This window comes from Dromaius novaehollandiae, chromosome 4 (assembly GCF_036370855.1).
Source record: "Dromaius novaehollandiae isolate bDroNov1 chromosome 4, bDroNov1.hap1, whole genome shotgun sequence".
In the NCBI taxonomy this organism is placed as follows: Eukaryota; Metazoa; Chordata; class Aves; order Casuariiformes; family Dromaiidae; genus Dromaius; species Dromaius novaehollandiae.
In genome coordinates this window covers 53,570,306-53,714,484 of record NC_088101.1, presented here as the reverse complement: position 1 = coordinate 53,714,484, position 144,179 = coordinate 53,570,306, and the positions used below count along the sequence as shown (strand labels likewise).

The window sequence follows — 144,179 nt, the reverse complement described above, 5'->3', positions numbered from 1 at the left end:
CTTGCTAAACAGGTAACTGAGCTACCAAATGAAAGAAAAACATAATCTCAAATGGCATTCTGAGATAGAGGCCTGACAGCTCCAGAAGGTCAATAAAGTAATCAGGACTGTGGCATCTGAGCAGAAACGCATCCATAGCCAGATCAGACGCACAAGGATCAGACAGTGCTGTGCTTAAAAGCAGCTCTTACTCTGGATGCCTCCTGCCAGCTAATTCAGGCAGAAATCAACTTAGCATCCTAGGTTTTCTCCATAGCATTTCACAGCACCTATTTTTTCATTACAGAGGAAGCCTAGCTGTGCAGCTCAATAAATGCACTTACTTCCATCAGCCAGCTGTACACAGCAGCATCTGTTTCCTAGGCACAAACTTTCTCTGCCAGTTTAAACAGATAGTGACTGGTACAGAATATCTAAGGCTTCTACTCAAGAGCTTCATCATCTTTCATAAAAAACAGCGTGGACGGAATAATCTGACATGCACTGATGAGTACCTAGAACATAAACCACTAAGCAATTATTCCTTGTGCTTAGTATTCCTATTAAAGCAATCCATACAGATGTCTAGTAGTTTCAAAGCAAATTTTAAATTTTAACTTTTAGGCAAATGTTCCACTCAAACATTTGGAATATCGAGAGAATAAGGTGAAGTTCAGATTTAATTTTACATAAGAAGTCAACCTCTACCTAAATACTACAACTAGAAAGACCATAAAAAGCTTCTAATTTGTTTTGACTGACAAATGCTGTTTGGCTCAAGATAGAAGAATGAAAATATTTCAAAAATAACAACTTCTTAATAACCTATACCTAGAATTAAGTACTACATTGGCTATCAGTTTCCCCACAAACCATTTACCAAGGCAGAAAAGGCTGATGAATAAACAGTTTTATTTCTGATTGCATCAGGTATCAGTTAATATTTCTGCACTGATGACTAGGAAAGTAACACCTTAAGTAAAGGATGTACAGTACGGAGCTCTCCACTTTTTCCATGGAGACCTAGGATCACCCTAGAAGGGACAAGGAGAACCAGGGTAAAGCCCAGCTTTCCTGAGTCCTAGTTTAATTTTAGCTGCCAGTTGCACCACAGATAATTCAGAAGACTCAATCTTGTGTGAAATAGTACTCTTACATTTACAAAGAGACTCATGGAGAATAATAAAACAATGAATTGAAAAAAAAAAAGGACTGGAATTTGAACAGAAATGTCTTTCTGCCACTATCAGTACGTTGGCCACACGAGCTTAGTTACCGTCAGCGCAAGCCCATTAGGCTGAGACGTCAAGAGAACGTCTGTAACCGCACAGCAAAGACGAAACATCTGAGTCAGTGGCAAAACCAAAAACCCTGAAATTGCACACCTAAAACAGGGCAATTCAGCCTGCACCACAGATGCAACCTTGTTTAGTTTCCAGGACCCACGCTAGCCTCTCTGTACGGTCCCGCACAGACCCCCGCATACGCTTGGAGTTAGCTCAGCCTTCACCACAGAGGAACTGTTTGAAGCGCCTACTCTACAAAACACACATTAACCACCAAGGGCAGTAAGTCATCACCAGGAGAAACCTGCTGATTTTGAGTTTCTACTTGTCAGCTCTAAGGGTGCTGGAAGAACTCTGGTCCAAGAATATTTCAGGAGGGTACAGTATGTGAACGGGAAGCGTCAGTCACGAGTCTGTCCAAGGAACAGGACACGGGATATTTGGTAGCTGTCAATGCTTTGCAGTTAAAGAACAAATTATATGGGCTCAATTTCACTTTTCCAATTTGCATTGCTAAACAGAGGGGAAGATCAGCAGAAAGTACATAATTTAACTCAGTGTTAAAAATATAAGAGAGGTTAAGCAGAAGCTTCAATTATACAATGACAATGTGGATTTGCCTTTTGTGGAGAAGGATTAAAAGTATCTGGAAAAATATTAATAAGCACAGCGTATTATATTAAAATGACCATCAGAGTTCAACACTACTATTATAACTTTCACTCCATGCTTTGGGCCATGTTCTATTTGTCTGTTTTTTAAAGCAACTCATCAGCTGCAATTGATGAAGTAAAACCTATTGTAGCATAATTGTCCAAAGCAGGATTAAATAAAAGGTTTGGCTTTGTTGACTGAATCTATCTTCATCATGGTGTATGTTTCTGCAAAGGAAAAGACACATCCCAGAAGTGACACAAAAACTTTTTGGGCTGAAAATTGGCCTTTCCCCCTCCCTTATTGACACAAGCTGATGCAGAGATGCTTAATTATTAGAACAGAAACATTGGCATGAGGTTAGGGAGAAAATGCAGTTAAATAGTACATTAGCTGGCAACATTTCAATAACATTTTTCTGCTGATACGCTTTTCAGAAGTGACTTCCACAGAAGATAAACTACACAGTGAAGTGAACTCTCTTCCTGAAAACAGAAATACATATTTTTCAAGGTCAATTCACTAGAGTGAAGCTCTTGTTAAGTAAGACTTTATATTTAGAAATATAAGCCCAGTACTCTTAATAGCAGAAAGCAGTACAGTAAGCCCTAGACCACCTTTCGATAGGGCAGCTCACTATGGCAAAGTTTTTCCCTACTTTTCTTCCTTTCCTCCCTGACCCCATTACCACAGCTTTTTCACTGTAAAAAAGCTTTAGATGATGATGCTTTTTCTACTGAGACATCTCTCTAGGTTGTCAAGTGAAGTCTTTCCAAGTGTCCCTCAGCAGTAGTGAAAACAGGTAAAGACACAGGAAAGGGCATAATGCTCGGTGGGCATTTGCCTGCTTCTGCCCATAGCCATTCTGCCCAATTCCATGTCAGTCTAAAGACACACAACAGAGATTTTCTCATAAATTATGTGTTTGGCAGCATTTGATACTTGCCAACCCCAACAGCTTACGGGCTGTGCCAGTAGAAAGACCGCTTGCCTTCGCCCAAGCAGGTTCCAGCTCCCTGGAGAGAAACTTGGGTGTCGAGGTGAAAAGCTGTTGAAAGGCCGCTCTCAGCAGTTCCTCCGAGTTCTTTGCTGCAAAGCGGTAGAGCTTCAAAAGGCTCTAGGCTAACAAAAAGGCACAGTCACACTCAAACTTTGCAGGCAAGCAGCTGCTCTTTAGAAATACTAGCCAAAACAGTGTCTTGCATCGTTAGGATCTTCTACCTGTGCTTGCTGAATCAGGCCCCTTCAGCTGGCATCTGGATCCTGCTAGTGCTTTGGTAGGGCGAAAAAACAACTGCAACAACCAAAAAGAAACTATCGGCTCAGAAGCCAGCATGCACAGAAGCAAAATGGGAGCAATTCTGAACGTCTGAGGAAAACAGCTATAAAAAGTAAAAAGCTGCTGAGGCGCAAGTTTTCCTCTAAAGTCAGAGCAATTAAATTCTAAGAACATTTTCAAGGTCCTTTAGCAGAAATATGTATCCTTATATTGTTGCTATGACTTTCCTATTTGGCCATCCTAAAAATCCCGCTCTCAGGATTCCTGTCATTATGGGGAAGCGAGACCGACTCTTAGTTTCTTAAGTCCCCTGGGTACCAGGAGGACTGCAATACATTTGCCCTCCGCTTCCCACCTGCTAGTTCTCAGATTAAGAAGTCCTGTTTCTGAATCTCTGCTAAAGTGCCCACAGCTACTTTGCAGATCAGCAAAAGTCCCTCCTCCTTAACCCCACGGCACCAGCACACAGGCGGGAGGACTAAGCGTACAGTCCCAGAAGTCAATGGTATTCACACTTACTGTTAAAACAAGTAGAGAAAAGGTCTTACATGAGGTGCTGACATTCAGCTCAGGCTGTACGTGGATTCAGATATTACTGAATCATCCCTCAAACATGAAAAACACCAGTGATGCTATACTTTAAATATCAAGGATTATTTCTGTACAGCTGGAGTGCAGCACACCCGATTTACTTCACAGTGTGTTATTACTGCTACCTTTAAGCAGCCTTGGTCTTCAGGGGTTTGTCTCCCCTTGGCTATGACCAGTCAGCTTTCTTGGGAAAGGGCAGAAACACATCCCCACACAGGACCCCACACAGAAAATAATGACTTTCAGTCAAAAACTCACAAGTAGCCAACGTGGCAGCTCTTTCACAACAGGCCTAGTTAAAGTCTTAAGTAAACCTTGTAAAAAACAAGTTTATCTATTTCTCTGTAGAGTTAGTAAAAAGGATGATATAAGTATTTTGAACAGGTCAGGCCATATTTGGGGACTAGCATGCAAGGTTGAAAAAGCTCATCTTTTATAACGTGCTTAAGTAGGCTTTGCCAATAAGAATAGTTAGACATAAGCATCCATTAATAGTCACCCATTTACAGATTCTCAGAGAAGATGAGAAAGTTTAAATCTCTTGTCTTTGAAAAAATCAGGACTAACATGGCATAATCTTTACCTCTACTACTCATCTGGATCATGAGAACAACTGTGCTTCATTCTTTTCAGAGCAGCTCCTCTAAGCTTGCTTCCCATTCAATCAGAAAGAAAAACTAAACTCTCTTTTTTTTAGTGAATCAGATCAAGTCTTTATCTATAAACAGAAGCAAAGTTAAGATCCTTGGTAACGGTGACATTTCTCATACTGAAGAAGCATGAAGGAAAACAGATCATCGTGACAAAACCCGACTCTAAGCACTTCCAGAAGGAATCCTGTGGTGAACCGAGAGCGTTGGAGCACTTCGCAATTACTCCTTCATTCCTCCACATTTCCAACATATCATTTATTTATCACAAGGCTAAGTCTATAGTACCTCAAGAAATACTCATATTCTCTCCCTGATCCCAAATATGGTGCTATTTAATGTACTTTCTCGTGATGCGTGATTTCTTCCAAACTTGGCCCTGTCAGTGACTCCTTCGCTGCAGGAAACAGCCCAGGAACCCAAAAGAGTAAAAGCAACTCCTGAACATGTCCTTTGTGGTACACAGGGCACACTGAGTAATAACGCTGTTGAAGAGCCAATCTTTAACAAAGCAACAGTAAAGGCAAATTTAACATCTTCGTAGGAGCATTGAAAGCCAAAACTTCTTACTGCCAGGCTCAAAAAATACCCAAACTACACAAAAGTGAGCAAGCTTTTTAAAGAGAGCTAAAAGAGGCAGCTGAAAAGGTAATTCTTTGCAGGGAGCACAGACATCAAAGACATCACAGCTGCATCTCGCAGCAAGCTTGTATCATTTATCCAAACAGGACTTGAAAGACAAAAAGGAAACCAGCAGGGTAAAACAGTAGAGCAGCGGAGGCTATTAACAGCTATAAGGAATGTCTCAGGAGGCTGAAGTTGTATTCAGGTGAGAAAACTAAGCAAGAACAAACTCTGGCAAGTACCTTACAGAGTAATACTAGCCATAAATGTTTGAGGAATGATTTGCAGAGGTCAAAAAAAAGAAAAAAAAATCGCAGTCCATTTTCTATCACATTAAAAGCAGAAAATTCTGCCACAGAGTCTGTAGAGCCAGCGGAAGATTGAGGCATAACAGGAACCTCGGAGAATTTGGAACTAGCAGGTATTTTCCCCACTGCATCTATGATCACTGAGAGGTTTCTCTGCTTTGCAATGTCTTAATCTGAAGTATCACACGATAAAAGGAGATTACTTTTAATAAAAGGAGAATGAAAGGTGCCAAAGGCAATACAGCACAGACTCATCACTTGCAAAGCAACTGCCTGTAGCATAGTCTGCTCAAATTGCCTTGCGATCACAAGACTGGCCACTGACAAAGCCGGGATATCGGGCTGGATAACCAGCACCTGACCAAGTAGCAGGTTCTAATGAACACAGCATTTAAGAAAAAAATGCAAATACTATACAGGAAGCAGCAGTGAACAATTAAATCAAGACAGTCAAACCAGGCAATCTGGCCTGTAGCTTGTAGAAGCCCAGCGCAGTAGAATCACATAATGCCAGCCTGGGCATTTGCAGGTGCTTTATACCATCTTTTTATGTTTGCCTTGTCCCTACATACAAAAGAGGCAAAAGAACACCTGCCAACACGACCATTATCAAAATGCTCATCCAAACAGCTCAGTGTTATCAAGTGTAATAGCAGATCTCATGCAGACACCATGACAACAAAACTGTAGTCAGTGCCGGGGATGGGAGCTGCACGTTTCTGCTTCCGTTCAGATGTTCGTGGGACAGGGACTGACATTCAGGTTCAGTCCAAGCATCAGGTTAGAGTCACTACCCAAGCATAACCAGATGAATATTTTCTGAAAAACAGGACTTACTAATACAACAGCCAGCTCTGACCTTGAAAGTGAAAAATGGAAAGCAGTCATTTACTTGAAGATTTTTAACCTAGGTTTCCCCCAAGGAAGGAAAATTGTTTCAACTGTTTGGAGTCCTGAACAAAGGTGCAGAGGAAAGCAGCTCTAGTGCCTTCTCCCTGCTTTGGGGAATTATTTTAGTTCCTTCGCTGTTCCTTCACTTTTTGTTAAATAAAAGAAACAAAGGGCTTTTCTTTGAAGCTGAACTAAAGGTTAATTTGACTGAAGTTTTTATTGTTTTGCTTTGTTTTTCAGCGTTCATTTTAGCAAGATACAGAAAGTTGCACTCAGCCGTACTGAATGAAGTCTTCAGTTTGGTGTTTGAAACAGGGAGAAGTTATTTTTACTGCACTGTTCCTGAAATTGCTTTTCATCTCCATGACTATATAACAAGATTGTTGGCTATGTCTTACAACAAAGTTCCTTCTGCAGTTTTCTAAGGCAACACGCCGCTAGAGAAACATGGTTTCGCCACTAGAAATAAAGCATCAGGGAAATCACTGCCACAGGAAAACTCTTCCATAGGTTTGTTAATATTGTACTGGCAGTTCTGAATCTTAAAAAAAGAGGAAGAAAAGGAGAGAGTCACGTATAGCAAAATATTAGTTGCAATTTAATACCTCTTTACTACGCGTCACATATTAGCTCCAGTAATCCTTTCTCCTGTCTCTCACTCAGCTTACTCTCAAGTTACAACCTGATTACACAGGCTAATAAAACAAGTAAAGATGGTATCAAACCCTACAGCCTGAAGTAAGTAAAGCAGCATCTCAAGTAAAGTCTACAGATTATGTATAAAACAAAACTGATCTTTTGCTGTTTTCACTTCCAGGGCAAACAGCACATAACAGATTAACATCAGAGCTTTCTTACTCCTGCTCATTTCTTCTGAGCACTTAAATTGCTGTATGATCGAAACACATCAAGTCAAGACTCAGTCAAGTGTCTTTTCATTAGGATTTACAAAGCCAAGCTTGTGCTTTGTTCAACTAATAATCCATAACGACTAGTGGTAGATACACTTATATCTTGACAAGATTTTATCCACCAATATTTTTTATATTTCATTCTGCATTCATTCAAAGGGAAGAGCTGCCAAATCCAGATCAGCAGCCAGCAGCAACACAGGGCAACGCAACACTGTTGACACCACAGGTTTGGAAGACACAGGCAACCCCAATACTGGCACTCAAGCCAAAAGACTTTCTTACTCTTTCAAATTCCAGTTCCTTCATAGTCTCTTTCTGGTGTTTCCTCTTGAGCATTTCAGAAGCCCCTCACACAATTTAAAACCCACGAGCACATTCAAGGTATGTGAAATATTTATTACTCTTGGTGAGATGGGACATTTCTCCAACATTGGCTGTGCTTCCCTTCTCTGTAAGTTAGACCTCCCCACTAAAAGTGTCTCTCCACTCCTCCCCTTCAAAATACACTACTGCGCTAGTAAAAACGACAGCAAAGCCAAGCGGCATACAGGCGTCTTGGAGACTTTTCAAGTGCTCAGGTCTAGTTGTGACACCCTCCAGGCACACGGGTGCATGGCGCAGTGCCCCAGAGAAACGCTCGCCTGATGGTACTTCTCTTGTCCAACGCTACCTGGAGGCTCTTTTACAGGGCACAGCTCGCAAGGGGCCCAGCAGATACAACAGCAGCCTGTTGCCTGGCATGGCAGCGAGACAGATGCCTGAGATTATCATATTTTTCTTCTGCTGTTTACTCTGACTGAAGCTGCTGCCCCTGACGCAGCTGTAGCCCCCGCAGGTAGCGAGCAGAGCCCGGGCCTCCCGGCACTCACCCTCCCGTTCAGCTGCAGCTCCAGGGCCCCTGGCACCGAGGCTGCTTACGCGGAAACCCCGAAGAGCCAAAAGCTGCTTCGGAGATCACGAGAGGCCGCTGTTCACCGTCACGGGCAAGACAGCAGGGCTGGCGAAGCACGGCATGCATTAACCTCGAGTGCATTTCATGAGATTAGAGTAACGAAATGAGCACTCAGAAATGCAGTAACAGCTCCTGGACTCTGAGACATATGGGTTTCTTCCTGCTGACAGATACCTTTCTTTTTTTTCTTTTTTTTCTTTTAACCAAATGCTGTCACTGTTATCAGAGAACAAAAATTGGCATACCACTACCATGTACCACCGCTTATTAAGAAATATAGTTCTCATTTGCCGCTTCCTATCTCCCGTCCTCTACGCTGAAGTATGCCTGGTGGAAAACTGGGGGAGGTGGGTGTATTACTTTCCAGTCTTCCTGGGTTTTCAGGAATTAGCAGTGATTGCCTCCTTAACTACTCATGATCTATTAATAAGACTCAAATCCCTGCCATTAAAAATGCAAGAGATAAAAATATACTTACAGGTAAAAAATTAAGTAAAATTCCACTTTAGGATTTTTTCATCTGAAATAAATTTCAACTTTTAAGAGTTAAGTTTCATCACCAGGAGGGCAAGAGATGTGCCACCATAGCTTTTGTTTTCCTCACTGGTTTACCACCCAGTCCCAGAAGCTAGAATTTCTCTTTAGGCATGCAACACTAAATTAAAAAACATTATTGTGAACCCCAAGCTTCATACAATTATTTTGCACTAGACAAGAAGCAGTAGCTAATATATATGGTCCCAAACAGCAGCTTCTGAAAGCAAGTACAAGCAAACGGTGCATCTGTTCCACAATTATTCACACAGGATGAGCCTTCGCCATTTTGCTGTATTGTTTTTTCTCGTAGTAGGAAATCGCTTATAGCCCTAGTCAAGTAAATCAGAAACGAAAATCGAGTAAGGCAGAGTAGAACAGCACTGTCACCAAGTGACTCATCTTTTTCCTTGATACTGTTAAGTCATTTACTCAGAAGCTTTCACAGAATACAGTATTTCATTCTGCAATTTTAGCACATACTGCAGTAACATATTTTGTCTGCCTTGAAAAAAAAAGACTCAGGATTTAGAAAGCGCCCAGTAACAATCCAGGAGACTTGCTGCGTGCCAGCAATGCTCACCACAGTCCTAGCCAGGCTCTCGCTTCACATCCGTGACATCACGTGTCCGTTAAACTCAACAGCATACCCAGCAACACTTGTGAAATCAATACTACAGCATGTCTTAGAAATTACAGGTGATCTCAGTGCCTGCTTGCTAAGCAGTGAACTCAAGGGAGCATGCAATTCGTCTTTCCTGTGAAGGGTACAAACTATTCTCTGACAAACAATTAAAATCTCTGCTACTGCACTGAGGAACGGGCAAATCAGTCTCGAGTCTGCAGAGCTTGTGCTGAACCAGTCTTCAGAACGAAGATGAAGCCTTCTTACACCTGAGCGGGTCTGACTTTCGTTACATCCCTTCAGTTGGTTTGATCCAGAACTACCAGCTGAAGCAGTGAAATCCAAGTACTCCCCCCCAACCAGCACAAACTAGACCACATCAAAAATGCTGACATGATTTACACTCAGAAACCCCCCAACTTACCATTCAAAAAAGCAGCCCCTTTTTTTTATTAATAAGTTATAGCTTCTACACTTGCACTGTAACGCGAACATTAATCTTTTTACATCCTATAGTTTGTAGAGATAGTTTGAGCAAAAGAAAACCCACACCAGTCAGTTCACAGTGGGGACAAGGCAGCACTTTTAGAAGCTACAGAATTACAAGCAACACTTGAACTGACCTTTAAATAGACAGTGCAGATGGCACGCCAGCCTGAATTAGTGAAACCGAACGTCGCACGCAAGGCTGCCAGGGTTGCCTGGTACACAAATTAGCAAGGAGAACTCTTCCCCAGAGAAAACAGAAACACGTGAAGACTCGGAACAAAAGTATTGCAAGTGAGAACTGCAGCCATAGCCAAAAAAGCAGGATCTGACATGGGAAAGGCACTGAACAGACGAAAGGCGCCCAAGGGACCTCCGTGTTTCCTATCCTCAGATGACATCAGACTGCGCAGCTGAGAGCTCATCATGCAGCACTGCATATCTGGTCTCACACACCTACAGCAATGCTAACTTTCGTGATCATTTATACTACCAAAGCAGCATGGCACTAAGTGAACTACAACCTGAAGCCGATTCTTGAATATCATCTTAAGCATCTCAAAAATATTTATTGCTAGCTATATATAAATATAAATTTATATTATATAAATACATATATATAATATAAAAATGGATTTAGAAATGACTGGCATTTCTCCTTTCACTTGCAATCGCAACACCAGACTGGTTCCTTGTGCTTAAAGTATCAAAGACAGTTAAAATGCTGCTTCTGCTATTGATTTTGGAACTGGCCCAGCTGAGTTGTTAGCCTCTCACAGAAGAGAAACCAAGGGAGCTACACTTGATCTTTCCATCTGTTTCTCCGAATGCGCTTGATGCTGCTTGGGCAGAAAAGAAGTCATGGGGACCACTTAAAGGATACGCTACTCACGAGAGCTCGAATTACGGAGCGTTGTTCTGTTTGGGTTTCAGTGTGTGTTGCTGTCGCATATCAATAAAGGAGGGTCCCACATGCAACCGCAGGTGCGCTACCAGAGTGGAGCCTCTCCCACTTAATCCAGTGAAGAACAAGAGAATCAGGCATCAGTAAGGATGAAACGGCAGCCGCCCTGCTCCTCTCTAAGGTGACAAGGACTTAAGAGGGAAAACAAATGAATAAAGGCTTGCGATGAAATTGCCACGTGCAGGCCTGTCTGCAGTACAGACAGGCTGGTCAGGCGTTAGAAGGAACAACACCAGTCCAGCTTCTGCTTCACTGAGCAACGCTGAAACACGTTACGGCTTATCATTTCTAGTGCAGTAATAAGGCAGGCAGAAGCAAGTCACAGTGAGGCCTGTCCTGGTATCCATTCCTTCATCAAGCTTACACACATCCCCTTTTTCAGCTCCTCCTTACAAGGCTGAGTTAGAGTACGTGGAGCGAAGACTTGCCCTGCGGTCAGTCTGGCCTCTCGTCCCCGCTCACTTCGCTCCTTCAAGCCAGTCCCCGACGCGGCTCGGCTCCCCGTGGGATTCCCACTGCCCATACAACTCCAGCTGGGCCAAAAGCCCTTTCCCAGCTCACCGCTGCTGCCCAAACTGCTCCAGCAAGGCTTCACAGGGCTCAGAAGCAAGCATGAGCTGACAGCGCAGTCCTCTATTACGTTACTGCCAGCTAAACTGACAAAAAACTTGGTATCAGAACGGGACAGATCCATTTCTCTCCTGCAAACATTGGTGCCACAGTCTGCCTAAAGCCTCGGTGCCTCTACGTGTTTCTTTCAGCCACGACCCTACCATCTGCACTCCTGCCCTGGCTAATCTCTGTGTTGAACACATCACCCTTTCCATCGTATATTTTGCAGTCTTCACAAAACAATAAGCAACACCACATTGTCCTTGAAGGGTTAGCCTATTTTCCCCTAATAAATTGCCTTGTTAGGCTTATTTAGCTTTTTAAAGAAACTCTCTTCCCATATTTATTCCATATGAATTCAGGTCAATGTTAACAACATTTTCCAGTGTACACTTTTTTTGTTTCGACTACTCTTTCTTAAATTGTTCACCTTTGTCCCTATTGACTCATCACTCTACATACTGGCTTTGAGAATCAGGTTGAAAGTTCAGCATTTTCCAGTTCTCTGTCAGCAAAGAAATAAACCTCCGAAATCTTAAAACACAAACTGTCTTGTGATTGATTCGGCTTCAGAAACATACAGTTCATTGGTTTTAATGACATTTTTTTTCTGCACTAAATATGTTGCACAGTTCCACACGACACCAAACGCAGATTTCTCCTGAAATAGCAATCTAAGAGTTGTAAACAAGATAGTGTTTGTACAGTATCTTCTCTGAATTGGTTGCCTCAGTGATTGCTTCATTTAGAAGACAATATAACTGGCAATTATTTTATCAAATTATATAAAATATTTCAGTTGTTTTTTTCTCCCCATAAATATGTATTTTTGGTGTACGATGCCATTTCTTTGGTCTGTAATAGCTCCTTTGTTCATCGTGACTTATAAACGTGTTCTGTTGCTCAGCGAGAGGTGAAAGGCATCTCAGGATTTTGCTGGCTCTTTGCTGTAATTGCTAATATGTTGTAGCATCATAAAGTACACCCATTCGTTGTATTGTAATAGTGCCCTTAAAGACTAGGTGCACTGAGAATACGGATATAGAGAGGGAGAAAATTACCTTGAAAAGCAAATGCAAAGGTGGAGCTGGAGGAAGGCTATACTAATAAGAGAGGGTCCACTTAGACGAGAGTTAAATCAGTAGAGAAAGAAGACAGAAAAACAGGCCTTACACTTGCACAACCTGCTGCAGTGCAACAGACTGTATCAAGGAACTCATACCAGATAGTAGTTAAACTTACCAACAAAAAGCAAGCACAGTTTCCCAAGTCAGTTTGCTAAGTATCTGCATGGCAATGGGGCATGGAGGCATAGAAAGGCATAGGAGAACAAACTACTGGGGTGTCCAAAGGGCAAAAAGTGAATTCGCATTTTCCCTTAGGAGAAACTGCATCATCCCTATTCGCGACATTCTCTAAACTGGTGAGGCCTTGCTATGACATCGTGTAACGTGCAAAGTGTTTTCCTACCTTTCGAAGATATGCCTGACCAAAAGAGATGCTTTCTCTTCTCATTCCTACATCTGCTTTATTTAAAGCACTCCTTCCTCCTTCTCACCTTTACCTAACAGGCGGGCTTTGCCACATTCTTCTACTGCTGAAGAAAATATCCTCTTCCTCCTTGTGCGGCAAACCTCCAAACTGTCAGTTGCTTCTCGGTAGTCAAATCTGACTTTACCTGCATTCTTTGCAAGCAAGTAGATCCCTATCCCATAACACGAGGCTCCATTATTACAGAAAAGATCAGTTCAGAAAACGCCATACAGGGCTGATCTTCAGTCTTCTTTCATTTGCTCTTCATATAGTCGTTTACTCTTAGCTATAGCAAGACATCAGAGCAGTCTAGACACATAGCCTGGATGCCTCCTACAGGCTTCATGCCTTCCACGTCCACCCACACCATTTTCCTTCCCTGCTAAGCTCCTCCACTACTACTGCTGCCGGCTTAGCCCCTCTTTTTGGACATGCACCTCCTCCTCCAGGCCAGCAGTTACAGTAGCATCAGCCCCATGCGGTTCAAGCACAGGTTTGCTACCTCTGACACTTCCCGCAGACAAGTACCTGACCTGGATTCCCTTTCTTCCTGAGTCTTGTTACCACCTCTGCTACCTGGACATGGTAACAGCTCGCGTTGTGAATTTTCACTGGCTTACATCTGCTTTGTAGATAGCTACAAATTCTGCAAAGTGTCAGAAGGAACTCAGTGTTTTACAAGATTAATGAAACGGTACCCTGTTTTAGAAATATTTATAATGATTTTTTCTGAAAGCTAATTATTATGTGGCAAGTGTATTCACCCGAGGACAATCCTGATATTTCCTTCATATCAGGATTGAAAAAATAACAGGGTGATACAAGTTATTCATCTTTATGGACCTACATCTTTATATACCTACAAGCTGCAGTTTATTAATGCTAAAATTGCATTTGTTCTGCAAGCAGACTGAAAACAAAAGAGCACTGGTGTAGTCCATTTACTAGAACATCTATGAGCTCAAAGCATTCATGTTAACAGGTAGCCTACAACAGTGTGTACCATAATACACAAAAAGCAATTTATTTCAAGAGAAGCATATAGTCTTACTGACACAAACACTGTTTCTACTAATATGTATGTTACAATAAGATTGAGGCTTAGTTTAATGTTTTTCCTTAAGCATTCTATTTTGCATATTGAACTAACCTTTAAAGTTCACCTAGGATACTTTAAAATTTCCTCCAGTGCCCTGCAGCCTCTTGCAGACAAAAGAGTACATGGTCATTCATGTCTATAAGATGCTAAGATGCTGAACTACAGATATAGATACTTTTACACTAATTGGTATCCTAGGAAGACTTCATTAACTTCATGTTAATGAAGTTCTCGGTGGGATTACACAGATTGTAAATCAGGGCACAATTTGTCCTAGAATTTAAGTCACATCTCTTCAGTTAGAGGCTTTTGCTGGTTTCTGGCATTTACTTGAAATAGTGATAAAAATGTGTTCTGAGGTGTTTCTGGAAAATACAAGGCTAGTAACACCCAAGATAATAAGAGGTGGAAAGTGCCTTTCTTATCTGCTTAACATGGATTTATACCAGGTTCATCTCCTTGATTTTGCTGCTTACTTGGGTTTGGGCAGCTAAATTTTTTTCCCTGATTCATCTGACTTATATTTCTTTCCTTCCTTCCCATTTCTAGGACCTCAGAAGTGTCTAAATGCAACAGCTATCCAGAATTAGGTGCATAAATGTGTGTAGTATCTAAGCTGTCTCTCACACAGCATAGGATTTTCTTTCCCACATCAGCTAATTACTTTCCTGTTTTTCATTTACCCAGCTGCAAGAGGGGCTTTAGAGGAGAAAACAGGGAAACCTTTTGGCATTCTCAAAATCCCAAAGGCGGCATTTCCATGGGTCTGCTGGTGCCCTATAATATAGCCCAGAGCTTTCACTGAGATGTGCTGCCACCCTGCATAACACACCCCTGTCTCAAAGTCTACTTCTCCCAAACAACTAAGAATTAGAAAAGAGCAGCTGCATGCATAAGATGCGAAAATAAGTGTGAGAGAGACCTCAAGATGCTAGGTCTGCAGAAACCACTTATCTGGGTCAGCCCCATGAAGAGGTGACGCAGCTGGATGAAAAAGGATGTACAAGAAATAGACTCTCAAAGTCATCAGATCAGATGTTCATATGACCTCTGTCAGCATGCATCTGAAGAACTATATACAACAGACTGGCAGATGACACTAAAAATAAAAGGTCTGGTACAAAAATAAAAAAGAGAGATGCAAAGGAAAGAAAAGAAAAAAAAAATCTCAAAACCTTATGGCTGTCTGCCATGCCTCCATAACAGGAGCTAAATATTTGAGGGCTACAACATGGGCAGCTGGTGGCTGTGGTGAAGAGGAGGCAGGAAAACAGAGTACTACCTTTTCCATACTCATTTAAAAGGAATATTTGTCCCTAAAAAGAGAGGTACTGTTTGTCAAAGTGATTTCAAATGGAAATCGAAGACACATGATAATGAGAGGGCATACATGAAAAGAAAATTCTAAGGTTTTTCAGTCAGCCACTCCAGATAGACCCCAGACAAACACGAAGAAGGATCTTATTTAGCCTTAATGGAAAAGAGAATTTACCTTGCTTCGTCTACTTCTCTTGTCCATCCACTCCCTATAGGGAAAGGGGAGGACTCAAGCAAAACTGACCAGGCTTTGGCAGCTAGGTTTTTCACAGGAAAGATCTTCCCCAAAGGCAAGACAGACAAAGCATTCGGAACAACAGCTTCCATTTTCATCCAAGATTTCACCTGACCCTTAAGCAAAAAAACAAAAAACAAAAAACAGTCTGCAAACAAACTCCTAACACTGTGAACTCAGATGTCCTTACCAAGAACAGGGACACAGCCTGAATTTTACTTGTATGTGAGCTCCGAGATGCCTATTGTAGCAAGGAGGTAGTTGTGAAATTCAGGATTTTGACAGTTCCCCTATACAATCTCACTCTCCAGTTTAGCCCAGTAAGTGGGATTTTTGCCATTACCAGAAGGCCCCAGGCGTTGCACTGACCAGGCGGTGCAGGGTCTCAGGACTTGTCAGCACTTGCCTCGGCCTGAGCTGCTTTTAGCCTGGTTTGCCAGGTGTGCAGTGGCCGCTGCCTGCTGCCTGACCTGCTGTAGCTTCAGCGCTGGGAATACCCTGTGGGGTAAAGGCCTGCCAGCCCCAGGGAGCTGCTGGGCAGCAAACTGCCCCTTTGGCTACCAGGGACTGGGGGAGGCTGGGGGAAGCAAGGAAGCAATGGGAAGGAAGCAAACTGTGACAAGAAAACTTGCATAGAAAACAGCAAGTAGACTGACTCCAAGACCAAGGAGGAAGGAGCCCTCTGTATTCAGCAGTGTTAAGCTCTTCCTCCAGACAACGACGACTTGCTTTGACACCCCCAGCTTCTCTGCTTAAGGGTTACTGGTGCTATCAACTGTAGCACGCTGAATATCTTTCTTGTATTTTGACTAGATTGTTAAGATTTACTTAGCATAGCAATAAATTCCTGGCTCCACGTATGTTGCGTGATCCCTTTTGCTCATAATACAATTTAGAGTGTAATATCAGAAATGTTTTCAGACTTCACTTACTATTCTCTATACACTGTATTATACTCCACACACTATGTTCAGCTTACCTCCAATGTCACGTTCAAAGAAGATACTGCGCATTTGTGTTGCTACATCTCCAAAGGACAATTCTGAGGCTATGGCTGCCTTTTTAGGGGTATACACCAAAAACCATGAGTCATCCTTGAAAAGTGTCTGCATAATATTTTCAAGAAGCCAGCAGGGAGCAAGGAACGGAGAGAGGAAGGCTGAGTACCGTCCAGCTTTGGAAGTGAAGAGCAATATAGCAGTAAATAAAAAGTGGGTAAATTCACCTGTCTGTTGTAGAAAAGTAGGCACATTCTGAAATAAGGGGAAGTATTTAAGAGAAAAGGAAAATATACCAATCTTTTCAAACCAGATTAAATTACAGTGGCAACCATCAAGGATAACAAGCAGAGGAGAACAACAGAAAAAGAAGCAGGCAAAGCAAAAATCACAGAAATCAGATAGAGTACACTAGGAAAAAGAGGGGAAGACTAGGTTCTGAGGCCAGTGACAGAGAACAAGACAGCATGGGCAGGAGGGATGGAGTGTACTCTCAGAGACCACAGCAAAAAATGGCAGTAGGTGCTACCCTTTGCTTTGAAGAACTAGTCACCATATTGTTTAATCAATTTTTAGCACATGGAGGGGGAGCTCAGCTGGCACAATCTCCCCGCTGCCTACCTGCTTTCTGGGTGACAACATCTCTTACCTGCATCTCCAACAAACAGCAGGATCTACCCCCCAGTCTGTGTAATCCTGGTGCTTACTAGTCTAAGCGGACATCCAAAACTCGGTGGCACTTTGTGTTCTACTTTTTACCTGAATTCTTTCACTTCAGGGTGGACTTCAGAAAGCATTATTGTGGGGAAAAAAAACATACACGAAACAATTGCTATCGTCCCTCCCTCCAGCCTGCTGCACTACCTATTGCAGACAGTATGTTAGATATTCCTTGTTTTTTCAACAGACTGGAAATACTCACATATTATCATCTTCATTATAAGTTTTAGCTCTGCTACACTGAAATTGGCCTTGCGCTTCAATGACAACATATTTTCTGGGCTGCTTCCTTTGACTTGTCTCTGAAATAACTAAATTGCGCAAATAAAGCACAAAGAGCTGCATGCTCATTGAAGGCAATAACACATGCACACCTGACATGGTCATGCAAATGCAGGTTCATCTGAACAAAGTCACGCAGAGAAAAGATAATAAATAGGTGCTGACTCAGTGAGAAAAACTGAAATTCCACGCTTGAAATATAGTCATCAGCAAACATTAGAACCTGCCTAACAACACTGAGAAAATACACTTATGATATCCCTAGGCATTCATCTAAATCTAGGTTCTCTCTCCTATGCACAGGGAAAAATAAGGCACAGTTGCCCTCAGTGGGCTCATCACTAATGGGTATGTGTATGAGGAAGAAGTGGCAATTGTGCCCTGACCATTCTCTCCAGCGTTTTCCATTTGCTCTTTCTGGGCTGCACAGCAGGAGTGCTCCTTAACGTCTAGTGATTGCCACTACTGCAAAAACCCTATGGGGAAGAAGCTGGTGGAGCCTCTGCTCTGTTCTTTAAGGATCGGTCACCTTTTAGCCCCAGCTCTGTGGTGTAGTCATTGATTCCATCATACATAGTGGTCTTTGGTGTGCAAAATTCACTAGATTGGAAACAGAGACTATATCTAACCGTGGCTTTGAGATTCCACAATATTTAAATAAGAAAAATGTTATACCTTTTCCACTACTGCCCACAGTCAGTTTTATCTGTCTGTAAGTAAAAGCAGGACAAACGGGAAAGTTGTATCTGAAAATGACTCTGATAATAACGAAGAGTGATGGCAAAATTTAGAAGGGAAATTTTCTCATGAAGAATTACAGATGACAAAATTTATTGAAACAGGAATAAAACCATGACATAAACTGCATTTAATTCTCTGCAACTCCCAATATACCTGAAATCATACAAAAGGCATATGTTAACCTAATAAGGGTATTCCTAGCTGTGCCAAGGTATCTTATGTGTCACTTATTCAAAATATAGCTGTATTTCCACTGCCTCTGTTTCCTTCTTTGAAAATGTCTAGATATCACAAGTGTTCTGGCAGCCCCTAGGCTAAGGTAGCTCTATGCTACATAGGGAGCTATCTTAGTGGTTGGTGGGGCATTAGCAGCACTGAAAAAAAGATCACTAACTGTGCAGAACACAAATTTACAGTGAACTAAGCCTGAAGCTTGTTTTATTTGGACCATTCCAGAGAACTATATTAGATAAATTAAGGATTATGTATGTTAATAAATAATACAGTAACAAAATCTTATCCCATAATTTAGTGAGCCCTGTTGTATCTTAGCAAAAACAGACATGGAAAAAATGGGTAACTTCAGCTGGTAATAACTTATTTCAAAGGATAAATCATTAAAGGAAAAAATGAGCACCTTTTTACTAGCTATGGATCTTCCTAGCACTTGTCTCTGTACTGATAATTACAGATTATTAAAACAGATTACATTTTTGCACTCATTTTCTTATCTATGTAGCCGTGTGACACTCAAAACTCATCGTAAAGCACATGCTGATCCCAAGGAACTGAGACCACAGCCTGAATGACCCAGTCTGAAATGAATCAAAGTAAGAGAAACAAACAAATAATTCATTTTGTATGCCAGGAGAAAGAGTTTTTAGTAAGTAACAAGTCAATATATCAGGCACAATAGCCGATATATTTCCATACGACAGGACAACACGTCAATCCTTTTTCTTGGAGAGGAAAAGAAAACGCATAGCACTTGAAACCCACCTCAACAAAACTAGAAGGGCTGGTTAATAGCACTGAAAGAAGTACACAGAGGTTATAAACAAATAAATATAAATGGAAATATGATGAAAAAGCCTTTCAAATTGTGATTCAAAACAAATAATACTTCCCAGACTCTTGTCAGAAAAAAATAAACAAAATTAAAACAAACAAACCCCCCAACCTAGCACTGGCAAATCTGATTGTTTATTTTACTTTGTTGTGCCTTATCATTGCGCAACCAACTTTTTAACTTCTGTATTTTGAGTACCTTCCTCAAGATATGCCATCAAAAGAGGTAACATAATTGACCATAGCTAGCCAGCAGAACTAAGCAAACTTTGCCAAAAAAGCAACACATATTTGCTGAAATTATTTCACATAATTTGAAGAGTGAAAAACTCCACTTTAATGACTTTCTTTTACCAAAAAATTATAATAGTTCTTTAGCTGTAATGGGATAGCTGCAAATTCAACAGTCTCAATTAAAACATTTTAACTGATAATATGCCTAACTTTTGGTTAGGCATAAAGTATTTATTAATGAAATAGTTGTTCACTAAAGATGATTTTAAATGGATTCTGTCCACCAGTAAATAGCTAGGTCACTAGAGGCATCGAATAGAATCTTCTCTTTACAGACCACATAAAGTACTAATAATTCTACCACTCACACATGCTAGTTGCAACCTTGAGTTATACTCTTAAAGGCGAGAGGGCAAGCTACTTTCCACCTCCCTTACTTTCTTATTTTCTCAGCTGAATTTCCTAATGTAATGCTAACAGAAGAGGATGGGGAGGCTGGAATATTCCTTTGTTTCAAGGTTTGGACCTGTCCTTACCTAGGTGAAAGGCATTAGCTTATATCAGTTACTGAATGGTGAAACTTGTCAAATGGCTCACAGACTGCATAAACATAAGCAAAGTGAGTCTTTTTAGGGGATGATGTGTTCATATAGTGCCATGGCTATTGGCGATCAGGTATTTCCCTTTTTTTCTTTGTTGCTTTATTATTCAAACATATCTAACATAACTTTGGGGACCTCCTTCCTTGCTGATGACTCCGTGGTATCCTTCTCTCTTAAGCAAATACTAAATGCACATTCCGGCCATTAGCATTTACCTCTTACAATAGAATGCTACAATAGCTCCTCAGGTACAGATATAACACAAATCGGAGCCAAACATTCATCATGTATTTTCTCCAGTGAATTTGCAACTTTGTTAAAGAAATAGATCCAAAGGATATGCGCAGCTGTCTAAAAAAATCACAGTGATGTAACTATTACTAAACGCTGCAATGAAGTTTTAAAGAAAAAGAGCTTCTCTGCGAAACTGAATATAAAACTTTGTAAACTATAAAACATCAGTATTAATTCAGGTAAACTCCATAAAGTCAAGGCATGTTGTGTGCAATATCATAGCCACAGTAGTTAGTCAACGTCTCAGACTACATAAAAAGTACATGACAAGTTTATATAATGGTTTACTATCTGTAGCTACAAAAGAAGCCTAAAAGCAATACCTCTTTTCATAAAGACAATCAAAATTATTTGGAGAGCTGTACAGATCATATCTATAACAGGAAATTTCAATTCTAATAGCAACGTATCTTCAATTGACCTTGTAGCAATTAACTACTGAAATAAATCAACTGTATCAACATGGGAACTGTAGGTATAATCCACATAACTGAAACTGATGGTGCTAAAAATTTCTTGCTAGTGTATGACTTCAATTAGCACAGATGACTTATGAATGAAACCTCTGCATTTTCCTGTTTAGGTTACTGCTGCAGAATTTTTTATAGCAGATGTGCCAGGGACTCGAAATTCAGATAAAATGAAACTGATACTACAAAGTTGATCAAGTAATTCATCTATTTTTTTCCTTTCACAAACTATTATAACAACAGTCTTGAACCTCCAAGTCACATCAACTTCCTTGAAAAGATGATGAACATTAAATACAATAAGGCTTTGATTAAACTGGTCATCTAAAAAAGAGATATATTACTATAGAATGTGATCTAATGAAGCTGTTAATACACACTCTGAATGGTACACGAGGAACTGAGATACTTATGATATCTTCTTTTGGTGGCTTTATAGACTTCAGGAACCTGGAAACGGATGCAGAGCTCATCTGCAACTGATTTAGCCTGATGATCAAACCAGGTGGATCTCCTTAACTTCAGCTAGCAGGCTGGTTGTAAATGTTATTAACAAAATGGGGTAGAAAGAACAACAGGCTATGGAAAATGGCATCATTCAGCTTGAAACACTTGCCTTGCAACAGACAGCATGTTAGTGATGCTGATCAATTAGTGAGGGAAATGTCCATCAGATTCACTGACTCAAAGTGATTTCTGAACACATGGTGCCAGAAGTAGAACATGCATTAGAAAAATCTCATCAGTGCAAACACAGTGTAATCAAAAGCCCCAGCAACACTGTACTATGAGGAAGGTGGAGACAACTAGAGAACATTCAGACTGCTACACTGTCTTTGAGAGCTACCAGCATCAGGGGAAAGAAGCTGTTGTCAGAAACAAAGGGCTTTATTGTGTTAGATTGATACTGGGGCCTTCTGAAAGGAACCTGGACAAGCTAGCTTCCCGACATCAGCTGTATGGCAGTAGGATGAGGCAGTGGGAATACGTAGTGAAAAATCTGGCCTCTTAATGCAAGGAGAGAGTAAACAGAGCATCTGGGCAGTGATTTAGAGACATACATTTGTGTGTGTCTTTTCAATAGCTTCACACCATATCCACATCTAGAGGGCAGATCCCAGCAAGGCAGGCACAAGCATTCTCAAGAAAGGTAACTATTTTATTAACTTCACAGATAAGGTGATAGCAAATTATGAAATCTTAGGTCCCTTCCAATGCTGGGAACCCTGATTTGATAGAGCATCAGCTGGACTTCTAGTCAGGCCACAGCACACTACACAGATACCAGCCATGGTGAGGTTCCCTGATATTATAGTGTTTAGAGGTTTTTGTACGATTTTCTTCAAAAGGATGGTTGTATGAAAGCCTGTTGTTTCACTCCAAGATAAAAGACAAGGACATATTAGTGGCACCATGGCTGATGCCACATGGGTGCTGCCTACAGGCTCTTTCATTGTGATTAGCCAGCTAAGTTCATCCTACATCAAGGGATACATTCAGCACAGCACAGTCCTGACAGCTAAGTGATATGTGCACTACAGTGTGGCACAACAGCTGACCAGTGTGTGTGGGGGTGTGCTATGTGAATCACTAACTCCTCAATGCACAATAGCTGTGTGGTTAGAACCACTACACCCTTTAGCTAAGATTACTGAGGAGGGCTAAAAACAAGTCAGTGATGGAGATGCCCATATGGCCTTCCATGCCACTTTAAGTTCTAACACTAGTTAAAATGGCAACAATATTTTTCCACCCACACCCCTACACCAAAAACACCCCCCCCCCCCCAAAAAAAAAAAAACTGAGCAGACTGTGAAGCATAGAATACTTCCCCAGTGCTGCTATGGTTTGATAGTATTCCAAAACAGAATAATACAATATATATATCAGGACCTGATGTAAAATATACCATAACCTGATTCTTCTGATGTCAGTAGACTTCATCAGACTGATGATATTCTCCTTAAGGACTTGAACCTTCAAAGCTGCTTATCATTGGCCTGCTAATTATTTAATGAGTGCAAATGAATTATTTAAAATAACAAGCATTTCAAGTTCAGTTTTCTTAAAACTGCTCATTACAATGGAAGAAATTCAATTGTGCAAAGCTCATCTGCTGGTGGCCTCAGACAGCCAAGTAATTCTTGGTTCAAGTTAGCTTGCAGCAGCTGTTATTTTTTCAGACTTATTACTAAATAATTCAGTACTCTGTAGGACAAACATCTCCTGGGTATTTTGTGATTTTTTTTTTTTAATCTTGAGAAGTAGTCTGCATCTTCACCCCTGATGAGATTAGAAGCAGAAAAATAAACATTTTTGCAGGTTGTTATCCATCTCAGCTAAACATTTGACTGGAATATTTAACATATATGTTATTTCAGAATTTCACAATTCATACATGCAAGGTAAGTTATGTTTCAAACATGAAAGTGGGCCTGTCAAAAGTTCCTGGACATAACGCTCTTTCCCCTTCAATGTATTGAGCATTTATCCAAGGCGCAGGGTGTACACCATACAGCTAAAAAGTTCTCTGGCATACTGAGCAAGTTTCCTGAGTAGAGCTGCCTCAGGTGTTGACTAAATACCCTATATACTTCCACCTGTCAGTGCTAATGTTTTGTAACTTTTGGAAGACGAAAGAGAGCAAACTTGCCCACTTGTCTCTTGGCCCAGCTAACAGAGGCTCATCGCACTCTCTCCACTTTGGATGTGACCCTAAACCACTGAAGCCAACTGCAGGGTAACTAGTCACTTTTCAGAACAGAATCAAGTCCAAAGTCTTTGTTCAGTCTGAAAATAAAGGAAGAGGTTGCAGAGAGAATGACACTTCCTGCCTCTTTGGTGGTTGGTATGGGTTTGGATATAGCAATATCAATTTGAGATATGCTAAATCAGTAGTTTGTCAGAATAAGATGTTAATCACATGAGGAATTTGCATCCCATGACATGATAGCACTGGCGATCAGACACATGACGTGACTGGAGATACAGTTGTCACTGATGGGAGATGCTTGCCTTTCCACTGAGAGGTGTGTTCCTAGTCCTTCTTTGGCAAGAAGGAATTAGGTGGCTCTCAGACAGAGAATGACAAGGATACAAACCATCAAAATAGTCTTTGCAATAGCCTGATTCCTATCCAAGTCTGGGAACTACAAATAAAAGGAAGCACATATTGGTTGGTCAGATCCAATCAGTGAAGTGTAGAATTGGCATCCTAGTTTAGTACAGGTAATACCACTGAACATGGGTAGCACATCCTAACAAGGCCTATAGTTCCCGCCAGCCAACACAGTGCAAGTCTAGGTTCTTCAAGAGCTTGTTTTGACTGCCAGCATGTGTTTTAGTCTGTTAGTACATCTTTACACTGCTGTTGGCGATTTTAATTGCACTAAATCTGCACATGCTACCACACTGTCATTTGCAGATTAGCTATTCCCAGCATGCCATTTTAAAGCTCAAGTCCTTAATATGTTCCAGATGCATCTTCTCTTATTTTGGCTTTGTTCAGTCTTCATTGGTAACCCAAAATAAAACTAGCTCATTAACTTTTACTGCTAGGCAGGTGCACAACATTTAAGTGAAATAAATACAAAAATATGCTAAGAAATTATGCAAAGGCTCTTGAGACCAAACAGACCACCCCTTAGAGATCAGACAGAAAAACACACGAGGCAATCAAGTTTCCAGTAGTGCCAGCTGCAATCACTTATGACTGTTCCTCCTGCTGTAAGCTAAAACCACATCTCAAAATAAGTAGTTTATTTTCATTTGCTTATTTATTTGGTCTGGCTTTTTCTTCATTTGTGCTTCACGTCCTCAGAGAAAGTTAGGTCTTGTTCCACAAGGAATAACTTCAAATTAGGATTTGGTTAGGGAAGAAGTGCCTCACTGGATATAGATGCAATGGTGAAGTTATGGCTATACTTTAACCAAATACAAACCAAACTCTGCAGTTTTTACTAGTCCTTACCAAAGCCAAAATGAAGGGGCTTGGGCTTTTTTGTTTGTTTTTAAGAATAAGGAATAACTAAAAACCAGCTAAACATGTCCTAATTTGACCTTGTTTGTGTTACAGTTAAATATACATCAGTAGTTGGTTATATTTAAGTATAGCCTAAAGGATCCAGCCAGATAGAATTCCAGTTCACTAAGCTCAAAGCAAATATTTAATGCGAAATTGTACCTACCTTAAGAAATTGACAGTCAAAACAGATAAGATTTAGAAAGGTTAGAGCAAAAATGTATAATTATCTCTATTTTACAAAGAGAAGCAAGGTGCACAGAGACTAAATGACTTGCCCTGGGCAATGCAGGGTGTCTGAGGCTACTATGAGACCCAAGTAAAGATTTTTTTGAATCCCTAGTATGAAGCTTTAATTAGAAAGATCAAATCCATATTATTTTTAGCTGGATTTCCTTAGGAAATGAGGCTCATGCAATCATGCATTACATCTCTCAGACATCACCTCCCCCACCTTATTTGCCAATTTCAACTAAAACGGAATTTTCTACAAGTTTTACAGAAAGCAGAAGCTGGAGGACATCAGCAGAGGGAAAGAAACCGTTCACAGAAATATACCTGCTTTTCCTGCAGTTGTCAATCAGTCACTGTATGTATAGCTCCCAATTAGCCACAGCTCTGGGGTCTCTTGCCCACAGGGAGTCTCACACCCAAGGAAGATGTGAACAACTCATGGGAAAGTAATAGATCTGCGGGAAACCAAGTGCCATTAGTTTCATTGCTCATGTAGTAGCTTGACTTTAAATACTGTCTCTGTATACTGTCTGTAATGAATTAAAAAAGCAGCAGATTTAGGTTACATTTCAAGAACACTTTAGGAATAATTGAGTATTGTAATCAATTTGCCGTGAACCCCAGGAGGCAGCCACCCCTGAATGAAAGAACAGGTTTCAAAACATGCCAGGAGTCAGTTAGGTTGACTGTCATGGGATAACAGGGTACATCAGGCAATTATTTTTGCATTTCTCCCAAGCCTATTTTGTATGATGAGGAAAAAAAACATTCCTGGTCAGAAATTAAGTGTCACATGCACAGGTTACTTGCTGAAAAACCTTCACAGTCAGTTTGGATGGAGCTATTTTTTCCAGATTGTCACTGAACCGTTTTCACTTGAGACATCTGACTTCCCAGACAATGGCAACAGACTCATACCTGTCGAGTAGGCATATACTTCTAATATAATTCCCACTTAATTTCTCTTGCTTCTGGATCCTCTTCCAGAGGAAAATATTTTCTATTTATCTTGTCCTATTGATTCTGTTATCACTTCTTAAATTCTAACTGTAGCATAACTTTTCTTCTTATTTTTAGAGATGTCTAAGTCTGTATCTTTACCTTGAACTAATTTTATCTTTCGGTCCTTCCTGTAACAAGCCTGATTATTATCCTCAACAATATGACACATAGTCAGAACTTGATCCTCCAGGATTTACTGTAATCCTGCATAATTTACATCTGTGGTTGTGCACTATCCATATTGCACTTTGCCTGTCATCATTCCAATATTAAAATTGCATTATACCAGTTCCCCAACACACCTAGGATTATTTTTATTGAAATTAATTACTTTCCAATTAAAGTTTATCTGAAGAATTTTCTATGAGTAAAAACTGATGATAGATAATAGGATCCCAAACAAGCAAAAATTAGCAAGGCTTAATTTACAAAAAGCAGAACTGCCGCATAAGACAGGCTAGTGCCACATAAGAGAGGCTATAAATTAACAAAATTGATCAAACTATAAATTAACCAAATGCTGAGTTGTAAGTGAATATTAGATTTAAGATAGAATATAAAGTTCTAAGCAAAATCTAGGCATTAATTTGCAATTTACATTTGATTGCCATGTTGCCAATCTGAATGACTTTCTTAAATTACTGTTTCCTTCTTTTCAAGAAATGCAAGCAAAGATCTGTACCTCTCATGTAACATATGCCTGTGAGCTCTTGTTGGTTATCTACTATTTGTGGAACAGTGTGCTCACTGCATACCTTAGAGTAGGTTGACTGGGCCTATTTTTCTGGAGTCAGAAGCTTCAACAGGAACATGATCAACCTGGGACTGGAACTTTAGAAATTAGAAGAAAGTCCAAATTTTCTTTTTGGTATATCATTCTATCTAAAAAAATCCGGTAGGCACATACAACGCAAATCAGTGCAAAGCTTGATCCTTTGGGCACTAAATACCCTAAGAAAACCTTTGCAGAATGATTTCCAATCCACTCACTTCAGCAAGTGTTCTCTCAAGGTATCTCCAGGTGTTTAGTGGAGTGTGTCAGAGATTAGGGAGGAAGTCTTTCTGGATTTGTCATCTCCTTTTTTATGGTTAAAATAACTTCCAAAGATAAATAATAATCATTTGCTATAGATCTAGGAAGAAAACATTGAAAGATGAAAAAAGCATCTTTCTAAGTGAAAATAGAGTGAAAAGCTACAAAATGGAATGACATTATGAAGAAAATGAAGATGATCGCCTCAAAAAAAAATAAAAAAAGAGAAGTTAATCAAATCCCTTCCCTAAAAGTTTGTATTTGAAGTATGTTAAAGCAAGAAAAGTAAGAGTCTGGTAACAAGAATTATTTACATATCCTGAATACTTGAGAAGGACAAAAAGGAAGCTGGCTATAAAGTAAAATGCCCAAGGAATATAGGAGATTTTAATCTAGATTTTTTTTTTCCTCTTGTGCCATAGCAGTATTACAGCAGAGAAACTGCTAGAGTGAAGTACAACTACCATGTTTGAGAAAACCTCATCTCTTACTGAGTAGGAAAAAGTTTAATATCTGATGTGAAAACCAAAAATGATTAAGAAAATACCTGTTTCCAGTTTGGCTATGCTTAACCCCTGAACTTAAGTAAGTACTTCCTTAAGTACTTCCTTAAGGTTTTACATAACTTTGACTTGAGCTTTTTCAGATAGGGTAACAGAGCTACTGTTCATACACACTTTCAAGAGCTCTGAAGCAATTTCAGAACTGTGAAAAGAATCATGCTACCAGATCAGATTATTATATCACAGGTTGAATTACAATTATATAGTTTTATTTATTAAAACAGTTTATAAGAAATCAGCCTGGAAAACATATGTGCACATGAGTAATTTTACTCATGTGCACTGTCTCCAGCATTTTTATGATCAGAAGCTTAACAGGTACAGTATTTTCTATAAACTAGTGGGAAGGAATAAAGTTTTATAGGAACTACTCATAATCCTCAAGAGACAAGGATTTTCAGATTACTTTTGACATTCAGGTCATTCACTATTATGCATGTTGTCTTTGCAGGCACTATTGCTTTGCATGTTGTCATTTAATTGTTTTGTTTTAGAACTATAAAATAGTTCTGAAGAAAATAGAAATACAGCTTTTGAAATCAGGCATTACTTTAGTAGTGACGCAAAACTTGCAAGCCAATATATTTAAATGGTGTCCCCTTTGTGATTATTGCATGGACTGTGAGTGATGTTCAGCAACTGATTAGTTACCAGATAAATTTTACTATCTTCTCATCTTCATTTTTTTGAATAGATTCTAGAGGTTGTTTGCTGAGAGTTTCAGAGAACTACCTTTGCACAAGTAGAGATCACAAGTTAATAAATGCTTCAGTCTCACCATGAGAACTCAGCTGAGTTTGATACCATCTCTGTTGATCCCAGAAAATCTTCATGAATTTTGATTCTCAGATACTCTGCACTCTGCCTCCAACCATAGCTACCTGCATCTCTTAAATGGTTGTTTCAAAAATGCAGTTTTCCTTTGTACTGTGATGTGGCCCTTCTTTCTCACAGGGGGACAAAAAAGGGGGTAAGAATTAGGTCCCCTCCCAGTTTTGCATAAGCATGTGTGTGCACACACAAGCAGCGTGAAACAGCTCTGCTGCTTTTTCATTTCCTTCTGTTATGCCCCCTCCTCATCCCACCTGTAAGCTCTAAGGAAAAGGCAGCTCATTGCAATCTCAGTCCCAGGCTTTAAGGATAGAGGTGGAATTAAAGAAAAAAGTAGAAATGTTGGAGGATAAGACTGATGCAAAGTTGGAGAATTGCTGTAGGTAAGGTCAAGGACAAAGCTGGGCAAGCAAACTGGATTCCTGCACAACAGGATGGGGATGTGTGGGGAGAAAGAGAGCGCGCAATCAACATTCAGCAAAGCCTTGAGATATTACCTGCCAGTAAGCACATACCTGACAGAGTGACATACTGCTGGCCACTGACTGCTGCAAGTTCTTACATCCTCCCATCACCACTACAGCTTTTTCCCCTAAATGCACTCAGTACATTAAGACAGTCCTTCTAAACTGTCCCAATTTGGACAGAGGGAAATCAAATACTGTGATTCAGTATAAGAGATTGTGGGCTTGGTCAGTGCTGCCTCATGAATGATCAATGGCATACAGAATTAAAGTCAGGAGTCTGAGACTAGACCTGAACAGTCATCTTCCTACATGTCCAGGATAATATTACCCATTTCATTATAGCCATTATCACTGGGTAACCTGACTAGCCATTCCAGAAGAGATGCCCAGGGCTAAAACCAATGTGAAGGCAGAATCACCTTCTTGTATAATTGTCTCTGAAGTATATTTTCAGATAAACTGGCAACAGAGCCAGCACTTCTGTCCACTACATGCATTGTATCTCTTCCACATACAGGAAACATTTCTGAGCTGTCACTTGTCTTTCAAGAGCACTGGATTCACTTGAAAAAAAAGTGTCCTTTAAGCACTGAGCAATACTAAAACTCAGGTATGTTATTTGTTCAGTCATTGACAAAACAAAAGAGTCACACTTGTTGATTTTGAGGTCCCGCAAAAGATTGAATAACCAAACCATTGCTAATCTGGTTGTTTACTTTGTGTGCATCATTTTGGGGAGAGGATGAACAGGTTATAGCAGAAATTGCTGAGACCTGCTTTTGTTTACCTGTGAAACAGTTGCAAACAGAAATAAGTCAGAAAACATGAAGAAGCTACTATTTCTTATTTTCTATTTCTTAAAGGGCCAAATGCCATGTAATCCATAGTCACAGCACAGAGTTGTCATCACTTAGTCCAGTTTTATTCCACTTTTGATTATCTTTGATTTGAATAGAGTATCACCAGCCTAGAACTCGAATAGTTACCAACACAATTACACATTCTTCCAGTGAAACAAGGTTTTACTCCCCTCCCCCCCCACCCCAAGCTCATTCTCATCTGGCTTCCTGAGACTATCAATCCTCTTACTTCTTCCCATTCACTTTAACCATGTTCATGTTCCCTCCCTTTTCACAGTCTTTGAGCTTGTATTTGTTTTCCTGCTTTTCCACTACTGGATGAGAATAGAACTGACTGGATTTTGATATATGAAAGTCTTCTTACACTCAACTCTACAGTCCCTTTCCAGTTCAAGGGATCTCAATTTGAAACATGTCTCCTCTCTTCCCCATCTTTTACACAAAAGGAAAGATAAAGAAACCGTTAACTTGGACCAAGAAAAGTCCTAGAAAATAATGCAAGGGAATACTCAAAGGCATTAAAATCATTTAAGAAAAAGACACAGACACAAGACAGCAGAATATTCAGAGGCAAGAGCACACAGCCAGAAAGCCCCTGTGCCATGCAAGAACTGTTCCAACAGCTCTTGCTGAAAGCACAGGAAGATGCACTAAGGCAGTACTGAATGGGGAGCTAAAGCTGGCACATCCCCCCTCAGTCACTTGCATCATTTGCCCAATAATAGTGCTTGCAGACAGAACACAACTCATACAGTTATTTCAGGACTTCTGGCATGTGGGCAGAAGATACCACAGATGGCAAATAAAACCCCACTAAAATAAAAGACTTCTCACACAGACACAGCAGGGAAAGAGCTGCAGATCACAAAAACAAAACACAAGGAAATTTTGGCACTCAAAAACCATTCCTCTAAAAAGACTCAAGGAACACCACCTTTGAGCACTAGCCAAGTTCAGTTTTAGCCCAGCATCACCACCAATGGTGTGGTATAATGAAGAGCAAATAACCCCCAGCAGTGGGGTGGAATGCAGCATACTTACTGTAACACCAATTTTACAGTTAATAAAGTGGAGTTGCCCACATATTTGCCCATAGGTATCTCAGCAAGAGCTGTGTACTAAGCCTCAGCTGTCCAGGCAAGTTTGTGGGGAGAACTAAGGGACTGGGTCAGTGCTCTGGGAGAGCAGCCCAAGAGGCTGAACAATAGTGCAAATGTAGTGGCTGAAGCAGCTCAGAGGATCACAGTGAGGATAAGGGTTTTTTTAAATTATTTATTTATAGAGTGCCCAAGGACTATCAGCATCATCCTAACTACACTTCAACACAAGCAAGGATGTCTGAACATCTCAAAACAATACAGCTTTATAGTAAGGAACAGCACCAGGCAAAATCTGCGTCCATGTAATTTAATGCTGAGCATCCAAACAAGCAATTTCTCCCACCCTCCACACTACTTCCTACCACAGAAACACATCGCCACACTGCATTTACCTCAACCCTTTCCCTCACAACTTTAAGACAGCTTCTACATTTCATCACTGAAATGCCTAGTGAGACTGAGCAGAACAGAGCCTGCATTAGTTCACTTCATGCAGCTCCTGAGCTTCTCTGCAGAGGAGAAAGGCAGCAAAACAAACAGGATTTCAGAGCCTTCTGGTTCCTCACCACAGGGCACAACAGCTTACCTGCCTTCTTGTCTCAGAACAGCCCTCCAAGAGCTTCCTCCACCACTTGTGCCAGAGCCAGCCTCTTGCCAGCTATGCTATCTGTCACCAGCCTCCACAGCTTTTTCCTCCAATGCAAGAAAAAACAGGCAGTCCTGGTGAAGGCTTCTCCATCTGGAGACAAGACTCATGCCTTTTGCCCTCCCCCTCCATTCTCCACCAAGCACCATACCAGCACACTCTCAGCACTTGGTTCTGCTAGTGACCATCCCATACTCCTCTCCCATCTGCCAGGCAGCCTCCTTCCTCCCTGCTTCAGGGAGCCTGAGGAACTGCTACTTTCTTCTCATGTTTTCCATATGCCCATCTATCTTTCCAGATAGCTGGAGCTGATCCATTACCTCCCCCCTTCACCTGGGGTCCCTTGCTAGGGAGCAGCAAGAGCAGGGCTGCTCCACAAGGGAAGACAAGCCAGGAGCCAAAGGCAACCGCAACACTGTGCAAGCAGCACCCTCGTCAGCCATCATGCAGTCCCACAGGGTGAGAAAGCAGCAGGCAGGGGCTCATAACAGATTCCACAACAGCCCCAGGCAAGGCAAGATGATGAGTCAGGACTGGCATAAATGCAGAGAGCCCAAGTAAAAGCAGCAGGAGATAGGACTGGAAACAGGACTAAAAAACAAGGCTACAAAATAGGTCTAAGGTCTAGCCAGAAAACAAGAGAAGAGACAGAGCTTGAGACAAACAAACAGCACACCTACAACATAACCCAGAAAAGAGCTGAAGGCCCACACCTGAGCTTAAATGCAGCTACTGGGCCCATGGGTGGGGTGGAAGTCCCAGGTGAGGCTTGTTAGGATCATTAAGGCCTATTAGTGCTCTCAGGGCCTTGACATGCCATGTCAGGGAACCACTGCTCAGAATCTCCCGGGCCTCTGCTAAAACCTACTCCTGCTTGTGACTGCCCACACCGCCCAGCTGTTCTCTCTTTGTGAGAGTTTTCCCTACCAGCTTCCTCGCACTCTGCGCTGTCCACCAACTCTCTCCCTTCTTCCAAGCACTCACGGTATCCAAATACCAAGCTTCATTCCTGAGCTAGTTTGTTGTTCATGCATTTCTTCATCAGTCTTGTTCTGGTAGCCCTTAGCCCTATCTAGTTTCAGCATCTTCCCAGACTGTACTCCTCTGATCGCTGCATTTCTACTGTATCCCTCTTCCCTTTCCAGGAGGAAAGGGAAGGTAGTCCTGGCTGCAGGCTGGAGCCTGACTCAGATATTGATATTCCCACACTTTGGGAAGGGAGGAAGTGAGCCCCACATTGAGCATCCACATCTGAGGGACCCACATTTTCCAGCCCAAAAAAGGGAACTGTTGTTCACAGCACAGGGCTTTCTGATATATGTTGGCCCTTGCTGGTGGTGCTTGGGTCACCCTTAGTTCCCACAGGGTTTCCTGGTGTGACCTCTCCGCTTTTCAGTCACAGCCTTCCCTAAGCATTGCTCCCACCAACATGAGTGGCCTTTGTGCCCAATGTGCACTCTTGTCACAAGCGGCAACGGGAGCTAGTGATGCCTTCATTCCCCTGTGGGTCTAAACTGCAGTCACGTGGCTGAACATCCCTGCCCTGCACAAGAAAAAATGACAGCAACCCCCTCACGGACTGGATTCCCTCTTTTTTTAACCAAATTCTGGGCTGATCCGATTCTCATCTCCACTCTACCTTCTGGTTAAAAATATCTGACCTCGTGCAACTTCACATCTCTCCGCCTCTTGGCTGCCCCTCCCTGCCAAACGAAACACCTGCCAAGGTCTACTGAGGACCCGCCGGTTTTGGCTGGAAGCCCTGATCTCCACGTGTGCCTGCCTTGCTCTGCTCGCCCCCTTCTCCTGGCTCCCCCTAACTTTAATCTTCCCCCGCAGCTGGGAAGCCTATTTTTCATGCACCTACAAGGACACAGAGGCTCTTTTTCTCTCCCTGCAGAACCACCAGCAGGAGGGGCGGGAGGGGGGTGCTCGCCCCCCCCCCCCCAGGGGCTGCGGCGCCGCAGTGCGGCTTGCGGCTGCGCCCCCCGCCCGGCTCCGGCTTGGGGCCACCCCTCCGCCAGCCCCGGGACGCGGAGCCCGCCTGCAGCCCTCTCCGGCTCCCTGACGGCTTTATTCTGCTGGGGGCAGCGGGAGAGGCTGCTCGGTAGTGCGGACACATCTCCGCGGTGCGTGTTTTGCCGGGGGGGGGGGCGGCGGCAGCGCGGGCCGCAGGAGCATTCAGCATGTTAGCGCACTAACTGACCAAGGAAACCCGTGCTGCCGCCCGGGAATCAACACGCTCTCCCGCACCAGCGAGAGGCTGCTGCGCCGGGCTGCGCGGCCCCCGCCCGCAGGGAGCCCCCGGCGCGGTGGCGACAGCGCTGGAGCACGCGGGAGCCGCGCCGGGGGGGCGGCCAGGGCTGGCCGCGGCGGCGGCGCCTCCGCCCGGCGGCTCCGCGGCTGCGCTGGGCGCGGGCGGCTCCCCCCGCGCCGGGCTGGCGGAGCGGCGCGGCCGCTGGTGACGCTCCCAAGCGAAAGTTGCCCCCGCAGCCGCGGGTGCTGTTTTAGTCGAGGTTCCCCCACCGAGGGCAGGGCCCGAGCACGGCACGCCTCAGCCGCCTCTCCGCCTGCGTGCTGATGCTCGCCAGCCTGCTTGTAGCGTCCGCTGCCTCCGCTGTTGCTACATAACGCGGCCGGGGAGCCACCATTCACAACGACGGCTTTTAGCCGTTCCGAGCGATGGCTTTAATTACCCATCGCCGAGGACTGCCGTTACGAGACAGTGACGGCCGGGCTGGGAGTGCCGGTTAGGGCGCGCAGCGCTCCGCACAGCGAAGTCCTCACGGCTGCAGCAACGGCCCGGCTTCAGCGCAGCTGCTCTCCCGCGGGGGGAAGCACCACGTCCCCACCGCGGTGCCCCCCCCAGCCTCCAGGTACCCCAAAATCGCAGGACCTTAATAAACGTTTCGAGCATAATTTCCGTGCCTATGGCTGCCGGAATTGCTCCCGCACTCCGCCAGGGCTTGCTCCTTCTCCGCGCTGTTCAGCGGAGTACGGTGCAATTACCGCCGGAGCTCGCAGCCTCCGTTACCCTGAATAGGAGTCATTTCCCTCCCCAGTTTGATCAGATAATTTAGTCAGAAACGGCTTTATACCACGCACGCAAGAAGAGTCAGTGTAGTTATTTACAGTCAGAAGAAAACGCCTTTTCTTTACCGGAACATCTGTTGTACGAGGGGTACCGGATTCACACGATCGGTTCCTCCTCAGGACTGGGCAGCGGCTTCCCGTTTCCCCGCGCGGCTTTGGGGGAACGGTGGGGCCAGCCCCGGCGGGGCGCGGACCTGCTGCGGGGGGGCTGCCGGGAGCTGCCGCCTCCGTGCAACGGCGGCACGTGCTGCTCTCGGGGCGCGGGTCCTCGCCCTCTTCTCCCCCCCCCCCCCCCCCCCTCAGCAAGCGCAGCTTCGCGAGGAGCTTTTTATAGCACCACAGACCAGCTCCGCCGGCGGGGGCCCTTCTCGCCTCACGTTACTTTCCGAGTGCGGTGTCAAAGCAAGACGAAGACGGGGGGGGAAGGGTCTAATTAACGTCTAATTAACAGTGCACGTCTAACTGAGAGGCGGCCTTAACCAGGAAGGCTAAAAATAGCCCCAAACGCTACAAACCCAAGAACGGCGGAACGCAAACCCATCGATCTGTCCCTCCCCGGCGAGCGCCCCGCCGCGCGCGCCCGCCCTCGGCCCGTGAATGAAGCAGCCGCAGTGAATGAGGGAGCCGGGCGCATGAATGGGGCCGCGGCGCCGGGCATGAATGGGGCCGCGGCGGCGGCTGGCGCGGGAGGGGCGGCGGCCGCGGGGGGGCGCTGTGGCGCCGCGGCGCCGCGCGGCAGCTGGGATCCCCCGGCCGCGCACGTGTCCGCGGCGGGGGCGGCTCGGTGTCACCTGGAGGCAGCGGTGGCGGCGGGGCGGGACGGGACGCGGCGGGGAGGGGAGGCGCGGGGGAAGGCTATAAAAGTATCCCGCCGCGGCACATGCACACTTCGGGAAACTTTCGAGCGGCAGCGGCCGGCATGACAGCAGCGCCCGCTGCCCGCGGCGTCGCCAGCGCCGGCCCGCCCTAGGGCAGGCGGAGCGGCGGCGGGAGCCCGCAGGAGGGAGCCCCGCGGCCGCGCTCCGCCCCGGGGCGCGGGCAGCGGGAGCCGCCGGCGGGGGCAGGAGGATGAGAGCGAACGGCAGCGAGCTGAACGACTCCGCGCTGCCGCGGGACCCGCCGGGCGAGGGCGCGCCGCGCCGCCCTCCCTGGGTCACCGCCACGCTGGCCGCCATCCTCATCTTCACCATCGTGGTGGACCTGCTGGGCAACCTCCTGGTGATCCTCTCCGTGTACCGGAACAAGAAGCTGCGGAACGCGGGTAAGGGCCGGCGGCGCCGCCCGCGGCTCCGCTCCGCCGCGGCGGGCTGGGGCCGGGGCCGGGGCCGGGGCCGGGGCCGGGGCGGGGCCCCCCTCGGCGGGGGGGCGGCGGCGGGCGCGCCGGGGCGGCGGAGCGCTGCGTCCGCCCCGTCCGCGGGGAGACCTTCGCCCGGGCTCCCGAGTCCCGGGCTGCCCCGGCCGGGTCGGCGCGGGCCGGCGCCTACAGGTGGTGGCAGGTTCCCCGGGCTGCGCGTTTCGCGTTGAATCCGTGATCGAGCGGGCAGGGGTATTTTTAGCAACTGGCACCGAACCGCGGTGCTATTTTTAGCTCTCGTTCAGGCCCACCTAGCAGCAACGACAGACGCCTCGCAAGCCTCACTTAGGAGTGAAATTAAACAGGGTACGGGGGGTGCTGCTGTGACACGCGGGGTGTGTTGTGCGTGCTAGAGGCTTTGCTACAGATGCATTTTCTCCGAGTCAAACAGAGACGTCTCCAACAATAAATACTGTGGCTGGAGCTTCAAATTAAGCCAAATATTAAATTATAGCCATTGCAGGATTCAGAATAAACAAAGATGCTCCATTCATTTTCTTTTTTCTCTTCCTACTTGCTATTTAGGTCTTTGGGGGATTGGAAACATCTGACAGAGAAACAGATTTAGGCACATTCTAAAAAAAAGTGTGATTCTGACAGGATAGAGTCTGTCATGGTCTATTGAGTAAATCCCTCTCAGTTTATGGATATTGGTTCACCAGACAGGAACTTCTTCAGATTCATTCTGCTTTATCATGTCAGACCAGCTGCTGCGCACGTGTACCAAATCTATGCACTCAAAACCCCATGCATCTTTCATTGAAAAAACCAGAGGAGCATGTGAAGGGAGCTGCCTTGCTAATGCAAGCAGAACTCGCTGGGTTTTTTACTCCATGATAATCAAGAGATGTTGCTTTCATTTTTATTTCATAATCAGCTGTCAGATTCTTTGTTTTAACTCTACTAAACTCCAGTAGTTAGTTATTTAAAACTCATCTGAGAGGCAACTCCAGCCCTGGTTTTGCTATAAGCTAGCATAATAAGACAGCTAGTGTTGGATTCCAGCAAACGGTGCCATGGTTACTTTTCTAAGGTTAAGGCAGGTAATTCAAAAGAATTATAGCTTTTATTTTTATTCAGTCATAGTAGAATGCCAACACACAGGATCAAAATGAAGACAAACTGATTTATTTTCCTTCTGTGATTGCCACAGGTCTAAAAGCTATATTCTCCTCTCCGTTTTTTGATACAAATACTTTCACTAAGGCCAGTAAGGTTATGTAGTGCATTTCCCCAGAATTCAAGTCAGCTCTTGACCACCCTTATTCTGTCACTTAGATCTTTCTTTTCAGCCTGGTTTCTTTAGATGTGAGGTTTTTATATGGAGGGAGAAAGGGTCCCTCCATATAAAGAAAGAGAATAGGCATATTATTGGGGTTACCCTCGGGGAAAGGGTGATATTCTTCTCCCCCTAGTTAATAAAAATACACCTCAGTTCATAATACAGATGTTTCTGGTAACAAGTTTGAACAAAATGTGGTGATTGTTGTCTGTTTTCTGGAAACATAACTGAATTACTGGGTTCTATGTGTGTGCGTATTTTCTCTACGGTAGATCTCACATAATCCCTCTTGAATCCCCACACGTGCTCACTCTCATTGCATTTCTCATTCTTGCCTTTTCCCTCACAGTGGCTGTTAAGAACTGCAGCAAACTGGCAACAGTTACTTACTGCAGCGAGGAGCACAGAGCATTCCTCTGCACATGCCTTGTTTTAGACTGGAACAGGAAGCAGATACAGTTCTGCTCTCTGAAATCAAGAATTAAAGTAGTAGGTACTTGGTAAATGATGGAAATAGCTTATAGTCCATTTTAGGAAAAAAACAGTAAAAATTTTAAAGTTCCTAAAGAGGCAGATTAAGTCTTCTGTCCTCTACAGATAAATCTACAGATTTTTAGTACAGATAAAAGGAAACTTTGGAAAGAAAATAATAAGCCTCATAAAGTGGTATGCAAACTGTTTTTTGACTAATCCCATGAAAAACTATGCTTACGCATAACTCTACTTATGTGAGCAGCATGATTAAACTTGGCATTGAATTCAGAGGGGTTACCCAGGTAAGTAAAATTATGAGTAGGTATTTAGAAGATCCTGGCCCAATATTGAATATGGGGAGGAAAGAACTTCCTAAAGTTTGTTTTCATTAATTCAGGTTATGTAAGAAGAGATTATATTCAAAATACTGATTTATACATATAATTCAATTATAATTTGCTAATTATAAAGACAGTTACAACTTTTTACAGAGCTGTAATAAGAAAGAAACTTCTGATTTTACAACAACTATACTAATAAAGTACTTTGCTGGCACATTTATTGAGGAAAAAAGACACAGGATGAAATTCCACCGGAAAAGGTCAGGGAGGAACAGAAGATACCTCCTGAAGAAAATGTATCTCATTGAAGACCTCCTTGCAAAAGAGGACTAACAGAAATAAGGAATATGTAATACTTTACCAAAAAGGTGGATTTAGTGGGGGAAAATATCTTGCATCTGTCACACTCGCTCTTATTTAAGTATCTTTGGAAGATAACTACAGATTGAACCTGTGGACTTTTTATGGTTAAAAAAGTGCATTGGGGCATAGTAGGAAGGCCTAGACGCCTTCTCTACAAGTGGTGTAACCTTCCTGACAGTCAGAACGCTAGTAAAAGACTCTGATCAAAGCAGAGGAGTCAGTATCTCAAAGAAGTTTGTCTCAGCAAGCGAGGAGTGTCTGATACTACAGACTCCTTCATAGTCACAGGCGTGGCTTCAGTAGATGCTCTTCTAGACACAGAAGCCGATGATGCAACTGGTAGGATCCTCTTTTATTTAATGTCCTTGACTTGTAATAAGTTTTGTAGTTATAGTCTATTTTTTAATGGTGACTTTATAATCTAACAGGCACCTGATACCAGTTCAGTCCTGATGCAAACTGCTGCAATTTAATGCTGGTCTACACAAAGACTGAATTTGGTTTATGATGTCTGTGATCTTTTAACTTTGAAAGAAATTTAATGGGAAACATTCAAGGCATAAGGATTTTAATGCCCATATTTTGACAATATGTTTGTGCATCTTAAACTTTAAACTGATGCGCTCTTTAATAACACTCATCTTTTAAAAAGAAGGGTGTAAATCATCTTAATGTGTTCCATTTTCCATTGCTTTATTCATAGAACAGAAATAAGGTAATTCAGCAGAAGTTCCACTCTGAAAAGATAAAAGGACTAGCCTCAGGAAAGGTGGATTAGAGAAATACTTGTAGTTTTCACAACATCAGGAGAAGTTTTTACTTGAAATGCTCAACATTGCATTAGAGCATCTCAGGAAATAGAGAAAAAGAGATCAAAGTGCTTTATGTAATGTTACATGTAAATTGCTATCACTGATTGTTAGTATCCTTATGCCTTTGTTGTTACCCATGCCAAGAAAACAATGCATCAAGAACATGGTAAGGGAGCAGTCATAAGTCTTTGTGTTGACTATAAAGATTAGTTTATCACTTGCTAAGTTAAAATGTCAGGGGAAGAGTCAACACACAACTGCCATTTTGGTCACAGGGGGTTTTGGGTACTTGAGGATTGCAGGACTGGACCTTTCTTAAGGTCAATGAAGAAAGCTGTCTTGAGCACTCTTATCCTGCTTCTTTCTCTTCCTTTTGAAACTGTTCTCTTGGCCCAGTAGGTTGCTTTTTCCTGGCCACTTTATGCAGAGCTAGCACTGAGGACCAAAGGTGCCCAACTACCTCTCCAACAAGCCTGTATGACAGAAGGGGCCTCTAGCAGGCCAGAGGAGAGCCCCATCAGTCTCACCCTCGTCTTCTGTGCCTGTCAGAAGGTGCCCTCTTGTCTGCTGACACCTGACACAACTCAGGGACTGGTGCCATGCTGGTAACTAGCACCTGCTACCTCAGGGCAGAAAGTTGCATTCACCCACTTCTCACCCATCTCTGTTCTGTGCTAGTCTCCTGCACATGGATGCATTTGGCTTTTTTTGTACTTTTTCCCAGTTTTCTGTGTCCCTGGCCTTTTGTTGCTACAACTCTTGTGTTTTTGCTACTAGTGAAGAAGTGAGACAAGAAGTCTGACATTGCTGAGGCTCCAGGGCCCCAAGAACAGCAAGATACTATTAACTTCAGTAGGACTGCATGCATGCTTAAATTTAAGCATGCATGTAGCTACTTTTGTGAATGAGGCAGCAATGAGAAAGGGAGAAAACCATGTTTATATGCTAAATTTGCCTCAGCTGCACTAGAAAGTTCTGTAAAGACAGCTCTGAGTGTTCAAAAGAATGAGCTTGAAAGTAATCCCTGAGCAAAACCTGTAAGATCAGTGAAGTCACTGATGGAAGAACTAAGGAGAACAGCTACTTAGTACTATTTTTTTTTTTATGTCCAGCATTTGTTAATAGTACCGCATTGCAGAACTGGGGGATGGGATCTATTGGTGAGAACGTTTTGTAGGCTTTTCAAAATTGGCTGTTTTTTACTTGTTAAAAAATGATACACTTTGAGCAGCATAAGAATCTGGTTGGTGAAGAGTGTTCCTCTCTTGGTATATTTTCTAGAATTAAATTTTGAACATAGGATTGGAACCCTCTTTTAATAATCAGATTGAAGATCTCATCAGCCTTTTCAGAATGATTGTTCTTGATGATCTGTTTTGGTTTTTTGTTTTAAGACAATTTTTAATAGAGTATTTTAATATTATCCTTTTATCTGATAAATCCTATTGTGGATTCAGACTAACAGAAACATTGTTTTTATTACAGGTGATCCTTTGACTTCTTTTTGTGTCCAGAGAGAAAATGGGTTGCCTGACAAATGTGTGACTCAAGGGAGATAACTTATAGAAGATCAAGTTGTAGCAGACAAAGTCAGGGTTCTGACGAAAACTGAGATGTTGATGACAATGAACATTGGTATTTCAGACATGAGTAACTTCAGGTATTAAAAATGGTAAGCCAAATGGGAGAGGGGAAAATGTCTAGTGGATATATTGAACTTTGCCAATTGTTGAACAGAATTGAGCATAAAAATGCATAGTTTTAAATAAAGCTGTTCCTCAGACTGGTTTTAATGAATAATTTACTGAATCAAAAGTTTATGTCAAAAACTTGTTTAAAAGGCACCGTCCTGTCAATGACCAAATGTAGAGATGAACACTTCAAATAATGCTTTTTTTTACTAATATGTCTGTCAAACCCAACTACTCCTATTCCTTCTGAAAACTTCTGCATTCTGAAGTTTTTAGAGGCAGTGCTTCTAGTTTGCTCCTGCCAACAGACATTGGTACTGATAGGTTATACTATTTGCTGTCTCTTTTTAGATTATTTTTGGAGGCGTTCCACGTTCTCTCATTAGGATTTTTTTTATCTTTTCAGGTCTTTTCACTAGCAATTTCCCCTGATCTGCTTCTCCTACTCTCATCCCTTTTCTTCTACTTTTTGTTAGCCACTTTCCCACCCTGTTACGGCATAGATACTTCACGTGTTTCTAGCATAAGACATCAGCAGCAAATCTGAAGTGTTATAACTGTAACTGAAGTGCTACCAACGATAGGAGTCGAATGCTAATATGACAAATGTCCCACCTGTTTGTACAAGGAGGCTTACTTTCCTAGAGCAATAAAAATTGTGCAGTGTCAATTCAGTGCCATGCATCACAGTTTAGTTCTGCAGCCTAAAAAGGGTTGCCACCCGTGCTATTGTCAGTTTTTTCTTCTCACATTAGAGTCAGACCTGTCTCAAATCCCAGATTAACCTTCCACTCCTGAGAAATGATTGCCAGCCTCTTCAGGAGGACAAGTGGTACTAACAGAATTATTTGGCGTATGAGAGAACATGTAATTTGTTAATGTTTATTTGTTCATTAAATAACCAAACATTAAAACATGTATTTAACATGCAGTTAAATAATGCTTGAGACTGTAGTAAAAGATCTGCTGTTAAAGAAGTGCTCCTTCAAGATTTAGCCCTCTGAAGTACATGAAGATAGGCAGTATTACAATAGAGCAGGATCATCCATCTCATTATCCTCTTCCCTAATATAGTACGAGGTTGCATAGTTACAGATGCGTTTTGAAGAATAATTATCTTATTGATGATCATAAAAATGCAACTCTTATCTTGCATAGTTGCACACTTGAATTAGGAACTTGAATGAGGTTGGGTTTGGTTGTGTGGGTTTTTTTTTGTCCTGTCCTGTTCTCCCACCCCACCCCATCATGGAGGACTCCTAATCTTTGCCATTGCTAGGGTTCTAGGAAAGTCCTTCAAGACTCTAGACTCTTCAGTTATCCCTTACTCCCAAGGTTTCTGTTGTCTGAAACAAAATGTGAAATAGAAGCAGCTGCTATCAAGCACTGCTGTGAGTGACCACTGGAGGTTTTCCATTCAAACACATTGCAAGCACCTGGCAAGGTATATGGATGGTCCCAGATAAAATAGATTTTATTTTTCTGTCCACACCCTTAAATAGGCTATTTCAGCCACTTTTGCTATGTCAGTTGAACAGGATACGTAATGCAGAAGATGAAGTCTAGTTATTTTTCTGTTTAGGCCCATAGAAAACCTATTGCACATTTTGCCTCAAGTGATGCTGAAATACATCTGTATGCATCTTATCACTTTGGCTTTGCTTTTGGGGTGTACAGGCAAGGTAAACAAAATTCACTGCCTTTTAGGGAGAGGTTACCAAGCACACATACTCTGCCCCCATCCTAACACGGGCAAGCTCCTCCTTTGCTACCTGATATTCTGTGAGGTCAATCAATAACATCTCTTTTGTTAGAAGGCCGAGTTGGTTGAACCTCAGTAAGCCTAGTGTGGTTACAGTGCAGCTGTCCAATACTGTGTTAGTCAGCCAGATAAGACATCTTGTCTGCCGACTCTGTAGCTATTGGCCAAGTGATGAATGGCCATGAGTACGATGTTCAACCATGAAAATCAGTATCCACTCAGACCCTAGAAAAGTTTCAGTGGATTTTTTTCATTGTTGTTTGCTTTTGGGGAAGATTCCTGAATATTTTTTTCCCCATGGTAGTAAGTATGGGCTTAATTTGATGCCTGTCTTCTAGACTGAGTGACAAAAGAAGCTTTCTACTTTTTGGTCTTACTTAAAATTAAGGACACATTCCTTTCCCAAAGAAATGTTTTCATTCTCAGGGTGAAAGAGTATTCTTACCCCAATACGGTTCAGGTATGGACAGCTTCAGGTTAGAGATATTGAAAGGAAGGGACTTCACATGAATTTTCCTTATTAACTACCACTATTTGACCCTTCAGTCAAACATCACAAACCACTCATGAAGTGATGAATTGCAATGACTTTTTAGCCTCTTGCAGTACTACTCAGATTTTTTTCATGAGTAACAGTATCCATAGGCTTATTTTGGAATACTGGATATCATTGCTGAAAATTTGGGAGTGATATATTATGAAGAACCAATGTTTGCATAAATGTGAATGAACCAGTTATTTCAGATGTATTTTTTGTTTTGGATGAAGAATTAATGGCCTATAAATAAAAGTCCTAACAGTTTGTGTATTTTGCATTCATATGGTCTGACTTAATTGCAGTAATTATTTACATTAAAGGTATGTCTTCAGATTATCTCTGGCTGTGTAATACTGTGATCTGCCTTCTCTAAGTTTTGTAATGTCTCTAACATGCAAGTTCACATAATTAAAACTTACTAAAGAAACTCAGGTTTCCCCCCACATTTCTGTTATCCCCATGTTACATCTCCCAATCTTTACTGAATCTTTCTGTTGCTGAATCTGCTGTCACTTAGAAAACAAGACTGACAAGGATCAAGTCCAGTCCCCAGGTGTAATAGGCATTCATACAAATCCTTTCAGAATCAATTTACACTGTGATCTTTTTCTTTTTTCTCCTTATTCCAGCTCAAGAAGGTTATTTTCATTGCTTAAACATATTTCAGGTCAGTTTATTACACTCTTTTGCTCTTGTACCACCACTGCTGATCTTACGCAACTCCTACTTGAGTAAAGAGTAAAAGCATCTTCTCTTAGGTGTTATTTTGCTAGTCCAAGAAAGTCAAATATAGAACTCTATTAGTCTATTGACAAGATAACCTTTCCCCTTCTGAGGATGGTACTCTCCCTCTAGGGTGACTCATTTCTAGAACATACCTTCCCAAAAGCAAAATCCTGGTTGTAGCGAAATCAATAGTAAAACTTTTACCAAGGTCCAAGACAGTCTCCTTTAATTCTTCTTAGGTGCAACACTTGCCTAATAATAAGGCTGCTATAGTGCTAACAGCCTTAAACCCAAAGTGCTGTAGGTGAAGAAGTTTCTACCATAACTTTCCTTCTTGTACCTAACCTCAACCCCAAATCCAAAGACATAGGCTGTGTTTATCTCCATCTTTCTCTGGGGTAAGATGAGAGACCACCTTTAAATCTATTGCTATTCTGGACACCAACTTTAGGCATGGTTTCTGGTGAAATCCCTAATGTTCCCAATATGGAGGATTCATTACATACTTTAAGAACTCTGACGTCAGAACCAGGATTATTGTTAGAGCACTGATATCCTTGCAAAAGAGTTGACTGCAGATGAGGGTCATTGTACCCTCTGTAAATGCCTGATGTGTATAACCTGAGGGGAGTGCATGATGGTAAGTCAGTTACAATTTCATACACAGTAGATATGCAAACTGTTGAGTCTGAGAATCAGTATTTCAAGAACAGTCCTGGGAATAAAGAAAACAAAAGGACAATCTACTACTGCAATGCTGTTCTGTCTAATTCTTCTGTTTTGTTTTTAATGAATGGATTTTTTGTTACTTGGGTCAAGGACAGTTTGCTTGCACTTGAATTGTCTGGTCAGATAACATCATTCTATCCTTGATATTATCTTATTTCTTCTCTGCTTTCTAGAAACTCATAGTTCTATAATAAGCATAATAATATAATAAGCATAATAATATAGAAGCATATTATATAAAGCAGAATAATAAGCAGAATAAATTTCAGAATTGGGGCTGTGTTTCTATAGCCTCATTGCACAGATCATCTACTGGTTCTGTTGCCAAATACAACACCATCATATATATTTATGCATGTTCTTTTTGAAATTTCTCTTATCAATCTGACTACCTCCCACCACTACCTTTTCACCTCCCTTCTTGGTTTTTTCTTCTTGTCTAATGAACCATACTGTTGGGAATCTCCGCAATGTCTCATAAACCCATTTTATTCTTCACTAATGACACAACACACTTCAACACCTCAGTTATTGAAGGTTTTCTTAGCATTGGCTGTGTCTTGATTTTGGGATATAGAGCAGCACTGCTGTTACACACACACATTCATATTAAAGCATACATAAATCCTACAGTTCTTTGTCATCCTGCACAAAGTACTTGCAGCAAAGATGCTTCGAGTTTAAGGTATTTTTCACTTATCAGATAAATTTATGGATATAGATTGATTTAAAAACATTTTCTCTGATTATTTTGGTCTTTTTATAGAAAAATACCTTTTTCCCCTCCTTTTTTTTCTAATGATATATCCACTGGCAAATCGTAACTCATTTTTGTTTATTGCCTGTGAATATATACACTTGCTCTAGAAATGAGGATGTCATATGTGGGAGAACAATATTCAGCATGGCTGACAGGGAGGAGGGACAGTAGTGTCTTCCCAGCTTTCCTCCACTTGGAAACCTACAGGTGGTAGGTTTAGTTCATGGTATAAATTAGAACAGTTTCAACGTTTCTGTAATTCACACTTATTTAACTGGCTCGCATAGGCAACTTTGTATTGGTGAGTGCCACCAGAACACAGCTTTCACAGGCCAAGCTCATTCTAACTATCCCGCATGTAAAACCATGAAAGGCTGTAGAGCTAACATAGTTATCTCCATCTGGCTGGGTAAGCCAGCTGTTCATCTACTCTGTATACTGATAAGTACTGAGAAGACAACAGATCCAAGTTTTGTGTCTCAGCATATGTTAAATAACTAAAGTAGAGCTCAAAATGTATTCATATCTTCTTGCACTTTCCTGCAGCAAAGGTTTTCAAACATTGTTTTTAGCAAATAAGTGGGCATTTCTTTTGCAGTTTCTCTTAGAAATCTATGTTCACCCTACTCCAGTTCTTTCATCTCTCTTCCTGATCCCTTTTTCTCTTGCCCATTCAGCATACTGGGAATCTCTGCACTGTCTGGTAAGATTGTTGACTATGAACATTTTGTTGGTTGCTGGAAACCTGTCTTGATTTTCATTGCTTTTATGGCATAATACTTCCTGTATTTGTAGACTGTCTCCTGCCACAGCATTTTGCTTCTGCCTCATAAAGGCACTTTTGTTCAATTATTTTTGGATGCTTCTAGGAATTTGTCCTGGTTCTGTTCACCACATATTTGTACTTTTTCCTTGGACAAGCCACACCCACTAGGTATGACGCTGAAGGTGGCAGGCTGATGACCAGTCCTGTGTTGAAGAATGACTTTGCACTATCGTTGTTAAATTGTTTGCTCCTGAAGTAAATTAGGTGATTTTTCTTTCCCTTGCGTTTTTCCACTGAGGATAGATCTGTCGGGTTTCCTCCGAAAGGCTGTTGTTTTAGTGGTTTTTTTTGACTTGGACCTTTCCTTTATGGGATCCATTATGCATTCTGTGAAACTGTTTTTCATACTCTCTATGGGATATAAAATATGGGGTGTAGAATATGCGACATAGAATACTGAGATGCTGCATTGTCCTTAGCGGCATTAAAAATAATAGCATTTTAAAAGGGCGTTGTGTGCTTCTCTTGCAATTATTCCTGGTAAGAATTTCTAATGCATATTTAGTGACAATCTAGAGAAGACTGTACAGGTGCACAAAGCTTGCACGTGCACCTTGTTAATAGAGCTGGAAACATTTATTACTTAAAATGTACACTAAAGATATGGCTGAATCTGACATGTGTAAGTGCAAAAGTCAATGTAAAAAAGAAGCAAATAAGCTAAATGGAAGCAGCCTAGTGTAGGTAGAATTTGCAATCTACTTTTGGTAGGTATTTATTCTGTACTGGGGTACAGAACATTTGTCACCATATTGATGAATCCCTCATTGTAAGTGTTTTTAGTGGGTCCTCCTTTTCTACTTTTCTCAAACCATTACTGTAACAAGGCAGAATGCTGCCAGAATGCTGACTGGAGTCAGGCGGCCTGAGCATGCTTTTCTGGTACAGAGAGAACTTGACAGACTACCACCAGAGCAGTGAATTGATTTCTAAGATATTTTGCTTATATTCAGAGCTTCACATTAACTCCTGCCACCACCAACTAATGTTAGGATCTTCAAGATTAATACAAATTATAATTTGGGGGAGGGGGGGGTGGAGGGCTAGGGCTGTGCTAGTAACCTTTGCCATGGTGAATTCACCCTACTTACGATTCTTCCATTTCTAGATGTATTCCTGAGTCTATTAACCAAAAAACACTTTTCTGAAATTTGTGTTTTTTAAGGGAGGCTATCAACTGTTATAAATGTATAATGCTCTGGAATGCCCCCAGCACCTCAAACAATTTCAGGCACTGCATAACTAGATTTATTTCAGTGATGGATGTATTTGTGTGGAGCATGCCTAGTTTAGCATATTTAGGCTTAACAACATATAAGCTTTTCAGTTTCAGTGGCATTGTAGACCTTTCCAAGAAGAAGTATTAATAACTGCCCTTATTCTAGGCCGTTGCTTCCACTAAAGTCATCTCACCCCTGGAGGCTTTTTTAATTCCTTCACATCATATGAGCACAGACTCAGACTACCTTATCTGAGGGAGACCTGTCATGTCTATTAAATGAATAACTGTAATAATACAATACATTAGGTTCAGTCTCATTATAAAGTTTGAGAGATAAATTCTCTAAATACCATGTAGAATTCTACATTTCTTTGAACTCCAGTCATTATATGTGATTTCTTCTATTCTGTCGTACTTTAGAGTTGAATTTATCTTTTTGGGTACATTGTCTACTCTGAATGTGGCAGATCGTGATCCCATCTCCCACATTTGTGACCCATTACTTCAAAAGCTGTGTCTGTATACAGACTCAGTTGTGTGAACTGTTGTATATATTCTGTATACAGAATTACATATATTCATATTTGACTCTCCAGTTTGATTCTACCCTTGCTGTTTTGTCATCTATGCGTCTGTCAGTATGCAATTCAGACTTGATCTTCCTTCCCCTTAAAATTCTTTTTATATAGTTTGTGAAATTCTGAAGATGTACCTTGCATGTTGCAAGAATAATTCAAAAAGAAAACACTTGAGTTTTTATCCCATATATCTTTCCTTACAAATGCCATTTGTTCACAAAATTTTATTCAGATAATATATAGTCCTTTAGAAAATGCAGAACACCTTCAAACATTAGCTTGAAAGGACCTGTGTAATTAGATTTTCTTTTATGATCATGTTCTGAGATAATTTCCTACTTAAGTTTGCACAGCTGCTTTTGGATGAGATGACACAATGAAGATAAACATTAAGGATGTTGTTCTTATTTTGTGGGGAATTGCTCCAAAAACACACCATTTTGAGAGGCATCAATTAGATGGCAAAACTAGTAGAGTTGATTGGACTGAGACTCACCTGATCCACTGGGTTCCACTACAGTACAGTCTTTTCAGTATAGGCAGAATTAAAAATTTGCTATTTCAGTCTCTCAGCTGACTAAATTTACTATGTTGTCTGCCTTGGAAAATGCTGCTGTTTCTAATTTTCACATTTTGGAGAAAATTACCAAGAAAACTACTCAGAAGATTACTGAGAAAATTAATGGCAAAATAGCCCAGGGGACATTTCAGTTCTTTAAATATCTTATCTCCATTTACCTGTCTTTTGATCTGGGTACGTCATGAAGATCATTGTGTTAAACATATCAGTTGATTACTAGCGACCCGAAGTTCAAAAGCCCACATGGATTCTTTCAGCTCTGTCAGCCCCTTTGACCATATGTTTTTTTGACTTCTCTGCCTCATACTCCCAACCTTCAGTAAAAATATAGCTTTTGGACCTTTCCACTATTTGTGACTCAACTGATGGTTCAGATAAAGCCTAATATGCCCCAGAGTGCATTTTCTCTCATTTCTTGCTCCAGTGTCTAAATTTTATGAGGCTTCTTGCAGGGCAGGTGAAATAAATGTTGCCATCACTTCCACTACATTTACATAGTTTTCTATGCTGTTAAAATCAGAAACTTCACAGAAGATACTGGACCCTAATGAAAGCAGGACATGGCTTCAGTTGCATTTTTTCTCCTTGCTACAATTGTTCACATCAATGAAGTTAACATTATTTTAAGTGTATATATGTGAAATAAGTAACCAGCCCCTCAGTGCAGTCAGAAACATACTGTACTGCCTGGGAAAGCTTATAGTGCTTCTTATTTACAGACAGCTTTATCTGTTTTCTTGTAAGACCAGTACGTGTGATGACTGTGTTCAGAAGGCAGCAGGTTATCGGAGAACAGCATGCCTAATACTCAGTCTAGATAAAATGAAAGTGGTTATACAGGACTGGTGGAGGGATCTTTGGAGTATGACAGAAAAGTTTTTTGCCTATTGCAATTTGTAACTGTAAAAGTTGCCTCCACTTTATACAAGACACTAGCAATTTGGAGACCCTATTAGTTACTCTCTTGTTTCTGGGGTTATAGATATTAATGATGTTTTAAAAATAGCTAAACTGTCATCACAGTACTAGGCCTTCACAACCTTTGATTCACATTTAGGTTTTTACAAGTGAACTTTGATATTTTCAAGTTCAAATTCTACTTGCAGAGACCAGACGTAGGAAGCATTAGAAATTAGGCTTGGCAAAGCAGAATGGAGTAGTACCTCAGGATACGAGAATGCATTAGACACATTCTTCAGTAAGTTTTCAGAAACATAGACCTTTCTAGGGTCAACTTACAGCATATATTGAGCTCTACAAAATCCTTTAAAGCTATCTCACTAATTGTATTTCTCATAGTTGTATTCTCTAGTGCCTGAAGTCAGTTCAGCTGACACCTCTTGATTTAAATGTGCAGTACTTAGTGGGAATAAAGAAATAAAACATCTTTGAGTACCCTTTTGCAACACTTGTAGTCTTAAAATATATGTCTTTGTGTGTACCTGATAAGATCTTCTAGAGTCTTGCAGAACAACTGTGAAAAATCCCAGAAATGTATCATTATAATGATCCTTTATATGGCTCATCTGCCAAGCTGGAAACAGTAGAGCCATATAAGCTACGCGAGTAACTTCCACGAGTAGTAGATTGTCATCAGCATCTGAATGGAACAAGACATTTGTCCTGTTAGCTCTCACAGAAATCCCTGTTGACATTAGAGAGGTATGGAAACTGAGAAATTTTTAGTTTCATTCCAGGCTTCAGAAGAGAGAAAATATATGGCATTTTTTGCTCACTTGTTCTTATCACCTTACTGACTTTTTTTGGCCCTTCTCTCTCAAGCTTATATATTCTAGTCTTTTCTTTCTCAGTTCCAACCTCTGTGTCTTAATCTTGATGTTAACTTCTCAGGCCTCTTTTCTCAGTAGCCTTTGGGCTCAGTCTCCTCCTCCTTCCTGCCTTTCTCAAGACTTCCCTATTTCACTATGCTTTGTTTCAGTTTTCTTGCACTGGAAGTTCAAATGTTAAGCTCCCTGTCCTTACTTCTCTAATTAGTCCTAGGTCCTCACTCCTGACTGTTTGTCCTTTCTGTTCCTTTCCAAACACTTCTGTAACCCACTGGATCACACAGCCGCTAAGGTTGGAAGGGACCTCTGAAGGCCATCTAGTCCAAATCCCCTGCTCAAAGCAGGGTCAGCTAAAGCAGGTTGCTCAGGATATTGTCCAGTCTGGTTTGGAATATCTCCGGGCGTGGAGACTCCACAAGCTCTCTGGGCAACCTGTTCTAGTGCTCAGTCACCCTCACAGTAAAAAAAGTTCTTTTTTTGTTTAAACAGAATTTCCTGTGTTTCTGTTTGTGCCTGTTGCCTCTTGCCCTGTCACTGGGCACCTCTGAGAAGAGCCTGGCTCCGTCTCCCTCCCTCTGGTGTTTTTATACATTGATAAGATCCTCCCAAGCCATCTCTTCACTGGGCTGAACGGTGGCCACTTTCTCAGTCTTTCCATACGTGACAGATGCTCCAATACTTTAATCATTTTTGTGGCCCTTCACTGGGCTTGCTTCAGTACGTCCATGTCTCTCCTGCCCTGCGGAGCCCAGAACTGCAGCCCGCACTCCACGTGTGTCTCAGCAGGGCTGAGTAGAGGGGAAGGATCACCCTCTTCAAGTTGCTGGCAATGCTCTTCCCAAGGCAGCCCAAGAGGCTGTTGGCCACCTTTGCTGCAGAGGCACATTGCTGTCTCATGTTCATCTTGTTGTCCTCCAGGACTCCCAGGTCCTTCTCTGCAAAGCTGCTTTCCAGCTGACCAGCCCCCAGCCTATACTCTGTACGGAGTTATGACACTGCAGCAGTGTGACTTTGCCTTTGTTGAACTTCATGAGGTTCCTGCTTCTCCAGCCTGCTGAGGAGCTGAGGTCCTTCTGAATGGCAACGCAACCCTCTGGTGTATCAACCATTCCTCCCAGTTTTATATAATCTGCAGAAAGTTTTTCTGATTTCAGTTCTGGTGCCTGCTCCATACCGGCCTAGTGCAGCTGGTAGGAATAGTGTATGGGGAAGAGCACCTGCCTCCTCTTCCTGATTGTGGGCTGGATCATGATCCCTGTGGAGATGGAGCTTTGCTCCCTCAATAATATTGTAAGAGGATGAAAAATACAGATTGAAAACAGAATCTGTAAAAGATTTTAGTTCTTAAATATTGAAGAAATATTTATAAGATTGAAGTTCTTCTCTTACAGCCTTACTAGTAAATATTTCTGATTAAACACTACTAACATACTTTATTATCTGCAGAAGAATAAACCAAAAGTAAACTTTTTTTCAGCAAAATATTTTTATTTTAACAACACTGGTTGCCTTATTGACCTAACAGGAAACATATCCATGCTTAAGATGGAGAAACAGATAGTTAGAAAATCATATCTAAGAGAATGACATGGTAAAGAGTGATACCAGTCCAATTTATGAAAAACACTGAAAGAAAGTTGTATTAAGACTTACTAGATAAACTGGAGAAACAGGGAAGAAAAAAGCCTTTTTTGCTTCACCAGCAAAAGAATTTGAGCTGAACACATGGAATATGAAATAAAAGGCTGTAAGAAGTTAGTTATTAGACAGCAAATACTTCTATTAAGTAGCTAGAATGAACATATTTTAAAACTTGTGAGGGGATCAAGGACTGATAGAAATATTAGCTTGCTAGACAAACCAAAAAATTTCAGCTGATATTTAATATATCATTATCCAACATGTTTGAAAGAAAATGTTTCATCCCATCTTTGATATTTTTGAAATTTCATAATTACCTACTAAATGTTATGAAATACTGAAAGAAAAGCATACATCATGAAAGAGAGATTTTAAAGCTTTGAAGCTGAATGTAGACTTGTAACTAGAGCTACACCTAGAAGACGTCACCATCTTTTATGCCGACACAAAGTGATCACTGAAGTAAAACCAAACCAGAAATACTATTCCTTTAATTAAAATAATATATAAGTTATGTGAAAAGGATTTTGCAGACATGATATGAGAATACTTTGTCTTCTAGTTGCCAGGTGATGCATCAAGATAACACATTTTGCTATTTATCACTTGAGATGTCAGATTTAGTTTAATTACAAAGGAAATGAACTTACAATGCCTGTATGCTTCCTGGTAGCTGACTGAAAACAGTCTGGCATGACTGAAGCACAGCCTTCATGAACTCCAGCAGAGACAAAATTTGAGTGTTTTTCACGTATTTTACACACTGGCAAAATCATCTATAAAAATTCTACAGTGCTCCATGGTCTATGACTACTCACACTGTACTAGAGGTTCCCCATCAGATTTTAAATCTTATTAGTATGTATTGTTAGACATACTAATGATAACTTAAACTTTTTCTTCCATCAATCAATTTGCAAAGGAAACAGTAGCAATGGTTTTCATTAGACTATGAAGACACTGAGTCAATGATGTTCAGTTCTATTACAATTGTATTAGCCAGGACAGCTCTGTCAAATTAGGCAGCTATCCTTTCTTTAGGCGACATTTTTAACTTCACTAGAAAGCCTTCAGATTATCAGGCACCACTTATAGTATCTATCAGTCTAGTGGGCCAAAGAAGCATGATTTGAATGAGGGGTGCTTAGAAACTAACAGTTCATCTGCCTAAGGAAGGCAAAGGTCACACTGAAGTGATTCAATAATGATGGGATAATCTATTCTGTTGCGATACCTTTACTTGCTTTTATGACTGCTGAGTACATAGAAGAGAACATTTTATGTGATCAAGTTAGAAGATTAAAGAAAATTGTTCCAGTCAGTAGTTGCACAGGGATTAGAGGCATTTGGAGCTGTTGTTCAGCTTGTCACTCCTTTAACATTGCGTTCTATTTTTAGCCTCAAAATGATGAGTGGAGCCAATAGTGAACATTTCAATTAACATACAGACAGATATGATGGAAGAAGATGCTTTCCGATCAGTTCCAAGTTCTCATTCTGAAAAACATATATCATGTTTCTGTCTTATATTTTGCTAATAGCTGAGGTATCAATATCATAGTACCACATTTGTGTTTCATGAAACAATACTTAACACTCGAAATCTTCTTGGCCCAAACACTGCAAAACTTATTCAAGCAAAATTATCACTGCTACACCAGAGAATCTTGCTCAAATAAGGGTTGGTTTTACTTTTAGATAGAATTTACAAGGTTCCTTTTATTCCCAGAATAGCTATGAAAATCCTATTGAAGCATGACTGTAATTCCCATCTCCACCATGAAGTTTATCCAGTTGTACCTTTTTCATGTGATATAGCTGATAAGATTTCATTGATGGGAACAATAACAAAAAAATTGGGATAAACAGCGCCTTTGAAAGTCATATTTGAAGTAATAAATCAGTTCTAGAAATAGCATGGAGTTACTCAGTTGCTTTGTGTATATGACTTCATTCGCTTTTTAGAACATTTAATTGGGACAATCAGGTAGGTTTAGCTCATTAGTTGCCTTTGAATAGCATGTTCCTCTGAAAGCTTTAAAGTACTAATAATGTCATTGGCATTTTATGTTCTTCTCTCAAAACATGTAGGGACACCTTTATGGTAAGAAATCCAGGTCTCCTTTAGCGTACGATGAGCATACACCCATGAAGTTGTTTATGCCTTTGTAAACAAGTTGAAATACCAGCCAAGTGTCACTACGTGTGTGTGAAAATTCTGCCGACAGCTACAGAGTTGACACAGAATAAGGGCATGGCATAGCTTTAAAATCACTACAAGAAAAACTAGTAATGCTTGTTACTATAATTATGGTCTTTGCCACATAAATCGCTGATATCAAAACCTTCTAAAAAGTTTCTGTTGTGCTGACACTGTTATGTGTATTACCTTGATGTTAATTTTAACAGACAAGAGTGATTTTAAATTAAAAGTAATCATCATAGAACTAATATTCTTTTTACATTTAAATATCAGTCTAAGACTAGCAGGCAAATGGTATTTCTCTCATAAAAGCAACAGCAAATCAAACAAACTCCAGAAAAATTCCTCTCCCTGAAGATATTGTATTTCCTAAATGGCAAAGCTGAGGTCACATAGAGCAAACCACAAATCAAGCTGATTTTTGACTCACAGATTTGTTAACAGAGCTATAATCTATAAATAGATATTTTCTAAAAAGCATGGGGTAGTCCCTCCGCTGATATTCTAAAATTGTTTGAAATAGGATAGATAATGTGTCAAAATGGCAGAAGGATCTGTCCAGTGAAGGGTAAACCACAGTGGACAGATTCATCTCTTTGCTGATGTTTGCACAGGCTCAGGGTCAGGATGGAAATACTTTATGCATCTTTTAAAAAGTGAGGTGAAACTTCCTACAAGCTTCTCAAACACCTTACAAAATTCAAAGATGAACTGATACTTCACTTGTTCCTCAAGTGCATGTCAGGAAAGTGCTAAAGAGTGAAGAATATTTATTTGAAACTCTCTTTCAGTTTTGGATTCATCCCAGAATGTCCTGTACTCAAGAGATTGAAGGTTTGATCACATGGGGTCTGTACCAGCAGATGCTTCTGTTGTAGAGGTGCTTCTCAGATAGGGAGGGATAAAGTGGCCTATGAGCAGTGCTTTAATAGGTCTTAAAGTAATTGTTAGAAACTGTGCAAAATTAGACTACATATCCTTTTTTTAATTTTCCCTTTGAACTAAACATGACAGGACATACTTGGATTTGGAGAAACAATTTCACTCTTTTAAGTTTGGGCTGAATAAAGCCTTTTCTTCTTTTCTTAAGTTTTTTGATCAATTACTTTTCTGTGTTGTAGGCTGGTTTTATTTCATTTTCAAAATGCTGTTTCAAATATCAGCAAAGTGATAAGCCCCCTCTCTCTTTATATATATATGTATGTGCATATATATATAAATATTCATATACATATATTCATATACAAATCTATTTATTTATGGCAGTGTTTCCTGAATCATAGAAGGACAGATTCTGTTGGCTAAAGAAGGATCTGAATTCTGGAATCAAATGTCCTTTACTTATAACAGAAGTACAAACACCCAGGTTGAACCTCTAACCCTTACTTAAATGCACTGTAAACAGTGATTAACGGCTACTTGTATAAATGGGTGTTTACAGTTTTAGAATTTCAGAGATTGTAAAGAGGATGTATCAACTCTTGATTCATTTACTGGACTGAAAAATCTCTTAAATAAGCAAGAAAGAAGTTATGTGGAGAACTACTGATCAAAACACTGTTTAGAAATGCACCATGAAATAAACAGAAAATTAGAATATTAAGTACTAAAATAATACTCCACCACGCGAAAAATGCTGCCAAGCATGCATGCTTAGTATGCTCAGTTACACAAAAAGCTGCTTAAAGTTTCTTAATGGTCTTTAATCATATTCCCTGCAAAGCTCACAGCAGTTACTATTAACACAATACATTTGATCCTATTTATGTATATACATAGGTACTTTAGATATCCAAATAAAACTTTAGCAAATAAGAAAAAAACTCACTTTTTTCTAGTCCAAAGTTGTTTTGCATTTATGCCTTTTCATGTATGTCTTGTTATCTGCTAACTCTTTATCATTTATGAAATCTCAGTCAGAACCTGAGATAGTCATAATGTTAAAATAACTTGACAGCCTTCTATTCCATTCTGAAAAACATTTCGTCAGCAGTTCTAATTGTGTTTCTCAGGTGAATCAATAAATTTCCTGCACAAAGCACATAGTCTATATTAAAATATTCAATGTTCCTCTTAACATTTCACTTTTTTTGTTGACCTTATACAAGCCAAGATCTAATTTAATTTATATCATTCAGATAATGATCTAAACTTGTTACAGGATAACTCTCAACATTGAAGAACCTTTTACCACAATAGAATCTACAGCTGTTGAACTGCCTAATCACGAAGCTAGTGAATAAAAAAAAAAAAGGTAGTGTCCCTTTCCATACTGTTTCCATATAGGTACCAGTCTGGGGGATGCTAGAACAGAAGGGTCCTCCAACAATGTAGATCTTTTCGGAACTTGATGGAGTTTGGGTATGAGCCAAAATCAAGTTGGTCAGCCCTACCAATATTAAACATTGTAGATAGAAGTAGAAAGTAGATTCCTGCAAAAAACCTTATTACATCATGCTAAGTTTAGTCACCTCTGGAGCTAAGAAGTTGTTGAAAGAAAGGTCTGCAACACCTGCATTTGTAGGACAGGTGTGTAGAATGGAAGCTCAGTCACTAAAGTTATTCTGCAGATCTACTTAAGATTCTGTGGTTTGCTTGCTCCTCAGTTTATTTTTTATGCTGTTTACTTTTTCTGGGAAGCTGAACTAGTTCCTCTATGTCAGGGGAATTTCAAGTACTGCCAATAGTACTTGGTACAGTTCTTTAATCCTGGGTAAGCTACACGTTCTTTGTGCACAAACAAGGAGTGTCTGTCTCTTCCCCAACGGAATCTCTGCAAAAGACAAGTGGAAGTCAGAGCATCTTGCTGCTAATATATGAAATACAATGAATGAAGGAAAAATCAGTTAAAGGGGAAAAATGAGCACTGAAGAGGAAAAAATGATGTCGAATGCTCACCTTTTTTAGTACATATGTTTGCCAATGAAGAGCTGCCCAAAACTGGACAGAGGAATGTCTACTGGTATTTTGTAAACAGTGCTTACCCTAATACTGAAGATCCAGAAATCCTTTTCTTTTTCACGCTAACCTAGCTTCTCTTGTGACTTCTGCATCAGTTTGTTCGGATGGCACATTTTCAGTGCATACCTCCAGACATTGCAGTTCAAGAGCTTTTAATGACCTAAACAAAGTAATTTTCAGAGAAAATCTCCACAGGACTCAGGGAAGAGCATGCAGCCTGGAATATCATTGTCTGCTGTTTTGTGCCATATGTTTTTATGTTTTATAGCTGGATATCCCTCAAATTTATCTTCAAATGAATGGTACTACTGTATGGAAATTCCTAAAATAACCTGATTTAAAAGGTGGACTCTGTGATCTTCTCCTAAAGAGGCATGTGTCTCTTATCTTTGACAGGAACAAAAGGCAGAATTTGGACAGAAACCAGACATAGGAATGATTTAGCTGACATGACACTGATTTTGGTTCCTGGACAGATAACAGAATTTCTTTACTGGTTCTAAATGATACTGCACATGAAAATGGCATTTTCCATTCCGAATGCTCATCCCTAATTCCAGAGTAAAAGTGAGTCTGAAGCTTCCCAGTCTGTCTTTCCTGAGGTCTGAATCTTAAATAGCAGCCCATTTAGGAAGATCACTTACAGTTTTTACGTGCAGTTTCTCAAGAGTCATCTTAAAAGGCACACATAGTCATCATTTCTTTAGCATTTACTCTATGACAAAAGCCTTTACATGGGCAGCTTCTTCTGATCACATGGTATCTGATGCATAATACTTTCCTGGTTAGCTTAGGAGACTAACCTGAGACTAACTCATTGAGTTACTGAGAAGGAAGGGGGGGAGAAGTAGGGACATAGATATGAGGTCAAGGTCTGAAAGACAGGAAGAATGATAAGAAAGTAATTCATGGTAAATTGTATTAGGTATCTCACACACATCAGGTATTTAAGGCCTGCAAACAGACAGTTACTGAAAAGCAGCTGACTTTCTGTAAATTCTACCCTGGGGCAACTGGTTTGCGTGTTCTTATTGTAACAGCACGTCAGTGGTTTCCTGGCTTATCCAACTGCATTAGCAGTGAAAGGACAGCCTGATGTTCAGGATGAGAAATGGTCTACTGAAAGAAAGGTCAAAATAGGTAGTCTCTATGGGGCTGAACTTTTTTGTGAGCACACAAAAGACAAATCATTTAAAAGGTGTATTTATTCAAACAGCTATTTCAAAAGAGGGCTTTTCTGTGTGTATTTCATTCAACTATAAACTTACAAATTGTGCACACATTTGTAAGAATTCTTGCGTAAGAAAACATCACTGTGTGGACGGTCACTAGAAATATTTTCTAAATTCACTAAAACACAAAAGCTCACTAAAGTAAGCTTATCTCCTCACTAAATAACACTTGCCTTCTCTTCCCTCACTGGCATGAGTCTCAGAAGTCATGAGTTTCATGCATTACATCGCAATAGTCTCTTTTGTTTTCATTTCTATGAACCTTATTTACTAATTGAAATATTACTTTCTAAACTATAGGAAAAAGATGAAACAGAGACTTATCTTTGTGTTGACAGAAATGGAATTACACAGCAATAGGAAAAACATTTACCAATTTCATGCTTAGTTATACTGCCCCAGTCATGAATTGAGCTTCTGTGTAGCAAACACTGCACACGCACAAAAAATAGAGGTCCCTATTAAAAGAACTGTAATCAAGTAATTACGAATGGAGTTCACGCAATTATTTATTATTTAAGGTCTGATCACAGCAGTATTCTCAAATTCTCTGCTTATCAATCATTCCAAATGTGTGTCACAGCTATAACTTGTATTAGATTTGGGTAAGAGATGAGGCAGACTGAAAGCACATTTTGTATACATATATGTGTGTGTACATATATATTCTATGCACATCATACATATGTAAAGTATATTTACCTGCTATATGCTGTTTTTGTATTGCCTGGCAATAATCATTTCATTTTTAATTAACACCTACATACCTTTGGCTGCAGATGTTTGGATTGTCTACCCTTTCAGTATGGGCAATCCTACTGGTATATCCATCTTCAAACGTAATTTCAAATGGACTCTTGCTGATTTTCTCAAGCTGTTCTTTTCACTTCAGTGTATCATTTCATGTACAGAATGAAAATCCAGAGACATCTGCCCCATTGAATTCATGTATGCTAAGTTTTTACACTGAATTGACAATTTTGCAGTAGATTTTAATAGCGCTGACACTGCCCACATTTTGTTGTGTGACAGTGGAGTGTCTGTGCTATCACAGAGTGTGGTAGTTTTCTCCTTATTCTGTTTTAAATCAAATAAACAATCCTTAACTGATGTAAATATTCTCAGTTTCTAGAGCTGTGACAGTCAGCTGTAGCTGATGTTACACTCCCCCATGTAATGATACTTGCCTATTTAAATTCAATTTTAAGACATAGGAGGCTATGGCATTTTCTTATTCAACAAGACATCTTCTCATTCAAGCCAAAACAGAATCTGACTGGATGCTAGAAGGCAGGTTAAGTGGCCTCCCTTCAAAAGGACTTTATTTCAGGCATTTGCATATAATGTCATCTGAAACTCCTTACACACTTTCAGTATGCTTTACAGTACTAGAGAGGCTTCAGAAAAGATACTGGGTTTGGCCAAAGAGTCCTCTAGACATTCTTTGTTTAGAGCTGTAAGCTGTGTAGAGTGGACAGGATTTTTTTTATTATTATTTTTTGAGCCATCCGCAGTAGGATATGCACATAATGTAGTGCTAGAGGGAAAAAACTAAGTTGCTTACCAGTAACTGGAGCTTTGCAATGCATGTTATCTACATGCAGACTCCACATTCATTTCTACTCTCCCTGTCCCCTTACGAAAGTCCCTGACATGCTAGCACTCTGCAGTTAAGAACTGGGAGGTGGAAATCAAGTACCAGCCTCTCTACCCCAGCTGTGGAGTGGAGAGAACAGCAGAATGTTTGAGCTCTATCGGAATATTCTTGAGATAAGCTTTCCAGTTGAAGGGTGCAAAGTGTATGTACTTCCTGCACTGTTATGTGCATACGCGGAGTTTGGAAGACCTGTAATTATCAGTGAGTATCTTTTTCTCTGCCTGAGATGGCGGATGAGTTGTGGGTACTACTGACTGGGGAACAGTCCATTCTGTCCAATTCAGGAAAATCTGGACAGGTCAGTAAATCTGTACATTTTGCTGAAGACTCTTTTTTAGGAACTTGACTCCTGCTCTCTCTTAAATACAGTCACCTCACTGAGGACTCAGATGAAGTTTCTTCTTTTTCTTTTTTTATATGACCTTTTTGTACAAGCAAAGGAGAGAGAAGGTGGTCACCATTGTTTTTGTTTGTTTTTTTCAGTGTTCTTTTTTGTGTAGTTCCATTTCAATATGAACTTTTTAAGGATGTGAATGCCCCAATCAAACAAAGATTACCCCTGAAACTGTCTTGTGTTTAAATGCTTTGCTGGCCTGGGGCTCAGCTGTACATATCAGCATTAGAAAACTTTGAGCTAGAAGCTATTTTAAAGAACTTTTTGGCTTCCTTTTGTCTCTTGTCTGAATTAAACTTAGAATTCAAATGTTTCTGAGAGCAGAAAATATTCAGGACACACACAATGCTGTCACTGTGTTTACAAGAAGTCCCAAGAATAACTTCAGTTACTTCAGACAGTTCTGTCTTCATTTTAGTGTAACACCTCTGCAAAAGCAGAGCATGATTGATGTACTAAACATCTAGGGAAAAAATAGCTTCAAGTGCCAGTTACACTTGAGAAGAGGGGACAAATGTATTTTATTTTTTATCCAGATGCTGAAGGCACTTTCTGCTCAAATGATTCGACTCTTTTTCTGATAAGCAAAGTACTCAAAATGAAGTTTCTAAGATACATGTTTTTAGCAATGCTAACTGAAGTATTTCTTATGTCACTGTATCTTTGTGCCTGGTATATCCATATTCCAGGCACTCAAATCCATGGATTTACCTAAAACCAAAATCAGTTCCAACACACTGCATTCCCTTTTGGCTTATCCTTTGCTGCTTGGTTTGTCACAAAAGTCATATTAATAGAGGCAGCTACATTTCATCAAATAAAGTTTGTGATGCTATTCTTTGAGTACTGACTGGCCAGAGCTGTGCACATCAATTGTACTCTAAAGTTCAGAAAAATCTTTGAATGCTACATTTTCTGGGGTTTGTCTTTGCTCTTTTAAAGTTAATTTCCAGGTGATCTTATTCCCCAGCCTCAGTATATGCTTTACTCCATCTTTGACTGTTTCTCAAGTGAGAGCTCTTATTGATGTTATGAAGTAGCCAGGGTTTGTTCTGGTTTCTAAAGGCAAATGGAAGGTTTGCGAAGGACAAATTTGACCATTTCCAGCAAACAAATGACTTCACTGTTTTGCGCCAGCAATTTCTTTTATTAGTCATGTCTCTTAATATAATGGCATTTTTGCAGATTTTTTCTCCTATAATTATTTCCAGGAGCATGGCTGTCCTAAGAGAATGTCATCTATCTTCAAAAAAGAGATAGAGGTTACTACCTGTTGGACTGTCAACCCAAATCTGTCTGACATGTATGATTTGTTAATGACTATCGTTAACACTTGCACTAAGCAGAAAGTCTTTTCAGACTCCAGCTATAATTGTGCAGTTATCCAGAATGGAAAAATGTCTCATATCAGTATTTTCAACAATTTGAAGCCATGGTGATTGTAGTCTGATGCTGGCAGACTGCAATGGCTGCAGAATGATCTTCTACTACATTATAATAGCACTTGAATTCTGAATGCACCACACGAGCACGACCTTAGTACAGACAACTAAGGAACTTACAATATTTATGTATTTTTGTTTCTACTTGGAAATTTTGATCTGTTCTACTCTATCTTCCTTCAACTTCTTAGTCTTTTGTGCCCTCAGAATAAAATATTAATAGCTATCAACATACTAGATACATCCAATTCTAGAGGGATAAGAGCAAACAGCTGTGGAATGATGTGACAAATTTCAAAAGATCATCCAGTCTGCCTCTTGTCCTACCTAACACAGGATCAACTCTACATGACTGACCCGGAAGAGGTATCTTCTAGGTCAATCCATTGTTGTCCTTCTGAATCTGCTTATTTCTGTGCAGAAAATCCATGGAGTAAAAACTGACTTTGTATCTGTGCACACATTAACTACCTTCTCATTCTCATCAAGAAGTGTTGTTTGCTTTCTGCTTCTGAAGTCATGTGGAATTGATGATTAGAGCTTAAAAATATTATTATCATTCTCTGATGGGTCTATCTTTGTCACATCTCCATGTCTCATACAAAGATCGAAAACACATAATCATTTTCCAATAAAGAGAATAAAATGAGAAATATTCACTTTCCCTTTATTTTTCACTTCAGAATTAAGACAATTCTCAAAAGAGTCTTGCCAATTAGAAAAATAGGTTGAATCCTGCAAAAATGTAAGCATGCAAGTTATTTGATTCACATGAGTCATCTTATTTAGGTTTATGACAAAAAATGTCAGCATTTGTTAAAGTATTTATAGTTTTAGAATACGAAATCTTTCTTTATATTCAAACTATGTTAGATTTTTATGCTTGGTGATAGATTAGCATTGTTGAAAACAAAAAAATGACTGTTTTATATGGTAACATCCTTTTTGAGAAGAATATGTTGTTTTTATGTGTAGTTTGAGGGCAGTAAGATATAGCTGAACCTTGAGCATTGACAGTGGAGGTTCCATACGTGCTAACTGTCCATTGAAAATAGCCTTTGTCTTCTTAATTGTAAAAGCTTTTTAACTGAAAGTTGATAGGAGCATCCTATTGATGCTAATGATCCATAACTCTATCATAACTTTCAGAACCTATTATGAAAGCTCAGTAAGTTTGACATCTTGACAAATTCACCTTCTCCTCTTTGGATTCTGTTTATTTTTCTCTAGTTTGGATATGTGGAATTTTTTTAGTCTTCTTAACGATGACCAAGAAAAGCTTCTTGGTCAGTTGACACCTGAGTAGTGATAACAGGGCTCCAGCCTTGGCAGTCACTGTGCAGAACAGTTCAGACTGCTTTTTGCTGATGACATCTAAAAAATAACAGAGAACAACAAAGAAAATAAACATCTCTTTAATTACTTTTCATTCTGCTGATGATAGAAAGGGTAAATATTGTTTCTTCCACTGCAGATTTCTGAGACGTTTAATTAATCAGATCTGTGCAAAAGCTAAACAGATGAATATCCCTAGAAGCAGAACTTCCTTTTCTACCTAATACAGCCCAGGGACTTTTAGCTGATTTGAGACCTTACAAAAGTCATCCAACCTTTTCACATATGTCTTGCAATTTTCCTTGCATAAAGTCCTAGTGTCATCAGTCACAATTTTAAAGCCACAAAGTGACACTTTTTTTCTTCTGTAAGAAAAATTGTGTAACAGTTCTTTGGTAGATAACCTTTACTAGTAGATAACTCTTACTATTATTGTAGTCTTGCTTCATCTTCTGCACTCTGATTTCAGGTACTCCCTTTTGAAAAAGTTTTCCAACAAATAATGCAGTAAGATGTCCTTATGTATAATGGATTCTGAAATTATTTCAAAGACTTTATTAGGATGATGAAATAAATTGTGTGTGTGGCCCTTCATAACTGGAAGGGAGAAGTGAAGGATAATATTAGAACAATCATGAATTATGTTGCAAGTCATGATACCAGCATAAAATTAAAAATATTTGGACTGTTTAGTAACATTTAGTAAAGAAGCTGAATTCCTGCAGTTCAAACCCTAAATCAAATACCTTGTTCCTTTCAATCCAGTTTTGTGAGGGCCTTTTCCTGAAGTCTTAACCTTAATCAGCTTCTGCTTTACAGTCAGTGGGCAGCTCAGCCCATTATCTTTGCACCATTCAACCTGTCAGAATTCATTAGTTTGCCATCTACATAGAACTCCCTCTACATCCAATTGCCTGTTAATTCATCTACAGTAAATTCTGAGTGATTTTGTTAAAAAGTCATTTTAGGCAAAGTATTTGATTTATACTTACTTGGGCACCATTTAGCCAAAGATTCAACAAACATCAGATTTTTACAGCTCACTCAAGCTTGGGAAGATTTTTTGTTTATCAAGATTTTGAATGTAATCCATTAGCAGTGATTTTGGCAGCAAGTAGTACCACATGAAAAATCTGTTGTGATATTGCACCGAACACTGGAACTTTCTCCCCTGTAGGGCAATTATTTTAATTAGAAAACACTAAAAACATTACAATGCAGCATCTTTCAGTTTGCAAGTTCTGTAGCAGACATTACTTGCTGTACATAGAAAATATTTTTCTGAGATTGCTACAGAGCACTGAAACTTTCTTCTCTTGGAATATAATAATTTCTTCATTTTTGGTAAGCCTGATATACTATTGTAAGAATGTCTATCAGGATGACCAAGATCTTCTTTAATTGAAAACTAGCTATTTGATGCCATCCTTATACTGGAATGCTAAACTTTTAAAATGATAATGAACTTCAGAAATGTAATTAAGTTTCATTATACAATGGATCTAAAAATTATACACCTTTTCTTGTTCCCTTCATAGAAGAGTCATAATAAAATATTCTGCCATATGTAGGAGTTCTTTCTCCTCCACAAAAAATGTTAGGCCAGAAAACATTTATGCAACTGCCTGAACAGGGGAAATACAATCTTGTAGCCTTTTAAAGAACTAGGGGACAAAAAGTCCACAGAACTACAGGGCAGCTACAAACTTTTGACGTTTGGGTAATGTGTTTTCTAAACATCAGTGTAGAAATCTAATCTTAAGCTCTGTTTACTGACTTCATTTTTTAATTTCAAACTCTTAACATATCTGCTTTTTAAATAATAATGGAAAATATTTGTCATTTTTATTTTCTTTTATCTATCAGTTATATCATATGTGGTCTTTATATTGAAGTGTCATTCATGTCTTCTACTGTTAGGTACCAGCAAAGTACCTCAGTTATGAGTACAATGTAAGAGGCCTCTATAAAGTCAGTGGAAATACCACAAGAAAGCTGATCAGCTGAGAGAGAATTCCCCATCATGTTTTTGCACAATGTCTCAGGGCTTCATATAAGTGTCATACAAATGGTTAATAATGGAAACTACTACAACTTTTTTGAGAGTTATCTTTTTTTCATTAAACTAACAGTTGGCACCTGTTTGCTCCATTAGTCTCTTTTCCACTAGTAACTATTTCTGCTTTTTTAGTTTTATCACTGGGATAACTATCTATTCTCACAATAAGATGGCATGGTTCAATGTCTGAGAGGAAGATGACAGCCTATTAATTACGACAGAGAAGGAGCAAGGTGAAGAGTCTCCTAGAAAAGATGGGAAATTTTGTTTTTCCTACTAAATATATAGCAATATGGGACATCCTTATGAAGATATCACAAATCAGAGCAACTGATGTCAGAGATATGAGTTGGAGCAGAGGTACAGAGGGACAAAAGAAAGATATGATGGTTGTTAGTGCAGAACTAGTTAGAACACATGCTCATACATTAAGCTACCTGTGAGCTCCTATTAGAAGGGCAAGAAGGAGGTAAGAACTGGAAAATCCAAAATCAGTAGAACAGTGGAAAAAGGGAATATCACTGAAATAGGAGAAGAATAAACTATAGTCACATATGTCTAAAGAAAAGAAGGTCTCAAAGAAAAATGTTTTGTCTATGATATAAAATATGTAAGAATAATCCAAAAAAACACTGAAGTGAAGAGGTCTTTGATTTTTCAAAAGAAGTCTTCTTAACACTTTTTCTTCTATGGATAAAAACCAGTGGAAAGGTTTGCAGGAGATAAAGTTGGAAAGTGGACCTCAGAAAGGGATACAGAGTTGAGAAGAAAAAACTAAATGGGTAAAAAGAAAATAAGGAACTTTTAGAAGATCTGGCCTTTTTCTTCAAAGAAATTGTAAGGCCTATTAAAAAAAAGAAAGATAAGAAACAGAGTAGGAAAAGAGTAAAGTACTAAATGAAGGATACTATCATAGAGAAAAATAATTTAATAATTTTAAAAACCTCCAAAAGAGTAATATGTCTGCTTCATAAAGCAGAATGAAGATGTGACGGAAACTCAGAAAAGCCACAGAATTTGCTTCTCATTAATTTTTTTGTAAAAATGATCAGAAAATAAAATAAATAATACAGGCACTCTCACTTATTTTTCATCTCTGGAATTCTGTGTGCAAACTTTAGAGTCCAAGATGAAGCCTTTTCAGATCATCTTCTTTAAAATGAAATATTTATGACTACAAAACATGTATTATAAGTATTATTTTTAAGCAAATCACTGTTTTTGACAATGTTCCCTTCAAATAATATGAAATAAATTATTACTTCATAAATAGTATGAACTTTTTCACTCTTTCCTGATGATAGGTATATTTTATATTGATCTCTTCTGCTTCTCTATGCTTAAAAGCAGAGAAGTAAAAGCAAATGTGTAATAAGAAGAGGAAAGCATGCATTTCTTGATAATCTAGCTGGTTATGTTCATTCATGTGGAAAATTATATCTCCCACTGCTGTTGCAGTTACTTGAAATTCTACAGAGCTAATACAACCCTTTAAGGAACAGGTGGGGATATAGGAAGGTAGATTTTCAATTTTCATTTTATGGCACTTTTCCTTGATTGTTTCCTCTATCATATTTGCTCTACACGAGCAATTGAATCTGGGATTGTAGAGTCTCTGAAATGATTCTGCAGTTTTGAAATAGCTTAGCAATGGTTTGGATATACTTAGCATAAACCTATGATAAAGGTACCAACCATGATTCCCCATTTCAGTTAGTCTTTCACAGGTATCTGTTATGCTTGTTTGGTTTTGTTTTGTTTCTGTGTAAAGAAAGAAGGGCTGCTAACAGTTAATGCATTAACTGTAGTAAAAACAGGACTCTCTTCACAGATTATTACTGATATGTCTCAGGTGCACACACATTCCTTTCACCATCTGCAGCAAATAGTATTGTTAATGTGAATGTGAATGGAGAGTGTCTTTCGCTATACTTTCGAAGTATAAGCACACAATTAAATTTGAGGGTTTTTGAGTGTTCCATGGCCAAATACTTAACAGTCGTAACAAAAGTGATACATTTATCTTATGCTGCAATATTGTGAGTGTCATAGATGATGTTTGGTATGTTTGCTTTAGGTCAAACAATCCATATTTTCTCCTAAAATTGGTTCATATTTTTGCAAGTAATATAACTGATCCTCCTCTGTTTTGCTTTCTGTGTACAATCAGATTTTAAGCACACATTTATTTTAAAAGAAACCTGGCTTGCACAAGGCTGGGTGGAAAGCTTGCTTTCTTTCATAGGCAAGTATTACATCAGTTTTGTGCATGTGCTCTTCTCAGTAGGAACAAACAAACTTTCAGTTATGACAAAACTGCAGTCTACTTGTGCAAGAGGGTGTACTTGCAAATGAATGCCTAGGAGATGAAAGTGCATGGCATAACATTTACAAAATGCCTAAATTACTTTGGAATATAGGTGCCATTGATTTTTTCCAATAACTTGTGAACATATAGACAGCATTTTTGGTAGGCCATGCATTTTATTTTTCAGCAACTGAACAGGAACTGTGGTTCTCTTTCTTCTTTTTCCATCTGTGAGCTTTATTTATTTATTTATTTTTCTCTGGATCTCCTTTTGAATAATTTGGGGACCTCCACCCCTATCCCCCAGCTCTTACATTATTCAAGCAGATTCTTTCCACTCCTACTCTTTTCAGCGACCATAGTGAACAAATGGCATCTCCAAGCAGAAAGAAGTTCCTGGAATGTCAGTCTTCTATTAGTCTAATTTTCCATTACTTTACAAAAGTTTCTTGAAGCAAGTCATTACCACAAAAACTCATACCTAAGCAGAATCTTATTCTGTAGTGCAGACTTTACATTTTTAAATGACTAATTACTTTCTTGTAGATTATTCACACGAAGTAGAACCACTTTGTTCCAATAGCACATTGTATTGCCTGGACTTAACTTTTTTTTTTTTAAGATAGGATTTTATTTTCTAGATAGGATTCTAGAATTTATTGCATATTAGAGAATATGGCAGAATCTCATCATTGTTACTTACCATATGAATCTTTTCTGTCTCTATTAATTAGAAGGCAAATATTCTAAACAGGAAATACGCTATATCTTTTCTGATTTTCAAGAAAAAAACATGAGCTTTGTATGCTTTTGTTTTTCATATTTATTTTTTCTTGGAGATTATCTTCAAGATATGTGTAAATGTGTTTGTGTGTGTGTACATGCATGTACTTACCCCTAAAATATAGCTAGGCAGTAAAATCTTGTTATCAATATACGCTCTAAAGAGCAAAGGTTTATTTCTGCCACTTTGGTGCATTTTCTTGATCATTTTTTATAACTTCATGCATTATACTTGAATTAAAGTAAAAGAGAAAATGTAATGTGATTTCTGCTTCATCTAGGAAACCCTTTTTTAGTTCAGGGCATATTATTATCTAGGAAACTGAAAAATCATACTTATTGAATTGATAATCCAATAAAACCATGGAATTATGTTAAGAAGATGAAAACAATCAAATCTGATCAAAAAGTGATGACAATAGATTTTGATGGCTTAAAGCAGCAATGTTTGTAACTAATACCTAAGACTGGGACAAAGTTCAGGCTTGCAACTGAATCAGAAATAGTAGATGAATAAAAGGTAGGATCAGGATTCTGGGATAGTTTCATATCCAGTGACTAGGAATTGTTATCCTTGATGCATCTTAAAATGAATAGTTATTTGTGTTATAAAGCACAGCTATATTTGTATACAGAAGGACTTTGCCCATCTTAAATACGATGGGATGCTTTAAAATTGAAAACACTAGGACTTTTTATTTGATTCCTGGTATTTCCATTGTTATTCTATATTCTTTTGAAAATGTAAGCTGTTACTTACAGCCAGAGATTTTATTAGTTAAGAGTTTAAGGAAAACACCAAATATCATGAACTTTGCACTGTAATCCTGAGAGGTGCTAACACAAGGTTTAAATAAATCGTGGAAGTTAAATTTCAGTGAATTTCTGCATACCCAAAAGAAGGTCCTTCTTTCATCTTTTCCCCTTTATTGGCTTGAGAACAGGGAGAGAGAAGAAATGGTGTACAGATACTCAAGTTCCGTGGACAACTGAACAGGCAGTGGTGAGGAATAGGAGGAGCCATGGATTTTTTTCCTTTCCACTTTCCTGAGACAGATCAGCCTGTGGGTAGGCTGGGTATGAGAGACAGAGTTTACTCTCTTTGACAGTTATCACATCTTTAACCAAAAAAAAAGAAAAGAAGACATTTTATCAGAAAAAAAGAAGAAGAAAAAGGAGAAACAATACCCTCGCACTGCCATAAATACTACTGGAAAAGAAGTTACAGAAATTTAGTATCTGAGTTAAGATTTGTAGAAAGATACAACAAATTTCACTACAGTAGTGTCTGAAAAAAATGGACAGACTTTCAAGCCCAGAATCCTTTGACCAGGTCTGACAAGGAGCAGCAAAATCCAAGCTAAGCACCATTTAAACACAATAGCTTTTAGTTTAATCTAATTAAATTACAGATGGTAAATTCTCTGGGAATGTATGCTTTATGCATGAGATTAGAAATATATCATGGTTTAGTCTGAGTTCTTTTCAATAATATTTATCACTTACAGGACATATTTGGAGAGTATACTTTGAGGCCTACAACAAAATCAGGGCATACCTGTGACATTCAGGGCAGCAATTAATGATTCAGACTGTCTACTCCCCAAAACTCCCTACACAGAAAGGAAAATGCCATATGCAAAACATTTACTTCAAGTTCCTAGTTTACAAGCCTGCTTTTCTCTAGTGACTATGCAAGATATGACAGATATGGCAGACACAGATAGTAAGCACTCTGAATTGCTCATTGATCTCTTAAATTTAGCTGCTCTAATAGGTGCCAATATTGACCTATGGCTCCACTATATTAAGTTTATAGACCCTACATGGATAAGCTTGGATAGGGCAAATCAGGCCTTGACTGCAAGTTGCACAGATGTCAGGCACTCTCAGAAAACACTGCTTTATAGTGTTCATGACATTGATACATCTAAAGATGTGTAAAACATACCCTACTAAATAGCCACATTTTCAATGAGTTCCAATCTATATTTACTGTAATTACTTCTGGCTTAGTAGTATGATGTTACTTTAACTCATCTTAGATTTGTGAAACTATAAGTCTTTTCCCCAATTTCTCATTTTAACAAGGAATTTAAAGCCCATTGACATCAACAATAAAACTTTCTTTAATTTCGGTATAAGAATTGGGCCTGGCATTAATTCTTCATTAGGAAATAATTTCACAATAACCCATTAGGTGTAAGTAAGATTTTAACACGCTTTTAACTTAAAACAAAGTCTGTATAAATTAATTAAAATACTGTAATTGATCAAAATTCTATTCAGCTTGTTGTAATTGCTACTACCAGACGCTAGAGGGAAAAATGTTCCATGTTTTTGGAGCCTTAAGATACAAACCAAACTGTAATGTATGCCATCTAATGCGTCACTTCTCAGAATTAGAATGCAGTTACTTAAAATAAGATTTTAAAAACATTTTCTAGTTCTACTAGAAAGTGATTAATTATACTGTAGTAAAGCTATTATTGAGTCATTGAATTAGAACTCAGAATCTGAGACAACACTGGATTCACAGTAGTATTCTTTACTGAGCAGTCAGCTGTGATAGAGTCTGATTTTATAATACTTACAGAAGCTGAAAATCCATTAAATATAGTAACAATTTTATCAAGGTAATGATGGCTGGCTTATTTCATCTCCTTCTATGGACAGATTTCTCATGAACTTTTTATAGGTGCATGTTCATTTACAGAGACGGCAGTTCATCTCTGCTAAGAAACATATCCTATTTTTCATGAGCAAAAAGAATTCTTTCATGTTGGTGCTCATCTTCTCCCAAAGAGTTCGCAGCTTTTTTTCTTGACCGACATAATCCATATGTTCTGCTTTTTCCCCTCAAAAAGTAAAAAAGGAAATCGGGCACACCTTAGACCTCTGCAGAATCCAAATGTTCATTTGCAACAATCTGAATGTTTTAGAGAGTTCAGTGGTGTTCTAGCCCAGACAGGGATATAAAGCAGCAGTGCCTAAGAGTCGTGGGGGAACATGGGGCACAACAGAGGTGTGAAAGTGCACTCCTCAAACTACACCAAAAACCATCTTACACAGACTTTGGAATGACTCCAATGTTTTAAATGCACATGACATTATTGGACAGTGTTCAGAGCAGTGGGAAGCTTTCTGCTCTCTTTCTCTAGGTACTATAAGAAAAGTTCAGTCATCTGCATGGGGTTTTCAGAGCACGGTATTAAAAGTCGTAACTTTTTATTCGTAATTGCTAGACATTCTTACTCAGTTCTTTGCTCATCCCTTCTAATTGCTACAACTTTACAAACTGTTCCTATGGCTGTTTCGGTTACGACTGCTTTAGATGACCTGCTGTTTGTACTGCCGAAAAATGTGGCTGAGATTTCCAAAGAAGCACAAGGAAACTAGGTTGCTGGTTCCCACTGAACTTCACTGAGATCTGGGCATCCATATCCCTGAGGCCCATTTAAAAACCGAAGACCAAGCTACAAAGAAAACTGCTACTTTATTACTTTGCTTACAATTTGCTTCAATTGACAAAATCTCAGTGGGTTGGTTTCAGGAAAAGGCATAGAAATACTCTGTATAGGGCAGAGATAAAGGTTAATCTGTTTTTCATACTGATTCAAGGAATAGAGTAAATGGGAAGAAAGATAAACAAAAGTATCTACCAGTGTAAAGGGGAATTATTCAACATAATTGGTTACCCCTTGCCTGAGTGCTACAGGAGGGTGAGAGGAGTTGCTGTAATAGCAATACTAGGTGACAAAAGATGAATTGAGAAGTGGAGAATAATATGCACTTTTTGTTTGACACTCATTTGGTAGGTGAGAAGAAGAAGATGCAACCAGATTCTGGGCAAAAAAAAAAAAAAAAGAAAAAGAAAAAAAAGAAAAAAAAGACAGAAAGGATGCCATGACCATAACAAGAAAAAGACTGACACCTTCCCCCCAACTGTGTTTTTCAGAAGTATAAAAAGGAAAGAAGGGCAAGATTTTCAGAAGTCCTCAAATTTCTGATGAGGTTATATTCTAAAGTGTAAATATATCTGAATATGAAGGAAAAGAGCTCTATAAACAGACCAGTTGGTTTAGTCATCTGAAAATAGACCATTTCATGCAGAGTCAGCTAGACACAGTTCAGACAGGATTGTGCACAGCTACTTTAAATATTTTGGAAGATTTATTATTGTCATTTAACCTTTCACAAATGTGACTTTATAATGATTTTTCTGATCATTGTCTTAGAAATAAAATTCCAGTGCCTCTCAGGAAATCAAGGCTTGATCGTTAATCAGTGTGCAAATGAGAAGAACCAAGGTACCATATATAAAAAGTGGCATATTTACTACTGAATGATGTATAAAAGGGAACGCTTCATGTTTCAGACAGTTTTATACATAAAATAAAGCAAACATGACTACCAAGCAAGGCTGAAATGTTCCAGATTATGATTTCCAGAAATGAAGGGTAGGATTATCTGAACATATATCCATGCAATTGCTGATGCAGTTATTAAATGTCATCTTCAGTTTTAAACATGCATAAATCACTCCAGTTAATATTAATGAGACTGATGAATGCTCAACAAGGAGAAAATATATCCCTAACATATAACACTTGTGACTGAGACTTCTGAATGTGTTAAATCCCTTAGTTTTTTACTATTATTTCACACTGTTTTCTAATGCTGTCACTTAACAACTGCTGTCATACTATAAGTTATGATCAAACAAATGCACCTAAAAAGATCACCAACCTTTAACTCGGTTTATAATATAGTCAGGCTTCTGCCATAAACTTAGTATGAACTTGAACTTCTCCGATATTCACTGAGGTATCACACCTATGTGCAGTCTATTCCTTGCTGCTACGTTTATACCAGAGACAATTTGGCATTATGTACCTGTACATATTACTATATATGTTTATGTAAACATCATTACCTATATGGATATAATTAAAGACTTATGTTTTTCTGTTGCAGCAGCTTAATTATATGGAAATGTAGGAGCATCATGAACCTAGAAGGGAACAAAGGGAGGTCCCTATGAAAAAGATTGTATATATCCAGGAACACCTTAATTTTTTTCTGTGACTTCTTACTTTCTGTGTCCTCCTACTTCCCAGAGAGTTTTTCAATTGCAATTACTGTGTTCTTCCTTTGTCTGTTGAAATCATAACCAATAAAGCTTTTGTTATTGAGCTCTAAGCTATGTTAGTTCTTAATCTCTACAAATATTTCTATGTAATCTAAAAGAAACAGGAAAATATATTTTGTTAATCTACTAACAAAGATTAAATGCAATTCAAGCTGGATTAACTTGCATTCCACAAAATTGAACTCTGCTATACTCAGTGTTAGGCCTCCTGTTTCATAGTACTGCAGATAATCCTTAATGACAGAAAATGTTACTGAGAGAATCAGTAGTACTATAGCTGAGAATCAGTGCAGATGCATAAATGAAAAATCTGGCACAGTCTTAGTTTCTTCATGTTACTGCTAGAGTATTCCTTGCTTTTCTGATGCAGCAATGTAACTTTTACATACTTTCTATTTATATAGAATATCTGTTTCTATTTATCTATTTACATAATTTCTACACAGAAATATTTCTACAAAGATGGCTGCTTCTTGGTTTTTTGGGAAAGTTTATTTTCCGCCTAGTCCATCTTGTTTTTCAAGAATTTCTCAGCTTTGAGTAAATAAGGCTCAAATCCATTTGGCTACCAAAATCCTAGAGGTTTCTGGTTGTCTTCTTCACACTTTAGTGGCATTCTTTGAGCCATCTCAGACAAGATACGATACTCATTTTCTAACAGTAAACAACTTAAAATAGAAATATCCAGATCCTTTCTATAAATTATTGATTTTCCTTCCCCCCTTCTTGTTTTAGGACATTCATGTTCTTTTAAAATACTTAAGAATAAGCTGCTTAAACATTGGTGTCTAGTGACATCTGAGGTGCCTTAAAGTATTTGATACAGATGTCTGCACAGGGCCGGAAGATATGAGCAGAACTTACAGGGCACATATATCCTGAAGCAGTAGCTAGAGGTCGGGTAGTGCCCCCGAAGGTCTAGATCTTTGTGTTTAAGCAACTGAAGGCCACAGCCTATCAGTTTCTTGAGTGTTCATTATCAAGGAGATGATGCTTCTTTTGTTAAGTAACAGAAATTCTAAGTAGTACAGAGGCATAAACCAAATGGGAATAGGATCCCATACTATGTATTGCTGTGCCTATGGTCATCTCACACACAAATTTGTTGAAATAGTATTAGTACAAAAACATATCTACCATGTCCCTAAAGGTTTAATTATTCTTTTCTGCCTATAAGTACAGAAAAGAGATAGTATTCCTCCACCTCTATTTGCATAGACAGTGAAGATGGGAAGAAGTTAGCACCCTGGACTATGTCTTAGGAATTTAGGGATGTGTCCCTCCGGCAGCACCCACTTTGGTTTGTGTTCACGAAGGCCTGAGTGACAATCAATGCCACAGCAATATCAGTTTTTGCAATTAGGAATGCCCTCGAACTAAGGTAGTTTGATAGAGGAGTAAGACCATTGCTGCCTTTTTTTTCTCTTTTTATTAATATGCTGAGTGAATTTGCAGTCTATTTGGCAAGAAGATCCATACATGATCTTTGATATTTTGTGAACAGCAAACACATTGCTGGCATGAACGTTTTCAGCCTCCTTTCAGTAAGAGAGGTCCTGAATCCCAAGAATGATGGATGGTGTTGGATTCCAGATTATCCTTCTTATTTAGGTCCTCCCAAGGCAACATGCCATGCAGAGATTAAATGAGACAGTAAAAGAACAAAGTTATTTAAAAAATGGAAGTGAATCTGACTGGCTAAAGTAGAAATATTTTTGATTGAACTGTGTCGTAGCTCTAATCTGTCAAGTTCAGACTTGATATTAATACGGTTCAGGTCTGCAAGTATCTTGGGACTCGATCTGTTTACATTAGACTGAACTTCCTTACACAATGTCTATGAAATCAGTATCAAAATATTCAAAAAATTTTGGGAGATGGGCCATTAGATTATCACAGGATCCCTACTCTTTTTTTAAAACTAACTGAATTACAATATGTTTCTTAATTGAGGTGATAGCATTAATTAACTGCAGGTAGGCTGACTGGCTTTCCTGAGTCAAATTGTGACATACTGCTGAGCATTAAACATGTAATCATTGCAAGCAAGGAGTATCAGAAGTGGTAAAAATTAGAGACTAGAATTGACAATTTCTTAATGATCTACACAGAACTGGAATGAGGTAAAAAACATGCAGAGAGTGCATTTTGGGTTAATATAAGATTAGGAGGAGGAAAGGAATCAAGACAGCACAAGAAGGTCCTGTTGAAAATGACTGCATTAGCAACAGAACTGATAAACCCTCGTTTCCTTTGGACTTCTGCCCCAGCACCTTTATAATCTCTCTTCTTCCAAACAGTAAATCCAGTCTCTCCCCCAGCCCACGTTCCCTATTATGAACTTAGCAGTTAAAAGAGAGCCCTTGCTATAACTAACCCAGAGTTATCCGTGTGTAGATTGCTTCCAAACAGAATATATAAAAGTTGAAATATGCATTTCTTTCCCTCAGTGGGAGTATTATTATTGGTCTTAGTCCATTAACTAGCAATAAATTTTCACGTAACTAGCAGAAACTGTACACCAGTGTCTTATAGGTCTGCCTTTAAATTTGGTTGATAAGTTTCAAACATTGTTTGGGAAAAGGACATCCAGACATGACTGTCTTTAAAGCCTTTTTCTTGAGGCCTCACAAGAACAGCTGAATCAGTGAGAGTTAAAAGGAACAGTGGAATAGACAGGTAACAAAGAAGACATTGTGATAAGGGTGTGAGGGGAACGCATACCTTTCTCTGTGTTTGGAACAGAACGATCAGTAATGAGGGGATTCAACTGGAATTCAGAGAGAATTCACTTGTTAAAGTAGTTAAAAAGAAGACCTTTTCAAGAGTGACAACGACAATACTGACTTCAGAGCAGTTAGTGAAGGGGTATGGCATAAGAGGTGTAAAGAATACAACACAGTTATTTGGCATGTGATAATAGGACCTGAGAGAGGGGAAAGGGAAGGAATTCTGGGAAGAAGGAAAAACAAGGGAGAAGTAGACAATGGCCACTGGCAGGGAGTATATGCATGGAGTCTGGATGGAATTAGCTTTCTCGATTAAATGAGAGAAGGAATAAAGGAAAAGCAGACCAGACAGGAATATGATCTACACACTTCTAATCTGCTTACTGGAGAATAAGAATATTAACAAGTATTTTAAAAATGCATACTTCCTAGCAAAATGTTTAAAAAGTTCCTCTTAACATTCTGATTGATTAAATATTATTGATGTGGAATTATCCTTTCTAAAACTGAAGCTGTAAATTTGGGACTGTTGGGACTGTTCATTTATTTATGTTTTTACAATATTCATTTAATTTCTTACCCTCATGCAAAAACTATATTTGCATCACCACAATTTATCTAAATATCTTATCTAAGAAAGGACTTCTTAGTGCTTAGAATCCAAGTTTGATCCTTCTGCTAGCAAATGTTACCTGTCAGTAAATTTTACCTCATCTTGTTTTCCATCATAGTTTGTAGAGCAAAGACCTATCAATAGCAATAAAATATGACAAATTTCCAGAAATCTACTACTGCTCTCTTCATACAGATGGAAGAATATTCTTTTCTCTGTTCTTTCCCACACCTTCATTTTGGTTCTCACTCAGCAGCTTGAGCATTGTGTCTGAAAGGCCAGCTTAACACAAGCTACTAGTATAGCAAAAAAATAATTGGTGGGTAATATTTGATTCATTGAAAGAAGTCTAACATCACTACAGGAAAACAAAGTAGATTCTGATTTGTTCCAGGTAGATCACTGACTGATGGCATATATCTGCTTGCTCAGCTGAACTGACTGAAAGCTTATGGATCACAAATGATTCATGGCATTCCTTGCTCATCAGCTCAAAGAAGAATTAATAACTGCATAGAAATTACTTATCTTTGCATTTCCACACAAGAACTTCAAGAAGGCCTCACAACAGTAGCTGGTCCCTTCACTTTCTTACATTCCTGCTTCTGCGCAGTTTAGGCCAAGATCAGAAGATGAATATGAATTCAAACCAAGTAGACTCATTCTCTTCTTAACTACTAACATTAGACAAATCTTTTGTCATCAGTTCAGCTATTCCCAATTAGTAGCTGGATAAGTGACATAAGAATCATATTCCTTATGTGTTTTTAGCTGTTCAGCTCCATAGCTTTTCATCGTGGACAAAAGCGTGTTTGTGTATTGTAACTGAGCGGTAAAGGCTAAGGTCCAAGCCTATGATCATTCAAGACTCAAGTTCCATTCACTGCTGATGTGTGAAAGGCTAAATGATTACCTGTGACAAGAAATCCAAATAAATAAGATCATGGTAGTATGAAAACCATTTATTAAACAGTGATGTGCTGGATCATGGTGAATTTATTATGAATCAATGCTGGATCAGTGAATTTATGGGATGTTAACTGCTTAAGAAATGAAGATTACCAAACTTTTTACTCAGTAGAAGTTCACGTATAGCTGTCATTGAATATGCGTTTCTTTCATTTTAGACCTATGGGGGATCACTGACAACATAATTTAATCTCATTATTACTTCAAGCAATTACAAACCGCATGTGCTCAAATTATGGTTTATTATCATGGCCAAGATAACCTTGAAAATATTAGTTTTTTAAAATACTCCATTCAATATCTTCCCACCTTGCAGACTTTAATGTGCTATGGCTGAGATGATTACAGTTTATTTATACTTTTACAGCAAGGATAGCTGCAAGTACTTGAATAAGTTTATTCCCTTTGGTTATATTTGACTTCTTTAAAATATCTCCACTTCTCATTCAGAAGACCTAAAGAAATATATATTTTCTTAAAGCTAATACACTTCCATATACTACAGGCTACTCCTTCTACGTAGTTCATCTTATTACAAAATGCAGTCAAGCTGCCTGAAGTAGCCCTACAAAACCCAGCATTACTGTACCAAATCCTCCATTTTGGTTTGGAGTGCATTGAAATTCATGCCTCAGTATCTTAAGATATAGGAACAAGCTTGCTGGCATGCTTTCTGTTGCATTCCATATACAACATTATTACAATTATTTCCACATAGATTCATAATTAGGGAGGATACATTGAGAGGATTCAGAGGTTCAGCTTCATCTTAAAGACAAATGAAAACAATCACTTACAATGATACATGCTAGATGTATTTCCAATGTAAACTAGTAATTACAAATCTGGTTTAATGACCAAATTATTTTGGTGTTTTAAATCACTGATTATGGTATTAGTACAGATTCCCAATCTGTACTTAAAGTTATTCAAACTGAAGAAAGGTTTGTGTTCCTGAAAGACTGTCCGTTATTTCCAGCAATACCGGTTTAATAAAAGATCCTACCTCCTCTACTGTCAAACCATGCCTCATGACTAAACACACTCTACAAATGTTAGGTACTCATTGTTAAATAGCCAGCCTACTGGATCTGTATGCACAAAATTAAGGCCTATATTGTGCGTACCCCTAGCACAGCTGGATGGTCCTTTCAGAGGTCTATATGCTGTGTTATAGACACTTCAAATGAGGCTAAATTGCCTAAAGACTCTGTTTCAGCCAGTTCCCCACTGAGCAGTAAGAATGATAGTGATGTCCACGTCCTGGTTAGCAAATAAATTGGAGAGTACTTCCTTTATAGCAAATGATTGTAGCCATCTTTCCACTACAGCTCACAGTGCAGGACGCACGTTTACTAGCTCTTTGGAATGGCACCCAAAGCGCTATTATTATAGAGAGCATTCATAACACCCCAGTTTAAAAAGTAATGGTAAGGATTCTGTTGCTGAGTTGCTGCTTGTACACCTATATGGTCAGTTTGGGAATACTATTAGAGTTTTCCATACCGATTTGTATAGAAAAAGTATTAAAGTACTTTGTAGATAAATTCAAACTCTTTTCTGAGAGAGAGAGGGGAAGACTTTGAGGTAATATATGATCAGCTAGTATCCAGTATATCATTTTTTTATGAAAGAAGAGACCTATTTTTTCTTAATTGCATGACATAAAATCTTCAGGACAAGAAACTGTCCATCACTCAGTGATATCCTTTCACATATCCACTAGACTAGAGAATATGAAACATTTTTCTCCAGAGGTTGTCTTTCCCCATCTACCATGCACCAGCAGTTTATCAGTAAAAGAAAGAAAGCAAGCAAAACAGTTGACCCTAGGAGCAACTAATGCATCTCCAAATGCCTCATTCCTTCTGGTTTTGGAGCATCTGTATTCTGAAATCAGAGCTCACCTTCTAGAGATAACATCTTCTCTTCTACTTGTTCCTCAAAGGGAGGGAAGAAGAAGACAGAAAGAAATCAAAGAACAAAGAAGGAAGCAAAAGGATGAAAAATGCCAGCATCATTCTGGAGACAATCCCTGAATTTAGTGCCTGCAGGCTTCAGCTTCTGCTGTGGCCTCAGGTCAGGCTGGAGATCACCAGACTGTAGCTCTAAGATTACTGGAAGCATGGAATTTGTTATAGCTTTGTTCTATGAATGTCACCATGCTTTTGAAAATAGAAATTTTGCTTTCTTCTCAGGCCTTTTAGCAGAATCTACAATGCACAAATATGGTTGTGCGCAATGTTAGCTTTTTTAAATTAACCTCTAAATCCTAAATCTAAAATCTAAAATTAACCTCTAACATTGATGATATTTTAAAAAAAATATTCTCTTTGCCTAGAAAATGAATTGTGAAAACTAGAAGTTCTACAGCAAGCATCAACCTTGCACTATAGCAAGAAAGAGCACTGTTCATCAGCAAAGACTATATAGTAATGAGTTGCATAACTAATCATCTATTCACTTTTTAAGGTTTCTAAAAGATACTTAAAATAAGCACTTAATCAGCAAGGTTTGTGAGATATCTTCCAGATTGAAGGACAGGTCTCCATCGTCCATTTCTCTGGCATTTTGTGATTTGCTTTTTACACATAGAATTTCAATTTATTTCTGCGGATGTTAGTAGATGCACAAAGTTCAGCTTATAAAGGGAATTATTTCTGCTCTCTGTGAAAAAGAACTATTTTTATTTGATATAACGTTAGCCAGGAAAGCCAAGGAATTGAGACATTTGTTTTTTACCCTTGAATTTGCTTCTAAGGTTGATTCAGAACTTTATACTAATGAATCTATTGGGATGCTTTTATTCACTCTTAAATACACTCGAGTGCATACAAGTGAATTCTGCTTGCAGAATAGTTAACTTCCAAAGGAAACACATTATTCCTGATTAGTTAATTTGGGGGGCTGCAAAAATGTGTTAGTATTTTAAAACTTTGAAAGATAGCGTTTCGATTTAAAAAATAGTGAGTTATTCAAGTTCCATTTAAACTTTTTTGTAATCATGCTACTTTATCCGAATTTGACTTAAGAAATCCTAAATCTGTTGTCTATAGCAACATTTTAAATAGCCAACAACTAGCATTTTAATTCTATTGCTTCTCTGAATATTATTCTAGCAAAGCATTGTAATGAAATCACTACATTCTAGTTACTTTTTCTTGTGATGAAATGACAAAATTAAAATAATAACATACAGCAGTCTTGCCAATGGAAATTTGCAGGTGCCTTCATTTTATGGAAGAGCTTGATTGTGTGTAATAATAATGAATGTGACATAAAATACATTATGAGTTCAAGAATTTCATTAGATTCCCATCACTGTTTTTTGGGGGGACTGAGATTCTCACTCAACATTTTTATGAAAATTAATAGTCTCAATGAGGAAGGTATTGTAGGGATACTAAGCGATCACAGTGTAGCAACTGGTCTTCTCACTAATATAATTTATGTATCAACAATAGGCTTACCACATTAGAATATGGTAAGGCATTCATTTAAGTTAGTGTAAGTATAGTTCAAAGCCTATATATTTACATAAGATACAACTAAGCTGAAGTTGCTGTAATGTTGATTTGCTATTTGAACTCATCTAGCATATTTTTTTAATCTTATATCTCATATTAACCATAACCAAATTTACATCGAAGTTTAAATTTTCATTATAAACTAAAGATAGTAGTGATTTCAAATAATCTTCCCTACTTATCAAATCATAAATGTACTGCAGTCCATGCTTCTTTTCCTCAGTTTTAGTTCCTGGATGTATTTGTGATAGGAAGAGGGAGAAAGGCCTGCCATCACTTCCCTCCTGCCCCAGGAAACTGTATTTTAGAAACGCTCCAACAAATGAGGAGCAAGAGCAGCCAACTCCATTGTGAAAAGGCAGCCTCCAATGCTTGGATTCTAGCAGTTCTCCTTCAAGATATTCTTTAAGTACCTCAACAGTAAACTGGATGTTGAATAGATGTTCACACAATCAATAACACAACCCTGATTGCTACCATAAGCTGCAGTGATACAATTTCTGTGTCCCTTAAGATCAACAGTATTTTATCATCTTCAGGTGATTAGCATCCTGTGCACTTCAACATGTTTTTGCTCACTCAGATATAGGTATAACAGAGGAAGCTTGATTGTCATGATAATTGAGTTAATTATGAGGACAACAATGGAAATACACTAATAAATCCATAAAGTACTTCACCTAGCTGGTATAATGTTATATACAATGGCATATGTAACACTGAGAATTCAGATTTTGTTCACGGAGCGACTATATGTACCTAATACATACTAAGTCAAGATACCGGAAAAGAAGAACATGAGAAAAAGTTGAGAAAAGTGTGAATACAAATGTTACGTAAGAGTATGGTTTCATAGGACAAAAACGGATCATGAGGTTGCACAATTATGCATGGACAAAATACATCCTGCATCTGCCAGTGCTGGTCCCACTTACAAATAGCTGACTAGCCATATTTTCTTCTAGAGATGTGATGGGGGAAGATCCTCTGACTAGGATCACAGAAAAACATATTTAAAGCAACTTATCAGGTTCATGTGAAGATGCCTACATTTTTCTATCTTTTTTTTTCTTCTTTTTATCTGATGAAAAGAAAATCTAAGAGCTGGCAAGAAATACAGAGCTGTAGTGTTACTTACATGAAAATTTTATAGCTCCTGCCTAACTTGTGCACCAGAACAGATAAGATAAACAAAGCCAACCACTGCAAACTGGCACAAAATGGTGGTCTCTGGTGTGTCCTTTGTCCATGGAACACAATCAGATTCTCTCTTTGATAAAGGAAAATGACTTAGAACTTAACACCATTGCTACACTTAGTTAGCTTCCTTTCTTTAGAATGGCTCACTTGTTTAATCAGACTTGAACATCAGTTGTGCCTGCGTGAAGCTACTGAAACAACTAGCATCCCAACAGCTTTCTTTTTTCTTTCCAAACAGGTCTTGGAGAAAAGAGTATACTGTCCTATAGGACAGGATTAACTAAAATGGAACATTAACTTAGGAACAATAACATATTATTTTTTCCTTTAACACCTATAACTTAAATTGAATGTATTTACTCCAGAATTACATATTACTCCATGGAAAAATCTGTTCTCCCTGCACTAAGACTCCCAACCTCTTTCAGTACTTTTTTCACCTGTCTCAGCATCCAGTCATATGAAGTATTGTTGTGTTATCACTTTTTTCACCTATCCTACCCCCTATTCTTCCCACTTGAGTGACGTGTTCAGCAGAGTAGAGTAAGTTCTTATTCTCAGCAATGTTTGCTTGTCAGTGAAACTGATTCCAAGTTGGCCTGATGTTCAGACAACGAATCATCAGAGGAAAGACTTGGAGACCAAGCCGAGATAGATACTTAATCCGCACTGCTGAATCTGCTCCTGCTCTGTATATGTGACTCTGGTACAACCACCAAAAATCTCTTAACACTAAGTTTTTTCTTATCCTGGAAAAAAGGGTTGGATATCTTTGTTTCATGTTTGGCAGTTTGGCATAGGATTTCTCACTTCATAGGATCTTCTCACTTCGCATGCTACACTCCTTTAACAAAGGCATAGCTGTGTGAGGCTGATCCTCTGGAAAGATGGGGGAGATGGCTCCCTCCCTCAGGAGCAGCTGAGATGGTCAAGGAGCAAACAAGTCAGTAAGTCACAGAGCTTTCATAAAGGAGAAGAGAGTCTGCAGCTGCAGCAGGGACTGAGATAGCTAAGAACAGAAGCAGACCACGCCTAAGAAACAGGGAAAAGAGGACAACAGAAGATTGTCAAAACCCTTGAACTGACTGAAATCAACACTGGAGAGAAGGTTCTGCCCTGAAAATACAGAAAAAGCAGGTAGAAACTGGCTTATTTTTGTTCTTCCCCATCTTAAATGGTTTTCTTAATGGAGCTCACAGTAAGGAGAAGGTAAATAGATCTATCTTACAGCGCTGACCAACTCAATATCCTGTCACACCATATTTAAAGGAAGGTTGATCTTGCTAATAAAATATGCCTAAATATACCATAGAGAACTGACACTGTCTTGAGTATTTCAGATATTGGAGTTTACTCAGAAATTTCCCTTGGACTTTCCTAAAATACGGATTCAAGTCTATCAAGAAAAGCATATAATGACAGAGAAAATACTATTTCCCATCAGTGGCTGGAACTGACCTACAAGTTCAGTAAAAGTTCAGAGAAGGAATCTTTGCATGTTACCAAGATAGTCCTTTCTACATCATGGACTGACCAGTTTTATTTCACACAGATGAAGACTGGGTTTACATTTCGAGTGACGTATTCTCAGATTTTTGGGGAAGCCTTTCTGCTATTACTTTACAAAATACATTAATCTCCTAATGAATGCATTTTTTTGCTCACACATGGGAACAGCTAAGTCTACTTTAAAGTGGCTCTCTGAGGAGTTAAAGCTGTCTTTCACTTCCAACACTGTTGAAGGAATCTTTTCACCTACAAAGCTAAAAACAGATGTTTCTGAAACTGAAGTAAGAAAATCCAGGAGGCTATACTTGAGATGAAGAAGATACACACACACACACACAAAGATTTTTTAAAAATTCTCACTGTCTCTGACTCGTTAAGTGGTTGTTGACTGACTTTAGTGTTCAGTCAGCTGCAGAACATTTTTGGAAGGATAACTTTTAAAAAACAAGGTGATTATTCCCCAATAAACAAAAGTAAAGAAAAGCAAAAGGACCATTCAGCTGAATGCTAAGATTTCATTATTACTTGCACACCACTTTATTCTTCTTATAAAAATCTTCCTATCCAGCTTTGTAGCACAGTATAAATACACTGCATCTTTGACATGCACTGACTGTACAGCACTTCTTTCTGGCATCCTTTCAATCCTCAGCATAGGGATTTTCTTTTAGCTTTCACTGAGATAATCATCCCATATTTCATAGGTGCCTTCTTTATTTTTAGCTTCCTAAATAGAAGTGTTGTCTTCTGGTTTGCTAAATTTTGTTAAATAATTTAGTCCGTTTGCATACTAAAAAATTGTAGCTAAAAAAAGACGGAGAGCTCAAGAGTAAGGTTCAGAGGGAGAACAGGCTAAGTTTTTACTGAATATTTAAAAGGATACTATCTTTAGCTGTCTATATATTTAACTGTTCAGTTTGCTTAAAAGCTTTTTTTGGTAAGACTCTCCCTAACGTATTTAAACAAAGATAGGAAGGAGTATAAGAGAGCAAAGAAGCATAAAAAAGCAGAGAAGCTCCAAAAGCCAAAATATAATATACATATTATGAAACCAAGATTATAATGGAGGTAGAGTTTTCGAAATCTATTTTATTTTCACACAGAGAAAAGGTTCACATTTTTTACATTGTAAGTTTTGAACTTGTGATTTTAGAGTGTTTGGATTCTCAAGGTGAGCAGTTAGATATTTTTGAGTCACAACAAAAATCAATGCATACAAATACTTCAAATGAGATATCACAGTGCAGCTTTTAAATGCTAACCGTACTGAAATGACCAATTTAGACTTAGACAATAGAAAAACAGAATGCTTTCCAAAAAAATCCACATTACTATTTGTCGAAGAAAAACCCAGAGAACAGGCAAGTAACTAACACAAGCTGGAGAGGAATAATACATTCAATATGCAAATTATGAGACACATTCCATACACAGAGCTAGCTTTTTTCCTCAGTTGCACTAGTTCAACTTATTTGAAATAACAGAGCTAGCTAAATCTTTATGTTAGCCAATTGCTTCTAGTCACAAGCCTACTTCTAAGAATGTAATGGTTTGGCACATTCACCCGCATACTAAATTACATGTCTCCATGGAAATGAGCTCTTAGTAAAAAACTTCATTTAATACTGTTAGGACAAAACGCATAAAACCTAACCCCATTTTAATTCTAATAAGCCTTAAATATAAAAGTCACGTATTTGCTAATTAACTAACCAAGAGTACACTGAAACATTTTAGAGTTGTATGACAGTATCTACTAAAGAGAAGGAAAGTCCCTTTAAGAAAGCTGGCCTCAATTATGTAAGCTCATGAGGGTACGTTATGGGAATAACTGAAGAGTTTTCTATTATGGCTAAGTGTCAAAGGGCAGTGATACCTGCATATTTCTCATAACTGTTTCTGTCACATATTTATTGCTTGGTAATTTTATTTTACGCTGTGTGAAGAATCCCATCATGTAGGGAAAAAAAAAGAAAGCAACCAGCAATAAAACAATTCCCCTCCCCTTCATAACTTCTAGAGTCTGATCAAACTATAAACAACATCTATGGAAGTTTTACCATTCATTCTAATGGGGAAAAATAGATTACTCTGATATGATTTAGGTGGAAATACATTTATTAAATACAGCTATTATAATAGATAATACAAGGCAAGAGTCCTGTTTCCATATCCCATTACAAGCTATCACTAATCAACTGACCCATAAGTCATGATATCTACGTTGAGGATGTTTCAAACATTTTGTACCAGAAAAAGCTTAGGTAGAAGTATACTTCTTGTTCTAAATATTATATCTGAAATGATTTAAGCAGTTTTAATGTTTTACAACACCATCATGAGCACTGTTACAGAATAACTGGCTGATGCACGCATGTACCTATACTTCTCATATTATTGTATAGTATTATCAGTATGAATTTAAGATGACTTCATTACTTGCCTGCAGTAAAGTCACAGTGTATATTTTAGGCAATCCAGAAGAAATACTGAAAAACTTAAACCTCATGTCTTTATTTATCTGAATTACAGGAATAGTGACTTAATTTTTTTTTAAGTCCTATTAATTCTTTATCGTCACTTTGCCGCTATTCTTTAACCTTCAGTGCCAGTTGCTTTTCTGATGAAAAAACTAACTTGTACTAAGGTAAGCCTCCCGAGAAGCCTAATATCAATGAAAATATTTTTATAGTCATTCAAATATCATAAATGTTAAAGTTTATCTCAAGATCTTTTTAGACTATTGCTACAAGCAAAGGGAATAGCCTTAGAAAACAGAAATTATTTTTTCCAGCTCCACTTCGGTCCTGTTAGAGCACTAGAAATTAGATCTTTAGCAAAAAAAAAAAAAAAGAAAGAAAGAAAGAAAGAAAAGTTTAGATGCAGAGTAATTATCTATTTTCCCCAACTTTATGATACAAATTAAAACACTGGTTTTAGTTAAGTTAGTGCAATGTCTTCATTCCCTCTCCTCTAATATAAAATATCAACTGTAGCTGTGTTGCTTCCTTAGGTTTTGTCAGTAAGCTATTTAAAATACATGTCTAATTTAAGCAAACAAACATTGTTTCTGAGTCATATTGTCCTACTCAAGTGCCAAAATTTTATAATTAATTACCTATATGAATTAGGGCACTAAGGAAGAAACTGCTTGCTCCCCTCAATTTCTTGTAAATCTGTCTTGTATCATACTTCTAAACCCATTTTATTTTAAATTATACAAAGGGACGAAATACACTACTGCTTCTAAACTTCTGACACTCTTACATTGTCAGTGCTATAATTTTATTTGCTTGCTGCAGCAATCCTATGCAAATTTCTCATACTGATTTTATGTTTTTTACCTTACTAGCTGATGTGCTCTTTCTAAGAAAGGTGTCCAAAACCTAAATTGTTGCTGTGTCATATTTTGGATTTGATCAGCACTCATTGCAAGCAGTTGAGTTTTAATTTGTATTTCTCACCCTTTCTTTCACCCCAGTGAGGCAGGAGCAGAACCCTGCAGTTGATGCAGGTGCTCACCAAACTATAAAGGCAAACGCTGAGGAAGGGATTCTCCTGGCAGGCTACAGACATACAAAGACACATGAGAATACTGTAGGTGTTCTCAAGAGTATATTATAATCCAGCAGCTGGAGTAAATTCCTTAGGGCTTATAAAACTCTTTGCAGAGGAAAGAAACCACACATCAGTGGGTCTTCTCCCTTTCTTAATCTAGAGTTGTAGTTTTCCCATTCCCTTTTCATAAAGAGGAATGGATAAGCATCAGAGAACAGACGACAGGTATTAACGTCCTTGGCCTTGCAGCCACACATACACAAGTTCCACTTCTTTGTCCTTCCTTTAGCTTCCAGTGCTAAATGTACCTCTGCAGCTGCAAAAGAGTTGTTGTCTTGCTACCGTGATTTACTTTCACTAACAAAATCCTACTAACACTGCAATTAAAACAGCACTTAGTCTAGTGAATCTCCCATGACACTTGAGACAATTTCACTTGCCCCCAGTGTGTCTGGAACATCCTGACCTTCTCCAGGCACCCAGTCATAAGAATGCCACTTCTGGCTTTTCACTATAGCACAGTAGAGAAAAAGAAGGAATGAAAGGGAGGGGGAAAGAACTGGAGGCAGCTGGGTCTTTCATAAGGACAGGGTGGAATACTCCTTTAAAAAACACCAATCAAACTAAAGGTGGGAGAGTTATATAATTCTCTGTGTCTTCTTACCTTTTTTAAAGGAACTTGGGACAGAGAGAGGAAATCAGGGGAAAAAGAAGAAAAAAGTTTTTTTTGGAAAGGTAGAAAATTTTATGTTTTAAGGAGGTATGGAGAAAAAACATCTGAAGGTGGAATAAATAAGAGAAGGAATAAAAGGAATAGAGAAATAGAGAAATAAAAAGAAAATGAATAGAGGAAGCAAGAGTGAATGCACATAAATTTAACTATATATTATTGATATTTTGTATAATGCTACTTGGCAGTTTCCTGGTAGGTGTCCTACATTGCTGATTTTATGAGAAAGAACTGGGAAGACTATTTTTAAAACTCATGTTTAATTAACACTATTAGCTGTCTACACTGGATTTTGTGTTTAAATGCTGGGGTTGATTGAATGACTACCTATACTTTTATTAATAATAAGAGAAAGAAAAATAGATTATTTTGTACTTTGGAGAGGCTTTCTTTTCCTTCTTTTTCTTCACATGAATAATTCTATGGACAAATTCAGCCATAAAATCCTATTATATAAAAGAGTGACTTTCAAAGAGGTTCAGGACAGAGGTTTCATACTCACATTCCATACAGTATGAAAGTCTGCTGCCAGTTATGTCGTTGTAACTCCACCTTCCTGTTTTGTCTTACTTGTTTTTATCAAAATACATACTAGAACTTAGATGGGAAGAGGTTGTATCTTTTCACTTCCTAGCACATTGATCCTGACTGATCTACGAAATTCTGTACAAATACAAAATGTAATAAAATTTCACATGCATCCATCTCTGTCATTCCCTGCTTTTTTCCCTTTGCTTTGTTTTAGTCTCTGAACTGTATTATTACCTTTATTTCTCTGAGCTATGATATTACTGTGATAGTAGCATTTTCTGTCTTTCTACTTTTTCCACTCTCCAATGCAAATGCAATCAAAGGGGAAAAAATACTCTTAGCCTGATTCTGCTGTGATCCAATTCAGCAGTGTGATCCTCTGACATCAGCAGTATTGTTATTTTAATCACCTTCATACAGCTTGCTGAACTGTGATGATCACCTTAGCGTCCTGCAACATCTAGGCAATACCTTGTTGGAAAACATGCTGTTCTGCAGAATTTTTTTTTCTCCTGAATGAATTACAGAAATTAGAATTAGAAAAGATCAACTGGAAGCAGTAACATAATTCCCTTCTGTAAAACTGGTAAGTTACTCAGGCGAATCCATTTGCTCTCTAGGATACTGTAATCATGGGAGAAGGGGCTAATGTTCAAAAGGAGTAGATGGCTTGACCTCCAAATCACACCAGCCCAGTGAATTGTACAAAAAACAATCCAGACATATACCTAAAGCACCAAAACCAACGTCACACAGCTCAAGATGCTGTTGTGCTGCTGTTCAGAGGGACCTCAGCAGCCTGGAGAAATGGGCAGGGAAGAACCTCATGAGGTTCAACACAGAGAAGGGCAAAGTCCTGAACCTGGGGAGGAATAATCCAGACACTGGTACAGGCCAGGGGGATGGAAAGCAGCTTTGCAGAGAAGGACCTGGGGGTCCTGGAGGACAACAAGATGAACATGAGACAGCAATGTGACCTTGTGGCAAAGGTGGCCAACAGCCTCTTGGGCAGCATTAGGAAGAGCATTGCCAGCAACTTGAAGAGGGTGATCCTTCCCCTCTACTCAGCCCTGCTGAGACACACGTGGAGTGCGGGCTGCAGTTCTGGGCTCCGCAGGGCAGGAGAGACATGGACGTACTGAAGCAAGCCCAGTGAAGGGCCACAAAAATGATTAAAGTATTGGAGCATCTGTCACGTATGGAAAGACTGAGAAAGTGGCCACCGTTCAGCCCAGTGAAAAGATGGCTTGGGGGGATCTTATCAATGTATAAAAACACCAGAGGGAGGGAGTAAAGCAGATGGAACTAGGCTCTTCTCAGAGGTGCCCAGTGACAGGACGAGAGGCAATAGGCACAAACGGAAACACAGGAAATTCTGTTTAAACAAAAAAAGAACCTTTTTTACTGTGAAGGTGACTGAGCACTAGAACAGGTTGCCCAGAGAGCTTGTGGAGTCTCCACGCCTGGAGATATTCCAAACCAGACTGGACAATATCCTGAGCAACCTGCTTTAGCTGACCCTGCTTTGAGCAGGGGATTTGGACTAGATGGTCTTCAGATGTCTCTTCCAATCTCAACTATTCTGTGATTCTCTGAAGACATCCACCACTATGTCTGCCTGCCCCAGTTTCTAACCTCCACCTGCAAGACAGCAGTGTTTGTTTATTGTCTTCAATGTCATTAGTAGCTTTCTTGATATTTTATCCTATGTCTTAATTCATCCTCTTCCCCAGGCTGAGTAGACAGAACAGAATCGAAGTTAAGAATGATTTAAATGGAATTTTATCCAATGGGATTAGATATCATGACTTTTGCATTTTGGTGAAAAACTGCAGAACTGAAAAATTATTTATTTACACACTGAATGGGGCACACAACTATAGTGATACTCATTTTGACTATCGAAATGTGTGTACAGCACTTCAACTATTTGTGAAACAGCAATTAAACTTTTTATTTTATCAACATCTACTGGAGATCTGTTAAAAAAGTGTTTCAAAAAACTGAATCATTCACTCAGATTTCAGAACTAGTTATTTAACAAGAGTGGCTTTCATGTGTTATTTTTATATTGTAAAATTATAAATATATACAACAATGTTAGTTTAATCCAATCTTCATACCAAAGTGTATATATATGTTATCTGGACATTATCCTGATAAAATTTCAAAGGCTTCTTTATAAAAATGGAAGGTGTCCTTCAACTTGCTGCTGCCTCTAAAGCAAATTATCTTGGCTATGAATATACTGCATAGACTTTCAAAGCAAAATATTTTATAGCACTATGTAATTTAACAGTGAGATGAGTATATCCTGAAGTTCACTGATAGCTTAGACTGCTAGCATTTAAAGTCTTTTCTCAAGCTACACTTCTTGAAAAAAAACCCTGACTACCACTAGATCCTTATGATTAGACCCACAAAAGGACTTAAGCCAAGTCCTACCGACTTCTACATTAGGTGCCTAAATCTGTAATTGTGATCCTGGCCTTTCCTTTACTGCTGATTTTCCCACACGCTTTATATTTCATGGCACCTAAATTACTCCAAGAGCTAACATTGCCCTTCTTGGCATAATCAGAAATACCTCAGTCTTGACAGTGCTGAGCTGTTCAAAGTCCTATGCATCTAGTAAACTAGTACTTTGTACAAACTAAGTATTCCTATCATGTGAGAGATCCAATGTAAGAGGCATTTTCAAAGCAGCCCTGGCATGTCACAGAAAATTGCCAGAGGCAAGTTACATCCCCAGGTCTGTAGCACTTCTTCAGCATATGGATTCAACTCCCTCTCTCCCTGACAGCAAAACTCACATCACTTTATTCTCAAGACTGAAGTACCAAGAATAGCACTGACAAATATTTTTTAGACTGTAAGAAGGAGAACAGTAGCTGTCTCAGTCACACCTGTGTCATGAGACCACAGAGAAGGATGGGAGGTGATAAAGTCACAGAAAACTATATGTCATTTGCATATCTGCAAAACTGTTCAATCACATCTACATACTCTTTGGCTACAGCCAACTTGCAGCTGACATCAAAATTCTCCATTCTTTTATTCTAAGTATTATATAATTCCTCATTGCCATTTTCTGCCAATTATGCTTTCATGCATCTAATTTTCTTGGCCAGAAGATGGCATAGATATTTCAAATTAAATTGTTGCTGCATCTCCATTGGAAGTTTCTGTATGATAATTACTATAATCTAAATACTGTGGAGTGTATCAGTGTGATCTTTCATTTATGCTGTGCTGGTTATGGCAAATTATCTTCAACTCGCTATGCAGTGCAATGAAGTATTACAATGCAGGTTATTCTTATAGCATGGTCTTTCAACAAATCTGTTCTTTCCTGTCTCTGAAATCTATTGTTTTGTAGCTCTCCAGCTGTCCAGACCTGTGAGACCACGACCACCCTGAATGTCTATCAGCTCCAGTTAAAAGTTGAGGTTACTTTGGTTCTTGCAGAATCTGAACTAGTCTATGACATTCAAAATCTCTGCCTTAGTAAGATTATTGCATATGAGTTTGGGCTATAAATATTTAATACTTTCTCCTCCTACTTGCCTGACATCATTGCAGCTGGAGGCAATTGCCGTGCCCATAATTACATAGCAGGCTTCATTAATGTCCCCACTAGATGACAGTGGGTCTGAAAATTTCTTCCACTATGAGAGAAATATGCACTTCTGAATGAGGTTGTATGAAAACTACTAATAATATAAGGACTTTTCTCAGTTTAAAAAGAGAGGTTTTCCTACACATTTGGTGCTGAAATGTGCATTATGGGCTTTAAGCCATTCATTCACATTCCCTTGTATCACCACTTGCAGCACCAGGGTTAATTCGCTAATCAGAAGCAAAACCCACAGGCCCATCACGCTATTCAAATTTAATGTGCACATGGACTTCTTGATTCAGGCCAGGTTTATAAATAGTGCCTTGAGTTTAAAAATAGGCATTTCATATCTAAGGGAGTTGATATTATGATCTGCAAAATGAATGAAGCTCCTAAGAGTAACTGGAGCTTATGTAACATTTATTTCTACATTTCTGCTCAGCTGTTTTATGTCATTTTGATGCTGAGCTGCAAAGAATGTTAGTGTCATAATCCTTTAAAAACTTTCTACAGTGAAGCTGGAACTGTCTGCACACTTGCTAGTCTAGGTAAACTTAGATGGCTTTGGGATTTTGTCTGAGAAACAGTGATCACTGGCCCTCCTTACGGATGCTTTTTTTTTTTTAATTTAATAGTTTTTATGGCACATGACCTCTGTGGAATTTCCAACTGGGCTGCCAGATACAGCACCTTTCCAAAGATTCTGGAGAGATTTTCCTTTTCTTGAAACCTTACTATTGGTTAAGCTTTAAGGGAGAAGTGTTTCTGAGCCTATAAAACTAAGCTCTGTCCCGAAATACATGAACAAGAGGAGTTTATTAAATTTGCATTAGGTACTCACAAAAACAGCTTTCACTCCTTGATTTTGTAGTTGCTTGTGACATTTTAAATGGGAAATACTGGTGCTAATGGAAGAACATTAAGGGCAAAAATGTTCATAGATTATGAAGAAAATACAGGGCTTGCATCTGTCATTGAGACACCATTTTGTGCATGAAGGTAGCCATGTGACAGAAGCAGAGGTAACAGAAACAGGTATGCCTAAAAGATGCTTTTCTAAGGAAAGAAAGTCCAGCTCTTAGTAGAAAATTAAAGCAGACTGTACTGAATTTTGTGCTTAGCCTTCTAACCTTGCTTTATTTATAAATTAGCCCATTGATGCCTCATATTCCAGATACAGAGGCTTAATCATTCCTACCATTCTGTTGTGAAGGGGAGGAATTACTTGTTTTCTATGCTAGGTGTTTTGCCAGCTGTCTATCAGTTCAGTCAGTTTTGCCAGATGTCAGAATGGTGTTGTGTTCAGTTATGGCTATGAGGTGCCGTATTTTAATTTTCTACTTTCCACTGTAGACATTGATCGGCACGCATATAATATTAGTCTTATTTTCACTTACCAGCACACAGCCCCAGATTCACATTCTGAGCCAGGGCTTTTTATAGAATCAAATGAGATCAGTTCTGGACTAATGAGATACATTTCAAAATGCTGCAAAATCTGTAAGCTATCCTTGAAGAAAATCAGTAAAAGTGTTAAGAGTAGTCAGAAATTGGTGCTTTAAAATATAAATTAAAGCTTTGACACCATTAAATACATGAAAACTGTGGGCATAACAATCTTGGAAATACTACATTTGAATAAATTACAACTTCCAGAGAACTTGATCTGAATTTATAGTGAAGCAATCTATTAAATAAGCCTCATTATGAAATGATCAGAGATGACTGTTCACACATATGGCAGTATCTCAGAGGTGATAAAGAGACAGTAGATAAGAATGGCAAGGACCTGCTAGGTAGAAATTAAGTTTGATCTCATAATTTGTCCAATGTTGCAACATTGCCATCCTTTTTCCTTGAAAATACATTTAACAAGTAAACATTAAAGGTCTGAGCCAATGGCGACTGAAAGAAAGCTTTGAACCTGACTTCAATGGAAGCTGCATCTACAGTTTAGTTTTGCCTAAAGGCAAAAGCATCTCTTTAGCATAAAAATTCTGCACTCTTAGATAAATTTGGTACCACCTGAAGCACTAATACATAAAGAGGAAATGTAATGTTATAGACTGCAAAATGTAGCCACATGATGAAAACAAGATGGTGTCTGGAAAAGATTTGTAATAAGAAATCAATACATTATTTAAATGGGAAATAATGTGAAATAGCTTAAGAGAATTGATCTGACAGTCTGGCAACCAATATTAAAAAGTACAGATAAGTCTTGAAAAATAGGAGAAGAAATAGTAGCTTTACCATTTTTGCCACCAAAATGAGATCTTCTCCACAATTCATTCAGATTTCATTAGCACAAAATACTCTGGCTAGAGTTCCCAATACTTTAAAATATTGTTATTTTGTTCCACAGATACATTCTTTTGTCCAAGCTAAAAGTTTTGGAAGAGAGAAAATACTTCACATTTTCAATATATGAGGAAACATCTCTGCAGACCACATCTCTCTCAGTTATACTCCAAAATCTGAAGAAAGCATTTGTCCCTCTGCTTCTTTTTAATCTGCTGGCAAAGTGCTCAGCCTTCCAGTCTAAGTCACTAGGAGACACTTAGCACCATGTAAATTAAGTGACTGTAATTTTCTATTATTATTCTTCACCTATTTAAGTTTCTAGAAACTTCTGGAAACTCTGCAATTCCCAATAACTTCAGGACCTATTCAGCACTACATCTAGGGAATCACAACTCACATAGCATTTTGTGTATGTTTCGCAGATAGCGGTTGCAGTGGGTGCAACATTATGTAGTTCTTATGTAACACTCTTCGACCCATCTTGACATGATGACAATTAATCCCAAACATATTTTTTACAATCTGTCAGCATCACAGTTTTTTCCGTTCCATTTACGTTGTATTTTGCTCTTCAAAAAATTAAGTTACCTGGGAGAGCACTTCTTTGTTTCCTGTTACTTTGAATGCAGTTTTTTAATTGGCTGGTAGGTCTGATGTTGCAGTGTGTTTGCTGAGCAGAGGGGCTTCTTTTTCAGTTATAGCAGAGAAAATATTCAATGGAACATTGCTTTGGACTGCATCTAAAAGCACAGCCCGCCAAAGCCGGTTACCATTAGCTTATCTTTCTTCCCACATACATCTATAGCACAACAGCTGCTTAAGTTATTTACATGGCAAAGTCAAGAAAATCAACCGGTACATCCTCAGTTCAGCCAAACCGGTCGTTGTGGTATGTTATGTTAGCTGTTATGCTATTCTTTAGTTACATAAATGACATTTTTTTTGCAGCAGCCTGATCTCACTGTCTGAAGGAGTACTTTTTGTTCATGAAAAGTTATTCAAGATTTTGGTGTTACAGAGTTTGCATTTTTTTTGTTCAATGTGGAGTTCCAGGCTTCATTTGCAGCATTCTGTTCAAACCCAATTCTAAAGATAAAAATTACTTTATGCCTAGATCTTCCTTATGGTACTCACCACTACAATATCCAAGTGCTTCACAACATAAAAGAGTTTATTTTCACAATAGCCCATATATGGGGATTTCATAGAATGTTAACATTTTCCACTAATTGTGGGTGCCTAAATCTAAGGTCTTATTTTTAAAGTACTTATTATATAACGTGTGAAAACTTAACACCATTGCTAATTAGACGTCAATGTGTGAAACAATGAACCTCAGAATACCCAACAAACATACTAAAGCCAAATAAATTTTTATTTGAATTGGCCATTCTACAACTACAATGTTCCTGTGCTCACAAGGAAAATGTATCAGAACTCAGGTTTCAGGAGAACACTTCCTGAAAGGCAGGTTAAAAGTCCTCTTTGCAAGCAGGTAGCTAGTTTCCGGCCAGTTTTCTAACTGTGAGCTGGAAGCCTGGAATTTTGGTTTCCATGCTTATGAATTTTTAAAAGGACAGGCTCCCAGGACACACTGTTCTTCTCCAGCTTCTATATGAAGCAGCTAGTGTTTCCAAGACTTTCAGACTTTCTGGCTCTAGGGTAGCCAGAGAGAATAAGCTGAGACAACCAGGGCTCCCCATTTCAGGGAAGCCTGAAATTTGGCTGCCTCAGAGACAAAACGCCAACACTTGCTAAACACTCTCATATTCTGAAGATCCTTCTCATATATCCCTGTAAAATCAAGCATCCTAACTAACTAACCTCTACAGTTTTCGATTATTGTTTGTCTATCTCTATGCCTCTGTCTTCTGGCCAGACCTACCATTCAGCTTCATTCATCTTTCATTCATTATCAGTCAGCCTTCTCCAGCTTGTATTAAGACTTTTTTCACTTCCTGACCCAGTCCTAATACTGTCAAACAGACCTTTCTCCACTCTGTTTCTCCTCCAATTTCTCCACTTTTCCTTCATCTGTCTCCATTTTTTCTTACTAACTCACAGTTACAAAGAGTGAATGCAATGGAAAGTCAGGTTTCCAGAAGCCTTATCTGGCCAGTGATATTCCATTTCAGCTCCCAGTCTCAGTTCTCTTGCCCAGTCTCCTTGGTGCAATGAATCATTTATCCTCCACCTGCTGATACTACCTTCAATTTGCATTAGTCCCCCACAGGCCAGTATGAGGACATGAACAACAGCATGCCTTTGCTGTCTTAGTTCAGTTATCTGGTCCTAGCCCCAACTAAAACCACATTAGAACTTCAAGGCAAGTGCTCAGACCTATGCTACACCTTTCTAATAAAAGCAGAATCTTTGGCTGTGAAAATATAAGTCTCAGCTGAGAATATGAAAGCTGAATTTTTTGAAGACTTTTACCTTGGCTAACCTGTGTGGAGTCACACAGTGATAACAGAAGAAAGGTACTACCTGAACACACAGTCACACAGCTCCTCCGCTAATCTAGGACTGCATTGTTTGCCAAAGCACAGGATTGCTAAAACTATTCAGAGAAAAGCACATCAACTTTCTTTTTTCGACATGGGGCAAAAAGAAACCATTTCTTGTAGCCATGTTCTTTCAATTGCTGAAGCTTTTGGCTCAAGTTTGCCAATAATGATAATAAGAATATTAATCAAATGCACCAGCAGAAGTTGCAGCACGCAGCAGAGAGAAAAGCATTTTATGTGCAATCTCTAGCTAAATTGAAAACTTATACTAAAATGTAAATTGGATTTTTTAAACACGACATTTTAATAAGAATGCTCTTTGTCACACCTACAGTTTATATGGTGCCATTTCTGCAAATTTGCAGCATTGTGTGAAAAAAAAATACCAACAACTTTTCAGTCACTTTCTACTTCTCAGTCATAAATTATTATACGCAGAGCTCTGGGCTTTACACAGTGTCTTGATCCATTCCTGTATCATTTGCCAGTATGTCAAAGGTAGATTCTGAAAGCAATGTTTTTTTCCCTTGTCCTATTCTTCTGCTTAAAGGAGGTCTTACGTTTGTGCTGAAAAGATCTGGAATTCTGCCACCGCCTTCAGGATAAGCATGTATCAGTCTGGCAGTGAACTCCCAGACAAAAAGAAGACACAACTACAGAAATCAGCTAGAGAAAGATATTTATAAATCTAGATACAAAAACTATGAAAAGTAGTGTAGCAATCTTTCACCTGAGGCCATTTATCCCAGCTGCCCTTAGTTTATACTAATGTCACATGTCAAACTCAATGCCTGTATCAAATAAAACTTACACAAAAGGAAATAAGTGGAATCCTGAGCCAAATAATTTCTATGTTTTTCTCTGTGTGTGTTTGCAGATTTAATATTTCCACCTGACCCTTTAAAGCATCAGATTAGTGAGAGAACACACATTTTAAAATGTTTCAAATAAAATATTAAAGGATGATTATTTTGAGCCTTATAGAAGCTAAAATGCCCTACTAGTGTTTTCTTAACCTATTTTTATCTCTTTGTATTTTAACTACTCAAAATAAAGGCATAAAAGCTTACAAAAGCTCACTTTGGAGTACTAGTGAAATTTTGTGTCATATAGAACTAGGAATATAGTTTCTTACAATTTCCAGTAGGAGCTCATATTTGATTTTCAGTGAATCATCTCAGGATTCCAAAGTATAATCCCATACACACACACATATGTGAACACACATACACATTTATATACATACATTCATGCATATGTAAGTATGTATATATACACATTGATAGCTTTCTGTAGATATGTATGTATTTGCATACATAACTAGGTTAATCCATGTAGTAGTTATTTTTAAAAAACGAAGAAAAATATAATCATGTATCACCTTAGAAAGGTGAATGGTTGCAAGGCATTCAGATGAAATATAACAAGAGTTATCATTTACATATCTAAAAAAAAAGAGAATATATAATCTATCTATGTTCAAAGGATTAATTCAAAACATATATTTATGATGAGTTCCATTGTCTTTGAAGAACAAAGACAGGATCTTTCAGGAATGAACACAGTCTAAAAAAACTCCATTCTAGAGAATGGATCATTGCTTAATTTCCCAGTCAGGATGCAGAGAAGGATGTGGCATCAGTGGTCTGTGGGAACTGTCTTTGTCACTGCCTGGCATCACTTGTTTTACTGAAGACCACATCTCTTAATTTAGGAAAAACAACTGAGTTTGCATTCTGCTCAAATCTCAGAAATTCCTTCTTAAAAAGTCCAAAGCTGCTACTTACCAAAACATGAATTGCCAAGGTTTAGTTAAGTGCTATTCAGTAGATTGAAAAAGACAATGTCACTGTAATGGAAGCTTGAAATACAAATAGAAAAATAGATTTTCATTTCAAGGCTGGAAAAGTTAAGGGGTAATTTAAGGAAAAGGAATGAAGTTAAATATGTAAGGTAAATGTAAGTTTTGAAATTTATTAGTCATCATACTGTTTATGCTGATTTTTCAAGAGAGACTATCTATTTCGGACCAAAGCAGGCTTAAAGTTATGAATATTTTAATTAGACATGAGTTCTCAATTTGTGAGATTAGGAAAATCCAAATAAATGAGATGATAAAAATAGTACTTCATGGTAATTAAAACCCCAAAATAGTTTTCTTTTAAAAGGTGCACCTTTAAGTTGAGCATCTTCCTCTTTAGATTAAAAATGAATCTTATTTCTGATATGTAGAAATGAGTTTTGATCTAGAAACTAGAAATTAACTAAATATAAAGTGTTCTACTAAGGCTGGCCATTAAAAGACTGAGACAAGCAGTGACAGAAGAGAGCAAAAGAGAAACTAATACTTGTCTTTTTTTATTTATTTTACAGGAAATGTATTTGTTGTAAGCCTGGCCATTGCAGACTTGGTTGTAGCAATCTACCCATATCCACTGGTCCTCACATCTGTATTCCACAATGGATGGAATCTGGGATACCTTCACTGCCAGATTAGTGGCTTCCTGATGGGCCTAAGTGTCATTGGATCAATCTTCAATATTACAGGCATCGCTATCAATCGGTATTGCTATATCTGCCACAGTCTCAAATATGACAAGCTGTACAGTGACAAGAATTCTTTGTGTTATGTTTTTCTTATCTGGTTCCTGACCTTCATTGCTATCGTGCCCAATCTGTTTGTGGGATCTCTACAATATGACCCTAGGATTTACTCGTGTACATTTGCACAATCTGTGAGCTCAGCATATACAATCGCAGTAGTGTTTTTCCATTTCATGCTTCCCATAGCCATAGTTACTTTCTGTTACTTGAGAATATGGATCCTTGTTATTCAGGTAAGGCGAAGGGTTAAACCGGACAACAATCCCAAACTGAAACCACATGACTTCAGAAACTTTGTCACGATGTTTGTGGTATTTGTACTATTCGCGGTCTGCTGGGCCCCTTTGAACTTTATAGGCCTTGCTGTGGCTGTCAACCCAGAAACTATAATCCCCAGGATTCCAGAGTGGTTGTTTGTATCTAGTTATTACATGGCATATTTCAACAGCTGCCTTAATGCTATCATATATGGACTCCTGAACCAGAATTTCAGAAGAGAATACAAGAGAATTATTGTCACTTTTTGTACAGCAAAAGTTTTCTTCCAGGATAGTTCTAATGATGCAGCAGACAGGATGAAAAGTAAACCTTCCCCACTGATTACAAACAACAATCAAGTGAAGGTGGACTCTCTGTAAAAATGGGAACCTTATTATTGTCATTCAACCACATCCAAATACAGTGTCTGGTTTACTAGACCTGCTATTAAATATTACAGTGAAATATCTGTTCTACACTGAAGGCACTTCGATAAAATCCTTTGCATGATACTTGGGAACCAAAATTACAGAGCCTTGACAAACGGATCCTATTATACAATAATGTATCTTTCAAATAGCAACACAGTCATATTCTTCAGGATATTACAGGATTACACATGGATAATTTCTTTTTTTTTTTTTTCTTAATGGAGACAACAACTAGAGACAGTTTGAAACAGAAATATCCATCTAGCCCAGCCAAGTAAAAGAAATTACAAAACCATTCTTACCACTTTCTACTGGCTTCTCCTTCCAGCCAGGTTACGGTCATGATTCTAAAACCTCTGAGAAGTTATTTTAAAAGATGAAATCAGGCCATTAGCAAATATATTAGTGAGACTATATTGGTGAAGTGAGAAATCAAGGTATTTGAAAAGACATCAGGATATTTGATAAGTATCTCTACCTATATTATTTTGCTCCTATAATGGACATAATTCTTTATTTTTGTGGAAATTAAACCTCACCAGCCCTCCTAGGAATGGCATTCCCAACTGACTTCTAAATTTTAAAATAGCTTGTAGGAGGATAAATTTACCTGATTCATTATTTTCAAAGCTACAAGGGCAAGGAAGATAAACAGGAAGGAAAGAAGAGAGACATAATTCAGAAAATCAAGCTATCTGGGGGAGAAAAAAAGGTGAAGGAGGGGTGGGGAGAGAAATATGAAACACCATTCTTCTTTCTGAAGAAACAGTAATACAAGAAATTGGAACGTCTCCCAGAGGAGATTTTGGGAGACACCTCCTAGAAACATAAGCAGGGAAGGCTGTTATCCCTCATCCCTCAATTAAATAAAGTATGGAATTTCTGAGCCTCTCCAAGAAGATGATGCATTTAAGAAGGACAGCAGGTGAGGATGACAGTTTGTCTGGTTAGCAGAATCTCAATCACATGAAACCCTGGGAAATGAGAAATATTTGCAGGATGACCATATGATATCTCTCTCAACTTGACCTCCTGAAAAGCTCCTGAGACTAGAAGTTATGCTATAAATTGCCAGAGATAAGCTTTTCAAAATAATAAGTAGGTGTTTACCTACCAGTGATGAAAACAGTATAAAAACCTAGAGCAATGAGACATGTCCAAATAATCAAAAAGAGAAGATGCTATTTATGACACTGTTACAAGGAGGAACACACGACTCTCAGGACAGGACTTGCCATATGGATTTTCCACAGATAACAGGTGCCTCTTAAGGGTGAAGAAACACACTGTGAAGTGAGGAAGCAAAGCTAGACAGGCTGTCTGCTGCAACAGTGAATCTGTGTTTATAATCAAGCCCTTCGGTGGAGAAAAACAGTTTACAACAATAGGTGTCACCTTTTTAATTTAATAGGCCAAGATCCTTCCAAATGATATGAAAATATCATGCGGTAGTTTCACTGACCTTAGAGAGAAGGAGCATTTAGGTCTGGAAGGATACTCCAACTGTTGTATGTTTTAATGCTCAAGTGTTCATACCCGCCCTGATGTTCAACTACATTTGAAGTAGTTGAACACCAGGATAAGCATGATTCCAGCCATCTCTACTGGACTAAGAGTTTCTGAATAGCCTATCAGACTTCTGTTAACATATGTTAAAATGTAGACTATATTTAAACCAATTCATTTAAACTATTACTTGCTATGCTGGAAAAAAGTACTGATTTTCAACAGCTGAGACTTCTTAGAAAACAACAGTCACTCTGTACTATATAATTCCTTAAACTAGATACAAATCTAATACTGTGTCATCTCTCTTGGATCATATATTAGTGTACCCTTAATTTAATATTAATAATAAGCTAATGGGAAACATTCATATTTACTTGAAAACTCCACTGATACTTTGTCAACTGACCAGCTTCTTACCTTAAAAATAGGTGCCTCATGTTGCCACTCACTCATGTCAAGTTGGTAATGGAACTAATTAACATTGTAAATCTCTGGAGACGAACTAGCCAGTCAATGCATTGCCAAGGTGTTTGACTCATCTCTGTTTACATTCAAACCCTTGTTGCCAGTCAGAACCACAGTGTAAATAACCAGCTCTCTTCTATTGTAGTATGCGATATGATAGAACATGATTAACAGCATAAATTATATCACAGCTTTCTTCACTGTGATTTCATCCTTAGAGGATGCTTAGCTCTGTAATTTTATCGCTTTGTGTGTAGTGATTTTAGAATAACAAGGGAGGTATGACCATCTTATAGTAGTCACTTAAGAAAATACACTACTTAAATTCTTACAAAACTTGCCTTATTTAAAGCATATTTTCAATGAAAATAATGTCTTATGATACATCTAATAATGTAACATAAAGATAGCTTTAGTAGCCTAATTATCAGTAAATCTAGAATTCTGAAAGATTTTTCACTTGCCCTTTCAAACTGAAAATATATGTTTATCATGTCTACACATTAATGAGCCTTGACAGTTGTTCAAGATACTGTACGCAACACTGTGGATTATCTGAGGAATTAAAGTCCCTTTTAATTTACAAGTGCTAAAATATATTTTTGATGATAATGAAAATGGTTTGCTATATGCAATAAAACATATTATACCAAAGGTATATATTTTATTGAATAGGCCTGTAATTAAAATGGAGAGCATTTTTCAGATCTGGTATTTTGACATATTTGTATTAAATCTAAAAATCACAGAAATGTGCATGTTGGTGTTGTTATGAGCTGCTAAATATAGCAATAATTTTAAGAAATTAATCTCTTGTTCTTCTTTGGGGGAGGGAGGTATGCTAGTCTTTAGAATCTAGTTTAAATTATGGATGAAACCTTTGAGAAATATCTGCTGCCCTCTTCAAAATCATTCTGCACTTACTATCATTCAAAAGCATGTTTTAGCTAAGGTTTGCAAAACAACTCATTGCAAAAGTGAAAAACTGAGCACTGCAGTAATGATTAACTCTGCAGTAATGATTTCTTTTCATCAGAATCTCTTCCTTCAAAGTGGTTGAAGTGATCCATTTAAGACAATGAGCAGCCTCCTACCATAGCAGTTCAGCACCTCATGAAATCAGACTTTTTATGGTCAATATAAATATGATAGATGAAAATAATTGTAATTTCCTTCCATTTTAGGAGGTGGCATTAGGAACTTATCCAAAATTAGTTGTTTTTGTGCAAGTGAATGAGCCATGACATGTTTTTTACATTCCAAGTCATGAAATTTTTCCTTGTATAGAAGGCTAGCATAGGACAAATGCATTACTTCGAGCTCAGTCTGGAACTTTTAAATGCTGTACTTGTCCCATACCACTCATCTGCCCTGGATGGATATAATTCTAAAACATGAGTCTTGGCAATCTGTCACACATGCAAGGAACCATCCCTTCACTATTTCCCATCCATTTCTGTTCAGAGCACCAAAGAACCTCTGCAAAGGAGCAGTGACTCCCTCTATACTCAACACACTGAAGACTTGTAGCCTAATTGGGCCTAACCTTACTCTAAAGAATGTCTTTCTTATATCACAGTCCTGACTGTGTTGACAATCTGAATATCCTCTTATATTACCACATCTCGAACTCTCACAGACAGACAGACAATTTTATTGATGGTCACATTCATTGCAACTTCACATTAACAAAGAAGCTTGGCATTATTTCATTTTTTACAAGCAGACAGAATATTAATTAATATAGGGTACAGGGTATTTATTGTAGTCAACTGTGATTGCATGCAAAAATGTATTTTCATTGGAAATAGCTCACTTAGAGTGCTTTGCACAGTATATTTTTTTCTTCCACTGGGCTAGTGGAAGTGCACAGAGATGAAGCAAACACATGTTATTTCAATAGGCATAATATACAGTTTTTATTATTTTTCCTTTTCTTCTTATGTGTTTTAGAAAATAATTACATCTTTGAATCATCCATAATAAACATATTACTGGAATCAGTCTCTATCGCACTGTATAGCATCCTTCGATAAGCAGTCAATATTGCACCTTTTTACTCATTTTGGACTATTTTTGAAATGATACAGAGTTACATCTAATTAGCTGTGACACATTGAAGGGAACTGTTACACTCCTTATACTGCACTGAAAAAACAACCATGCAAAAAATCCTTAAAAATATAATACAAAAGTACATAAATGTGTGTGGTTACCAAATTCTATCTTAGGAGAAGCTCAAGAACCCTTCACTTTGAACATTTTGTTATAAATTGTAGTAATGCAGCTAGTAATAATATACTACAGTTAGTAGTAATATTCTTTAATCCTTTCCTAATAACTGCACTTTCTAAGTATCATTAATAAAGTTTACAAATAATTAAGAAGTAAAAGTGTCTGTCATTTTCTCACTGAGGCTTAGGAAATCACACATGCTAAAGCCAAATTTGTTGAAAGAAAAAAATACCCAAGTAGTGGCTTTGCTTATACACCACATACTGTATCTCCAGTTTTTGCCTGTGTTAAATAAGAATTCCATTATGTGTTTTTATGAATTTAGTCACTAAAACTTTTATTCCTACCTCAAATATGTGTCTGAGAGGTTACAATGAAGAATACAGTGGAAAAGACTCACAGTACGAGTCAATAGCCTTTATCATTTTTTACAGAAATAAAAATGAATTCAGCAAAAAAAATACATATGTTAATAATGGTCAGGGAATATGTTTTCCAAATGCAATAAAACATTAGTCAACCAAACTATCCCTATTACCAAACACTGATCAAGGTATACATACTTTGATAAGCATGTTATTCATAAATGTATAAACTAGTTATCCCAGAAGATGCAACCAAACAGTATTTAAGGCACTATGTCTGATTTTCAGTTCACATAAACCAGCACAGCTTCACTGTTTTACATCAGCTGAGGATTCTGACTTACTGGTTTTCATAGATGTACAGAATGGCTATCTTATACCATTGCATAAGCAATATTTGTTTTAATTCTAAGGAATCCATGATTGTCAGTTGTCCAGACTGTGGGAGAACGTGCATTTCCCTGCTAAATATCAGCAAAATAAACCTCCCCCAGTGGAACTATCTATGTCATTTTATAAGTAAATATGTAAAGTCAGTAGTCTTTTATTCTGCTTCATTATTAACTGTATTAATAACATCCCCTTAACTGATATCCAGAAAACTGCACAAAAACAAGGAGACATGGGCAATACAAAGACAGAAGTCTACTAACAGTTAGTCTTTCTGCTTATAATGCCTAGGTAAACAAGGGTTTCTTTTAATAACAAAGAGGATTTCACTTTGCAACCTTGTTTCCTGATCCTAAAAATGTTTTTACTCAAATACATACTCTTCACTTCTTCAATATGTACAAATATTCACAGTTTTTTGTAATATAATTCAGGTGCAGTCCAATGAGATTATCAGGTGGATGGTTCAGAACAAACACAAGGTTTTTTTCCTGCACAACCTAAACTGTGGAACTTACTGCCACAGAGTGCTGCCTACACAAACCTTACACAGGTATACAAAAACCAATTGCATAGGAAGAAGATTCCATAGGGGTAGTAAACACAAAGATACAACTTCAGTATGAGGAAATCCCTAGACCAAGGCTTCCTGAAATGTTAACTAGAGGAAGAATCACCATATTCTTGCTCCATTCTTATCCTCTTCTTCAGTACACATACAGGCCAAAGGCTACTGAGATAGATGGACTTTTGATCTGACTTAATAAGTATGTTGTAGAAATGTAAAAAAGAATTAATCCAATACAGTAAACTTCAGAAGACAAAAGGTCTGATCATAATTCATTTGCTTCGAGGATCTGGCAATATGCATTTTTTTTTGCTGCTAATCAGTAACTGCTAACACAGTAAAAATTATTTGTTTAAAATACAGTGCAGTCAGCTCCTAGGAAAGTAGGGTAAGGTAGTATAAGACAGGACAGCCACTCAAATAAGTTTTTTTGCAACCTATTGAGACCTCCAAGCCTGAAGGAAAAGGACCATTTAAGTGTACTGTTTCTGCATGTGTGCAAATTTCTTTAAAAAAGTCTTTTGCTTTGATTCTTAGCAGCAGGTCTGCTAAGAGTGGAATAGCTGCTCCCTTTCTTACAGGACATGGCATTTGCAACACAACACTGATGTCCCATCTGAAAACTCCTTTGTTTACTGGGATATTTTTTGTCTTGGAGGCATTTTGTGACCCCCCATTAGACTTAAAGGTCTGTTACACAGATGCCTGCTATTAGTCTGCAATCTATGAGCCAGGCAGTCAAAAGTCCTAATTAGGACTCTCCTAAGTATCTCTTTTCTTTCACTGCTTCCATTTTACTCTTTCAAGACAGATCTTGCATTTGGATTCAGGATTTATATATTGTTAGAAAACTATTGTCTGGGAAAACATTTATCAAAAGACAGAATCCATCTTACCCAACTACTTGTTAGAAATTTAAGTGTGGTCAGAGCTATCAGTGCAGCCTCCCAAAGGAAGTATCTAGTTAGGAAGTTTCCATATTAATCCAGAAAAGCAGCAATTCTATTTTTTCATCCGTTTTATCTTGTCAGAATGTTTCCATGATGTCTAAGAAATGTTTTCATAATACAGTTAATACTTGCTCCTGAATTATTTCTCAACAACTAGCAGAATTCAAAATATATAATCCAACTGGTTGTCAAAGAAACAGCTGGGTAATATCTGTATCAAAACTTGAAATAATACGAGCAAATCTCCAGAATAACTTTCAAATGCTCAGAATAATTTTCCACATTCCTATTCAGGACATAACTTAGGTATAAACACTGTCAAAAAAACAACTGTCAGTGTTTTTCACAGATGGGTATGTATGTTCAGGGAGACGAGCCAAAAGACTGTTGAGCTTTCTCATAGATAACTCTGCAAAGTGTCATTGGGATATATGTAAACATAAATACTAGTTATTACAAACTAATCTAATCCAGACTAGTAAAAATGTTGTATTTTTCACAGTTAGGAGCAGAGTGATGATGTTGTGGGGAGAGGGAATGAAAAAAAATTCTATCCATAGCAGAAATATACAAATTAGGAAATTTAAAGCAGGATCTGTAGCCACATGAAAGTACTCTTAAGCCAGAGTTCTGTTTCATTCTCATCAATTATTTTATTTTATTTTATTTTATTTTATTTTTGCTCAGCCTCAGCTATTACACAACCTTTAGATTGTGTTCCATGGTACTGAGAACAACACTTTAGCAACTGCCTGTGACATTCTTGGTTTAAGTTCTCTCTGTTTTGGAAGAAGGAAATGCTCAAGGAGAACCCAGATACTGCATTCCAAGTATGTTTGGATACAACTGGGTATACATAATTGTAGGCAGCTAGGAAAATTAACATTCCATTCAATAAAGAATAAGTTAAAGCCACAGGGTAAGTCATTTGAAAATCATACATATTGTATTTGTTTTCTGAACACCAAATAATAAACTGAACTACCCTGAACTACTGAGCTTGTACTTCCCGTTATCCTATTTTTCAGTTCAGTGGCAGCACTAACACTTTTTAGCTGTTAGAGATCTCAACAGAAAATTCTGAAGTGGACTTTCCGTGTGTGTGTGTGTGTGTGTGTGTGTGTGTGTGCATGTGCATGTCATACGGAGCTGAGACAGAACAGTATCTTAAAAAACTGGAACAGTATAGGCTACTCATTATCAAGATAATATTAACAAGACAAGCATAGCTAGTTGTTATATGTAGAAAAACAAAAAAAGGGCCCTTACCTTGCAAAAGACTGTAACTTTCAGTAAATGTCCATGTAACAGGCCTCTCTCCTCTCTCAGCCTCATTTTCCACATGCTGTGATCCCTGTCAGTTTGGGGAAAGGCAGAGAAATCACCACTGAGGCTACTTTGCAGGCACAATAGACTTTCAGCTCCAGGATATTCTTACTGTTCTGGTGCATTGTGGCTCTGGGCATGGTGCTAGCAGAAGCACCATCCACACTTAGTGCAAGAGGGAAATGACTCAAAGATTTTACTGGTGTTTATAGAGTTCTGGTGGGGATGGACCACACTATCCCCCTAGGAAGAGCCATCACTGTTTCATTTTGTTGTCTATTACAATCCTAATTCTTTCCTTTCTCAGGTAACAAGGGTGCAACTGTAAGCTGCTAAGACCACATGTCCAGGTATTAATGGATTTCAGCTGAGTTATGACAGTAGACACTGAAAAGCTTTTTCTTATATTCAAGGCTTACAGCAATCTAATTAGCAGAATTTCATTGGTTTTCAGAGGTGGAAATAGAAATTTTTCTGAATTTGCTGCTTTTTAAAAGCAACTATTTTAATGCTGGAGTAGAACTGAAATAGAATTTAAGTAATTTATAACATCGGTAACTTTGTAAAAATTTGCTACCTCACATTCATGCCAGCATATCTTGCAGCTAAAGCAAATTTAGATTGGTTGGTATTTGAACAGGAAGTCAGAATGAAAACTCTTACAGTGTTATCAGTGAATTTTTCCAGTCATGACAGTCAATACCAATCCAATTTTATTATGGCAGGCTGGAGGACATTGTGTGGTCTCATTCAGACAAAATGTATTATCAGGACAGTGCTATTTGTCTTTTTTTTTAATATGATACATAGTGACGGAATAGGTAAGTTATGTCCACATTCAAGCCCGACTAATTACATTCTCCCTATTCAAAGGTCTTTCCTCTGTTTTAGGGCTAGCCTAGTATATTTTCCTTTTTGCATACTAAAAACTTGTTTAACATTGAAATTTCCACTCGATTGCAACTCCAATTACACTCGTGGGATGGCCATAGTTTAGTAGCAAATGACACAGTCAGCACAAATCATTTAACTAGTTATGGAATACATATATGCTTTTACTTGCAAACAGTATGGGATAAATACTCCCTACTCAAGTCCACAGGAGACATTATTCTTCTGAATTCTGGCAACTTCAGTACTATGCAGGATTCTAAGCTGATTTATCTGGAACTGAGTAATAAATAGACATTAGCCTTTCTGAGTAGGGTTACTGCAAACTTCGGGCTTAGCACAACAACCCAGTGGTTTCATGAAAGCAAGTGAACTTCTACAGGCTTTGAAGAATTTACAGAGCCTGCATAATTTGAACATTAGTAAGTATGGAAAAAGGGGGAGACATTTCTCTGAGAGAAACTTTACTTACTGGAGCTGAGAAAAATTTTTATAGATGTATATTTGAGAGTTAATTATCTTATTATCCTTTCATTTGCTTTCTATTCCTTGTTTTAATTCAAGCGTTCAGAACATTTTTTTTTTATTTCAATGTGTTTGGCTAGTAAGCAATTATAAAACTTGTAGTCCATGTTTCCATCGTAGTATGACATACAGACTAGAGTGCAGAGGACAATCATCTGTGGAGTTTGGACTGGGATTTAATTAAATTTTGTAACGTAACCAAAGAAATGCTATGCTATGCTATGAATAACATATGCTACATGTTACTTAATATTACCTAAGTTACAGTAAATTGCCTTGTGAAATGTATGTCTAATTGTAAGCCCAGGTTTAACAATTTGCAGACAGAGTCATGAAGATAACTAGCTAAATTCAAATAATGAGCATCTAAATGACAAAATCTTTTTGTGAAAACTTGATTGAACAAAAGATAAAATTCCTCAAGCTAAAGAGTGTAAATAGGTCAGTTTCCATTTCCTACAAAGGCACAGGTACTGTAAGAGAAAAAAAAGCTACTTGCAAATGATAATAGGACCCTATTTCAGTCTCAGGATGAATTATTTTGATTAGCTGGAATTCATCAACAACCAGAATGCATTTTTACCTAATGGATGGCAAAAATATTGTGTAATTTTTTGAATTCCAGCCAGCAAACTTCAAAAGAGAAAAGGAGAGATCCTAGCCATCTAAAACACTAAAGGGCTCTTTCAGATACCGCAGTAAATGCTGCCATTGTCAGTGTGCCTATAAACAGTGTCCCTTCACTTCAGGATCTGAAATACACATGAGGATAATAAGGTTTGATGGATTTGCACCTCTCAAGGAAACAAAACTTCGATAAGACCTCATGGAAACATGTTTGTTTATTGCTATACTTTCATTCATGCAAACATGCATTAACGCAAATGAAGCAACATCAGGGAGCACTGTAGTAAAACACAGTGGGAAGGAATGCTCCCTAAGCATTGTATCTTGATCTAACATCAAAGTAATTCTGAGGTAACAGAATAGTGAATCAGATCCATGGGCCAAATTTCCTCATGGTGTAGATTGAAATAACTCCTTGTACCCCAGCAGGGAATAAAATCTTGGCCTTTACTTAGTTAAGCTTTCACACGACTGGCTGAGGCTGTTCCCTCTTTCGCCCAGTGACACCACCGCTATACCTGCAGGCCAAGGGAACCTGCAACTGTGGTTAGGATTATGAGGACTATGTATCTTCTGTTTCTGTAAACCCTTGGGGTGTCATTGGCCCAAATGTTTTAATCTCCTGCAGTCCAAGCAAGTGCTGGGTACAGTCGTTCACTCTTGGAAGTCCCTGACCACCTCTCTCTGCAGGGAAATGTGCATCTCAGCTCTGTGGTTCAAACTGTCAGCCCCGCTCGAGGCAGAAGCACACTGTGGGCGCGGGCCTGGTGAGCTCCGCCAAGCCTTTGGAAAGCAGAGGGTGGACACGAGTGGGCACACGTAGCTTTGCGCACACAAGCTAAAGACAGAGGCTCCAGCCTGCTAGCCACTGATTGCCCTCCTGTGCGCAACTCTGCCTGTGCTCTCTTAGATTAGTTTGAGGGGCACCTAGACGTTTCAGTGTGTTCAGGAGCATGTTTCACCTGAGCTGGAAGTCTAAAAAGGAGAGCAGACTCACATTGCCCGCTGCCCCAGCTCCGCCATTTCGGGACTCCAGCGGCGGAGCTCCACAGGGGAGGGGGGATTCTGTTGCTATGGCAACCAGCGGCCTCCACAAAATGGCTTCTCAGGGTCCTGGGCCCGCAGCTGCCCTGGAGGAAGCCAGCTCCCCGGGCTGAGGAGCCATCTGCAGTGCACTTCCTCCTAGCCAGATGCCTGGTTCCCCCTTCTGTGCAAACACCTGCGTGTTAGAGAGCTAAGCTGTATTTCTGAGTAAGGCCTTTGCCTTTTGCCTTGACCTAGATGGCCGCAAAGCGTTCCCACGGTGTGCCTACTGCGCGCTGTTGTTTGCACGACGCCTGGTTCATCGATCTGCCCCCTGCGACGGGGCTCAGCTGCACCGCTTGCCTCCCTTCTCCTGTCAGTCCTCCCATACTGCGAGGCCATGGAAACGATAGGGCTAGGAAGCAGAAGAATATCAGGGCATGTTAAAAATCAAGGCCAAGGCCATTTTCCAGAGTGCTGGAGCAGGCCCGCCCTACCCAGGAGCAGAAGCGTGGTGTGTCTGCACGAGCACTGGCTGGAGATGAGCAGTGAGTAAGCACACTGGCCCCTGGCAGAGCGGGTTTCAGCTTTACCAAACAGCAGGCCTGGCCATGGCCTATTTATAGCAGCTCCCTGTGAGGCTGTGGGCAGGAGGCTGCCTGACAAGAAGGTGAATCACAGAGCACAGGGTAAGGCCAATCTGCTATGGGAAGGTGAACAAGAAGGCAGATTTTAATTAAAGTCCAGGATATCCTTGCAGGCAGAATGTAGCAGGCCAGGAAGAGCACCTGCTCCTGCTGCAGGCCACAGGCACTTTGATGAGCCAGCAGTGACTGATACCACCTTGACCAAAGCAGGGACTGAGGATTAGCTGGACTAGAAACCAGAATGTCCCCCTTAGGAATCAGGCACAGGTCTCTGGGCACTGGAGAGTAATACTGCGTATGGCCCTCATAACCCTGGGGTATGCCCAGGATGGCAATGGACCTTTAAGTATCTTGGATTTACACACCTCTATCTAGATACTAAGTCAGTGTGAGGGGGAAATGGGTGAGCTGACAGGATGAACTGCAGTGGGGGCAGGGTTGCTTAAAGATAAACTAAATGGTTAATTTAGCTGCGATTGGTTTGGATTATTTCAGCAGAAAAGCGTGCACTCAGCAATCTTATGTTTTTAGACTTCTGCCAACACGAGATCTGGAGTGAAAAGATTTTGAGCAAAGCAAAACCCAGGCTTATAAACAGACTTGCTTATCTTAAATATAACCCATGAAATAGGCAGTGCAGTGAGATTAAGATGCTGTCCAACATCTAGGAGAGGCTGCCACATTACAGAATTTGCACAGATGCCTTGCAGAGGGAATGGCTCCAGGAGAACATCCTTAGTTAGTCCTAGAAATCCTAGTCCTTCCTTCCTTGTGTATGTCAACACCATTACCATTTGCATGAAGCTGTCATTGTATTTTTTGCCACTTCAGAACTCTCATTAGCATAAAATGGACCATCTATAGAAATCACATAAGGATGTATCTGTGTACAAGATGGTTAGGAGATTCATGTTCACAGGCATTTGTAAAACTAATGCATTCTTTTTTGCTTTAAAGGAAAATTCATTCCCATGGTGTCAGGGATGACTATTACTATTCAAAACGTATAGCTGTGCATTACTGTAACAGAGGTTATTTATAGCATGCTGTGTAATGAAATATAGCTGGGGGACAAATCATTCAGAACAAATACCACAAATAATTAAAAGCAAACAGGCCTATCTTACAGCAGGTAGCTGTAGATATGGGGCTGCATGTCAATTTGCAGTTATTTTTAGATATGTTAATTTTTCTATCTGACATATCTATCAAGGTTCAACTGGAAATAAGTGTCACAGTGCAAATACCTATATCCTAATCTACAGAAATGCCTTTTGGAGGTGATAGATTCCCATACAGTATTTGATATAATTGCACAGTCGTGCATTCTGATTTTGAATGAGTTGAATGAGAGGATGGCTGCAATGCCTCACAGACCTGTCTATAATGTCTGTAACACTTTTAATATGCTGTTGTTCTTGATATTTGTTTCATTTAGATTTCTGAAACAGTATGAAGAGTATTAAAATGAAGCAACAGCTGAATGTAATTGCAGCATGCCTGATGTGTCTCAAAGGATTTTAACTGTTTTTTTTTTTAATTTTGGAACACATGCAGACAGAAGACAATGTCCTCTGACTTTTTGTGTTTGAAATTACTGATTTTTCTAGCTGCTTAAGGAAGTGTAGTATTGCATGTCAAATAGCATATTTAAAATATAAAGTGCTACCAAACAATTGTTTCTGGTTGACATATGAGATTGATCTGTTTAGTAGCTTGCTGGTGTGGCTGGTCCTGGATTGTAAATGCAAGCACTTCTAACAAAAATATCCTCTGTGCATATTAAAAAATGTTATTTCCGTGAACATTCAGATGCGCATTTTTCATACAGGCTTCTTGTAAACATTCCCGCTAATAGCGACTGGTCACAGAATACTTGAAGAAAATGAACAGAAATAGAATATGAACACAGATGAGCAGAATTCACATGAATATTCAGGAAACTATTAATAGAAAACCCTGGTAAAATCTGTCCAGCTCTAACATCTGGATGACTTAAGTAAAAAAAAAAAATCCTACTTTGAAATAAAATTTATTAAAGTTACCACAGTACTCTGGGACCTCATGTCAGTTACTTCAGAAATCCTATTTATAGCAGATATATTGGAGGTTCACTGAAGAGGTAAACAGTTGCTGTGGTGAAAAGAGCCACAGGAGTAACTAGATAGAGGATAGAAAAGTTATTTGTTCATACTATTTGCTTCAGGATATTAATTTCATGACAAAATTAAAAACAAGCAATGGTATTTACACTGGCTACGCGTACTGCAAAAACAAATCACTTTGTTGTTATGAATTAGCAGTTTTTCTTCTTAGAGGAAATAATGAAAAGCCCTTTTTCTTGGGCGTATAAGCAGATGAACCATTACCATAGCAACCAAAGAACGTATCTGGCACGTCATTCTGTCAAACAGTCCATGCATGTGACTCCAAGCTCACATTCCTTACTTCAGTCTGAAAGGAGGTTTTAGTCCTGCTATCCAATAAAATCCATACTCGGTAGGATGTTTTCTGCTTGCCATAGTTCAGAAATAGGAGGCTACTGTAGCTTTTTTATCTTAAAGGAGCAGCAAAGGCAGTTATCCATCAATATACTGAAAATTAATAAAAAGCATAATTAATATAAAACAGTTTGCTTCCAGGAAAGCTCAGTTTTCTCTTGCTCTTTATTGTGTTTAGTAATTCAGTCATGTCTTTGTCACAGAACGTCGTCACAGCTTCTTTGGATAGCTCCCAGCAGTGAGTCTGACTTTTTTAAACAGTGTTCAATCTGAGAGTTAAGGAAGAGGTTTTAATTTCTCCACTGAAAGGGGGAGAATCACACTGCAGGCATGTCTTATAGATCAGACAGCAAGAACCAAAGATATACAAAGTGCATAGTGTTAATCTTCCCCCATTTCCCTTACAAACCCTAAAGCAGGATTTTATTTCCCCCTGGTCTACCCATCTTCCAAAGCATTACAAGTCCAGCTTTCCTCTCAAACTCTGAATAGTCATTTTCATCTAACCCCTCCTTTCTTCTTGATTACCCTCAGATTTTAACCTTCTCTACCCAAGCTCTCTAATAAGAATTAAGACATACAGCCTCAGCCTTCCTGGGATACTTCCCAAAATAGTCAAGCCAAGCTTTCCCAAGTGTTACAAAAGTTTTGGAAAAAAATATCTGTAACAAGAGACAAAGAAGGGAAGAAAATATAAAATTATGTTGAAATGTATTTACCTCAAATTCACTGTGTCCCAGTATACTTGAAATTTCCCTCTGAAACAACAGAAGATCTCTCCATGGCATCGTCAGTAATACTTAGTGTCTCAGACTCCATATTGTCTTTGATTCTGTGGGTATTGAGTTTGTTTCAGAATTCATTCTCTTGCTTTAGAATTTCCTCCAGAACTATATATTAAAAAAAAAAACAAAAAAACAAAAAAACAGAATAAACTAGAAGTCACAGAAGAAGAGCAGGAACTGGCTGGCTGTAAATGAAACCTGAGTTTTCACAGAGTCTGAAATAATCTCTGAGAAGATAATATTTTTGCCCCAATCACTTCAGAATACTGTGAATTCTGGTACTTTTTTAAGATGCCCATAAAATTCAGCATTTCTCCCTGGGGAATCACCACTTCATATACAGCGGAACGCCACACAGTGTGTGTACCACTCCTCCTGATGACATCTCTTATTCTGCAACTTAGCATTTCCTTGTACTCCTACTGTGAGAGATCCAGTAAGATCAGTAATATCAATGAACACAAACTGAGAGTGAGAAGAACAGGTAAATATAATTTGCAAGACTAACACCTGGGACAATTTGAAGTTAGAGACAACATGATGAAGCCAAATTAAAACTTACGGATTGAAGAGCATTCCCAGCTACTTCATTTGAATGTCAGTGATCATGAGGTATATCTGAGGCCATGAAAGGCATTAGACAAAAACCCTTCCTTGAATAGAATTATCATAGAAACAGTATCATAGAATTTAGTGAACGCTACTGTGGAATACGATTCTAAAGTGCCAAAAACTACTTGACTCACTGGCCAGCTTGAATGGTCATCCTCCTCCTGCAAACTCATGTAAAATTTGTGCAAGTGTTTGTATTTTAAAAGATATCAGAACGTCATTTGGATGAAAACAGTAATAAAGATGAAAGAGAACTGTAGCAGTATGAGTTTGGAAGTGTTTTTTTGGTAATTCCTAGTTTGCTTTTCTCTAAGTTTTTACTTATTTTGTATGCATAAAGCATTAATTAAATCATTAATCATCATTAAATCATACTGTCAATTTTGAGTAAGCAGATATTCCCCAGTGCTGCCACCTGCAGAAAAAAATGATATAGCCTACCTATTACAAAAAATTTCGAAATCAAAAACGGCTCTGCGTAACAAATATCCAGATGAGTATCTGGATACGATCTTCTGGACGCATAGAACATAGGTAAATTAATTCTTCACACTTAATTCCTACTACTAAAGGACTCTTCCTAATTACAGTTCATCCAGAAATTTAAGGGAGGAGGAAAATCACACATCCTCATAGGAAACCAGATAAACCAAGCAAATCTGAAGCATTTAGCATTAAATCTTTAATCACAATTAAATAGGATTTTTCTCAGCATCTGAAAAAAGAACTTAAACACAGAAGGAAAGAATCTAAATTATGCATATTTCTAATACTGCATAAAGAGCCTCCAATTTCTTCACAGCATACCACTTTAAGGGATCCAAGCAGGGAAGAAGCAACAAAAACTGAGCAACTAGCGTGACAGTCTCATCACTCTGGAAACATCAGCACTTACTCTTCATCATCTTCAGTGTTATACAGAGATGTCACCCAGAGAATTTTCTTTGGAGAGAATTTTTCTTTTCCTAACAAAGATTTAGCTGCATTTGTATTCCTTAAGTGTAACGTGCAGCTTTACTGGTTTAAATTACATGACTTCTGTGCAGCTCTGCATAAAAGCTCTTTTAAGAGGCACAAAGTATTTGCTTTCCTTGATCACAGGTCTTTGGTCTAAAACAAAAAAAAAATTGTTTTCCTTATAGTTTCTCCAGCTCTATTAACATCTTCTTCATGTCTCTTGTGTCAGACAATAATGGCATTGCTAGCCGTTTTCTCTCCCTCCCCTGGGTTCCTGTAGTTCTTCTCTCTATATGCAAGAACTTCAATATTTCATTTCAGCAGATTTAGCATTAAATCCTTTGTAAACCCACAGAGAACACTGGCATTTCCAGTGCCTTTGTGTGATATATTTCATGTAATTTTCACCTACTTTTGAGCTTCATTGTCTATTTGATCCAATGACTTTTTCAGGTTATTATACAATCTGGCTAAGATAAGAAATTATTGCCTAATAACAGCAGACCAAAGACTGGTAGAAGTGCCTGGAGGACAAGACTGGCTCAAAGATTGCCAGCTAAACTGCCAGAATTTCAGGAGATTTGGTTCTACTATACCAGACCATACAGAAGCACAAATATGCTCTGGTTTAAGGACAGTTATACTTTTCTTAATAATTAGCCATAGCACATGATGTAATGTGATATCTGAGTTTATATGCTTTTTTTGCTGCAAAGGATAGAGAGCAGAGGATACCTGATGTAACACAAAGTTAAATGGTGGAGACTGGCAATGTGTGGTTTGCCTAGAAACTGCTGATGGTGCAATGTTAACCCTCCAGTATTTTCAAATGCTTTTGGAGTTCGTAGTGGATCAGTACTTTGTGTCTCTGCTGCAGTGTTTTTGACTAGCTTCAAGAGTCCTGAAATCCAATTTTATCATCTCGTCAAAATACAGTATAAGTGGTCTGTGCTTCTCTTTCCCCCTTCATCCTTGTCTTCACTGATATGTCTTAAGAACAAGCTCTTTGAGGCAGAGACTATCTCATGGTATGAATGAAGAGCAAAATGTGCTGTCCCTGTGCATAGACAGGGGGCAATGGGGCATCAGTCTTACCTAATACTTTTACTTTCTATTTTACCTATAAGATCACAGGCTGTGAATTGCTGTTGTTTGCACTATAGGCAGACTCAGGAATCAGTGACAGATATTTCGAATCAGCACAGTGAAAGGAAATCTCCTGCAAAGGAGTCTTCTACTTCAAACTTTCTCGGAAGCGAAGACTGGGAACACAAGATAATTTGGGAGGTCTTGCCAAGACACTGATTCACAAAAGTTCCTTTTTTAAAAAAACAGTGAAAGTCAATTTCTCTCATCTTTTGTAGAACCTGAAGTATCTTCTTTTTTCGCAGCCACAAGTGTGGATGGATTAAGTATATCTCAATCTGATCAAAAGCACTCCCAAATTTTTAAAGGATAAATGGTGTTGCAGTGCTTCCTGTCGAAAACACGTGTTTCTCAGAAGACCTGAGAAATAGGAGTTTGAGATCATATAGCTGTACATAGTCAGTTGATTCAGTTCGTTGGCTTCCTTATAGTTTTATAAAGGAAGCAGAAACACACGAGGCCAGAATTTTTCCAAAGCTGGGTCTATATGGAAGACGAAAGGACTTTTAATTAGATTTACAGTTCATTCATTCTTTCTTTTGAAACCCTAGCATTGGCTTTGGTTCTGGTTAAAACAGCTGTCGGGGGGAGGGGGGTAGAGGGGGTTCCGTGAAGTGTTTTAATAAAAAAATTAAATTCCAAATCTGAAAGCACTCACTCTCCTTCCCAGACAAAAGTTTATTTGTTCATTGTTAGATACAACAATTGGAATTCTTTCTCTGTAGTGGCTAAGCCCTCAGAAATAGGTAGGAAAAACCTCCAGCAGGAAATACACATGCTCTTTCTCCCACAAGAAAGTGATGTACCGGCTGCAGGGTAGCATGAACTGAAAATCATGAATCCCTTATCCAGCTTTGTAAACTACTGTAGGCCCTGGAACTTCAGCTCTTCCTTTCCAGCATATCTGTCATTGTCCCCATCCAAGGTAGTCCATCACAGGTACTTTGTTACTGTTCAGAATGCATTCCCCCAACCTAAATCCAGCAGGCACAACTTAAATGAAACCCCATGATCAGTCTCATATCTGGATACTGCTTGTTTTAGCAAATTGTGTACAGACGTTCTGCCAGTGGGGAGGCAAAGAAAGGTGGAGTGGGACAAATAGGGCATATAAACCCTGACTCTTGATCACAACAAAGGCAGCCAGGCAGCAATGAGGTGGGCAGCTAGTGGCGAGATATGGCAGTTGTGGTAGCTTAACTAGCTCTGTGCATCTGGTCAGTCTACAAAACATTTGTGCTGTGGCTATCTAGAAATGGCAAAAGGTTCCTGAGAAGAAGGTGCTTTTGAATTGTCTCGTATTTCACAACAAGGGGACTGGCTGGGCCATTCCCAGTGCAACAGGGCTGTGAAGAATAGGAAAAACAAAAGTCAAACATGCTTTTGCAGTTTGGAGTCAATGTGATGGTACAATTGTATATAGTGATCGCTGGCTGTCCTGTGGTGTCTTGGCTTCTAAATGTCAGGGTGTCAAACATAACCCAGTTGCTACCTTGCCAGTCAACCATGGGCATGGCACAGAGATACTAGCAGAAGCCATAGCATAGGTTTCTCTAAGCAGCTTGCTGAAATCTTTCTGCAAAGAAGTCAAAGAAAGTTATCTGTATTGTGGGGGCTGGTGATTCAAAGCCCTCAGCAAGGCAGGTTTAAAATGGATATGTTGTAGGGGTGGCTTTGGGGGCAAAGGAAGAAAGCAAGCTTTTCACAGTTTCCTTTAAAGGTGAGCTGATTACTTTGTGCTATAAAAGGAGATAACCTGTGTTTTCTCTTGGTTTGTGCTTGTATATATACCAAGATCTGACTTCCTGTTAAACTAGAAGCAGAATTAGAGGGAAGCTAAAAGGACCATAAAATAGGGATGGGCTTCCTAATGTTTCACAGGGAAAAGACATAATAATCTGAATTATCTACAATCTTAATTTTTATTTAAGGAAGCTGGAAATTAATAGATGACTATATATCATTACTTCCAGAGCCGTCATTTTAAATGTGAATGAAACATGCCTGATCAGTAGTGTTGTGGGCTACATTTCTGTGTAAGACCAGTTTTTAATTTCGCTGAAGCGAGCAATAAACCACTGTCAAAATCATGACATCTCACTCTCTGGAAAATAGCTTACATTTCTCTTATAGTCTTCTAAATGCAATGACAATGTTTTTGAAAATGCTTTCACCCTTACTAACACTTACACTCTAATATCATTCATTTGTCCAAACTGTTTTTTTTCACACGTCATCTGTTGCAAGAATGCCAGAAGCTCCCTGCATTGCTGAAATCAATGCTTCGGCTCATCCTGCCTGTAACAGTGTGTTTGTCAAAGTGTGGCCAGAGGAGATCAGTAGATGTAGCAGAGTCACATCCAGCAGGAACTTTCTCTGTGTGAGAGAAATGATGTACTAGAATTTTCAGCTAGACCATAGTGCAGAAAAGTCAAGAGGCATAAAGTGAATACGTACCTCTGTTTTTAATCTGAAAATCAAAATACAGAGAGTCTTAATATTTCTCAGCCTATTTCTTCAATAGGTAATTCTGATGCACAGAAATAATAGTCTTGTATCAAATAGACTGTTATTTATGTGCAGTCTACAAAGCACTAAATACTATATATTAATTCACCAGCTTAAAAATTTACGTGAGAGGAAAATATGCTGTTAAATAGTTTTAGAAAAGCTTAGCCTCTCCAGACAGCTATAGTTTATGGTGTCCATTGTCATCCACTTGGGCTCCTGCAACAACAGGTACAAGCCAAAAGGTTTTAGCAACAATGTACAGGTTACAAGTTACATAGGCCCATTAGAAGTGTGGTGTACTGGGTGGTCATGGGGAAATTACCACAATAATTTATTTTTATTTCACATCCGTAAGTAGAAGTAGGGCTACTTTTTTCTTTTTAATCAAGTTGCTATCTTTCTCACATATATATCCATTGTGCGATCAGTTGAAAGAAATTGTTATTTTACCAGACAGGGAATCAAATGAGATTTCAGTTTCAGGTGCTTTGTCTGTGGACTCCGTATGTCTTTGTACTCTCAATTGTCCTCAGTCTCTGATATGCTCCCCCAAAAATCAAGGTGCATCCCATTTACTTTGGAAATGTACGATGTGTTGCAGCAAAAGAAGGCATATAGAAACATAATTGAAGAGGGAATAATGTCAATCAGAGTACACACTGTGGAGAGGAATATCTCAAAAGGAATTTAATTTGCTTTTCAAGTCCATGTATTATTTACAAGATAGGGTACACAGGTTGCAATAACTTTGCCTTGAGATACTGACTCCAGATTGTTTCCTACATCGAATCTGCATATGATCCAAAGACATAGGATATATCTGTGCAAGAGCAAAGGGATTTCGGTATTTGTAGACAGGAAGCTATGTCAGTAATGTAGGGTATGTTCCCTAGCATACATTCAGATGAGGTTGTTTTCTTTCCTATATATGGGACGTTGCTTCTTCATCACTTTGGCCTGTGTTGCAGCCAGGCCATAAACTACTTTTCTGTTGCTCCATTTCAGGTGTACTATACAAACTGTCCATCCCCTTTCAAGCTTTAAGTGCCTTTAGACTGAAATAGGCCTCCAGTTTTTCATGTCCTTCATATACCCTTTGAAAGGATAATTGACTCACAGTAGTGTGACCTGTACTACATAAAATATTGTGGTTTTGACCTCCTGATGTTTATTGAGGATGGGAAAGAAGCCTGGCTGAGAGAAACAGATTCTCTCTCTCCCCCATCTTTTCTCAGAAGTTTTAATGTCTTTTTGTCATAATTTAAGCTTCACATGAAACTTCAGATCCACCCTCTGTAAAAGAAGCTAAAGGCTTTGCAATGCCAACTACAGGTCCGCCCAACTTCCAGGACTGTGTCATAGGATGGAGGAAACAACTTCAGAGGAAAATACATTTCAGACATGTATTTTTCCAGCATGCATGTGCTTTATATTGTGGCTGTAAAGGTTTTACATCATTTGCTATATATTGGTAGTTAATTTCCTATTTAATTTTTTATCAGCATTTTTAAAATCAGTGCTTATGTAATTTGCTAGTCTGCTTTTAAGCCTTCGAGTGAACAGCATTTCAGAAATGGTTTTCCCATGCCTATGATGAACTATGGTGAACTACAGTAAAGTATTTGAATTCCTTCCTTACTTTTTTTTTTTTGTCACCACCTCAAGATATATAATCAGAATTCTTCCTGCTTCTGAAGAGCTCTGGAAATATGAAAGGGACAGTCTGTCATGGATGAGTGGAGCAATGCACTTCACTCGTAGGAGAAAAGCAGCACTACGTTTTATTGCAGTAAGATAGTGACTTAACAAAGTGTAATTGTAAATAAGGCAATGATTTAACGAGGTTCCATGGCAAGGTTCACTCAGTTATTTACTGCGTTGGGGACAGGGTCAACTGAAAGTGTTAGGGAGACTCTCCTGTTGAGTCACGAGGTTCAGAAAGGACCCCCTTGCTCTCCAGACTCCTGCAGAGAGGAGTCTGGGTGTGGCTGGATCCAATCCAAGTCGCAGACTTGGTCAATGGTTCACGCCTAAAGGAGTGTGTGCGAAGGAGACCCTCCCATTGAGTCACGAGGTTCAGAAAGGACCCCCTTGCTTTCCAAACTCCTCCTCAGAGGAGCCTGGGTGTGGCTGGATCCAGTCCTAGTCCCAGACTTGGTCAACAGTTTATGTCTAAGAATTATGTGTAAAGTGTGCAAAGGAGTCTTGGTCAACAGTTTATGTCTAAGGGATTACATGCACAAGCAATCAAAGATACAATCTAGCAAGTTTCGCAAAGTTTGCAAAGTTTCAGTGTGCTGTTAATCGCTTACCAAGGATCTGTCATGGCTGAGGAATCTCTCAACCTCAAGGAGTAACCTTGAGAGGTGTCCCTGCTCAAGAGGAGTTCCCACAGTGCAGCCCACTGCCGTGCAGGAGAGCTCAATGGGCTCTGGGCTGCCCCCTATTTATGGGAGGGGGAGATGATTGACTTGTAGTCATATCTGCCTGCTAGACAGGCCTTAGGTGGCTCATGCTCAATTAGCCCCTGCCTATGTGCTGTTTACGAGGAGGTCAGGTTGAGGGGGAGAGGGCACATCAGGCAGGGGGAAGGAGCACGCTGTCAGGCAGCCTCCATTTTATAGTCTTTTTGAGGAGTCTGGAAGTCCTCTGGAAGACACTTGGAACAAATGTCTCTACTTTGGGGTTCAAATCATTAGGCACCTAATTTTCTTTTGAAGTGGAGGCTGGAGAAAATTGCAACTGGTCAGCAGCAATGAACAAGGACCAGTAAATTATTTCTGAAGTTAAGTTTGTGTCCATTGGCCAAAGTTGTGCTAGTCAAATGAGTGGCAGGACCATCAAGACTTACACCCTGCTGTCTTCCTCTCTGCCCTTCTCCCAGTACTGCAGTACCTGTGATGCCTAGTGCCTGCTCTCCTGTCCCCTGTATTCCCTACTTCTTTTTTCTTTTTCACTGATTAGCAATGAAAATCCTAAAGGTGATGACTGTGGCATGTTTTCCAGAATAGTATTACTACAGTGAGGTATGGAGACATCTGTCTCCTGAGCTGCTGAGTTCCCAATAACCATCTCAGCAGGTGATATCTGCAGGTGAAGAGGCAGTTGCATGCTGATTGCGATTGCTCAGGAAAGGCATATGCTTTGTGTCCTTTTCACTGAGCATCCTAAGGACACTTGCCAGATGTTGTACAGGCCTTTGTTAAACTACCTGCCTCCTCTTCTTCAAATTCACACACAAGCATAGCTCTTTATTGAAAAAAAGTAGGAGCCACTTATAGTAATTCATTCCTTTATTTTATTTCAACTGGGCCAGCCCAGCTAGAGAAAAGGTAGAGTCTATTTGTAGCTAAATCCCACAATAATCTTTATAACAATGTCTCTAACCTTCATATGTAGCTTTCCCCATTATTCCTAAGAAAGTGATGTTAACTGGTAACTGAGAATTTTTTCTCACAACCCATACTACCAAATGTGGACTCATGCGCACTGATGACAAAGTTCCAAGCATGAGTGTAATTGTGGCTGTCGTCTAGACATTTTCCAATAAAGATTTCCTTCTCTCTCACTTCTGCACACATTACTGTACATAATTTCAGACTTGTATGTCCCTTTAGAAGCAATGCAATAACCGCATATACACTCCCATACGTACTGTCCAAACCGTATGGAGTACCTTGCTATAAGGTACAGTGTTTGGATGGAATTACACAATGTCCAGTGCTTCTCAAAGGGCTTGCACCAACACATCATGGGATGTATTGGTGGCTTCCAGACAGGACTGGAAACTAGAAATACCTTCTGCCCAGCTACAAGTGTCTCCACATTTTCTGATAAAGAATCCATTTTATTTAAAAGATAAAACATCTCCTTTACACTAGCAACAGTACCCAGCTTCCAAATGCTTTCCATTTCCAGGCTTTGTACTCCATTGATATTTCAGAACACATTTACACTGCAAAGTCCCCACTAGGATAGCCACGTTGGCATAGCCCCTGCTGGAGATGCAGCGTAGGCTGACAGAAGGACCTTTTCAGCTGTCATAGCAACACAGCCTCCTTTCACAGCACAACCTAAAATAGCAAAAGCACTTTTGTATTGGCATGGCTGTGACAAACACCTGGGAGGTTGTCAATACAGCTGTGTTTGCTAAATACAATGTCATAATGCACAATATCCTAGTTTCAAATAAAACAAAAGCTGCTTTTTACACTAGCATTTTGCTATATGGTGATGCTTAATATTTATTGTAAAGAATATTCTGAATTAGTCCTTCAAAACATAATCCTTATGCCAAGCATCAGTCTCAGAAGAGGGCCAGGTTCCTCTCTGGATCACAGGCCTACACTTAGACTTTTGAAGATGAGAGCATGAGTAGTGTTAAGATGGAAATGTCAAGCAAAATCCTAAGGCTGGAAGTTGTGCTGTGTTTTCCTCTCTTAATAAGTGCCTTAGATCAGGGGTCAGAGCACACTTCACACCCAGCACTTAGCAGGATTCATGGGGCCTCCAGCCTCTAATTCCTTAGGAGACTAATGCTAGTGCTTTTGTTGTGGGAATAATGTGTGATGTGTTCTTTGGGTTTTTTAAAGAATTTTTTTGTTTGTTTCTTCAGTTGCTTTATATACCATCCTGCTCAGCAGTGCCTGTGCCAGCAACTGGAATTTGAAGAGAAAGAGAAGGTAGTCCTCCAGAGGAGAAAAAGAGGTATTTTAAATGGGGCTTTTGCTCCCTATGGTTCTGAAGAGTGTCAAACCTGGACAAACTAGCAGTAAAGAGAAGCCTGTCCATAAATGTCCTTCTTTCTGAGTCATTGCAGAGCTATTCCACTTAAGTTTTTAATGGTGGGAATTGCACAGATAATACAAATTTACACCATATGTTGATGTGCCTTTGTTGCAAGATTGTAAAAGACGGTGGAACTGATCTTGCTGACAGAGGAGCAATGGCTCTAGCAAATTATCCCACCTCCTGAGGAATATTTTGGCAGCATTCTTCTTAACTGGAGCTGACTCTCAGCATTGTCATTGTATAGCCATGTTTTAACAGCTATTTCCCTTTTCCACTACTCCCCATTCAGTTCACTGGCCAGCAGAATCCATGTTTAGGAAGGCCAGAAACTTGCAGTTCTGGGAACTGTTTGATACAGCCCTTATTAAAGCATAGACACTGAAGCAGGGGCACCCTTGTTAGAGCCCATAGGAGGGAAGTTACTTCCTGAAAACTTCAGCCTAAACTCAGTTTTGTCTTCCAGTTGGGTGCTACATCCAAGGTATTTTAATTCTATACTGTAATCTAAATGCACCTCAGTTTTTTGAATCTGGATTACTGGCTTATAGTGCTTTTGCACTGCAGAAGCATCCTTAGTGATTTTTATAACATGAAGTTTTAGGAACTGCTATTTCGCAAAACACATATATGTTATTTCCCCTCATCATCTCTGTATCTGTTGGAGATGCTTCAAGGATTAAAATTACACAAAATTTTTTTTTGGTCTCCTACTGTGTAAGAAACCATTACAACACAGTAGAGAAAAACAATATCTTTTTCCTTCATGTTTACTTGTAGAAACAAAATAAAAAGAATTTGTTTTATTTAAACCTATTGGAAAATTGTTTGCAATCTTATTTTAAAGTATATTCTAATTGTTTTTACGAGATGAACACAGACAATATCTTTTAAGTCAAGTACATTTCAGAAATGAATGCTTTATTTTTGCTAGTTCTCTTAGTTAAATCTATCAAATCTCATGCTTTTGTTGGGTGTTGCATCACGTATCAATTGATTTTCTAGACTTAGAAGGACATCTTAAGTATTTACAGATTTCAAGAACATAATGCTCTACCACGCTGTCTTGTTCTCACAGCTGACAGGCCACTGAATTCCTCTGTAAATAACAGTTTACAAATAAAAAGAGAAGAGAAGGATGAACAGGAGGAAGCCAAGCTTTAAGATGTCAGGACTTACATAAAAGTAAGGAAATATTTGTTGACTCTTTGCAATCATGGAACTGTTTCTACTTCTTTAGGATTACGTATCAGGAGTATGCATTCTCCTCTTTAAAAACAGTGACTAATGCTATGTCAAAATGACACACAAGGTAAAACCTTCTTTTGTCCCCTCAGTGTAAGATTACATCAGATAAAAATGCAAGTGACCTTCTTTATGCTTATGTGATTTCTAGGAGTCTTCCAGGAACTAAACCAGTTTTTCAGGATAAATTTCTCATCCTGCATACACATTTACGTACGTCTCACATCATTACTTGCATGTCAACTTAATTAAATTACTTATGTGTATTTGTGGGGCCTCAGATTGAATCACCCAGTGTATGCTGCAGTGAGGTGTATTCCAATGTACAGTTAAAATTTATTCTGTTCTCCAGGAGATTAAATGGGCATCATATGAAAATGGTGCATCTCAGCTTAGGATGGAGTCGGACTTTCCAGTAAAGAGAAAAAGTCTGGGTGACTACTTACACAATCCTGATGTGTATGCTGAGCAGTTCTCATGGACTATTGAGTGAGCCTCAATATGCCCACACAAGATTAGTTTCTAAACTGCCTCTGAAGTCTTGTCATCTCACATTAATACGTAAATAAGGTGGTATGGTTGGAAAGGAGTTAGACAATGACCACCAGATTTTTTGATCATGACAATATGGCTGATGAGACTAGACTAGCCACTCTAAGTCACCCTTCCATGCTGTGAGGCTAGCCAGTTGCCTCCCATTGCTGTCACATCTCCTCTCCAGCTGTCCCCAGAGAATATGACTGACACACAAGCAGGCAGGTCAGCTGTGATACCAGTGGGGCTGCCTCTGAAGTAGTGTCTATCCACTGAGAAAAACATGTTTAAAATAGTAGAAGCAGGGCTGAAACTGTAGTGATCAAAATCAGAAGGCCACTCTTTCTTTATTTGGGATGTAATTTTGAACAAAGCAACTTTCTTTGACTCAGTTTTCTTATTTTCATCACTTAAGTCTTGATATTTAGGCATTTGTTTATATGCAGTTACTTTATTATTTAAAGAGGAATGTGCAATACAGACAGTGTTAAAACATGTAACAAATATAAAACCTTTCCTGACATTCATGTTGGTACAAACCCCACTGTCCTAAAATTACTGCCCAAATGGAAACCAGATGCCTTTTTCACAATAAACTCTATCAAGGTAATTTGAATTCATGTGAAATAGTGGATATTTATGGTGACTTTTTCACAAACAACTACTCACCCACAGATTAATTAAGAAAAATCATTGGGAATAAGAAACAAATGTGTGAAAATGGCAATCTGTTCCTGGACAAATCACAAGCAGAAAGAAACAAGCAAGTAAGCTAATTATGTTCCTCATTGTGAATTTTCCTTCAGTTTACAATATCATATCTTTTCTATAGTTCATTTCTTTGTAGTAGATTCGAAATTTCTTTAAGGTTGTTCTAAATAGTATGATCACCAATAATAATATCTCTTGTTTCAACAGCACCCACAATCCCAATTATAACTGGTTAAAGTTAGTTAGGCAATAATCATCTTGTCTTCCTTTCCTGGACACATTCATTGATATGTTTTATGGGATGAAAAGATCCTAGGATAGTTTTCAGTCTGTCCATGTTGGTATGGGGATAATTGTTGCCTCTAGAACATATATCCTTTCTCCCATGATCACCAAACTGTCTTGATTTTTGTCACAGAAAAGGCTTTATTATTTACTGGGGAAAGAAGTGAGATTGATCTTGTCAGACTTTTAGACTGTGAAATTGGTATGAAATTGAAACTGTTTTTCCCCTTAATTCTTTTCTTTTTTTGTACTAAAATACTGAAGAGAGTTAAACTGCTTATGAAACAAACAAACAAAAAGTTAAAAACTTTTCCAGTGAAAAAATAGCAGTATCATTTCTCTTTCTTCTCATTTTGATCTGCCCGTGTATTTTTTGACTGGAAAAGAAGATGGGAAGGAAGGAAGGAAGCAGAAAAGGGAAATCTGAGAAATTGAAAGAAGATATGAATTTTGCTATGGTCATTAAATTAAATTTTTGGAAACCATTAAGATATTTCATTTCTTTGTGGAAAAGTACTACTTTTAATAGCTCTCACTTTTCAAAGAACAATGGAAGTTCTGCCAAGTAGCTAGCATCTTTCCAGCATTTGACTCCTGCTCTGGCTACATGTTGTAACTTAGCAAATCTGCAGCTCCATGGCCTTCTGGGCTGATTATTGTGGTGTATGTTGGATTTAAACCTCTGCCTATAGAAAGGAAAAGGTTTGCTTTGATTAGAAAATAAAACTCATTCGAAACAGTTTAATTCAAATTATTTTCCAGCCTACATGACCCACCTGGGTGACCATATACTCCTGCAATAGCTTCTTTCAGCTACAGCAGTGGGACCATCAACTTCAGGTATCATATGTCTGCTTAGGAGATAATGCTTCTGCTTCAGAGATTTTTCTGGCAACTATTCCACAACTGTGAAACTTGATGCCAAAGAGGTCAGAATGGCCCTGAGCCCTAGTTGCTTCAGAACAAAACCTTAGAATCACTTGTGTAAAAAGACTTCCCCAAATAAATCTATAGACTTCATGGTTAAAAGAATTTCTGCAGACTGGGAATAAAAAGGGAATCAAAGGAGGACATCTTACGTTTTCTACAACAAGTGCTCACATATCAGGGACACTAATCCTGTACAAAGACTAGATACAGTCTTAGGTTGCATTTACATTAGCATTTAAATTCAGATAAGAAGTAAACATTTGAAGCTAACGTCCCAGTCATCTGCGTTTAGCCGATTCCCATTCACAGTGAGGACTGGTCTCAGAGCACATGAACTGGATGCCACTGGATTTTGAAACTGTACTGAAAGATGCATTCCAGGAGTCATCTAATAAACTCCAAACCCCGACAGACATTCAATCTAGGAAACCAGAATAAAGCTAATCTGAATGAAACCCCCCAAAACCACGTATAGTGTGGATGTTCAGTCATCAGCACTAACTCTTTCACTCTGAAATTCTACTATTATTGTGCCTCACTACTTGCTGATCACGTTATGTTAGCCTTTTAGAGCAGGTGTAGTGAACTGTAATATGGGCTGTAGCACTTAAACTGCCACTTAGAAGAGAAAATGGTGGAGCTAGATTGAGAAATACATGCTTTTCTGCACAGACTGTGACAAGACTCTAATCTTTGTTCCTATAGGGCTCCTGGCAGCAGAATACCTGCCTCTTGATGTTGGTACTGTGCTACAGCCATTACTTTTGTCAGTGGCTGATTATTATACAGCAATAACTTTAAACTGACAGCTTTTTCAGAAGTAAGAAATCGTTGATTTTTGGTCTGTCTGCTACAATTTGCTCTTCATAAATTCAGCAAATTAATATATATCATGCCACTAAATTAAGAACTTGAACATCAGTTTTCTTACCAACACGGTATTAGATATAGTTTCACTATAATTATCCTCATTTTTTCATTACTGATGTCCTGAAGATTATTGCTATATTTCTCTTTTACCATCTCCATGGAGCAAATATGGCAAAAGTGATTATTTTTGATTATGTAATTTCACCTCTCTTTTCTTCAGGCACTTGAATTTGCTAATTTACATTCATTTTGTTACTTGCTGCTGTGTTCTCTGTCCTTCCAGTATCTTGTTCAAATTCTCATAAGTAATTCATTTCCTGCATATGTATTGATATACAGCAGCATTTCTATTCTGCTATAGTTCCACTGTTTTTTCCCAGTTACCATATGTTCTTGCTTCGGTTCTGAAGTTCTGACTAATTTTACTGGTTATATTTTGCCATTTTGCTCTAACATCATTATCTTGTCTTGTCTCACACTTCTTGACATGTATTCCCACCTTATGTTAAAATTTATGTTAAAATTACCATCTAGCTTCCCTTTTGCCTTCTTCCTTGTATCTTTCTTTGGCAGTGTAATTGCAGTCTATATTCCTTTTACACTGGTATCTCCTGCAATACTTTATTCTTCTTGCCTGTGCATCTGTTCAGAAGATTTGCCCACAGGAGTTTTCATTTTGCAGACTGTTTCTCAGATATCTGTTCTAAAACACTTGTTCTGTTTTGCAAGCATTTTGATATATAAATTCTAAGAATAATCTGAATGATGTAAATACTTGATACTGAGTAACCGGATAGTTAAAGCAAGATTTAATATGGGATTGGTCACACGATATATCTTTGTTCAAACTTCTAAAAATATAGGTAAGTAGAACAGTAAAAGTTTAATACAGCAAGCAAGCACATGCACAGTTTGTTCAAGTCTCATATTGCAAAAAGTGGAGGTGATACATTTAGAAAAAAGAGTAAAATTTTGTGTGGAAATTGGAAAAGATTTCAGAAATTGGATGTGAAGCATGAGCAGGAGGCAACAGGATACAATACTAAGTTAAGTAAAAGTTTATTTGACAGCTCCCCTTTTGAAGTCTCATCTTTGAGGGCCTGTTCTGGAAGTTAGTTGAAATTTCAGCAGAAACTGCTAAAATGCAAGGTCAGTATGAGAACTATTTTGGATGGAGTTTTTTTTCTTCTCTGTTTACTGCTGCAGAACTGAAAAATAGCTGCAGCTCTTACTGAATGAGCAGAAGCTGGAGATAGATATAAAATTGTTTAGTATCATTCTCCAAATTCCAAATAAAATTCCTTGGATGAGTATCTGTTTCATTTCTCAATTATCAGAACTGTACTTTTACTGTAAGATACTGTGAAATACTGATATCAAATATTACACTAAAACCACAGCAGAAGCTATAAAGTTTATTCTGAGTTGTGTGTGTTATGTTATGATGCTTGTTTTATGGCATATGTAACATGTAATTGTTCTGGTAGGAATATTTTTTAATGAGAAGTGGCAATTTGTGTGTAATATATGGTGGTAGTATGTAAATTATCTGAATACATAACATAAAACATAATTCTAGTATGCAAGCAAGAGTTTACAAATGGGTTGTAACAGAACTAGTATGAATCACTGCAAATGGAAGATGATAAATTGCACATTTAAAAGCCAGGGATTTCAAGATCATTATCTGTTCTGGCTAACTGCACTTTGGCTAGGATTAATGCTTTTCCCCTAATCAATATAAAAATTCTACAGCTCATCTCAATATCTTACAATTAAGTGAGAAATTATGAAAACCTGAAAAGGGGGAGAAAGAGGGTAGCATATTTACTTCAATAAGATACAGTAATCACTAACAATAAAAGAGTAAAGCTTTGTCTTTTTTTCCAACCATAAATGAATGGTAGTATATTCTAGCTGTGAGGATTCATATTTATTACAGATATCTCTTATCTGAAGGTTTCTTCTTATATCTCATTACTGAAAGTTTAACTGCTGATCGGAGATCCATCTAGCTGAAAATCAGCAAAGGGACTGCTCTGATATTTTACTGTTTCTGACTTCTTTATTGCAATTTCATACATGTTTCTTTCTTCCCCGTAGTTTGTATTTAAATTCAGATGTAGCCATTATTCAGAGGCATTATGTAGGGCCAGGGTCCAGTTTGTCTCACAGCCTTTCCTAGACAGATCTATGGTCACCCTATCTGTGGTCAAAATGGAGCAAGCCATGTAGCCTTGGCCTCAGTGAGGCTTATTGGAATATGGGACAATGTTCATAAAGGACATACAGGCATCAAGCAAACTTGGAGCACAGGTGGAATGATGCAGGCATACATGAATCTAGTATTACAAATGAGTACATGCAGGTGTAGACTTTACCCAGGGATTTTGATAGTTTCTGCTTGCTGGCCAGGTGCAGAGCTGTGGTTGCTGTTCAAGCGCAGCATTAACTGAGCAGCTATGTTAAAGTTCCAAAAAATAAGCTCATCTTGGAGATGGACACCACAACTTATGTGGAGGTTACATGACTTTCAAAGATCCTATGATGATAATATCATCTTTTGCCAATTAAGAAACATTTGTACTTTTAACATCTCTGGAAAGAAAGAGATAGCAATAGCCAAGCAGTACTGCCTGAAATTACAGTAATGCACAAGATACATAGGAAGTGTCTTCTATGGCTTACCAAGTTTACTTATAGTGAGACTGCAGTATGCTTGATTGCAGAGCGAAAACAGTTTTAGAGCTGAAATGAGTCTTTGTGAGAAATGCTTGGCCTCGCTGCTGCTTCTTTTTAGCTTCTGTGGCAATCCAAAGAGGTACCTCCAAAGGCAGATATTGCACAGGTGCGCAGTGGCAGAAAAAGGCCTATTGCCATCTCTTTCCTGTAATTCCTTTGAGAGGAAATTCAGGTGTTATACAAATGGATTTATCAGCTTGGGCAGACTGCTGTTGCCCCCTGATGTGTGCATTTCTCCAGTGACATTTTGTTCTGATGCTTGCAGCAGATGTAACCTAAAAATGGGCAGTACTAGAAAGAAAAGAAGTCCTTTAGGGTGATAATTCTTCTAGTTTCTTTCCTACTCTTCATAATGGCGTACACAAGAGAATTCACTAATTTGTGAATTTATAAAACTTAAAATAATAAGGGCTTTCTCAGATTACCTAAAAGAGTGAATTTCCCTACCAAAAGGTTGCAAAGCAATAGTGTTGTACAAAAACTGCCTTGAGAAATCCTGGTCTGCCAAATACTTTTAAAAGTAGAAATAAAAGTCACATAGTAATGCTGGTGACCCATAAAAATAGCTTGAAAACCCCCCAAACTCATGTTGATTTATCTATTTAAAATGTTTTTTATAAAATTAAATTGAAAATAGAATGAGAAACACCAATAAAAACCCTACTTGTTCTCAGAATCAGCAAAAGTTGATCTGGATCTTAGCAAAGTAATTTCCTATAGCACTGGAAAAACAGTAAGGAGTCTATGATTAATTTCTCCTGAGAAGTATTGCATCTATAGTAGCCTTGACTAAGAAGAGATCTCCTAAGAAAAAATAAAATTAGCAAGTCCAGGACTGAAATAATACATTTTTTCCTCTTTGGAGCAGTCCATTATAATTAGAAACAATTGTGTCTAAACTAATGCACTGTAAACCAGTAGTCCCTCCAAACACACAGTTTGAACACTTTCTGGAAGACCTTGTGCCTGTATATTAATATATCAAATAGTTGTTACATTTTGAAGACTCATATAAAAACCTAGCCCAAAACATAATTTACCAGTTCATATTATTTTTGACTATGTAGTCCCTCACATTAAAAAATACACTATTATACTGAAAAAATCTTTATTGCTTATTTGAGAAGAAATTATTCACAGGCCATCCTGAAGTTAAAAGGAAGAAATTCCAGCTATGTGAAAAGGTGTGCTAGGTTGTATTTCTGGGAACTGTAACACAGAATTCACAAATAAGGAAAGATTTAAGTCACAATATATTCCTCTTAATCCCACATTGTTCGAAAACTAGTGAATCCTCCTTTGTAATAAACATAAATTACAGGCCTTGTCTAAGTTCAAGGAGTCATCTGAGTCACCCACATTAGCTGTAGATCTGGCCTATGATCTGTCCTAAATCCAGAATAAAGCACTCAGAGTAGGGGAAGAGTGGTCATTTGTGGCATCCAAATCATTCTTAATGTGACACTTAATCCATTGAATTGCGTGCTTGGAAAAGAATCACACTTACTCTATCCAGAGTCCAACAGTATCTTGTCTCCTGTGAAGAAGCAAGATGGAAGGTCTGCCCTGCATGTTCAGAAAAAGTCACAGCTTCTTTTTCTTGTATTAGCAGAAGAGTGTATTTTTTATTGTATTAGTGTGGAATATTGCTTTTTTGCAGATCAGATTACCTCCTAAGAATGTAGTGGCAAATGGCAGACATATTAGTGTGACTTTTGAAGCTTAACTGAATATAGCATTATTACAATGTTAATGAAAGCATAAATAACAGGCTTTCTGAGCTGGTTATAGGAATTCCGATATGAAAGAAACCTGTCAGTCTCTTTCCTTCAAGCTCCATGTTTTGAGCCCATTGCTTTAGGTCTTGCTCCAGACTAATGCTTTCAATAAGAGTAGAACTGAGTCCTTAAAAATTAACTCTCTTCTTAAAGTGGCATTTTCAAAATAAACCACGAGATCTAAAGTTTCTGATGTCTCACAGATTTGCTTTTCTACTTTGTACTTTCTACAAGTAAACTACAGCAGAAGAATATCCCTAATATAAGCCCTAAAGTTTTTAATTGGCTGAGCCACTGTACCTCTACAATTTGTTGGAAGATGAGAACCATAAAGTTTATAGCAAGTTCTGTGTGGCTTTATAACTGATTTTGTGCATGACTGCTCATTCAAATCTGTTATTTAAGTTGTGCTTTGGCATGAAAACAAATACTCAGCAATCCTTTCAGTAATTTGCAAGAGTTTATTAATAATAAAATAATGGTCATTGTCATTGCTTATAGGTGATTTCTTGCAATAAGAGAGATGCAGGATGCTAAATGTTTTCGTGTACGCTTACACATTCTTAACAATTTATTGCCGAAAGTTAGGGAGCAGACTCAGTTACTAACCTCAACTGAAAATCAAATTAAATCTAGGATGGTAGTTATATATCTTAAACATAAATGTTTAAAAAAGGGTGGAAGGGAGGGAGAAATTATTTAATAAAATAATAATCCTTTCAGTTTAGTTTCTGAAAATGGTATTGATGTCATTTTCAATGTCCATAAATATTCAAGTCCACTTTTAGACATCTGTTACAGGGTTCATTTTTTATATGAAATATAAAAACCATTTATTTTATTTCTTCTGAGAACCTTTTACACAGCTCTCATGTCAAAAATTACATAAAACTATACTGAAGATGTAAAGTGTATTTGAAGGGAGGAATGTCTAGTCTCTGAAAAAACCTATTTTTGTGGCATGGTTCCAAATAATTACCTAATTAAATTTTGTTTTCTGATTAAGGAAAATATTGTTGATAACTACTTTTGGGAAACAAGTTATTCACTAAAAATATGTTCTTTTATTGAAAAATATTGAAAATATTGAATCCAAATGGAGCTATAACTGTATTTCAAAATTTTTAATATATTACAGTTGCACTCTTCCCCTTTTCCCTGAACTGTAAGTGTCAGTGAAGTATCTTCACTAAAATAAACACAGCTCTGGGACACAGTGTATAGATGACTATACAAATACATTTCTATCCTGAAGAACTTACAATCAAGGAGACAAGACAGGATAGGAGAATAAAAGAACACTTATTATCTCACATTGATAGTTACCGAACTGATGCATAGAAAATTGTCGCAAGAAATTGCTAGTGGGAAGCCTGGAGGAAAGCTTGATCTCCTGGATACCACAGTGCTTAACTGCCTTCCATTCAGCCGGTACATTAATACAGTCTGTGAGCCAAAGCAGAGATAAAGCTATTTCTAAATATTCAGTAACGTCTGCTGATCTGCATGAGTGTGTAAATTCATCACTATTACTAGATTGTTCTGCCTGAAGGGCAGAGCCCGATTAAGGAAGGATTTCTTAGAAATGGAAGTGTCACCTATAGAGTTTCATTGTTTTAAATGAATGACCAAAATACCTATTTTAGCTCGGAATGGTACCCACAAAATGTGCATTTGTGGGACAGGGACAGCACTTGTCCACAGTAGTTAAAAACTATTCTAACAGGAACACCAGAGCGATCATCTTACATACTATAAGTTTGATCATGTACAGGGGCAAAACACCCACCGAATTCACTGATGAAGCTCACAGGAACTACTGTGTATTATTTGTCATGCACTAAAGTACAGTGTTTGTAGTGATGGATTAGAAGTGAATGCTTTTTCCTAATAAATTTCAGCAAATCTTTGATTTTTACAGCTTGTTTTGAAAGGCAATGCTTTCGGCACTGGAAAAAAAATTAGGTCACAGCTCATCTAAATTCCAAAATGCAGTTAACTGCTATTTCAAAGCCCTTAGCAACAACTTCAGAGATGAAACATTAAAAAGACAGTGAGTTTAACATTATGTAAGTATGAGAAGACAGACACAAACAATTAGATTAAAAATATATGTAATTGTAGAAGCAGTTAAAAATTATTTCCTTGACTGTGTCTCTCTTTTCCATTAAATGTGGCTGTGGAGGAATCTGAAAACATGAGAAAAAAGAGAGTTTAGGGCACAATTAGAAGAGAGAAAAATACAATCTTTGTCTGGTCGGAGATGGGAAGTATTAATTTAGGGTTCTGACGGATGCACTCTAGTGAATTGAGCTGAAGCACTTTCCTTGCCCTTCAGCTGGAGGTCACCATCACAGTAGCTGCAGCAGAACAGAAGTGTTTCAGCTACCGCACTTTGACATCTTAGTAAGAACTAATCTTCATTAGGGAGTGAAGATAGTATGCAATACTGTGAACCAAAGCAACTACAGAATTAACAGGCAATCTATTATCTGCTCCTTCTGTGGGACAACAACCTCTGGCAGAGAGATGGTACAGATAGGTGAGGGCAGTAATATCTTTAAACGCTTTAAAGAAGATAAATCTGCAAGAGATTATCTGTCAGAATTTTAAAATTTACCTTTCTCATTTGTCGATTTAGCTGCAGCTTTCCCATACTTTGATTGATCTAAGTTTGGTTCCCCCCAATCCACTCCCAGGATGTTCTTCATATGACCAATGCCAAATTTGCCTTGCAAAATTTATACCCCTAATTCTGAGAGTATTTCCTTAGGGGAAGAGAGGTCAGATCTCCGGTGGTAAAGTATTTATTAATCTTTATTCTAGACGAAGGTCTTGAACTTTAACCAATGAAGCTGACCTCATATTAAACAGAAATTGATTTTAAATGAAGTATTGGTAGCCTATTCTTGTTTTCTCAAATTACTCAGGAAAATGTTTCTCATTTGTAGGGGACTATCTTTCAGAAAAGATAACATAACCAAAATAAAAATTATATAAAATGCCACTGTAGACACACACTCTTAATACAGATAAGCCAAATCTCTAAGAAATTGTCATCGAGGTCATTTAACTTTCGTACCTTATCTGTGAGCTCATTTCAAGACACAATTCCATCAAATCCACACCATCTTTTATTTGTTGGTTTGATTTCACATCATATTTCCCGAGATCAACTGACTTGACCAGCTCAGAAAAACTACCATCTGCCAGCAAAACCTCTTTTTCAACAAGGAAAATCTCTAGTTTAAACAGTTGGCATATTTTTGTATGTTGTAATACTGTGAATGTGATGAAGAGTCTGTTTTAGAAATTCAGGCAGTAACACACTACGCTCCAAAAATGTGAATGCAGTTTTTGAAACAGCATATTTCATTCTTTCCAGACTATATGTTTGATATTTTATGGCAGCCTGTTCATTTTATTGCCTCGGTTATGTTTGTGTCATTTAAGGAATTATTTACAGCCCAGATATGTGCAGCTATCACATTTAGTGTTACCATGTGCCAGAGTAGTCTTAGTGACAATTTTAACAATGCTTCCTGGCATTTAGAGAAAAGAATTCTGGAGCACATCTGAATCTCGGAGTCAATGCATGCCTGAGAATATTTGCAGCTGCTGAGAGTATAAGGAAATCCTTCAAAAGACAAATGAAAAGAAATGAAGTATGGTCTCTGTAGTAGATACATGGTGGTGTCACCATGCAGTGGGCATACTGGAGAATCCATCCCATCATCTCTATCTTACTATTTTTTATGAGAGAGAAAAGAGAATCAATTTACTTTTGTGTTTTGGGGGCTGTTCCAGCCTGGGGCTGTTTAATATGTGGATGGAACTATGATCTATGGCACTTCATTGTTTAACTCTCAGTGGCATTTCATCAAAATTAACTCTACAGGTCTTCCTTTTGCTGCAGAGGTACCCATAGAAGCTCTTCTTGTTGCCTTTCACAACGTTCCCATTTTCACATTCTTCACAATTCTGAGTCCAGCAAAACTTTGGTTCTGACAAGTCATCACTGGAGGTTTAGGTGATACTTCTGCATTCGACATCGGTAGCCCGTCCATCTTTCTACATCCTGTACAATTACTATTTGTGTTTGAGCTCAGTCAGGAGTTCCCTGTTCAACCAGTCTAGCCACTTGCCATGCCTGTTCAACTCCTTGCACATTGGAATGGATCATTAAAGAGTACTTTATGAAGGTTGTCTTCCTAGAAGATCAACCAGCTGTCCTGGGCCCCTTTGTTCTGCCAGGCACCATCCCATGGGATCCTGCTTACCAGTTCCCCAAACAAACCAGTCTGCTGTCCTGAAGTGTAGGACTGCTTGCCTTCCACCCTTCCCCAGGGTTTTGAACCCTCTACTGTCTCATGGTCACTGCAGCCAAGTCTTCCATCAACTATTGCACATCTGACCAGTTCATCCTTAAGTAGCATCCTTGAGTAGCAGATGCAGCAAAGCACCTCCCCTAGTTGTTGTGTCCAGCCTGTGTCAAAAAATTGTCCCTAGAAATTTTCTAGACACCTTGCACCCCACAATGTAACCTATCCAAAAAGTGTTAGGGTAATTAAAGTCAGCAGACGGCTTGTGCTCTCTGGTTCCTGGCTGCAGCTGTCTCACATGGCTCACCCTGAACATGAGACCCACTGCCCTTTCTTTCATCCCATCCTATGCTCCATACATATTCTAGCCTTATTGATGATTCTCCTAAAAACATGCAGATAGTTCAGGGAAATATACTTAAAATGTATCTGCTATATCTTTAGTCTGATAATATACAATCTCAGAGTTTAGACAAAGAAATTATTACTAATAATAATCTAATAATCTTTTTTATTACTAATAATTACATTAATATCTTCTTAATCTCTCAGGTGGTATTTTCACTTTTAGGGAACAACTTGTTGACAGCCTAAACTTCATTTGTTTTTTTTGGATGTGCAATCTCTTCCCTTGTTCTATTTTATTTTTTTTAAGCTATTTGAAACCATCAGAAGTGAGTCTCACTTCAAACAAAGAATGGTTATGGTCTACAAGAAGGGGAATTTGCTTAATTCATCGCTGTGTTATCATCCACTGAATCCCTTCTGTGTTTTTACCAGAGCTCACAACTTTAAGTCTTTCTCTGTAAATACTGTAAACGTTCAGGTTACCTTTTTGGAATTTCAACTAAATTATTGCTAGAAATATCTGAGTATGTTCATAGAGGTTTCAGAGTGGTGTACAAAGGAACCCACCATCACCAAAGCAGACCTTGCTAGACTAACTTTTCAACAGATAGTGATTATTCTCATTCTACAAATTTTCTACCAATCATTTTATTTTTTGAGAAGCCAATTATGAAATATTTTATGTTTTGGAAGATATTACTAGGTGCTATATGGAGTTACAAAAGCTATCATTTCAGTTCCAACATATAACATTTCTGCTCACCGGAACAGTACTTCTGTACATAATTTCCTGTCCTTCTTTAGTCTTTTCTGATGCATCACCAACAAAGCTGTTTACATTTTTTTCCATTCTGTCATCTCTTTATTCCCCTATCTATTCTTATTCAGTGTACATTTTAGATTTCTTTTCAATTCTAAATAAGCAGTTAACAAGTCTCTGATGTCATACTTTGCTTCTTATACACATACTGTTTATTTTGATTAGGCTTGCCATTAAGACTTTTATTTCATATTGCCTTTTCAACATACAAATTAAATGATTAGAAGAGCATTACTAGAGTGTAGGTACCTTTGAGAGATTTGTTCATTACCTCTTAAGCATGCTCATTAGTTAACTTTCCTTACTAAAAAAACCCACCCAAACCAGAGCACACTTAATCAAAATGTTTTGTGGTTATGGTCTCTTAACAACAGGTCTGTCTAAACCTTGTGATTTTGTTGACCCTAGATCCAGAATACTTCAAATATCCTTGATTGTCTTCATAATATCTAAAAGTTAAGAAGTTTGAAATCTTCAGTTTCTCAAACTTGACTGCAATATTAAACATGGCCGACTAGAGTCAGTATTCTGTATGTCAAGATCAGCAAAACCATGTAAAGAAAAATGATTTTTCCCTTTTGAAGATACTACAGTGACCTGTGTGACATGTGCAGTTGCAACTTCTTATACAGTAAACTCAGTTTTAATGACAATGAAAACCTCAAAAATCTACTGAATGCTATATCAGTAATTTTAAATTTTTATCTGTTACCACTGATTATACTATTCCCTAAAATTCACATATCCACTGTGTTACAGTCCTATTTATCCTATTTATTGTAGTTGGATGTGGCTTAATTCAGCAGAAAATGAAGTTAGGGAAAGTTGTTAGGGAGAGTAACTGGCAGGGATAGCATGTGCATATCTGATTTAGGCAGAGTGTCTGGCTAGTGTTTAAGGTAATCCTTTTGTATTTTAAAGTCCTAAAACATTTTGATAATCTTTCTGGTTGTGATCAGCAGAATCAGACATGAAGGGCTTACTAGAAGGGTGCTTTCCAAAATTAAGAATTTTCATTGCTTCTGTGAATCAAAAGACCCTGAGTGTTTCATCATCCTGTTGCATGGAATAGAAAGGTTTTTTGGTTCTGTTTTTGTAAATTCTGACAGACCAGGGGCTTTCTGTGTGGAATAAACTGGGGCCTGAAGAGTAGTTTATGTGACTCTGCTTCAGTAGAATATTTACATTTACATTTGCTTTTGTTGCTTTTTTATTTGGAGATATGATTAATTAAGGTCTTGTACTGGAAAACCATGAGATGCCTTAACTGTCTTTTCTAAATGTTATGATATGCCTAAGAGTCTGGAGAGGTGCCAGAGACAAAGATTTTATTTAAGTAAATGCATACATGAAAAATAAAATCAGTCTCTAAAAAATTAAAAGTTTGCTGACACTTTGCTATATTTGCTTTTTTAAGGGAATTTCAGATTGTAATTGTTCTCGAAAAATGAGTGAAACCAGTGACTTAGATTGGTTAATACATCGATTAGTTGCCTTCACCTCAATCCACTAGAGAGAGAGACAATACTATGATTTCTTGATGGCTGATTTGATAACGTGTGATTATTTCATCAGCTTGAAGCACTGGTACATTATGAGCCACTTGAATCATAAGTGACACTGTGTATATAGCTTCATTGCAGAAAAGTGACTAGACAATATGTGGGCTGCCAAGCTTGTACATGTCACAGAGCTCTGTATATAATACAATTATATGAAGAATTATGGAAATGTGTGAATTGCTGCTTGGTTGGTGTATTTGAATTTGCAGAATAATTCTGCCCTAGTAGCTAAGGTTTGGGGCTTTTCTTTAAGCATCTCTAAGCAAGAGCTTCTGAAGAAAAGTTGTGAAAGACTGAACCAGAACTAAATCCAAAAAGTGGTATCCTGCCTTTTGTGAAAGAAGCTGTGAACAAAACCATGAGGTATTTGAATTTGTTCTTCTATTCTTATTATAGGATTTCCCAGCAACGTGATCATAAGAATGTCTTACCTGTTAACATTATTGACAGCTTTGCATGTAGCCCAGTAAATGCCGCTACCAGGAGAAGGCCCCAGGCGTTGCACTGACCGGGCAGTGCAGCGTCTCAGGACTTGTGAGCGCTTGCCTCGGCCTGAGCTGGTTTTAGCCTGGTTTGCCAGGTGTGCAGTGGCCGCTGCCTGCTGCCTGACCTGCTGTAGCTTCAGCGCTGGGAATACTTAAATTAAGGTAGCTACCTCATTCAAAGATGAGAAGGAAGAAATTCCCTCTCTGTACTAAAAGATTAGCTGTCTTCTGACAGCTCCTGACTTAAACATTCCCATACATTGTCATTTCGTGATGATTAGTTATTTAAAAGCACATTAACAATTATCTCTAAGTCTTTCTCTTGGAAGAACACTTGAGGAACATGAGGCCATCAGTAATAAGGTTCATATATGTCTAACCTCCATTTGATATTTATTAATATTTATCAACTATTTATCTCTAAATTCTGAGTAAGTTATGGTTATTCTAAAAATGTGAAAATAATGTTTACTTTAAAATCTACAGATTAAAAACAGTTAGAGGGATTTTGTTTGTTTTCAATAAAATACAGCTGGTCTTAATTGGAAATCTACAGTTTCTGTAACATAGTCACAAATTCAGAAGCTAAGTATTTACATAGGCTGTGTCTAGATTATTTTTGAATCTACAACAAGAAAGTGCTTAGGTGGAGTCTGTTGAGACCTTTTCTATGTTAAGATTGATAATCCTGGTAATCATGTAAATCAGCATACCTCCACAGATTACAGAGTTTTAGGTTACCATGTCTGCACAGGTCCTGCGTTGCTTATAACATAGTGACAATATGCTTGCTGATACTGGTAAATTATCATTACATAGGAATGCCTGAGAAAGTTTAAATAGACCAAGAGCTTTACCATGTTACTGGAACCATATCTTTGTATTGCATCAAATATCGTCCTTTGTGACTGTATGGTCCAATTACTTTTCTGAAAATTTGGGCAGCTATCTACCAAGAGAGTGATTTTTTTTGGGGGGGGGGGGAATGCAGTCTTACTGCATTATCAGAGCTTTTGCAACAATTCACTTGGATAAAAGGCTCAGAGAAGGAGACGTTTTCTGTCAGCCTTTTTATTTCAAGGGGTTGACTGGAAAGATCGACTAGAACTTGTTATCTGAGAATCAGTGGAACAGGGGATGCAGCTGAAAAACAATCCAAAGCTCTGCCACGGGATCTCATCGGTGAGAAATAGAGATTTCAATGATCTTTAGTCCTTTCTGTTGTGGTATGCATTCAAACATACACGAGCTCTGCCCCAAGCAAATAAACATGAGAGCCTAATTTCCACTTTCTGATCATTGCGATTTGTTCAGTATAAGTCTTGCTCAGACCACAAAACATCAACTGATTTTTAAATAATTATCCTGACTTTTATATTAGGTTTGATAAATATATTTTTAACTTTATTATGCTCCCTTTTCTCTCTTATCTGAAGTGCATATTTGAAAAATTAGTGGCCTTGATGGTTGTTCATTGCGTTAGTTCTGTAATTCCCAAGAAAGCTCCTATAATTCCCAAGAGAATGCCTATGGAAGTCTGCAATACAAATTCAGGAAATGTTTAAATTAGCAAAGCAAATATTGGAGAGCAACAGACCAGTGGTGTTAAGCAGTTTTAAAATGTTTAGATAAGTACAGATAGGAAAGCAAATCAATTTTGCTAAACAAAAATGATCAAAAGACAGGTTGGACTAACTAGAAAACCAATAGATCCAAAAGGCCCTGAAGTATACTGCTGTATGCAATAGGCAAGCTCTGTCTCAAGAGCCAAGTTTGATAAAAGATATACAGTAATACTTTAAAATTCAAGTATTCATGCAAAACAGCAGATTAACAAAATGATGCCTCTTCTT

General features: G+C 38.5%; 1 protein-coding gene across 3 annotated transcripts; it reads left to right on the top strand.

Annotated features, from left to right (window-relative positions):
* Positions 1-35,677: 35,677 nt before the first annotated feature.
* On the top strand, positions 35,678-103,829 carry MTNR1A (melatonin receptor 1A). Of its 3 annotated transcripts, none has more exons than XR_010389052.1 (3): positions 35,678-36,053; positions 40,904-41,090; positions 99,954-100,072. XR_010389052.1 is itself a non-coding variant. In XM_064511063.1 (3 exons), exon 3 carries the CDS (start codon positions 100,088-100,090, stop codon positions 100,820-100,822), a length of 735 nt encoding a protein of 244 aa, XP_064367133.1. In that variant the 5' UTR covers positions 35,678-36,053; positions 40,904-41,090; positions 99,954-100,087; the 3' UTR covers positions 100,823-103,829. The 3 variants fall into 3 exon arrangements, 2 of the variants coding, with proteins under 2 accessions (XP_064367133.1, XP_064367135.1); XM_064511063.1 differs by having other exon boundaries at positions 99,954-103,829; XM_064511065.1 differs by lacking the exon at positions 99,954-100,072 and having other exon boundaries at positions 40,904-43,686.
* The last annotated feature ends 40,350 nt before the right edge of the window (positions 103,830-144,179 follow it).

What these genes read in the sequence shown, in the direction of transcription:
- MTNR1A (XM_064511063.1), top strand. Translation starts at nt 100,088, where the DNA reads ATGGGCCTAAGTGTCATTGGATCAATCTTCAATATTACAGGCATCGCT.